The sequence below is a fragment of the Calypte anna genome, chromosome 1 (genome assembly GCF_003957555.1).
Source record: "Calypte anna isolate BGI_N300 chromosome 1, bCalAnn1_v1.p, whole genome shotgun sequence".
Lineage (NCBI taxonomy): Eukaryota > Metazoa > Chordata > Aves > Apodiformes > Trochilidae > Calypte > Calypte anna.
In genome coordinates, this window is record NC_044244.1 from 50,610,173 (window position 1) to 50,751,263 (window position 141,091).

Below are 141,091 nucleotides of genomic sequence, written 5' to 3' on the forward strand. Positions count from 1 at the left end.
AACAAATCAACAAACTCTACCTTCCTGCAGTTACTAGATATGCTAAAATATTCCAGATACAGTAAAATACCAGCGATGTCATTTTCCTTGAGAGCACGTGTCTCAGGCAGAAGTATCACGGATTCCAAGAGGCCAAGGAAAGTGAACATATTTTCTGGAAGCTCTCCTTTCTGGTCAGAACCAGTGAATGTACAGAATACGTTTTACCTCATCAGGATCATCTCCAGGTATCAGCCCTTGAAAAACAAAACAAAACAAACACCCTAAACCAAACCAACAAGGTTTAGGTAAAAAAATGGGAGGGAATGGAGAAACTTGCCTTCACTGTTAAAACTTACCATAAACTCTCCTTCTTCCCATGAAGGAAAGACAATTAAATTCTGATTATTCTTTGGTGGCTGTCAGCCCCAAAATAACAGACCATGCAAGATTCAAATGTATGCAGCTGACTACTAGTTCTCAGGATTTCTCCTTCTACCTGAAAGAGCTCAACCTAGAGTCAACTACCAGACAAATGCAAAACTTTGCCAACTTTTTGGAATAAATTAATCCAGAAAATACAAGTGGGGAATTGTATACCTGTTAACAGCACACCTAACAGTTAACACATGGGAAATGCACAGCAAGAGCCCGGTCCTAGAAGGTGATCAGCTACTTTATTGTCTACCAACTTCAATGCAAATTGCAGGTGCAATGCTGGCAGTTGAGGCGTACAGCACACAGTATGCTGTCTGGAGAACAAAACTACTGGATCTCAGCATAGTGGAATATACGTTTTATTTCTTAAAAAGGAAGGGTACTAACATAATTCAATACAGTCAAAATTTTACATTTTAAACAAAAGCTTTTCTTTTTCTTAAAAACCAGTTACGAGCAGAGAGGTGAGAGGGTTTAAACTACTCACAAAATCCAAGCTGAAGACTTTGAGAATTCAAATCTATGGTTTATACATTTAAAAAAGTGTAATAAATGGAAATACAAAATAATACCAACTCCGCAACAATGAAATGCCCTTTCCTCATTAGATTGCTGTTTAAGCACCTTTATTTTCACCCACCAGCTGCCAGGACTGTGTAGGTTTATGTACAAAATAAGCAGTTTGGGACAAAAGATTAATATATAAATTAAAACTATTTATGGCAATATAGTTTAACCCAGCCACTTCACAATTTTATCTCTTTAATTTCTATAGAATCTCTCAGGATGATTTCAAATGCACTTTATGGACTGCTTCAAATAGCAGCTATGTTTGCAGCTTCAAGAAGTTTAATTTCTTGGATGTCTACATCTTAACATGCAGTAAAACTAAGAGTAGATTTATATCTTGTATAAATACAGATTTATCATCCATCCCACTGAATGAATGGGACAGATTAGTGTCACATCTGAGGCCAAAAAAATCCAACAAACAAAACCACCAAAATTTTTATCCAATAGGCAACAGAACTTCAGGCCAAGTATAGCAGCTAGGAGTTCCCTCAAACTGTTTAAGTTAAAAACTCTGAAAAAGTTTTAAGGGAACTGAGTTTTCTGAGTAACTTGCACAGCTGTTTTGTAGCTCTTTTGCAGCCCAGAGACACTGAGATGGGAGGAAAAAAAGGAAGGGGGGAAAAAAAAATAAGGAAATGTCACCATCTCTGCCCACTACAAAAGATGCTCTGGCTTTGCCATTTATGGAATACTGTAGATGCAGCTGTCACCAGAGGAGATTGCTCCAGTACAGCATTCAAGATAAAGAAGTTATATTATGGCTGGGGAAAGAGTCGTCACAAGCTAATCTCTTTAGATGAAGGCTGATGGATCAATCTCACCTCCTTCTCAAAAGCAAAGTGTTCGTATTTCCTAGCAGACTGTTCATGATTCTCACACCACTGTTTGTTTTTTTCTTTTAACATGAGATAGAAAAGTTCATGAAAGCTGATGAAAGTTCCAGCTGTGCAGCATCCAGTGAACATGTACTCAGCAAAGCCCCAAGTCATTAATCACTTTTTTTCTCTCCACATCACAACAGGATACCTGTGTCATCTATATACCTAACAGAACTAATAAAGATGCAAACTATCCAGGTTACAAATGAGTTTCAGTCACCCACTGTTTCATTGCAACCTGCTGCAGTCTGGCTGAAGGTTGGAGACAGATCTGTTTGAGCCAAAGGAGAGAACAGTTAAAAAACACCTTCGATTTCCCTCAGTCACTAAGCTTTATGAATCATTTAAACATTGCTGCTTTCCAAATGCTACTCAAAACCAACAAATCAACTGTCCAGCTAATGGCATGGGAAGAATACAATTATAAATGTCACCAGTGACTACTGTTAAAAGAAATACTGAAGAGAATCAATTCCCTCACATTCTCTGTTTCTCTGCTTAGGTAGCTAATTATTATTTTTAAAACATTTTTCATTGATAGAAAGCATCACAACTAGACTATAATTCCACAACATCAATCTTTGTTTTGTTTTCCGTAGTTCTCTAGGAAAAAAATAATCCCAAATCAAGCTACATGAAGCATTAACAATATTCAGATATTACAATGGAAGCACTTATTTATTACTTCATAGAACAGATTAGTTTTTAAAAGTGTATTTACATTTTCTAAGTTATACAAAATACAGTATTCCAATAATCATGTTAATCACCATATTTCAGACAACTTCACATAAAAGTGCAGAGAATGCATCCACCTGTGATTCTGGCCAGTAGCAAGCGGTCACCTGCAACATGACAGATGAGAGCTCCTACTGTGCCCCCTCAGGAAAACAATTTGCCATCCCTTCTCACCGAGACACAGCTGCAGATCTAATAAAACATTCAGGCAGGTACACAAGCAAAGTTTGTTGAGACCCACAGACTGAAATCACATGCCTTAATTTACTAGACATATGTGAAGTACTTTTTTTTTTTACTTTTTTTTTCTTTTTTTTTTTTTTTTTTTTACAGATGTTGTACAGCAAAGGTCTTCTGCTCATGCCTTAGTTGGGACAACTAAGTAACAAGGGTTTTGGCTATGTAACAGGCACCCAAATTACACTTAATATCAACAGCCTTAATATAACTACAGCTGATGGACTGTTAAGGATACAATTCCACAGCTGACTGTCTGGGCAGAGCTTCACAGTCAAGAAGAGATCCTGTGAAGTCCACCTGGTTCTTTATGGATGCAGAGCTCATCCCATGCAGAAATGACAGCAGAATTGAGGCCTGAAAATATTGGGGCCTTAGATAGTAACTTCCTCACAACACAGCACTATCAGTTCACATCAGCATGTCAAGTCCCATTGCACCAGTGCACTTAGCTATATCAACAGCTATTTTCTCATGCCTTTCTGCAGTAACTCTCCTGCCTATCTGTAACTTGCTTTCACTTTCTTCTAGACTGTGGAAATGAGATCAAGAAAGAGATATTCCCAAAACCTAAACAAATACATATTTTCTGTATGATGCTAAACTGCAGGGACCCAAATCAACCCAAAATTGTTAGCAGTGAGGCTTCAGTTCTAGCAGTCTCGCTCAGGTCTGACTCTTGCACAGTTCTTCTCTTGCTGCTTTCATTCTTCACTCTTTTTGCCAAGCACCTGTACCTAACTAACTACACATATCGCTTCCTCAAAAGATACATTTCCCTCTGCAACTGCTTGAAATTTAAGAAGCTTACATTCCAAAACTGACTGACTAGGGGACAGCATACTATCAAACTAACAATGTACATTCTGTATGAATACTCTGGGTTATAATGGATTAAATAATTTTAATTTCTCTATAGCATTATGATAACATCTCCACAGAAGTTAAACCTACTCCTTCTGCCTTTCTTGCAGCCCTTCATTGCAAGTTTATCTTCACCATGTTACAGTGGCAGATACACAGATCAGAGCAATTACCTGAAAGTCAGCTTATGTCTTTCAGTGCTGCGAAGGCCAAACACTAGCATGGTATGGTGAAATCATATAAATGATCTTTTTGGTTTTGGATTTATAAGGTTGCCCAAAACATGAGACTTAATAACTAAGACAAATTTGCATTTATTTTGTGCTTAGCAGCTAAAACCATAAGGGTCAACAAAAACCTATCTGGATTTTACAAAGGTCTGAGATACCTCTGCTCTCACTAAAAACAAAAGCATCTGATCAGAAGGAACAAAAACCTTGTTATGCTGAGGAGGCTTACAAGGTTGAAGCAGCAATATTCTCTTCTGTGCAAGCCCATTTATTTCTGCTGTCTACACAAAAAATATTTTTCTATAGAAGTGGTTTTATTATAGTATTCCCAAAGCTTCTGGCCTTCCACTGCACCTCCCAACTTGAAACGAATTTGGTACAATTAGTGGCAGTCCTACAGATAATGCTGAAAGTGATTTCTGCAGCTAGAATACTTGGGCTTTCAAACAACCCAGCAGGGCAATGGAGAATTGTCTGAAAAGACATAAAAAGTTACTAGAAGAACTGCAAAAAGCCATATTTAACTTTTTTTTTAAACAACAATCAAACATTTCTTCTCCCAGCACAGGTTTATAGTGCACTACTTTTTCACCCTGTACATGCAGGGCAAAAGAAAAAAAAAAGGCAGAATCCAGATTATATGAATACCAAAACCATCACTAACTGTGTAAATGATCAAGTGACAGGACCAGCTTACTAACATTACACCTGCAATCTGCACTATATCCACCCGATTCCCGTACAGAATGCTCCAAAGTAAAGCACAGACACCCATGAGCCTCATGTTTTCTAAAACTTTGCAATGACCACGTGAGATTAAAGACACTTTCCTGTGGGAGTTAGAGATCCTTGTTACTGGCTTCAGTGGGAGAAGATCTTGGCAACAGGTGAAAGATTAAGCTTCTAGGGAATTTTTAAATACAAACCCGCATTATAAGTTACAATAACGTGTAGATTAGAAAACCATCTATGAAAGCAATACTGTATTAAATGTAGCACATCCTGTATTCATAGTCTGTTTCTTCTGTGCAAGACAACACTCATTGCCCACAAATCTCATCAAAAGCTTACACATTTTCAAAGTTAGTACTGTGAAATGGCCATTTGGTGTCAATCCACTTCCTAATGAATGTACAGCTGTGTCAAATACTGCTCCTTTTACTGTCAATCCCTGCAGTGCTGCTGAAATGTGCACTCCCTTTACTGTCTCCCCTTGGAGATGGTCCCTTTATGGCTTGCATGGGGTACACTAGCATCAGGGGCACACTTATGGCCTCTTACAGAGCATGTTCCAAGGTCAGAGAACTTCAGACTCACACGATGTCAATTCAGCATTTTCTAATGCTCAAACTGAACTAAAAGAGTGTTGGTATTCTTATGATCACTATGAAACCATACCTACGTTATCACTTCTGATAGGACTGTCATCCTAGTCAGAGAAACAAGATTAAATCCTTACTCATTCCGAGAGGAGCAGAGAGCTTTGAAGCAGTAAGCTTAATTTCCTGAGACTGCAAAAACTGAGAAAGCAGTTCAGCACTACATACAATTTTTTTGTCTGGCAATACCTACACTCCTTTAAATAGTTACTACTTTCTCGCCTATCTTTGAAGATGTTGCTTCTTAACAAAAAATTTCTCCAACTAAAAAAGTTAAGCTGCACTCACCCTAAAGTGCGATTTTCCAGTTTTGCAACCCTTAGACACACAAGTCACAGAATGTGCAAATTTGCACTGTCCTACAGGGAAGCACAAGAATTTGCTAACAGTCTTCTCTGAAAGAAAGATCTAATGAACATTCACTGTTAGTTTCCATTCTGTGAGCTTTTAATACAAGAGAAAAAGATAATATTATTGCACACACTATTCTCACTGACTGAATATTTTGCTGTAAAGTAGCATGACATACTGCAAAACCAAATCTGTATACAATATGTAGTACTTAAAAGCTATTCCTAAGACAGCAAGCCCTACGTAAAGGACTAGCAACTCCTTACCCAGTTACAGTACCCTTTAGCTTTGTCATTTAAACAAGAAGCATGACTTTCAAGAACAGCCATTCAAAGCTAACTGAAAATTTAAAAATAAAAAATGCAAAAAGAGTTGCTACATTTACATGCTGTCAGGATTGTTTGTTTTTAAATCCATGGTTTGGCCTTTAAAACCAAAATAAAACAACAAAGCACACTACACACAAAAAGTATCAGCCCAAATCCCCAGTACAGGACACAAAGAGATACATGCTGTCATCTCAGCAACAGGGAACTAAACTATTCACCTATTTGAAGGGAATACCCCAAGATTATCTCAGAGCTTTGGAATCCTAAATTTTAATAGTACACTCATACATATGCTTTTGTAACCAGCAAAAAAGTTAAAAGCACTTCCTTCACTTCAGAACCTGGTCCATTAAAAATTATAGGTCAGTAAGTGCATTTAATGCTCTTTACAGAGGTTATGCTGTCTAAAAACTGGTTGTGTTCTGGGTTTTGAGATTTTTATTATTATTTTAAATGAAGTTTACAACATTTTCTCTTCGCCTTACTGCTCTGAAATTAGGGGTTGAATCTCTTGGGTAAATGCAGAATTTAATTATTCTGTCAATGTTATGTATGGTGTTGCGCTTTGCTGGTAACGAGTTGTGCCTCACAATTTTGGCACTTGTGCTTCTAGAAGCTTTCAAGATTTTTCTTGAGGTGTATGCTGGTTATCAATGTCCAGTCATGAACACACTCCTGTCTTACAAGCACCATTTTGGCTACAAGCATGGCCCTGTTATTACTTTCCCAGAAATTAAGTACTTTCTTCCCACATAAGTTTAGCTCTTAAGCTTCCTCAGTGTAAGCATAGATTCTTGTTATGTTGATGAAACTCTTATAAAGGAACTTCTACCTACTTCCTCCACCTTCTACACAGAATCAACATCCCTGCAATCTGTCCAGGCTTTCATGTACTCTCCTACACCAGCACAGGGGTCTTGATATTTATGCTCACAGTTGTTAACTGCAGGAAATAATTGGCTGCTTCTGCTTTATAAAAATGAACAAAGGATTCTTCTGCCACCACACTTCTCATGTAGTCAAGTGACAGAAAACTGTAATATGACAGCTATTAGCCATTGTTTTGCTGGAGCTAAAACTCATTTGGTAGTTTCAAACTGCCAAAAGACATGGGGATCAGTAGCTCAGACTAGCACCTTTTCCATGACTGCTAAATAGTTAACAGAAGAAGAGATCTTGTTTCAGCAAAATACCATAAAAGAAAGTGAGCCTCATAAAAGAAACAAAAGAAAAGGCAGGTTATATCAATGCAGTTGTGGAGCAGGAAAGCAATCAAAGTGTTTTACTATTACATGGGTCATTTGATAGAGGTCTGTTACTACTCTTTGTATGGCAGACTGTGGTGCTTTCTGGATTGTTTCGATACATCCACTGTACTTTTCCACACTGGGAGACTCACACATCATAGACTGCTGTTTTCCTGGTGTCTTTAATTCTGTACTCACAGTACACAACAAGATGCTACACTGTACCAAGAAGTGAGCTGCAGTATTAAACAGAATTCGTTCTACTGCAGGGAAGAAAGTCTTAAAATATAGCAGTTCTTAGTATATACAGACATTGTAATCTAAAACTCCCTATTTTCTTCCACTCAAGTGCCAAAACAAAGAGTCACTATTCACATAGGCTGTCAACAGACTTTGAGACATGAACTTTGGAGTGTCTTGACAAAACCCCAGTAAGTAAGCTTATTGTAGTTCGTAGTTACAGTGAGAAAGACAGATAAGAAAGCCATATACAGAATTAAGGAGACTTTGCACTTTTCGTCATGCCCAGCCCTGGGTAGTTCAGATGGGGTACTTGCAGGCAAGCAGGCAGGCAGGGTCATCGTCTGTTGTTTGTGTTGGGACACCTCATAGCTTTCACTGCTCGCTCTGAAGACTGGCGATTCATGTGTGCTTTTTAGTTTCTTTGTTTTTAAAAGTCTTTAAAGTTGCATCACTCGGAATCAGATAAGTCACTTTAAACAAAGCAAAGTGTTAAGTGTGACAATTTATTTATAACATACTTCCCACCATCACCACCACACACCACCCTGGGTAAGAAAAACCCCAGCTGAAAGGGTGACAATTTTAAGTATGTTTCAAAGAAATTAGACAAACACTGCATCAAGAGCCACTCTACTCAAATTAAGAGCATAACAGAGGGGGAGACAGTTCAGAGCATACATTTACTTTGAGTTCTGGATTAGCCTCCTTCTGCACTTCCTTAAGAAGTCAACACACAATTGGTCTAAACCCTACCAATTTCCACATTATGTTTAAAAGGCAAGCTAGGCAAAAAGTCTTTTGTATAGAAAAACATTCCTAATTATTTTTAATGAGTCTCAGATTTCAATAGGGGAACTGGAAACTAGTCTACATAGCATCCATCCCACATTTAATCCCTAATACAAATACTAGACCAGAAATGTAGCCTGTAAGTTCTGACACAGCCACTATCTTAAGATAGCTTCTCTTACTAAGATGACTTCTAGACATACACTCTGTTAAAGCTTCTGGTTCTTGCAGCTGTAGGTCATGTAAAAGGTCCCAACAACACACACAACGTATTTTTCTCTTTTAAGACCACATACTGTTGAAGCAGTGCTTGGTGTCAAGAATAGGTTACTTTCAAGAGGGCAAGTCTTGTGTGCTAATTTTTGTAAAACAGGAAGCAAGCTGGAGAGAGACCAGATATGCTGCTACACAAGAGACAGTGAGGTAAATGGTTCTTGTCTAGAGTGACTGTAGTTTGTTCCATTGAGTGTTCACGAGGCAAAGGATCACAACTCTTTCTCAACCTCTTGTACAACAGGTAACGTGCAGTAAAAATAACAGTGGGTTGTTTGCTTCTTAAAACAAAACCAAAAACAAAACCAAAAAAACAACTCACAAAAAAACCCCATTCTTTCTTCTAAAGTGTAAGGTACTGGCAATTCCACCAGACTTTTTCTAAATCTCCCTTATTTCTCAATTAATTATAACATGCTGCTTCAGGAGCAGTTCTAAAAGAAAGTCCCTCCAAGAAAAAAAAGAGCGGTGGTGGTGGAAATACACCTTAAAATCCACAGCAAATTATTTTGTCCAGATCTGTAAAGAGAGAGATCCTCTATTATTCTCTCTCCTTGGTTTCTGAAGTTATCCAAGATTAGAACCTACCAAAATGTTTGAGCAATAATTTAATCAACACTGCGCTGGCTCTTGTCTGCATAACACTTGTGCATTAACCTTGAGATACCTGGTTTTACAAGAGATTGAATATTTTCCTGTCTTTCTGTCCCAAAGGTTCCCCTATTCCTCTTCAACGGGAACAGATTTCTACCCATCAGGTACTTTCTACTGCCTCTGAATGGGAGAAGAAGTAATTTCAATGATGCCGCCCAGCAACATCTACCTGTATCTTAAGTTTTACAGTTTGACTGGGAGGGGTGGGCAGGGTGGAGAAGGAGAAAAGACCGTAAGTTTAAAAAAGAAAAATGTAGACTTCTAGGCTCTTTCTCCACTTAAACTGGAGATTAGAACAGATAGCAAGAGCCCTGTCCAGTCAGGAGGAATCCAGATCTATTCCTCCAGACAGGTGAACCTGCCCTATTGTGTGACATCAGAAAATGCTCTAGAAGTGTTAAAGTTGTAGATATGGAAACTAAGATTTTGGGCAACATAATTATCAGGAAAGGGCCTGAACAAGTTTGCCAAAAGAAACAGGGTTGTTAAAGAGTTTTTTTTAAACGTAGATGCTAAATGACAAAGCCTCCACAAACTTTATTTCTGGGAGTCCCTAAGGAAGGCAGAGAAGCCTAGAGAGGCTAAACCAAGGAGCCTTAACAAGGAAAAGGGATGTGCTTACAAGGGTCCGTATCTGGTCTCGTATTTAGAAACAATGTTCTTGCACCGTCCCACTTCCTTGCGCAGCTCTGCAACCTCCGTCCTCAGGGCCGTGTTCTCTTTCTCCAGAAAGGCTGCCCGGATGGTGATCTGATTCTCCTTTAATCGCCGAGCATCACGGGAACGCTTTGCTGCCACGTTGTTCTTCTTTCGCCTTGTCCAGTATTTTTCATCCTGCAGCAAAGAAGGGGGAGCAAACAAACAAACAAACACAATTCCAACCTGACACCTGTATCAAATAGACACCTTTATCACGCAATGACATTCCTACTGGCTGCTATATTGAAACACCTCCTTCGTTTGTTTGCAGAGCTCTGACACCAAAATGCAGGCAACACAGCACTGTACACAAGCCTTGGTTTAGGATAAACCAAGTGCATTGCTAGATAGCAGGAAGATTATGAGACCTGGCTACTAAGAAGCTGTCCAAATGCAACGCTCCCTTGACTTAGTTTCAATTTGGGAATGAACTTTCACAGAAAACAACCTGTTCTATTGTCGGCGCTGCTTAAAGCCAGACATAATGCTGGGCAAATGAATACAACAACCTTCAAAAGTGCAGCTGATGAGGATGTGACTGAAGTTCTACTTCTGACTTGTGTATCACATAAGTTGCTCCTGCCCAGTAATTATCTTACAACACTAAACCTGCAAACCAGCAAGAACAGCAGTCGACTTGACAATTCTTTTCTTGATGGCGCTTCTGCCAAGTCACGTAGGTATAATTCACTAGTTTTGTATGTCAAAGTATTTGGACAAGGAGTCAGAAACTTCAATCAAGGCCTAGCAAAGTTTGCAGCAATAAATCTGTTACCTTTTGCTCATCTGGGACAAAAACCTTCTTGGCTTTTTTAATCATTGGTTGTGGCTTCAGGTCCTCTTCAGTAAACTTGTGCTTGCGAGGATTGAAGAGCTCACCACCAGGCACACTGGACAGCACTAAATCGGCAGGGTCAGGGTTAAAATTCACCTCAACTTCTACGCAGTCAGGATCAATGGGGCTGGGAGTATTTCTCTCATTTTGTGGTGGGGACTCTGGCAACAACAGGAAAAGTTACAATACATTCAGCAGGATGAAGAGAATTAAATCAGCAAGCCAACTTGGGAATCTCTATTACCCTGCTGTGAGTAGGTTATTTCCCTATGTGTGCTTGGTGCTACACAGCTGGTGGTAAAGAGAGAAGCCACACAATTCAGTTTATAATACAAACTCTAGGAACACATGCCAGGCTAACAGACACGAGCAGGTAGATGTGGGACAAGAGCTAATATGTCCTAGGCAAAACCTACATCATTTGCACACTTAAGAAGTACCTGCCACGGTAGTAAGGAATGAGAAACTTGCATCACTGAGTTTTGTGCCACAGAAAGCTTTAGGGAGACAAGCCTGCCCAAAGACCCCAGTCCCTGGGTCCTTCAAAGGTCAAGCAATTGTATTTCCAAACAAAGGACTAAATAAAGGTGGGTTTTTTACAAATGCAATGGTATTCAACTTCTTCGCCACGTAGAAACAAGTGCCCCAACAGACCGCCTGACACTGATAGTGTTCATATGAACTTTGCCATATTTATCTATTGATTATAAACACATACACATGAATTGCAAAAGTCAGTGCCATCTGAAGTAGTGATCAATGAACAAGTTTTTTATATAGCTCCCAGAAACAAGCCACACCCTACGGGGCTTACTGACGGAGTTCCACATTTTGCTTTTCTTTCACAGACTCACCGAAAGGCTCTGAGCAAAATGCTCCCTGCAAAGTCTGCTCATAAAATAGTACCACTGTGAAAGCTTAGTGTTTATCACATTTGAACTCCAAATCTAGGGCAAACTGAGCTGCTACACTCTTTAATAGAGAGGATCTCTATACTACAAAGGAAGAGCAGAAGTTTCCTAGTAGCATTTAAGCACAGTTCTGTTTCTTTGTTTCTCCATTCCCACTTCAAAGCACCACAGAACATCAAACCACACCACTAACACACATTTTCCAAGTGCCTGTTCTCACATTTCACCGGCTAGCATGAGAAGATTGCTTCACTGTTTTTCTATTAAGCATTGTCATTTGAGGTACATAAAGTCAGCGTAAGTTCACTCAAGCAGACCAAGCCACCAAGATAGCACAAGTGACTTGTCACAACCAAATCCGTTGTAAAATAATCTGACAAACTATTTTCTCAACATGTCCCACTTCTCTGGCATTACCAAGAAAGTAAAGACTTTATGTTGGTGTTTCAGCTCTTCTAATTTCAAAAGAGAAACAGACTACACACAGAGACACTCACTGACTTTTTCTGGGGGTAGAGGGGAAGGAGAGGCATCATCTTTATTATTTGATGCATAGACTACAGCTTTGTACTGAACATGTCTATGCTACTTAACCTGCCTCAGCTATGACTGACAGAATAGCATGCCTCCTCTTTGATCTAAAGAGGCACCTTTTTATGGGAGACCAACAAAAGTCCCTCAAGAGTCCCATATTATTCCATCTACCTGTGCTGGAGGCTGCTTCAGACTGCTGGTAAACTGCAGTGGAAGAGGATGATGCAGGAGAACCAGTGGAAGCACTGGCAGACTCCTTTCCTTCCAGCTCAGCCACAGGCAAGAGTGGATTCTGGTTCAAATCCAGGTGAGTAGGGCTGGAAGGAATTCCATTCTCCAGCAGGAACTCATCCAGATCCATGTACTCCAGGTGGAAAGACTCGCCATCATAAGGAATAGTTTTGTCCCAAATGGGTGGCATAAGGGAAGCCGAGACTGCCATAGTGCTGGCAGCTGCTGCCTCATCTTCTTCAAGCTTTATCTTCTCCTTCTCTTTATCTGGAAGATACAAGCAGGTCACTGTACAAGTGGCAACACAGGAGAGACTCCAGGTTTAAGAGTCCAACAAAATCCCCATGAAAGGAAATTCATTAAGCTGTAGTTCTGCCTCATGATATGATCTGGTAAACCAGACATTAATAGGCAACATTCATGCACGCACACGTAATTCAGAGTGGAATGCTCACACTCCCTGTAGTGTATGGACCACAGACATTTGAGTGGTCATCAAGACCAGCATTTTTGCTGTGATAACTTACCAAAGTGGGATATAATACTGCATCTAGCTTATTAACTGGTCACTGCAGAATAACCTGGCTTTCACTGGCTCCTCTTGGGAGACAGCAAAAATGACTGGCTAGTAGAATTACAGGAGAAGTTAAGAAAACTCCGAGGAAGCATAGCAGTTTATTCTATGCACAAAGAAAGAAGGTGCAGAAGAATAATCTAGATACAAATGGGAACGGAGTATGTTTTTTCAGATTTGTCAAAAGGCCCACAAGACACCAAAAACTGGGATGTCTATTGTTCAGTATTTTAGAAGCATTTTTCTAAAATGACTCAGCACATCCACACAAAGCAATAGCTCCAAATGCTGTTCATTATAGGTAGCTCAGAGTACCTACAAACAATTTTCACTCTTTGGGGAGATGTCTAATAAGGCACACTCCCACACCCCACCCTCAAGCCACAAGAGACTGATGAAATGTTCTCCATTTACTATGCTACAGTGCACATATTACAGAAAAATGGCTGTTTCCAGGTTCCCCATAGCTACTGAATCTTAACAATTGTCTGGGACAGAATCCAAGCAGAAAACTCAAGTTATGGAATAATTACATAATTTAAGAGATAAAAATAAGCTGGCAGAAAAGGAAAAAGGAAAAAAAAATAAAAAAGGGGAAAAAAATTAATCCAAGTAATCATCCATCAGCACTGAAGGGACTGCAGAAGTGGTGCTAGCACTGCCAGCACTGCCCTCAAAAGGAACTGTCACCAACTGTACCCCAACCAACTGCAAATTGGGTCTTACCATGGCAGCTGACAAACATTCAGCTCAATGGTACAAGGACTCCAGGGACATACACTGGAGCAGTCTGGATCTCCACTATTCATACAGGCTAGCCTGACAAAATGCACAAATCTTTGATATTATGGTTTTTGACACTGGCTACAGCTAACAGTATTTTTCTTTATCAGGGTGGGATTTGGGGTGAGACTCTGCTCTAGACCAAAAAAGCCTATTCATATAAAACCTATTCTGATAGAACTGGCATTCCTTCTGCTGTTGCCTTAGCTGGTACAGAACTTTGACTGAAAGAGCTTTTTATGGCTTAAAAAGCAGTGTTGCCATACAAAGTAAATTATCATTCTAATTGACCATGCTCTGAACATTTTATACAAAAGAAGATACACATTTAAAACTAAACAGCTGAGAAAATACCAGCCACAGACTTAAAGAGCAAGTACCTAAAGAGCATGTTAAATTCAGGCCAGTGGCTGCTGGACCTGGATTTTATTAACATAACCTTGCAGGTTTTGGCCTTAGCACTTGCCACTTCACACTGCTGCCTGTGAATTGCCATCTCCCAATGCCTATTTTTGCTATAAACTCCTTTTTGCAGAGGAGCTTGGGCAAAGCAAATGTGCAGGTTAATAGGCATGACACAAATTACATTCTAAACAGCTCCTACTTGAAGCTACTAAAGAAACTGCATCTACTCCATATACAAAGATGATTTCACTTACAACCAATCAAATTGGAACCACCATTTTAAATCCAACTTGTGAATCAGGGATTTGTATTTCCTCAAGCTTTGCACAGTGGCCAGCAAAACTGTACCCTGACTGGCACTGGGGGTTGTGGATGAAATCCTAATAAATACATCAGCAAACAAATGCAAGTGGCAATGAATTATTTGTAAATTACTTTCTTTTTTAATCAACAGGATAAAAAATAGTCTCTATATTGAGTTCAAATGTCAACTAAAAAAAAAACCCCAACCATTCTATACTCCTGAAAACCACAGCATTCCATTAGAAGTTGTATCAGTTTTAGTGCAAGCCAGCAGTGATTTTGTTTTGCAACATCTGATACAACACCTACAACACAGGAGAAAAGAAACTGTAAGTGATTAGTAGATTAAACATAAGGCTTAAAAATATTTTTCAGAAGGCAGATGCCAGATGACTATACTACTGGATCAGATCTTCTTCTGCCTTTTAGATGTGCACTATCATCCTACTGTACTTCTGTAACCTGGAAAGACTGTGGTCCTTCCAGCTTCCTCTTGCAATTGTTCCTGACTCACACCAGATGAGATCTTTTCTTCACATAGGAGAACCATCTGAATTCTCTTTTTGCTACATGTTGACAATTGGACAAGCACTGCTCCAGCACTCTTTGTTTAGCTATGCTGTCTCCCTCTCTTCCCTCACTTCCAACATCAACATCTGAAAAAAATTAAAGCAGCAGAAGTTAACATGCATATTGGGTATCCAAATATTTCAAACATTATAGGTAAAAAAAACCTGTTCTATGATCATTTTCCCACTGACATTTTCCCACTGGCCTTCTTTCAATTCACTTAATCTTTACTTCTGCTGCACAACATCCTGCTGGCTGTACAATGTCTAATGAAACACTAATTTACTTCTTGCATCTTGAGGAGGAAGTTTCTGCCTGCACACAGACCTGAAATATTATTTCTCTGAAGATATTTATAGTGTAAACAGGTATTACTTGACAGCAGAGCTGCAGTATCCTAAGAGGCTCCATTTGCAGTGATTCAAGGTCACCCTGATAAATCTGGACTGTACTTCTGCAGCTGATAGATAGCTCATGTCCGATTTAACCCCCTCATTCTGCTACTGTGACCTATTAGCTAGGTTGAACATCTGCTGTTAACACAGAGGTCAGTAGTCTATGCTAAGTAATTTAAGCAGGGCATTCTAGTTCTTGAGCTGTTGGAAATACTGCTATTTTAGCCAAAAGCAGCAGCCTGGAAAGAGTTTTATTGCACACCCTGGTTTTTCTACAAAAAAAGGTCAACAAACAAATCAAAAGCACACCAAGACGTTTTGACTGCAACTGTCAAGTGCTATCCCACACTCAAACAGAACTTTTCTGACAAAGACTTTTCTGAAAAAGTTCCCATCCTACACCAAAAAATATTGCCAAGTTATACTGAAAATACCAGAAAGACTAAGGCTGGCTGGCTGCCCCATAAATCTTTAGTCCAATTTGTGACAATGGAACAAGAAAACTTATAGAGTTCTGTATTCCTGATGTCCATTATAGTGATTAAGGCACTCCTGCCACAGCAAGACACAACTGGTGATTAGGGCATCCTTAGGGGAGCATGCAGCAGCTCATTACTAAGAGAGACCTATACTGCTGCTCCAAAATGTTAATTCTCTTATCCCACAGAACTTTTTATAAAAACACAATTTTTATTTATGTAGTCCCTACAATGTACATGACAACTTACAGCAAGGACAGTCAGATATACTTGGTATATGGCAGAGCATTCAAGATGATGGCACTCAGTTGGAATTGGATGTCCTGTGTTGCTCAGGAGGATTAGAAAGCCTGCTTGCTTACTGGGTAGTCAAATTACCTAGAGCTGATGGAAAACCCATAGGTAGTTTGTAGAGACTATAAAAGGACACTGCAGCTAGCTGATACAGTTTCCCACAGAATAACATAGAAAATTGTTTGAGGTTTTTTTTGTCAACATGTATTCCAGACCAAAGTCGCAGGGTCTTTTCTCGAAAGGCTGAAAAACCACCACCGGATTAACCAAATTAGTAATAATTTAATATTTTGGCACTATCTCTCTACTGTAAAGAATGAGAAAATATAGCATGGATCCTCTGAAATCAGTTGAGTCACAAGTGTACTGAAGAGTCTTTTGTAAAATTAGGAGTAACTACCTGGTAACTCAGAAGGCATTCTTTCTTCTGTCTTTCAAATATGCAAACAAGAGAAGAAATAGAGACCAAAATAAACAGAAACCAACAAGTTCCATAAAGTGTGAAATAAAAAACACTACAAGGTGGATTAAGGAAACCTATGGAGAAATTTTAAGAACAAGAACAATCTGAACTTCATCACAGCATGAGTAGGGAAGAGTAATCAAGATGCAATGGGCTCACTAGCAAGCTTTAAAGAAGCAATATTAACACCTAACCAAGCTGGAATGAGGTCATCCAGAGAAAGGAAAAGTACCAATTATTTCTGATTAGAAAAACACAGTACATCAAAACTGGATTAATTTTTAAATTTTACATCTTCATAGGCCAGATCACATGATTCTGGACAAGAAAATCACCTCTAAGACAAAGTCATCGTATCTCAGTCAGCTACCATCATAGTTTCCATCCATGAACTGAAATTGCTCCTGCTGGTACCATCACCTTTAAAAACAACTGAGTGAAGAAATATCTTTAAAAATCCTATAACATTGTTGATTCAGGATTCTATATACTGCAGCATCCTGCACCATAGCAACGTAACTAAAACCTTTATCAGAGGCCGATTTTTTTTTTTTTAAGAGAAAGGAGAAAAAAAAATTTGCCAGAATCACAAGACGTATGAATTTACACACTATTATGTATACATTTACACAGCATTGTGCAACTTCAGGCACAGAAAGTAAAAGGATCTTGAATAAGATTCTCACTGAGATCAATCTTGCCAACCTGGCTTGCACTGCAGTCTACTCTAGATATTGTCTGAAGTTCCAAAAACTATTCTGAACCTCAAGATTCCCAAATGTAAGGACTTAATTTAATATACATCAGTACAACGGGCATTAAAGTGGTGCAAAGAAACTTCCTCAGAATCAAACTGCCACTCAGAAAGGTAAAAAGTTGAAAAAAAAAACCAAACAATCGTGCCATCAGCCATGAAGACTGTAAGGTCCAGGGGTATTATTTACACAACTGGGACAGCAGGTTTAGCCTATACAGGACTGCCTGTGCAGGCAGCCAGTTACACTCACATCGATTATTACCAAACCTTATCTGAAGCGATCTGCTGTTTACGCGTGACATCATACAACTTCTCAGCAATTTAGGTCAGGGGAGGCTCAACACCTTTGCACTGCTGCTCCCAGCTACGTGCTGGAAGGTAGGGGAGGTTTCAGGAGACTGAACGAATAAAACCAGCGCCTCACCCCTTGACGTCCAACTATCCCTTGTACCTGAAGGATTTCTTCTTTTTTTTTTCACCTGGATACCTAAATTCGCTCGAAAAAGCGATGGCAATAGCTTAAATTTTCCAGCCGCACCGACCTCCGAGGCGGCCGCCGCTGCCCTGCGCCTCTGAGGCGAACAACCGGCCCGGCTCTTGCTCAGCGGGCCCGGCGGCCGCCCCGTGAGGCCGAACCCTTCCTGCCAAGCCCGACGCTCTACGATCCCACGCTGGCGGCGCTTGGCACGGCCCGCCGGAGGGAGGGAGGGCGGGCAGGAGATAGGGAGAGGGCGGAGGGAAGGGGCGCGGGGCGTACCGAGGGAAAGACACCAGGCCCGGGCGTGCGGCTTCTCACGCTGGGACTCCCCCCGCGCACACTACAGCCAGCCCCGCTGTGACCCACCGGGTCCCGCCCGCTGAGGCACGGGGTGGGAAGACGACGGGAGGGGGAGGAAAGAACGGGGAGGGGGAGGAGGAAGAGGGATGCGGGGGGAGGAGGGTCGGGGGGGAGGGGAGGAGGGTGCCGCGCGCTCCCGCCACCCCGGCGCGCGCTCCCGCGCTCACCCAGGCGCGCCTCTCGCGGCGGGTTCTCCATGAGCTTCTTCAGCACCAGGGGGAAAGCGCCCGCTAGGCCCCGCTGCTCCCGTTGCGCGGCGGCCCCCGCACTCCCGCCGGCTGCAGTGGGCTCGGGTCCTCCCGCCGCCGCTGCCGCCGCTGCCGCCGCCGCCTCCTGTTGCGCGGCGCGGCCGGGCATACTCCCCGCGAGCCGGCGGGCGGGCTGTCAGCGGCTGTCAACGGTCGCAACGCCCGGCGCGAGGCTGCGACAGCTCCCCGGGAGCCTCCAGGCAGCGACGAGCGCGGAGCCCAGCGAGAGGCGCCGCGAGAAGCCCAGAGCGCATGCGCAACCACCCGCTACTGCCGCCGCCGCGGCGCGAGCCTCTTTCAGTATTCATGAGTGCCGGGGCCGCGCCCACCCACGGCCCCTGACGCCCCGCCCCGCCCTTTATACGCCCCCGCCGATTGGCCGGGGCTCCTCGGAAGACCACGCCCACCCCGCCCGGCGCGGGCACGCGCCCCCCACCCGCCGAGGCACGTGCAGGGGCGGGGTCCAAGCCGCTCATTAGCATGCGGTGCCCCGCCCATCCCCACCCCTCGCCCCTCCCTCCCCGCTTCCTCCGGGCGCTGCGTCACCGCCAGCTGCTCCTGAGGGACCCGGGGGGGGGGAGGAGGGCTTGGAGGGGTGCGCGCGCGTGGGAGGCGGGAGCGCGCCGAGCGGAGCTGAAAGCGGGAGGGGGGGGGGGAAGAGGGGGGAAGGGCTTGGGCGCCGCTTCTGCGCCTGCGCGCAAGGCCCTTGGCGGCCGCGGCCCGAGGTGACCGTTACCGCGCGGGCGGACCCAACCGTACCGCGATGGCCAAAACCATTGCGGCCGAACCCCCGGCTCCGGCTCCGGCTCCTTCTGGACTCGACCCCCAGGGTAGCCGGTGCGGTGGTCACGGACTCGGTGGTCGCGTAACCGTGTCGGCCGTCGCTACCGGAGCGCCGCCGGTGCCGACGCTCTAGCCGGTACTTAACTATCCTCGATTAAGGATCCCGAGATCACCTTTCCCGCATGACTTGGATTTAAGCTCTCCGTGCCCTACATCATGCCAGCAGCAGCCGCAGCGGTGTGCCCTATATAACGCTAGCAGCGAGGAGGACTCCACTGCGGCTGCTGGCATAGCTGGGCATCTGGAGAGGGGGAGTCTTTCCAAGTTTTCATGATCACAAGCCATTCCTTGTGATTCCCCAGCCGCTCCCCACACACACACACACACCCTGCTCCAGCAACAGCGATACCGTGCTGGGTTCTTAGACTGCTGAACACACAAAGGGAGCAAGTGTTGCCAAATGCATCCCCAAGAGCACAGGCGGGTGCCAGAGAGCTGCTCTTGAGGGTGAATAAGCTCGCAGAAGTGACAGACGCTACAGCCACGGGCTTCGCCTGTCAGCAGCCGCTGCCTCTTGCCGCAGAAGGGCCGGACGCAGCAAACCTACCGCAGAGTGCTGCAAGCGGGGAAAAAAAAGGGTGAGCGACCACCCTGTGACACGGCTCCATCTGCACCCAACAGGGCCATGGGTGCCACGGTACATATGTCCCCCCAAGTGCCAGCAGAAAGTCTCTTCTTCCCAGGTACACACTCAGGCACCTTCTTGGTTCAGCTGCCCTTACACAAACTTCAGACATTTCGTTGTGGTTCTGAGGCACAATTTGACCTAACCCTTGCTAGTCAACCCTGATGATCTTCATGACACAAAATCAGGTCTGAGTTTCCACACACACACCTCAGGAAAAGGAACAGATTGGAAGTAGCATGAGGTAGGAGCTTTCCCCTGTTGCGTTACTGCAACGAGGACCAGAGGACATCTCCATCCCAACCTGGGTAGACAGACCACATCCTGTCCTATCTGCCTGCTACTTCTCTTGCTGAGAGGCTGAATCTCCTCCCTCCTTTGCAGGGAGCAAGTGTGGGACTCTTAGGTACAAGCTTATGCCCACAAGCTGCCCTATAGGGAGCTGGGAAAGTGCCACCTCGTCAATACAGGCTGGAACAGCACAGGTTAATGCATCATTTATCAAGGCTGATAAATCCAGCTGGAAGAAGCAAGGAGAATAGGTCATGCTCCACTGCTCACTGTGCTCCGGGGCTGCTGCTTGCCCTCCATGGACTCCCTCAGCCTTGCCTAGTTCAACTGGCAGAGGAAAAAAGCCCATGCATGAAAGGGAGATGCCACTTCACACGGGACAATGAAACACAGATGTGGGACCACACATGGCAGAGGCAGCACACACAGCTCGGTGAGGGGGAGCGCGCTCGCAGTGATGCTTTTGCCTCAGAAACCGCTAGTGGTAGGTGGTAGAGAGAAGAACACAAACAAGTGAGGTGGGGAAGGAGCAATTTCTATGACCAGGACAAGGGGATGTAGCCAAAGCAGAGCAGGCTGCAGGCTTCCCACTCAGTTACAGCTCTCATGGTTGCTTTGTTCCATTGTCATTGACGCTGGAGGCCCCCGGGGATGATGCTGTGTCTCAGTGCTATGCTGGGCTCCTTCAAGGAACATGCATAGCACACATCCCCCCGCCCTTCCACCCCCCAACCCCCCCCACCCCCGCAGATATCAATGGCAAATTGCTTTGTAGGGTAACAGCCATATGAATGGAGGTTATTAAAACCACTCAGCAGCCTTTACTCCAGGGCTTTTCCCTTTAGATCAGCCATGTTCTTCCTCCAGCACTTTCCACCCAAGCTCCAACAGGTTAAGTTTTGTTCTGCATCACCACTGAGCTGTGACTTTGCTTGGAGGGTCTTTAGCCTATAGTGTTAACAGCTTAGCCCAAAGCAGGAGGGAGGGAGTTCCTGGGGAGCATTCCTATGAGCTCCTTCTCACAGCACCCTGTTAGGGCATCAGCTCTGCCCTGCCAGCTAGGAAGTAGGCTGCTCTGAGAGCTTTTCTTCACCACTTTTGGGGTTTAGGGGCTCAAGCCACTGACAGCACGAAGTTAGCACTGCACCATCAGCTGTACGTTCTTGGTTAAGCAGGGGTTTGCCTGTTTTTTCTAGAATTTCTCTTTTGCTTTGCAGCTTAGAAGGAAGAGAGGAGGACAATGAGATGTGAGAAGAGGAATGCAGCAGCTTTGCCTGCTACTGCTGGGAGTCTTGTCTGGACTAGATGATGCAGAACAGCTCAGCTTGGATGCTGCAGGGAAGCAAGAAAGAAGCAGCCCAGCAACAGGCACAGAATAGGGAGGGATGCATACAACAATCCCCACTGGGAGGTATGAATAGAAGAACACATTTCTGACAGAGGCTTGAGACCTAGCAAATCCAGACGAGTATCATGGAGGTATGGAAACCCAGGAGGAGAGAACTCAGCCCTGTTGGAAGAGGGCCATGATGGGAAAGCTGGCCTGGGGAAGGAAGTGGCATAATAGGGAAAATTCTAAGGGTTACAGGAGGTGATTCTGAGAGGCAGGGTGGTCCTGGGTCTGAGGAAGAAAGCTTCCACAAAAAAGCACTCTCAACTGCCAAATAAGTCATACTGAGTTAAGACTAAATTATTCCCTCTGCAAGTCATTGATCTCTCCTCTACCCCCACTCCAATTCTCACCAAACAGATAAATCTTGCCAACACTACTCCCTTGGATTAATTCAATCCACTTGGCTGTGGAGACCAGAGGTCCTAGAGAGGCAGCCAAACTTCAGCTTAGCCACAGCAAGGCTCTACACCACGTGAGCCTCTGGTGGCCATTACTGCCTCCTCCTAAGCAGGCCCACTTTCTACCTGTGTATCAGTCACCTTGGAAAACATGCTCAGGTCCCCACAGGCAGCTTCATACTGCGTGTTGTGTCAACACATCCATTAATGGGCAGAATCTGAGCAGAGGAGACAGCCAGCCAGCACAGGTGGAAGCAGTGGAGCAATGTGACAAATTGACCCCTCAGGGAGTACGGCTGCTCCCCCTGCCCTATTAACTCCTTTCCCACAGGGAACTGTGTGGGAAACAGGGTCCCACAGGGTTCGCTCTGTTCTAACAGGTGTAGGCAGATGTCCTTCCTGCCATGAATGCTTTACTGCTGCAGCAGCACCTTTTCTCCCATTGACCCTGGAGCAAGAGCAGGGTCCCTCACCACACTGGGCATTTGGCTTTTCTGTTATTACCTTCTGGATAATGCTGCCCCTTGAGACTGCAGAGCCATCTGTGTGTCCTGGTACCAACTCCCTACAGAAGCAAGAGCTCAGCACAAGTTTACTTCTGTGAGTTGAACTCACTCATGCCTAGACATGAGCTTGTTGAGCCCAGGTGTTACCACACACCTCCTCACCACTCGACAATGAACATTAAAACATAACACCCAAAAAAAGTAGCTTTCCAAGACTGTGTGGCATCTAACCAAAGCCAGAGAGTCCCAAGTTGTGTGATGGGCGCTTGGAGCGTGTTCTATTGGAGCAATAGAGAAGTGGTTGGTCTGGCAAGTGCAAAGTAATCAGCACAGCAGAAGCCCAGGGTAAAACCTCCTGCATCCTTTCCATTTTTTCTTCTAGGATGCTGCACAGAGAGCAGTAAATCCTAGGCGTATAAGAAAGGCTCTCTCTTGCCAAGAAAACACAACATTTGCTCTGTTCTCCATCCCAGCTTTCCTCTGATAAACAACTGTAGCATCAAACACAAAGTTTACACAGCGTCAGCCTGCCCCATGTGGGCTGGACTTCATGGACACTCTGCATCTGAGAAAAGGCACTGCCTGGGGGCTCAGCTGTTATTAACCATGGGACAACCTGGATGACAATCCTGGAATTTGCTCCTACGTGAGAAGAGATTTGTGCCCAAGCCTTGTCTCTGCACAAAGCTTTGAGGGTTTCCAAGAAGTAGCTGAGTACAGAGATTAAAAGGATCAGGAGCTCAGCCCTCTTGAGTGATTTTGTAATCAATCCATTGCTGCCGTTTTTCCTCCTAGCTGCACATCACTCTTGCTGCCATCATCTCCCTGTCTGCTTGGACACTTGGGGGAAACACCCTTGAAGGTTTTGCAGCAAACAAGATCTTCTGCCCCCTTCCCACCTTGCAACTTAAGGAGGGGAAGGAGAAGCCAAAAACAAGACCCCAACATGTGTTCCCTCAATCCTACCTGTCATCTTGTTGGTCCAGGGTAAGGAGTACTCCAGCAGGGACTTCAGGACTTCTGGAAAGTCCAGGGCAGCAGGGCCCCCGGGGCTGTTGCAGCTTGACATGACCTGTTCTGGGACTGCACTGGCACAGCTAAGGGAGGGCCAGGTGCCTGCCCACCAACACTACACCCCACTCTCCTGGGCGTTGTGATGAGGGCTCAGAGGTGCCCAAAGCAAGCTTGCCAAACTCCTCCGGCTGAGAAAAAACAAGGAGGAAGGGAAGAGATGCAGTTTGCCCGCCTGTCTTCACCTCCCCCTCTCCCACTACGAAGTGGCCAATTGTGGAAATCGCTCGCAGTCTCACAGGGCTGGGCCGGGCTGCTGGCCAGCATGGTTTTACAGGGCCTCTCCCAGCCAATCAGGCAGCAAAGAACTGGGCCAGTTATCTAACTTTGCAAAGGCAGCACCCTTTTCTTTCCCAAGGTGTTATAACAAGTATACACATAGCTGCAGGGATGGGGGGAAGCAAGCAAGCCCGCTGCCAGGGGCTACACAAGTTGGCTGCAAACACAACAGCAAAGGGATCCTCTGATGGTCTCTCGGGGGGCTCTGAGGAGCTACAAGCTGCACAGGATGTCCGTGGAGATACACACACTGTATCTGATTGCTAACTTTTCCCCTCTCTAAAATGCAGATAGTGACAATATTTGTTTACAATGCAACACTTACTGCACATCCCTCCTAAGCCAATAGTGATAACAGTGTAAGGCATCTGTTTTATCAAGTGTACATCATTCCTGAAATGCAGAATTCCTTTTCATAAGCGCCAGAGTTTTATCAGAAAGCCAACAGCCTCCTCTCAGCGCAGTGATGTAAGGCAAGAGAGTTCACGTACCCTGCAAATACTCTGATAACAGCTGGTTAAGTAAGATCTTGAGCTTTCAAAGCTCCTCCTCTCCTGTTAGTGAGGCTTTTAGCATGGACAGATGGATTGGAGACAGAAGGATAAAGTTCTGATCTTCTTTATCAGGATCTGGCTTGAAAAGGAACATCTTACACATGCAGGGGTCTTCTCTTTTGCTGGGTGTGACAATTATAACAGAAGTACCTATATTTCACAGTTTCTTTTTGTTCACTATGCCAGACTTAGACTTAGAGCACCAGTGTCAGTCAATAGGAACCAAGTATTCTTATCCTGGTCTGTGAAGGGACAGCCCAGTAAAATCATTGGGCTAAGCACAGAAGTGCCAGAGTGAAGTAATTGGGACTTTTCTTGTGTCTAATTACAGTGAAGTGTTTCACTAGCCCACAGTTTTGAATCTTAAAAAGTAATAGTGTTTTGCTCACTCCCAGTAGCATGGTGCTTTGTCCCATAAGGAAATGCATTTGATTTAACCCAGTAGAAACCAAAAAGAAATAATTACCAAGCTGGGTTGGGAATTTCAGTTTAGCTTGTGAAGTTTCATGAGCTAGATCCTAATCTAATCATGCTCAGAAATCACATGGTATGTGGTTTGGTACAGTTCTTAATTACAGTACAATTATATTACAACCTCATGGGATTTTCCTTGTTGTTTGCTCCCCTTCTTCCTCAGAGAAAATATAAGAAAACAGCCTGTGATAACATTAAGGGACAATAGTCCCCTACTGGTGCTAGGTCATTATGGTGCCCTCCACCCACCCAAAGCTGGAGCCAGCAGACAGACTCTGCAGACAGTCAGTGTATTCTGGCTGCTGGGAGTAAGATAAATTATCACATCTCTCCCCCCTGGAACACAGCCTGCCAGTCACAAAGTCCATCTCTTTTCCTAAAATCTTCTCTAAAATCTGGCTGGTCAAAGCAAGCAGAATGGGGTCACTCAGTCTTCTCAGGCATCACTAACATTTGGGAGAGCTACTGTCTATATATATGCTAAAGTCTGTTTCTCACTAAATGATGGCAAAGTAAAATGACTGGGAACATGGAAGATGCCCTACTGCCAGGTGCAGCTGGACATCCTGGTTTTGCTCCAAGCTCAAACTTGTCCTGAAAGATGGACAAACATCTGAACATGTGTCTGGAGGGACCCAAGGACTTCACAGCAGCTAATGCAGCAATTGACTGACATTTATGGCTTCAGAAAATGGAGGCTTTATTGAGAGGTTGTTCATAGAATCATAGAATGTTTTGGGTTTGAAGGGACCTTAGAAATAATCCAAATTGTCTGTTGGCATTTTGAGTTATTAGCCTGCAGTGGACATCTATAAGTGTTCATCTATAGATCTGAGAGAACTTGTCTCATCTTGAATTTACCATGTCCACAAAGTCTCCTGCCAACACTGTGTATCCTTGATTCATAATTCCTGAAAAATGAGCTCCTGCCCAGGAGAAGAGCTTGAGTAACATCACTAGCAGGATGCAACAGCACTGCCCTGACTTCAGGCCCTGGGGAAGCAGAAACTGTTCAGTGGAGTAGAGACAAAGCAGTGGGGAGTGTCTGTCTGCTCTTGCATCTCAGCCACAGAGAGGACTTGAGCTGCTTAAGCAAATGCAGTTGAAATGTTGGCTCAAGAAAGCTGCAGGTATGGCCACAGATTGCATCATTTGTGCTGGCTGCACTGTTATCAGATGAGATCATTATTCATTATTGTTGTAATCCCCTGTTAGTGGAGGTCTCATCAGCTCTGCTCCACCACTCAGAAGGCTCAAAGCACACCAGGAACTGTGGAGCACAATCGCTCAGGTGTTACCTATAGGTAGCAGTCTTTCTGGCAGATTGAGACCCCAAGGATTGTTCTGGACATTCAGACATCTGATAAACCCTCTTCAATACAAGCATCTGGGCAAAAGGGCTCTTTGTGCATCTCTCCATTTGTTGCCATCTTTCCCTCAGCCCCACAAGTGCTCCCTCAACTCCCTCATGGAGCCACATCCATGGTGCTTCTGGAGCTGCCTTTCCATTGCTTCCCCTCCTACCAGTGTCTTGCAGCCACCCCCAGTTCCAGAACAAGAGATGGTGGCATGCCTGGGCATTTTTGTCTGACTTTCTAAGAACCCAAGATTTACACAATACTATTATCTATCCGTGCATCCGTCCATCTGTCTGTCCATTCATTTGTCCATCTCTCCCTCCTTGGAACATGCTACCTTGGTGAAGGAATAAGTATATTTAGATATTGTTTTCTATTTGAAAGGCAACCTAGGAAGACTAGAGTTGAATTAATGTCTCTTCTGAGAGAAAACCTGCTGGTATTTGTTCTGTTTGATTTTGGGCACATGGATTGGCAGCCAAGACCCCAAAGCACAAGCCACCTCTGGCAAGATATTGTGAGGGGACAGTCCTAGGCCAGCAGTACTGAGGGCACTTTGAGGTGACAGACAAGGTAGGTAATGCCCCTGAAGTGTATTAGCAAATAAGGACAAAAGCCTTAAACTTACTGTAAAGCCTTAAACTTAAACTGTAAACTTACTAGGAGCTTTTAAAATTCTGCTGCTCTTGAAACAGTTTTTTCAGTCCCCTGAGACCATTCTATTTATCAGCCCAGCCATCATTCAGAAATTTCCTTATCACCTCACACAGGGATATCTCCTGGTGCAAATCCCACAGATCAGATCTACTCCTTATGGTCTGTATGGAGGCCCCAGGCCCACCCATGGGGTTCAGTACTTGTGCCAGACCCACCTTGGTAAGTATGTTCTTCTTCTTTTATTCAAGCAAACCCATTGCCAGAGGTCACTCACTGCCTCTTTGCAGACATCCATAATTTTTTTGTTTGTTCTTATACTAGTTCCTAGGACAAAAGCACATTCCACTGACAGCTTGCAGAATTATTTATTTCCACAGTGCATTGAGCTTGCAGGGAATTTTGTTCATCTTGGTGGGAACCAGCAGGCTGAGTTGCATTGTGGTCTTTATGAAAGGAGGCTTGTCCTGTTTCCCAGTGCCTTGTCTTCTGGGGCATCAAAATGCTTCTGCTAGTGGTGACAGACAACCACAGAGCTGCAAGGACACCCAGAACAGCAGCAGCAGGAAAGGCTTTGTCCAGGCCAGGGATGTCTGCATCCACAGCAGGACACTTTCAAAGAAAAAGAGGTAGAAGAAGCAATGAAACCAGTGCAGGAGGGTGGACATCTGAGAGTGCTAAAATTGGGACTGGGGCTCTGCATTGGCTGAAGACTCTGCCTGGCACCTGAAATGCAGGCGTATGACACTTTAGGTACTTTTGATGGTGTCAGTGTGGGGTACAGACACACAGGCTTGGTGGGGCTTTGCTCTGAATCCCCCTTCCCAACTCTGAAGAGCTGCCCCTTCCCTGGGCAGTGTATCACATGCAGACAAGTGCCTGTGGTGCTCCTCAGTGGAGGAGCAGCACTGGGATCCCCGGGCAGGCCATGCAGTTCGGTGGAAGGAACTGCCTGCTCCTCCAGCCTGAGGCAAGAGGATTTCTAAAAACTAATTCCCCAAAACCAGTGCCAAAAAACTAATGAGCTTTGCTTCCCCACCTCCCCGCCAAGACATTCTCCCCTTCCTGGTGTGCTCACGTGGCAGCCAGGCTCAATGCAGCTCTGCTCCTCCACACGTGGCCTTCCCCTGTGAGGTGCCATTTGCCAAAAAAGTAGGTGCTAGGCAGGGAGAAAAAGTGAGAAAGGCCCTTGGAATCACCAGAAATTGTGCTGTCCTAGGCAGGAAGGACACCTAGAGCTGCCTTTGTGCATTTCCTTGCTCCGGAAACCCTGTGAGATCCTGGCCAGAGCCAGCTTTGGAAGCCCTCTGAACAAGCCTTGGCAAAAGACAGAGCCCAGGAGGTGCCAAGAGCAGCAATAAACCACGATGTTTAAAGCAGGTTGAGGAAATCCGAAGACAGAGATTGCTGGGTCTCTGCCAGGGCCTGCAGGAGACCATTGGGTGGGACAGCAAGGAAGACCCATGTTCCTCCAGCCACTTCCTTCTTGAAACAAAGAGGCTGGCTGTAAGCGACCTCCTTCATCCCTCACCTGTCCCTTTCCAGGTTCACTCACTGCTCCTGGGAACAACGTGGCCCTAGGCAGGAGCAAGAATCCTGTACCACCATGATCCAAAAGGTCAGACCCCAACTGAGCCTAATGAAGGTACGTGGGCTGAAAGACAACAACTGACTCCTCATACACTTGGGCAGTCTGGCTGTTGCTATTCCACAAAAGTCAAGATATGGAAGCCTGGCTCTCAAACAGGAGAAGACCCAGGCTGCTGTGTCTTTTAGAACACTACTTCTGTGCTGAATTTTCAGGGGCAACATCCAGCCATGTTCCAGTTATCCTCCAGCCATCTGGCTGAGGAAAACTGGGGCCATCCCAGTCCTGCGGAAATGGGACTTTCCCTCTCTGCCTCTGAGCTTTGCAGGGGTACAAACGGGGGAACATGCCTTGGTATGCAATTAGAGAAACTATGCAGCTCTTCATCCTTCCCAGACTGTCTGCCTGAAGGGCCCCAGAGCTACTGAAAGACCACAGCTAAGGCAGAGGGAGGAAATCCACAGAGAACAAGGGAAATATACCAAAGAGCACCTGCAGTGCCAAGTATTTTTTCTGGTTCCAAGAAAGCCAAATCTACTCTGGCATCTGGGTTTAGAGATTTCCATCCCAGCCCCAGGTAAATGGCATTTCTGGGAGGATTAATCCAGATGGTAACAAATAACCCTATTTCCTGGGACTTACTGCTATGTTTGTGCCTCCTGAACCTCTCAAGAAAAAGCAGGAGTTTTCTGGGGCACTGCCATCTGTAAGCTCAAATGCAAAGAGCACCATTGAAAGAGGCAGTCTCAGGAGCTGCCAGGGCCAGCTGGACCTGTCATCTCCTCTGATCGCTGTTCTTGTCCTTGCTGTACCTCGACCAGGAAACACCTCACCATCCCTGGGGGCTCCAGGACCTGCAGCTCCTGCCTGGAGGGGTAACTGAATTGGGAGCTAAGAATCCAGCTGGGCAGGGAGAGAGGTTATTGGGAATGGATAGGCCCTGTCCTGTCCCCTCCCATCCTGGGGAAGAGGGGCAAGACTGGATGACACATGGTACAGAGCTCCAGATTTGTGCCCATGGCTCTCCAGGAAGCCCCAGGAGCTAGCTGTCTACAGGAATTCTGCCCAGAACCACTGCACAGGCACTCAACCAGATCTGCTCAGCACCTTCCTGTGGCCCACACCAAATGGGTGTCTGCTCTAGCTGGTACTCCTGCAGCCTCTCCTCCACTACTTCCCTCTCACCAGTCACCCCCATCCAGCCTTCCTTTCCTATTTAGGACCTCACTATCTGCCCAATGTTTTTCTCCACAGGTGCTCTAAAGTGTTACCTCCTGTCCTCCACTCCAGTGACCTGCACACCTCCACAGGAACTCTCTGCTGCTCCCCTTGCACGGGACACGACACAGCACAACCCTGTTCTTGGCTGCAATGGCTGCAGCAAATGCAATTAAGAGTGATGACAGCATTTGCATCACCTGCTCTCACTGCCCAGAACTGTGTCCTTACAGTGTAGGCAGACAGACCAAGTCACAGAATTGCTTGGCAATCTCATCTGCAGCTTGCACTCTTTGGAAGGCAAACTCCCTCTGCCCAGCTGCTGTGTGATGGTATTAAAGATCTTCAGCATGAAGCCTTCCTCTCAGGGGTCTCTACCCTGTTCCTCTACATCCTCCCCCAGGCCTGGATCCTTCCCAGATGACCTGGGGGATCTCTCCCTTTGTCTTTGTATCTGCTGAAGTTCCTAGGAAGATTTTAATACTGAAATCACCACCCTTTTCTCTGTGTCTCCAAAATACAAGTTTATTCAATAAAGCAACACTAGTGAGGATAGGTTTACAGGTGAGGCTCAAACCTGCACTGTTTTTCTCATGGTTTGTCTGCCTCACACTTTGGCAGTTTGAGTCTCCACTGTACTGGAAAAAATACCTCACTCTTGACAGAATGGCCTCAATAACCTTTGGAGTGTAAAAAATACTGCCTTTCGTGTTGTACATACCCAACAGATGCACCTTAGAAGAACACAGGTCACCTCATTCCCTCTGAAATTCCCTGTATTCAGGCTTCTTCTCCTCTGACCAGGACATGAGTCCTTGTGTCTATATCCAGGCACATTGTGGAGATGTGTAACAAATCTCATCATGTCTCACTGGCTATGACCCTCTGGTCACTCTCCCAGTTATACATTAGTAGCAGCGTGTCTCCATGGGACTTCCTTTTCTTTGCCCCATCTCCAATTTTGGCTTAATCAAGAACTAACCTGCACCATGATGGGCTTTAAAATAAGGAAAACAGTTTTATTAATAAATGTTTTCACACTGACCTCTTCCCCCAAGGTTTGATCTTCACCGCAGAGCATCCTCTTCTCGAGGAACCTGCACAGATGCTTCTCATGGCCCAGAAGGGATGCAGCTCAGTGGGCAGGGCCAAGGGCATTTTTCTCTGGCAGGGTGCATGTTGTCAGGCAAAAGAACTGGCTGACCCAGCTGAGCAGAGCAACCTACACAGCAGAACAGCCTCCAGATGAAGGTGATTACAAGGCCTGATTACTGCAGGTTTCAGAACACAGGCCACCAAAAACCATGAAACTATGGGCTAACACAGGTTGTAGATTCTTGGTGCTTCAGGAAAAGAAATAAAAATCTTAAATACACTTAAAGTTCACCAGAAGTGTGCATATCATAATGAAATGCAGAATTGTTAATATGCACCCAGGCAATTTTTCCAGTCAGTAAGAAGAGCAGTAGATAATACTTGAGGATGTCAGAAAGTGAAAACAATGCAATGCTTGAAGTCCTCCCTTTGCTTCCCTCCCTACAGCATTCAGGAAAAAGAAATCAAGATAAAAAGCCTTTGCAGGCTATTTGAAAAATACAAACACACACTGGATCAGGAGAGGGTTTAAAGTGCACACTTTTATTTTCTATTACAAAGGCTAAAAGAAGCAAGTTTGGTTTTGTTTGGTTGTTTTTTATTTAAGAACAGAAATTAAAATGTTGTTAAAACATCTACATTATTATCCTGATACTAGACCTTATGAAAGATACTAAGTTCTTTTTTAATAGTAAAGCGTGGTATTCTTAAATTATATTAATACAAAGACATATTAAAGGACTCAAAATCTTTACTACCCAGCTCAGAACTGCAGCATCCCCTTGCTAGCTTTTCCTTTCACTTGCTAAAACCCATCCATTTTTGACATACAGTTTCATACAAGCTAAGTAGGGCATTTTTTGGTTTTTCATTTCCCCCTATGAAGGCCAGGTTAACTCCCAAACCAGCATCACTCAAATCCCTGCCCATACCAAAGGATTTGGGAAACGATTTTCACTAAGTCCTTCAGCATTTAACAATTGATCTGAATCAGTCCCTACTCTGTGTGTGCCTGTAGTTATTTTGCAGGATATGAGATTTTCTTCTAGTGTTATAAAATTAAAGCATCACTTTTTTTGTTAATAACCCTCAGATTTGGTTCTGTGCTGCAAAATTTTCCTTTTACCTCACATGAATGAGGAAAAATAAGAGTTATTACAGGGTTTTGTGAATGCACCACTAAAGCAGCCCTACAGCTTGTGGTTTATCTGTTGTAGAGCCCTGAGTGCTGCTGAGAGCATGTAACGTGCTGAAGAAAACCCTCTTGAATTGATAAAGCAAGCCTGGGAAGTCAAGCATGAAGCTTCCTGCCTTTCACAATGTCCCTTTAAATAATATAAGCAAAGCCTTATCATTAAAACTTTACTTGTTATTTAGCAGTATAATATTCTTTCACTGAGATGGGACTGCAAGGACATCCTAGGGGGGGTTAAAAAATGTGAAAAGGGAAACTTGTCCCATCTCAAAATTTATACCCATCTATAAAAAACCCTCCCCTCTTCATTATTTCCCTTTCCCTAACCCAAATAAAAGTCTTCATATTTAAATTGGAGATGCTGCGTTTCCTGGCCCGAGTCCTTTTCCTTTACCCTTGTTTAAAAGATTCCTTTGATACCACACACATATAATATTATATAGAGCGATATATTTAATACCTGTGTATATATGCTTTGTGGGTGGGGTTACATATATACACACTAAAACAAGTCTGGTGACAAAGTACTGCAACACCACAGACCAGGTTATCATATCAGGGAAAACAAAAAGAGATACTTGATGCAACCCCCGTGACTGTGGGCCTCCCTCACCTCACACACACTCGCCCTCTCCCCACCTTGGCCCCACTTTGTCTCTCCAAAGCCCTGCTGAGCAAAGACGGGGAGAGGGGACAGTGATCCACTCTGTAACCTGAACAAGTTATCGGATGAGAAAACATGGCACAGCGAACACCAGAGTCACAGTAGAGATGCAGATTTGTTTTTAAAATAAAAATGCATTCCAATGTCCGCCATCCAAGGCTGCCTTCCCTGGTGTCTCTGCCCAAGAAGAGCAGAACAAGATAACCCAGGAGCTGATGCCTTCCTCCTCCCCTGTCTCTCTCTATTATGAAGTTGATGAATTGAGCACAAGGAGCAACAGGAGAAAGTACAGTCTGGACAGCTACAGTGAAGGGCAGAGGAGGGAATACAGCACCAGGCCACTCAGAAATCATTATGTCCATAATTGCATTGGTCACCCACTTTCCTGACAGCACTATGGATCATTCCTCATCTTGTCCTCCTCCCCAGTGTGGGCAGAGATGGAAATAAACACTTCTCTCCTCTCTTCTCCCATTAAGCCATCCCTGTGTATCATCAGATGTTACAGTAAAGGTGCAGCCACGAAGGGAAGCTAAGACCAGACCAGTGACCACCATCCACATTTTAAAGGGAACAAGCTCAGAGACATATTCAGCTTACTTAGAGCACAAAGCATCTCTGGGAAGACTCAAGACCTGCACACAGCACATTCTGCTCCTGGGCTGTAACTCCCCTCACTGGAGCTGATGCACACACCTACCTAGAGGCTGGCATCGAGGTGCCAGCAGGCCCCACAGCATCTCCTGAATTTTGCCATCTGTATTTCCACATCCACTCTTTCTTGAAGGTGGGAACCCCAAAGATATGGGAGAAGGGAGGGAAAAGGGTGACCCAGCAATGCCAAAGCACCAAGCAGCTCATGGCCAGTTGGTATTTACCATGGATACAGCACTGCCAGCCCCAAAGGCTCAGAGCTTAATGTCCTGTGAGACTGTATAAAAAAGGCAGTCCCCACAAAGGCTGGGAGGAAGATATACCTGGTTTTGAGTGGACAGTGCCATCTACACATGCAAAACAGCAGAGCTCAGCTGGACTGCAGAAGAGAGGAGTGGGAAGCTCAGGACAGGACATACATATACTGCTTACATGATGAGACCACCAGAAAGGACAAGGCTGGCATACAGAGCATTATCACACCTCACCACTGCCACTATAAAAGCCAAAAATCCTGGCACAGAGCTCAGCATCACTGGTTCCCCATCATGACATGCATCAGGTGGGACAGGAGCAGGTGCATGGCTGGGTCCCACTGTGCTGCTCATCCTCCACCACAGTCGCTGTCCTGTCTCATCCTGGCTGCACTGTGTGCCTGCAAGCTCCCTGCCTCAGCTCCAAGGAGAAGTGGGCTGGACACCCAGTGCTTTTAAGCACCATTTCAGCCTGATTCTCATCAGGAAAACATCGCCCATGCTTCTTAGTGGTTTCCTTTTAAATAGGCCCCCACCCAGTTCTTCTGGCAGCGCATGGAAAAACGCAGCTCTAAATAACCAGTAACACAAGCCATTTGAAAGAGCAAGAAAGAAACCCTATTACCTCTCTCCCTCTCTTCAGGACATAAGGTGACACAGAAAAACAGGCTCGTTTTGGTTACAGCCTTCCTCCTGACTGATACTGCTGCGTGGCATGGTCACAGCACCAAGTCTGTCTGAGTTCAAGAAGCATTTGGATGGTGCACTCAGGTGTTATTGATCCTGGGAGTGCTCTACACAGGGGCAGGACCTAGTCTTGGTGATTCTAATTGGTCCCTTCCAACTTGGCATATTCTATGATTCTATGATACAGTAGCACAGTGTGTGTCACAATCTCCACCTACACCTTCTAGGTGGCTTCAGTCTTTCTTGAACCAAGTCACACTAGCCAAAAATCCAAACCAAAACTACCCACCCTGAATATCTGTCTCACACTGAGAAAACCAACTAAATGAGGAGTCACCTGTTTGCTTTATGGGTACAGTCAGCTGAAACAGTCTGAAGTCACCTACAATCCACTCCTTGCTGCTGCTGCAAGTGGTTTTATTGCTTTGCTGCTTTTAGCTACACTCTTTATACCAGCCGGCTGTTACTCTCCCCCACACCAGCTGATGCCTCAGGGCAATATGGAAAGCAGGAACTTAAGCCTAGAAGTTTTAAGCCAGATCTAGTGGTTTTCCTTCCTTGGACCTCAGTTCCTAATTCTTCTGGCACTGAGTTCCCAGGGGAGCAGACCAGCTGCTGCAGTGTAAGTTGGGCTTGCTCTGCAGCACTGAGAAAAGGAGCACATGAACTTCATGGTCACCTTTTCACCAGATGGTTGGCCCTTCTCAGCTTTATCCTCCAGACCTCTGCAGCCACACTGAACGGAAAGGCAAGAGAATGACACAAGGAGAAATTCTCTGACTCATGGGCCAGTACAGACTGGATTCATTTCTTTGCATGAAGGACAACAAAAAGAAAAAGGTGGAGAGGAAGGAGAATTTGAGGGAAAGAAGAGAGAGAAGTTGGATCACAAACTCAGTGAGCATGGCGTTCGCTGGCCAAGGAGAATCAAATTCATGATTTCATTCACCACTAATAAATCATCATCTCATTATCTTAAAACAAAAGAAAAGATAAAAGTTCTCTTTGCAAGACACTGATCTCACTCTCCCTGCTACCGCCACTCTTGGAAAACCCGCCCTGTGTTTATCCATCTGACAGGCTCCCCCCCAGCCCTGGCTATACCCCATCCCGCAATAGGAAGTTGTATTTCCCGAAGTCGTCATCCCTGGGGCAGAGCAGCATGTCCTTGCGGGCTTTGGCCAGTTTCTGTTTCAGCACTTCCCTCCGGTCGAGCCACTCTGTCAGCTCATCCTGGCCATGGGCATAGCGGCACTCCTCTCCCTCAGGGCAGGCCTTGCTCTTCTGGAACCTGGCAGCACAAGGAGAGCAATCAGGAGGGCGCTCCCAGCACAGGGGTTTGAGGTCCCCATCCGGGACACTCAGTTGGGATTCCCTGAAACACTCTGCAAACTCTCGATTGTAGGCAAAGTGATTCTCCTAGAAACCCACGTGCAGATGGTGAAGGCAATGTGGAGGCTGGGCACAAAACCAGAGCAGTGAATAGAGCAACATCTGTGAGGGGATTCAGTCAACAGAATGAAGCAGTGTGAGCTGGAACTGGACCAGAAGGAGTGAGGACAAACCACCACACAAGGGAGGAAATGCCAGGCAACAGCCACAAGAGACAGTGTCTTCTCTTTAGCCAACATGGCATTTCTAACCATCATAAGCCTTCTGAAGGCACCTCAAAGCGCTGATTCAGAGGGTGTGAGACACTGAAAGCATTTAATAAAGCACCTGGGATTCCCCTAAGCATCGGGCCAAGCAGACTGTTCAGCTGCCTGAGATCTGAGAGCACCCTGGCTATAGAGGAGCACATACATTGCTCCCCTTTTCTAAAGACACGTGGCTTGGGAATGTAGTTTTCCCAGTGAGTAGTGTGGCTGAGCGCCTCAGGAGTCCAAAAGCAGCCTCACAAAAACCCCAACCTGTCTGCTTGTCCCACTTCTGCTACAAGCAGCAGTCCTTGGGGACTCTGAGAGGAGGAGGATGTGGAGAAGGTGGAGGAGGGATGGAGGCCCCGAGCCTGCTGCCCTGTCCCTACAGCAGCAGCAGAGGAGGGAGAGGAGACAACAGTACCTTTCGCAGAGCCGGAATTCACCCATGGGGAAGCGGTAGCTCCAGCAGTTGGAGTCACTGTCCGAGGTGAAGACCTTCTCCTTGTGCTTCTCCGACTGGATGTGCTGCTGCCATTGCTTCTTGCTGTTGCTGTTCTTCCCACAGAGCCAGCAGTGGTAGCCCATCTGGCCAGTGCAGACAGGGCAAAGCACCAGTCAGTGCATTGACAATCACACCCTTTGGCCTTCTCCATGCTGGCACTGCCTCTCCCCATCTCCCTCCAGAGCACCCTGGAAGCTCTGCTCAGTCTATGACCTCCCACACTTCCCTGCCATGTCATGTTTAGGGCACTGTACTCCAAACTAAGGGCAAACAGAGGATATGCTCTGTCAGTGTCTACCTACAGCTCAAACAAGCTCAGAGAATGAGGCAGCTCAATTCACGCATGTGGTCCTTCTGCCCCTGCTGATGGCCCAGGTGGAGTCTGACTGCCAGGCCCACAAGTAACGCAGGACTCTTCAGGAGCACAAACTCTTACACCAGTCACCACCCCTGGGCTGAAGAGACACATCTGCCTCTAGTTTTCCCAGGCTGCTGTGCTGCTGACCCAGCACTTCTCCAAGCTTCTTCCTTTTTTTCTGACAGCCCAGAAATGGCTTTGCCAGCTTTCCCAAGTGCAGGCAGGAACCCTGGGGAGAGGCTGAGCCCACGCAAAAGGGAACCTAAGGTAGACTCCTACTGACTTGAGGATTAACAGAAAAGCCATTGCAGAGTCTTGCTGACCCCAGGAAAATCTCTCCCTGTGTCATCTGTGCTGCTCCAAGCTCTCCCTTTAACCTACAGTGGCATGGGCACTTTCCCACAAGAGCAATGAAGTCTGAAATGAAGTCTGCTCACACCTGGAGCACAGGAGGGGAGCAGGTTGTCAGCATGGAGAAGGAGGAGGAAAAGGGATGAAGGACAAGAGATGAGCTTATTACCATGATGTCTGCGTAGTCAGTCGGCATCTGGATCTGTTTCTCCCCTTCTCGTGAGGTGAGTGGTGTCCCCTCTCCAGGCTTCCCAGGATTATGTTTCTTTAGCCACATATCATAGATCTGCTGCATATCTAGTACTGCACAAAGGTGATCTGTGAAGTCACTCAGACAACCTCCCACACCATCCACAAACCATGGGAAAAGTATGAATTTTGGGACAGCTCTTCCCACCCTTCTCCACTGCAGCAGCCCCTGCCATCAGGCTGAAGGCCTGTGCTCTGGAGGCTCATAAAAGCCCCAGGGAGAGGAACCAAATTCACATCACACCACCTGGCATAGCAAGGTATACTTCTGTGAGTTGAGGAGCAACCATGACAGCAGCTACACAAAGTATTCAGGAAGGAGGGGTGAAAATGCCTCTAGATCTCCATGGACTTCACCACACAAAGTGATTCTCCATCTGGTCTGATTATGCTAGATGTCAGCAGACATTCTACTCCAGCAGGGAGCTAAGGCGATGTGCTGGATTCAGATCCATCCTTTCCCTCTAATCCTAACCTTCATCGCTCAGCATTCAAGGAGGAGAGCCCTCAAGAAAGTTGGCCACAGGAAGCACTGGGGAGGAAGACCTAATGATAGCTGGCTCCAAGCTCAAAACCTGCCCAGATGACTGCACAGTTTATGTCCCTTGGTGCTTTTTGTTTAAAACCCACTATAATAGGGTATAATATCCCACAGCATAATAGTGGGAAGGGAAAATTTGTGTGAAAGCTTTGACTGCACATCTGCCTTTCCAAAAGACTCCTGAAAGAGGCTATGGAAACTAGGTTTGCTAACATCAATGAGATGCTGTAAGTGCATCTGCTAGTGATTTACTCCTGGCTAAATGGGTAACCGAGGCACTCAAGGAAGCTGGGGATAATGAGTACAAATTCTCCCAAACTGAAACAAGGTTCCTGTTTGAAGGTTCACCTTCCTGCTTGAACAAACACACCCAGACTGGTCTGGTGTGGTTTAAAGGACTCAGCAGCCAATGAAGTGAACTGTGACAAAAAGCATTTGGTCCAGCTTAAAGGCCCTCTCACACAAGCATAAAGAGTGAACAGACTCAGAGCAGAAAAAAAACCCCTTCAAGGTCTCCAGAAGGCCTATATCCCAACAGACCTAGGTGAGCACCTGGACAACTGGGCCTTGAACAGTCTTTCTTTATTTAGACTGTAAAACAACATAACAAGCAAGCTGTTGGTCTGAATAAACAAGCATTGCTGCCAGAGAGCTGGCTGTCCAGGATATGGGCAACCCCACAGCTTTCCCCTAAAATGTATGTTGGGAACCTGCGTATAATTCCAGACAAGCTCCTCCACAGAGGCACCGCCCAAGGATGTTCTCATTCAGGATTTTGAATCCACCCCTTTGAATACAATGCCATGAGCAGGGAGTGCTGCAGCCCAGGAGCAAGGGATATGCGCAGAAATGGGCAAGAAAGCCAGGGCAGGTACAAGACAGACAAGAAAGATACAGGAGCAGCTACAGGTCAGGACTTGTGCTTTGGCAGAGCTCCATATGGAGCCAGGCCTGGGATAGTACAGGCAAATGGAGGGCCACCACAGGGTGCTTTCAAAGAGTTGCAGATGGGGAGGGCAACAAGGGAGCAGTGCAAGACAGGGGAATAAATGTGCACTAGTCCCAGAGTGAGGGACTCGAGATATCCACACAAGTTTCAGAAAAGAGAAACTCTAGATTACTGTAGATGGACTTGCCCCATAATCCCAACTGGACTCAGAATACCAGCTCTGTCCATCTCCATCTCTGTTGTCAAGAGTCTGTCTTAACAGACCCTGTATCCACTGCCCAAATGTCCTCCTCCCTCTCCCCAGACACTCTGGTCCGTGTTTCCCCCACTCACTTTTATTTTCCTTCATGAAGGTCCACATGTCCCTCTCCTCCGGGCTGTGGGCGAAGGAGCAGTTGCCCACATACTGGCATTTCCTGTCATTTTGTGCATGGATACACAACTGTTAAGAGACAGAGAGCAAAATTTAGCATCTGCACAAACACTCCTTGCTAGAGGGGAAAGTGGGTTCAAAAAATCAGCCAGGGCATTGAATTGCACACAGAAGAAATCACAAACAGGATACTTCATATGTCATGAACTCATGCTTCTTTTCTTCAAGCCCTGGATGACATGAAGGGTAAGTTTTTCCTAAATACATGCAGGCAGCTCAGTTCATCACCTGTCCTCTCTCATATTGCCATTTCCATAGGTGACCTGTTGCAGGTACACTTAGTGCTGGCCTTGGACAAGACAGCAGGGAGCAACCCAGATCGATCCAACGCTGTCTCCTGTTGGTCAACTTGCTGGGCCCCAAAGGTGACTCATTCTCCAACCATTTCCAAGGGGGTGAAGAGCAGCCTTATAGGTTGCTTTCACTGCACTAGCAGACACATAACTTTATCTTACACCTACCAAGTATCACTGCCAAAGAAAATGAGCAGCTTTCCACTGACCCTCTCTTCTTCCCTAAGAAGTGGACAACAGTGTGGAGATCAGCTGCCCCATACAAACTATGGGGGAAGAGACAAGGCTGTTTCTCTCATGGCTGGGGCTAGGTGGGAGCTGAGGGAATGCACACACTCGCGTGGCAAACTGTGTTGCCCCACAGTCTGTGACTTACCTGCTGTCCTTGTCCCCTACTGCAGCACTACAAATGACTCTTGCTCCCCCTCTCCAACTGAAGCAACTGGCCTGAAAGGATGCTCAAGGCCTCATGCATGGCCTTGTGCCTGCCCATGGACTGAGGGGCTGCAGATCTTTAGGGTGAGGGGAGAGGAACTTTCTCTTTTCAGGGGGGAAGGAAAGGAGAGGGAAAAGCAAACTATCACCATATTCAGGGATGGGGTTGGGGGTTGGATATCTGTGGCTTTTGTCACAGCACTGTTTTTTTTAGCTGAGTTCTTGGTTTTGCTTTCAAAACACATTGTGAGCAAGTTTCACAATCTACATCAACACAGACACAGCAAAGGCAGGGATACGCTTCTCCCAAGCACTCCATTTTGCCTCTCACCCACATTGAGAAACTCTGGCCTAAGGGGAAACCTAAATTTCATTCTCAAACTCTGTGCCTGCCACTTCTTGAGATGGTAACTGCATAAACAGCAATGCCAGAAACTCACATGCCTGTGTAAAGTCATTTAAACTGGTACCGCTCCTTTTTCTGCTTCACCTTTTGATGAACACATTTGAGATCTAGCTGCCATCAGCCTGCCATTCCCCCCACCTCCACCAACACGTGCCTGCCTCCCTGCCAGGTTTATAAGGGATCTCCCTCCCAGGTTTATAAGGAAGTGGCCCTTAAAGCCCTGCACCATGGTGGAATGGAAGGGGCACCGGGGATGCCAAGCACGAAGCTTACATCATATTGCTGTGGGAAGTTGCGAATGGAAGGCAGTGGTCGGACAGGCACCCACTTCTTCTTTGCTTTGGACATCACCAGTGGGATGCGACGTTCCTTCGTCCAACTGAAGAAGAAAGAATAAATCAAGAGAGGCAAAAGGAAGAGCAGAACAAAGTTTTGTTTTCCTCAGAAACCCTTAAATATTGAGAGATGACCTGATCCTCCTGTCTACCTTATCCCTGCACTATCCGGCTGCTCCTAGACATGCACATCTGTGATGGAGAAGCCACAAGAAGACTTTAAGGAGGATTTCTCCTTGTACTTATCACATATTTCCTGGGGTCTTTCTTCTCATGAAGCAACAAAAGTCTCCCCCAAGTCTCACATGACGTCACCACTAAAGATTACTAAACAGCTGCATTCTGCCCTTCGACACAGTCAATTCTTGGGCAATCAGATCCCTGCAACACATTTGGGAATATTTTCTGTTTGAAAGGTGCAGTAGAAATGCAAGTTGCTACAAGCGCTGTCTTAAGAACAGCTGCCAGGAAGTATTAATTCTTCTGCAGCTCCAGCAAGCAATTACCAGAAAATACCCTGGACAAAACCCACAGCTCTATTCAGCAGCTGCAGAAAGAGGTGTTATCTTTCCCGTTCCAGGAAGCAATCCTCACCGGCTCACTTCCTCCAGCAACTGCTGCTTCTGTCTCTTTTTCAACAAAGGTTTTATATTTGGAATAAGATGCTGGGTTGTGCTTTTGTGGCTAGTGTTATGGCAAGTGAAGTCCCATAGACCCTCCTATCCTACCCATCCAGGCTGTCTGGGTGACACAGGTCACAGTTCCCATGACCCAGTGGTGACTTTCCAGCTGATATTCCTCTTCCAGGGGTTTTATAAGAAACTTGGGGACAAGCTGGGCTTGTAGTGATAGGACAAAGGGTAATAGTTTTAAATTAAGAGGGTTGATTCAGAATAGATACAAGAAATTTTTTACCAATAGATACAAGAAATTTAGTATTGAAACACTAGAATAACCCAGAGAGGTGGCAGATGCCCTATCACTGGAGCCACTTAAGGTCAGGATGTCTCTGCTCACTACAGGAGGGCTGCACAAGATGACCTTTTAAAATACCTTTCCAACCCAAATCATTCTATGATTTTGTCACACTCAATATCCTCACGGACCCCAAGGAGCCAGGAGGTGCAAAGAGACAAGACATGCATCGAAAAAGGGAAACCAAAGCAATGAAAGAGTCAACAAAACATACATCAAAGGAAGCAGAATACCTTGAATCTTTGCTAACAGTGACCTGACAGACATCTGCAAACAGCTAGGAGTATAAACAAGTGCAAAGGAGTACATTAGTAACCTTGTTAGGAAGTAATGATAGCAACTGGGAAAAAAGGGAACTGTGGGAGCTGTACTGCATGAACCAGGAGCAACAGTCTGCACAATGTTGGCAGCAAACAGTAAAGAAGAGAGCTGGAAACTGGGAAACAGTTTTCTGCAATGCTTGGTATAGTGACAAACACCATGAGCAGTGAGAGGCTGCTAGGAAACCTTGCAGCCTCTTCAAAAGAGGCAAAAAGAAGCACTGGAGAGGGTAAGAGGAGACATTCCTGCCCTTGAGGAATGTGTTGGAGAGAAGAGTAGATTGAATTGCTCACCAGTGGCGGGCTTTGGCACTACAGTACTTGAGGTCTTTATCTGGCTCCACCAGCTGCCCATTCCTTAAGCACTGGCCACACACAAATTTCATCTGGAGGTCAAAGGTACTTGATGTGGGATTTCGAGGAGAAGCCTAGGGAAAAGAACCACAACTTCAGGCAAACAGAGCCAAAATGCACCCCCCAAAGTGCCCTGGAGACACTGGCAGCTCCCCGCATGCCTACACGCCATCAACAAGCCAGATTAAATCAGAGACAGCCCAGCTCTCCTGTGCCAGCATTAGCTGGTGGCCCATTGAGACAGCAGACTGGACCAAAACCACCACTTGCTTCAGCATGATTTCTTGGGCTTTGACGTCTGACCAAAAGCACAGCCAGCTTGGCAGCTTCCAGCACTGACCAGGCCTGGCTGTGAACCCCCCACAGCACATCTCCATGTACAGACATGCTCTGTGAGACCTGCTCCAGCACTTCATCCCCACTTCCCCGCAGGGAGGACAATCCACATCCCCCTCGCTGCCCACAGAGATAGTTCAGTTGCACAGCCATGGGAGCCTCCTCAGGAGGAAGCCAGGTTGTGCCACAGCACAGGAACCACCACTCCTGCCTTTTGGACTAAGAGGCTCATGTCACGTCTAGCATTCGACACACTGAAGTCAAAGCTGGGTCATCTTGATACCCTTCCAAGCTGTTTCTGGGCAAGTTTCCATCTCTCACAGTTCTCTTGCACTGGGTTTCACAGGCAGTCAGTCAGGACCTCTGCACAAAGGTACAACTGTCAATGTGTACAGATCACCTCCTTTCAGCCACTTCACTTCATTGACTTTCTACCTGTCCCCATGAGAAGGCTGTTTCAGGATTATGACTAGCAGACTCTGGAGGAAAAAAAGCCAGTCCCATCTCACTGTTGCTTCATGTTTTCTAAGCATATCTTTGGAAAGCCCTTTGCACTCTGTATCTCCACTGGAAGATGAGACTGGTGTCTCCAGGTAACTTTCAAACCAAAAAACCAAACCTATCTGAATGCCAGTTGCCCTGGACATGGGACTGTGTGAGAGCTGGAGAGAACATCCTGGTCATCAAGATGACTGTGAAGCCCAAAGCCAGGTCCGATGGTGCTTTGATCAACCTGGTCTAGTGGGAGGTGTCTCTGCCCATGCAGCTGGCGTGGAACCACATGATCTTTAAGGTCACTTCCAACCCAAACCATTCTATGTTTCTATGACTTCTAACCCAGAGAATCTAACAATAAGCAGTCAGGCAAGCCACGTCCCCAAGGAGCAGACTTCTGACAGTGATTCATTAGCTACAGCACAGACCCTGTGTGAAAAGGGAAAAAAGCAAGAACAGGCAGTGTGGAATGAAAGCATCTCCCAGGAAATGCCACATAAGCCTCTGACTACTACTCTGCATCCTCCAGACCTAGGCTTTCAAAGAAGCAAAGCTCACATATAAAAGGTTCTCTGTTTCAGTGAAAAGCTGACCATAGGTATGTCTGCCACAGCTATGTCTGCCAGCGCTGACTTCAAGAGGCCATCAGTCCTCTAGTCTCAGCAAAAGGACCCTTCCAGAGAACCATCTTGAAAAGCAGCAGAGATTCCAGCCTATTCACCTGCAATATGGCCTTTCTGGTGGCATCCAGCACATGACTTGTTCATCTGTCAGCTTTCGTCAGTGCTGGTGACCACCAAGAACACATCAAAGCAGCTGGCTGTGGGATGAGCAGCGTTGAGACCTTGGATATCACCAAAGGCAGCCAGGTGTCTCCCTCTCAGACATGAGAAGGCCTCAGAACAGTACTTTTCTCCAATGGATATGACACTACAGCTGGCCACTGGCCCAACAAACCTATAGGCCTAAGGTAACAAAATAGCACCACTGGCATATTTCTTTTTATCAGCTCCACATTAGCTGCCATATAATCTTCCAGATGACAGATCTCTCAGCACATCCAGCAAGCTTGGCTCAACTCTACTGGCCCAGCAAAAAAAAAAAAAAAATTGAGAAGGTGCAACAGATCAGAAAACAAGTAATGATTTCTCAGGTAATCCTGCTGATCCAGACTTTATTTCCCACAAAATCTTAACCAAAAAAAGCTCTGTGCATTTCTTCATCAGAGGCGTGCAAACGGCTGGTCAATCCAGCGGGCATGTATTCTCCCAGGGGATTAGAAACCAAGTGAAAAATTAAAGCTGCTGCTGTTGCTACTACATGACTGTATTTGTAAAGGCAAGACACATACCTGGCAGGCTGCTGATAACCAACAGTGTGGAAATTAGTATCACATGAGGCTCCAGCAGATGAAGCCAGGCAAAAGTGCCTGGAGCTATGGCACCACCCCTTATTCTGAAGCCAGACAATATAGTGTTAGCTATGCACCATGGCAACCAAATAAATAAAAGTCTTTGGCACAACAGCTCTCCAATTCAGGCTTTGCAGAAAATAGCCCCAGCACAGCTACTCATGTCTCCCAACTTCAGGAACCCTTCTCAGGGATACTGAAATGCTCTCTGGAGGAGCCACATGCCTTAAGGAACTATACAAGGAGCCCTGGTTACTCAGCCACCTAACCAAGTGAGCTGTACTTAGCTGCAAGTACCCACTGAGACCTTCCTTTCCTCTCCATGCTTAAATTGCCAATTCCGAGTCCAGTTTTTACAGGGGTTTTGCAGCTGGTTAGCTTAGTAAAAGCAGAATAGCCCTAAAAAACCCAAAACCAACAGAAGATTGAGAGCTAAACCCCCCTAAATTCCTAGGGATGTGATGTGAGGACATGCAGCTACCTACAACAGTCTCTCCTGCTGACTGCCTCTTCAATCTGCACCCACTAGGTTCAGCCTCTGTGGGGCCAGATTTGTGGGGCCAAGTGTGAGAATCCTGGCAGGCATTTAACAAGCAGCCTATCTTCATCTTCCATTTCTTGCTAAGTCTCCTGGTCTGTATCGTCACAGCTGCTGGGTCCCTGTATGCTGCCTGCCTTTTTTCTGCACAACTGGATAGCCCCAGCCACTTAACTGTGTCCAACTGGCAGCTGTGACAAGACTGCAGCAAAATCCCTGGGAGAGACTTTGCTTCCGCTGACCAGAGGGCACTGGGGGGAGCATCTATCACACGGGATGGTGGGAAGGAGGGGTCTGCTTTTACAGCACTCCTGGGAAGTTGTCTTTGCCAGGCAGCCAACTTGGAAAACTGGAAGGATGCTGAGAAAGCTGAGTCACTTTAGCCTGCTTGGATGGGAGAAAATAATGGCAAAAGTAAACATCTCTCAACAGATACATTAGTCCTGCCTCCAGGGTCCTTGGCAGCAAGCCAGCATCTGGAGCACAGCCCTCTGGCTGACTATATGCTGATGCCGCAGCAGTGGTTTGCTGTAGCAAACACGTAACTCTGACTGACTTAACTCTGTCTCCCTGCACAGAGCCAGTGCCAGGCTGACCGTCCTTACAGACAACTGAAGGTGCTGCTGGTACACACATTCTGATGGTACCAATAATGCTGCTGCTTCGCCTCTGCAGAAACTGATGCCCTGGAAGGGTGGAGAGTGAAGTCCAGTTCAGTGACAGGCATTTCTGGGGCACAGACAGACTTTGCCATTGGTCATCAGTCCTTACACCACTACCCTCAAGGCCCAGAAACTGCAGGTCTCTGTCCATACCCTGACAACTGATGTAGCAGGTGTTGGTGTTTCTTTTAACTTCTGGCCCCTGCAAAGCCCAACAGCCGGAAACAAAACCCTTGTTCAACATTCAGATCCCACTTGTTTCAGGGGCCAGTTCTGACCATACTTGCTGAACAACTCACTCTTCCAACAGCAGCGCCTGCAGATAAAAGTGAATTTGCATGTGCAATGCTTACAGGAAACCAGCTGTTCATCAATCCTTTTTTATCCCCAGACTATGCACAGAGACTGACAAGACAGAGGTTTTGGGAAAATGCAGGCAGACCCACAGCAGGCAGGACAGAACCAGTCACTAGCCTTCACTCTCCCTGGGGCAGGGATTGCTGATGTAAGTTCAGCTACTGTCACAAACTGCTGCAAAATCACACATAGTTTCCCCTACTGATGCAGACAGCTTCTTCTATCCTCACACCTGGAAGAAAGAGATCACAGACAGCTCTGCCTGCAGACACGATTGAGATTATTCAAGCTCAGTTCTCATATCATACAGGCTGTGGAAACTTGTCCTCTCCACTTCCCAGAGGCCTAACTGCTGCTTCCCATCCGTCTCCCCCAGACATTTCAGACCACAACAGAAAGGGCTGCACAGGTATCTTGCTGAGTAACTCCTGACTCCATCTCACGCAGCATAACCAGTATTATAGGTGGACACAGAGCCCACTGCAAACATCAGTGCAGCCACCTGCATCTTTCCTGTTGCGATAGTCCATGCCCACCAGACCTACTTTTCCCTACCATCAGTGACCTACAGCCTTCAGAACACTTCTGTTGGCCAGGAAGCTAGCCAAAAAAAGCTGCTACACACCACGTGAATGATTCAGATCCTTTTCCTCTAGAGGACCTCTGCAGGCTGCACAGGCTGCACTCAGTGCAGGGGAACTCCAGAGTGAGAGGTCCCAGACAAAGGTGAAGCTTTGACAGTAAGGCCCAGGCCAAGGGGTGGCAAGCTCAGATCTCCATAAGGGGAAAGCAAGCTGTCAAGTAGGAACAAAAAGGATTCACAACACTTTCTCCAACATTTTGCATGACAGAGAATTGCTCCTATGGCTGAGAGATTGCTAGGAGGCATGAAGTTTCTCATCTCATCAGAGATATGTACTGAAAGGAATTAAAGAACAAAACCTCCCTGTTCTAAAGGCAAAACTGACTTATTTCAACCTCAGGGCTGGGCTGGGGAATCTTCTTCACTGGTTGGGTTCTTCCGCTATACCACAGAACACTCCCCTGGAGGAAAAAAAAGGATAAGGCAGCACCATCTGTAGCCAACAGGTTGGAAGGAAGCAAACAAAGAGGTGCCCATTGCTTACAACACACCTCTACAGGGAAAGCTCTTGTCAGTGATAGAGGGTGCAGGTAGAGGCACCTTCTCCCACACTGAGAGACTGGTGGCACAAGGAGAGGCAAAACTCACAGTCTCCTTTTGGCAAAGTTCCGCTAAGATCTCTGCCCAGTCTCAAAAGCCCCCTGAGCTGCAAGTTCTACCTACTCCCATGTTTAGAACAGTCCTGTGGGTCATGAGTCACTTTCTAAGAGTCCTTCAAACTGCTGTATCATCCCTTGGCCACTAAAGGGCAGCAGGACACTTTTGCTCCCCAACTTGTGTGGCCATGGTCCCCAAAGTCTCCTGATACCACTTGTAAGGTGTCACAGAAATTGCCCTTCTCTATGCATTGCCTTCCCAGCTCCAGAGGCTTCATACCACCACCAAAACCAGCAGACAACAAAGCTGCAAAACAAGGCACAAAGTTCATCACGAGCACTGCAACCAAGAAAGCTCTCAGCTGTCCTCCTCCTCAGCCAGCCTGGTCTACCTGGCTGTCAAGCACAGCAGTGGGAGGATAAGAAAGAATATGCTAGAACAGTTGTAACCAAAGCCAGACTGCAAGCCCTCAATGCACCTTACTTATACTTACCATGCTGTTGGCTGGTTTGCTGGCATGTGCTTCCATCTGCTGCCAGTAGTTCTTTGATTCCTGAACGATATCTTCATGGGTCATTCCTGGGAACAAAAGGAGACAGGACTGAGCTATCCTGCTTTGGCCAAGAGAAGAGAAGGAGGGAGGGAATGCAGGAGTTTTTATGATAGGGCTCATTGGGAGTTTTTGCCACTAGCTCGGAAGATCACAGATATCCCACTGAGGCATATTGCATCTTCAAGACTCCTGAAGTCTCACCTAATCCCTGCTGAGACTAATTAGCCTGTTACACATTTCAAGTTGTGGGGGCTTGCCATAAATCAATAAATGAAGAGTTGAAATTCAACACAGAAAAACATCAAATGCAAATCCAACCAAGGAACAACTGCAAATATGTAACCAGCAAGGAAAGATCTGCACGGTTTCAGGATTCAGAAATGCAACATCAGACAATAAGAAAGAGTTGGTCAGACTTTATCTAAGGAATTAGCTCCTGTTCAGCTTAAGTGGTGAGAGAACAGCCTGTGCCAGCTCTAACCAGCTAGATGGGCACTACAGTTCTCAGAGTGCTAAACAGTAAGGGAAAAGTATGTAATAGCAGGAACTGTCTGGTTTATGTGAGGGCTTATTACAAAAAAGCCATGTTATTTAAGTGCTATAGAGACGCAGGATAACTGCTGCAACAAACTGAAGCAAATATCTTAAAATGGACAGCTAACTACAAGTGTAGTGTCAAGGATGGCCTTGATGCAGCACCCCAGCACAGGGAGGCTGCAAAACCACTGGCTTCACTTTTGCCTGTGGTTTTTATTACTGAAGTGAGGTGTTCTGCAGGCATGCCACATGGACATGATCTTTGATCTGGGAGCCAGCATGTTCCAGAACTTAAAGGCTGGCAAACACAAGTTTTCCTCTCAGCTCAGGCTGTGTGTAACTTGGGTAAGTTACAGCATTCCTGACTTCAGTTTCCCCATCTATGATTGTGGCTGTCCAGCTCCCTGCCAGGCAACAGTACTGCTGTTTGCACAGGGCTTGGATGGGATGAAGAGCCTTCAGGGAACATCACCAGGGAACTACCAGCTGCTGCATAGCTCGTACTACCCCCAGATCAGGGCTGTTCATGAATTTTCTCCTTAATGATCAATCCCAGAAGTAATGGTGTAGAGTTAGAAAAACAGCAACTCCCTCTTCTCTTGCAGCAACTTCCCTGCAAATATTCCAGGGCTGGACACATGTACTTTGAAGACAAAAACTATAAAGCTGGGAAAACCACAGCAAAAAGTTAACATGCTGCCCTGGACCTGGCCAAGGAAGGGCTGACGCAGCTCCCATCTTCTCCATTCTGCACACTCCTACTGTGGTCCTTGAGGTGCAGAACCAACAGAAGAAACATACACAGCTCTTGTCAGAAGAATGAACTTTAAATGAAGTTCTTAGCAAGTGACTGCTTTCTTCCAGTCCCAGATATCTGAACTAAGTCAACAGTTCTATCTAGAAATGTGGTGGTTGGGAAAAAATACCCCTCCCAAACATGAAAGTAATTTTACCAATATACCAGCTCTGCAAAGCTTGAAGAGATAATATGGGAACAAAAAGGCCCACGTTTTGATTACTTACAACATTTCAGCATCTTTTGCAACATCACTCATGAGAACAAAGACTCCATGCTTTCCGCTGATGAAGACAGCGAGGTGTCTGTGAAAAGCCTGTCCACATTTTCACATTTAAGGAACCTTTACTCCACTAACACAATCCCTTAATTCCATGAACAAAGCCACAAGCTCTCTAAAAGCTCAAATAGCTGTGAAATGCAGCAGCCCTCTGGTTTCAAATGCACGCTGCTATGAATGATGCCTCCTTCCTATTCCTGCCAAGCAAATGGTGTCCAAATCAAGCTTTGCCTCCAAAGCTAAAGCATTCCCAGAGAGTGGCAACAACTACCTTTCTCTGATTCCATAATGAGGACTACACTTAAAAGAGGTAATAAAATACTGCTCTGGGAAGGCGAACTCATAAGGAAAACAGGCTTATATATACAGCCCTGCAGGGAAAAAATTAAAAAACAAAGGAAAAAAAAAAACCCATTCATCCAAACAAAAAACAAACAAGAAAAAAATGATGTCTCTCTCATTGTTGTAAAAGATGGAATAAGCACAAGGTTTACTGACCACCTCTTCAGTTAAACTCTTGTTTAAAAGCTTGTTCATCCCCCCAGCTTCCCCTTAGGAAGTCACATCTTCAAGTAGAAAAGGCAAGATGCAAAAATCAGTCTAACTATTTCTTCTCTAGGCTGAAGAGAAAGAAAGAGGGAGAGAGGGAGGAAGGAGGGAGGCAAAGAAACTTTTTTTTTTTTAAAAATAAACACAACAAAAATAAACCAACAATGGGGTGGAGAAAAAGAGCAAGGTGCTTGAGTATAAAGAGTACTCAGAGCACTATGGGCAGTATGATAAGCATGCAGGGCAGCAGTAGTGGACTACAGCTCAAAGGCAACGTGTTGTCTTAGAAACTAGTGCAATTTTTTCATTTTCTGTTGGCAACTGGGAAGACTAAAAGATGGCATTTACCACAGTGTGCTATTTGTTCATCACTGTCCCTCACGAGCCAAGTCAAGCCAGCGAACAATGGTGACAAGGCGCCTGAACAGTGAATTAAAGACACTGCCCCCAATTACATCATAAAAATGGTAAGAAACATAAATAACGTCTCCTCTCTGAAGTACTGCCTTCATGGGTCCTGCACTAAACATGACCCTGTGGTAAAAAAAGATGTAGATAGCACTGCAGGTGGACCAGGACCTACTTGGTTGACAGGAAAGCAGCAAAAAAAACCCTCCAACATGTCACAGAGAGGGGAATGAAAATGCCAGACGTGGCAGTGTCATTATGAGTGACCTAAATGTAATTTCTCCAGTAGCCTCTTCAGAGGCATGTCATCAAAGCCTTTTTGGGAAACATGAAGTATCTTGTAATTTCCCACTGTTGGTGAACTTGTTTAGAGAAACCAGAGATGCATAAGCCTTCCTTTGAGTTTACATCTTTGGGGATTCAGCCCTATCTGATAATCATTTTAAATTATGTAGTTGGCCCAAAGGGAAAGGCTTCCTGGTCTGCAAATTAGTAGCACATGTAAAGGGCTAAATCATCTCACAGAACACCTCAGCCCTTTTTCCTCTGTTCCTGAGAAGACTAAGTGCATGCAACCACAAGTGACAACTTCTCAGTACTCCTCAAATCTTCTTCTTCTCCTCTAAACCAGTCCTGGGCACACACTGGAGGAAGCTCAGCTGTACACAGCACCAGCCCTGCACCAGGTCACACTCACCTGAATATTGCTGCAGCAGCCAAACCTTGAGCTCGATGAAACTGTGAGCGAAGTGGCAGCTGTCCTCGCGCAGGCAGCCGTAGCGCACCTCGTGTCGGCACACATCGAACTGGAAGTGCTCCTGGAACTGGCGGATCTTGGAGTACTTCAGGGAGGTGGAACGCACAATGTGGACCAGACACCTGCAGCCAGGCCAAAGGAATAGAAAGCACCAGAGGGTCAAATATTCACCTCCTTCTCCTTACATGTGACTTTCAGACATTCAACAGGAAAAGGACGTGGAAAATCAACTCCGGGGGACAAAGACTCCCACAGGTAACACCAAACCCCTGCCTTCCCACCCTATCAACCCTAGGTAAGTATTTTCAGTCTCCTCAGCCCACGGGTGATGCTATGCTTAAGTTCAGAGATCAGACGCATTTCAAAATACATAGCAAAGATACCAATTCCTCTGGTTCAGCAAGTCTCTAAGTCTCAGGTTGCCAGGCACCAGAAAGGGTTGTCTTACTGTGTACTTGACATGTTTCTTATGTTTGTTTTCCCAAATATTCATTCCCAAATATTCATTACCAGCCAGAGGCAGGATGCTGAGCTACAGGCTCTTCAGTTTGACCTTTATGTGAAGGCCAAACTGCAAGGCAAATTAAGTCAATGGAAAACTTAGGCTGACTCCAGAGGGTTTTGCTGATGCCTGAAGTCCCTCAGCACCAGAACCAAACACACAGGGTGAAGCATGCAACGCTATTTATCATGCTTTGAACGGTCCTACAATTGGAACCCATGGGGAGGAAAGAAAAAGAAAGAAAGAAAGAAAAGAAAGAAAGAAAGAAAAGAAAGAAAAGAAAGAAAGAAAGAAAAGAAAGAAAGAAGAAAGAAAGAAAGAAAGAAAGAAAGAAAGAAAGAAGAAAGAAAGAAAGAAAGAAAGAAAGAAAGAAAGAAAGAAAGAAAGAAAAGAAAGAAAGAAAGAAGAAAGAAAGAAAGAAAGAAAGAAAGAAAAGAAAGAAAGAAAGAAAAGAAAGAAAGAAAGAAAGAAAGAAAGAAAGAAAGAAAGAAAGAAAGAAAGAAAGAAAGAAAGAAAGAAAGAAAGAAAGGAAGGAAGGAAGGAAGGAAGGAAGGAAGGAAGGAAGGAAGGAAGAAAGAAAGGAAGAAAGGAAGAAAGGAAGGAAGGAAGGAAGGAAGGAAGGAAGGAAGGAAGGAAGGAAGGAAGGAAGGAAGGAAGGAAGGAAGGAAGGAAGGAAGGAAGGAAGGAAGGAAGAAGAAAGAAAGAAAGAAAGAAAGAAAGAAAGAAAGAAAGAAAGAAAGAAGAAAGAAAAGAAAGAAAGAAAGAAAGAAAGAAAGAAAAGAAAGAAAGAAAGAAAGAAAGAAGAAAGAAAGAAGAAAGAAAGAAAGAAAAGAAAGAAAGAAAGAAAGAAAGAAAGAAAGAAAGAAAGAAAGAAAAGAAAGAAAGAAAGAAAGAAAGAAAGAAAGAAGAAAGAAAGAAAGAAAGAAAGAAAGAAAGAAAGAGAGAAAGAAAGAAAGAGAGAAAGAAAGAAAGAAAGAAAGAAAGAAAGAGAGAAAGAAAGAAAGAGAGAAAGAAAGAAAGAGAGAAAGAAAGAAAGAAAGAAAGAAAGAAAGAAAGAAAGAAAGAAAGAAAGAAAGAAAGAAAGAAAGAAAGAAAGAAAGAAAGAAAGAAAGAAAGAAAGAAAGAAAGAAAGAAAGAAAGAAAGAAAGAAAGAAAGAAAGAAAGAAAGAAAGAAAGAAAGAAAGAAAGAAAGAAAGAAAGAAAGAAAGAAAGAAAGAAAGAGAGAGATAGATCAGGGCCCTGGAGTTAAACTGGATGGACTTGTGAGATTGCTCCCATAAGCACAAAAATGTTCACTCACTTGTTGTCATGGAAACTGTGTTTGGCAGAAAGGTTGGAGCAGACAGATGGTGTGTCCTTGGTCCCCTTGCTGATAATCCGGGGTTTGCTGTCAAAGCAAATCTGAGAAGAGAAGAATTAGCATGCTGGGAAAATCTTGCAGAGCAGTGAACCAGAGCCACTTCACTTGAAAGGGGAAGAAGAATCACAGCCAGTCTATTCTAATGTTCAGAGTTAGAAGAAGCCTGGTGAAAACTTTGTGGTAGGGCTTTAAAATAAAGCAAGCAAATTTTTGGAAAAACTTCTGGACAACATTTTTTGGCTTACTCTCAACAGTATTTTCCATTGTGGTTGGAAAAATTTTGGTCAGAGCCACATATTCTTTCCAAGTTACCCCACAGAGCAAGAACAAGGGGGAAAAGATGGGGAGAAATAAAAGAATAGCCAGCTCACAGAAAAGAAATGTTCCTTTACATGTACCACTGCCCTTGTGGGGGAGTGTCTGCTGCAGTGCATCAAAATGGTGCAAGCCAATCCTCAACTGATCAGTTCAGTGGCTCAGAACAGGCATCAAGTGGGAATTTGTTCCATTACTGGGTTCTGATTTCTAAAATAGCTGGGGCTAAATTGCAATTCAAAGCAGCAGCTCAAGACAGAGGAAGAGAGAAGATGATTCCATGAGGCTGTATGCACCTGGTTCAGCTACAGTGCTAAGAAGGAAAACTGCCTCTCCTTTCTCCTACACAGCTGCATCCACTGCTCACTACCCTTCTGGGAGCAGGGCACTGGCTGCAACATACAGAATCATACAAACATTGAGGTTGAAAAAGACCTTCAAGATCATCAAGCCCAACCTAATGCTGCCAAGTCCACCACTAAACCATGTCCCTAAGCATCATATCTGTAGATGTCTTTTAAATACCTCCAGGGATGGTGACTCTACCACTTCCCTGGACAACCTGTTTCAGTGTTTGACAACTCTTTTGGGAAAGAAATTTTTCCCAATATCCAACCTAAATCTCTCCTGGCACAACTTAAGGCCATTTCCTCTCATCATATCACTTTTTGCTAGGCTGCCTCACCCTGCTACAACCTCCTTTCAGGGAGATGTAGAGTGTGGTAAGGTCTCCCCTCAGCCTCCTTCTCTTCAGGCTAAACAACCCCAGTTCCCTCAGTAGCTACTCATAAGACTTGTGCTCTAGACCCTTCCATCAGCTTTTTTACCCTTCTGGGGACATATTCCAGCACCTCAGTGTATTTCTTGTAGTGAGAGGCCATAAATTGAACATAGTACTTGAGGTTTGGCCTCACCAGTGCCACCTACAGGACACAATCACTTCCCGAGTCCTGCTGGCCACACTATTCCTGATACAAGCTAGGATGCCCTTCTTGGCCACCTGGGTACACTGCTGGCTCATGTTCAGCCAGCTGTCAATTAACATCCACAGGTCCTTTTCCTCTGACAGTTTTCCAGCCACTCTTACCCAAGCCTGTAGCGTTGCCTGGGATTGTTGTGACCCAAGTGCAGCACCCAACATTTGGCATTGTTGAACCTCATATAATTTGCCTCAGCCCACCCATTCAGCCTGTCCAGGTCCCTCTGTAGAGCTTTTCTACCCTCAGGCAGATCACTGACTCCCAAACTGGTGTAATCTGCAAACTTACTGAGGGTGCACTCAATACGCTCATCCAGATCTTTGATAAAGATATTAAAGAGAACTGGCCCCAACACTAAGCCTCAGGGGACACCATTCGTGCCCAGCCTCCAGTTGGATTGAACTCCATTCACCATAACTCTCTGGGCCTGGCCATCCAGACAGTTTTTTACCCAGTGAAGAGTACACCCATCCAAGCCATGAGCAGCCAGTAGCTCCAGGAGAATGATGAGGGAAATGGTGTCAAAGGCTTTACTACAGTCTAGGTAGACAATATCCACAGCCTTTCCCTCACTGACTAAGCAGGTCACTTTGTCATATAAGGAAATCAGGTTAGTCAGGCAGGACCTGCCTTTCATGAACCCATGCTGACTGGGCCTGGCTGTATGCTTATCCCAAATGTACCACATGATTGCACTCAGTATAATCTACTCCATAACTTTCCCTGGTACCAAGGTCAGACTGACAGGCCTATAGTTTCCTGGACCTTTCTTCCATCCTTTCTTGTAGATGGGCATCACATTTTCCAGTCTCCAGTCTACTGGGACCCCCCTGGTTAGCCAGGACTGGTGGTAAATGATGGCAAGAGGCTTGGTGAGCACTTCCACTGGTTCCCTCAGTACTGCTGGATGGATACCACCCAGCCTTGTGTGTGTCTTGAGTAGTGCAGCAGGTCAGTAACCAGTTCTCTTTGGATTATGGGGGCTTCATTCTGCTCCTTGTCCCAGACTTCCAGCTCAGCGGGCTGGGTGGCCAGAGGACAACTGGTCTTAATATTAAAGACAGAGGCAAAGACAGCATTAAGTACTTCAGCCTTTTCCCTGTCCTTTATCACTGTGTTTTTCCCAATATCCAGTATAGGATGGAGATTCACCTTCTGTTGCTACTGTATTTATATAAACATTTTTTATTGTCAGTAGACAGATAAGTCCTAGTTAGCCTTGGGCCTTCAAATTTTTTCCCTGCATAACATCACAACATTCTTGTAGTCTTCCTGAATTGCCTTCCCCTTCTTCCAAAGGCTATAAACTCTTTTTTTTCCACCTGAACAGTCCAGAATCTGCCCTCTCAAAGTCCAAGGAATCAGTTTTGCTGACCTCCTTCCTTACTTCTCCAACAATTAGGCACTCTGTAATTTCATGATTGCTATGCCCAAGAAGGCCTCCAACCATCATCACCCACAAATCCTTCTCTGTTCACAAGCAGGTCCAGCAGGGCGCCTTCCCTAGTTGGTCACTCACCAGGTGTGTCAGGAAGTTATCTTCCACACACTCCAGGAATCTCCTAGACTGTTAACTTTCTGCTGTACTGTATTTCCAGCAGACATCTGAGAAGCTGAAGTCCCCCATAGAACAAGGGCTAATGATTAGGAGACTTCTCCCAGCTGTTTATAGAATATTTCACCTGCTTCTTCATTTTGGTTGGGTGGTCTGTAACAGACTCCCACTATATCTGCATTGTTGGCCTTCCCCCTGATTTTTACCCATACTCAGCCCTGTTGTCACCATCATTAAGCTCTATACAATCAAAACATACCCTCCCTAAACATACAGGCCACACCACCACATCTCCTTGCTTGCCTCTCCCTTTTTAAAAATTATAACCATCCATCGCATCACTTGAGTCAACTACCAATATATCAGTGGTCCAGATACATACTGAGGAGACTCCCACCAGCTCTGTACCTCACAGAGGAAGGTGAAGATGCCCTGATGTTCCTTGAGGAGTTTGGCAATGGTGAGGCTGCTCTGCTTGATCCCACCTAGCGGGTCAAAGAGGAGGTCACGGTTGAGGGTCCCCTTCCTCTCCTCAGTCCACACGTCGATCTCTTCCTGGTGGTACGCGAAGGTGCAGTTATCCCCGTACTTACAGTCCTGCTTGTTAAGCATATCTACAAAGCAACAAACAGCACACACCACCACACAGGGAGGGCAGCCCAGTCAGAAACTAAACTCTCTCTCTTCTCCTCCCACTGCCCAAACTTTTACAAGGAGCTGGAAGCAAGAAAACACAAGAGTTGAAGAAAAAAGAAAAGACCTCTCCCCCCAGGTTTGTCCACATCAAGACATTCAGGAAAGTTAATGCAAACTTCTGAATGATGACAATCTCAGTAATGCCATCTGTTGTGGAAAGTGTCTCAAAATGGAGGCCTGCTTTAAATTCAGTTCCTGGCCGGGGACAGACCACAATTTAATCAACCCATTTTAAAACCAATCCAGATTAAGTTGTGGAAAGTGTCTCAAAATGGAGGCCTGCTTTAAATTCAGTTCCTGGCCGGGGACAGACCACAATTTAATCAACCCATTTTAAAACCAATCCAGATTAAGTTCTCCTAGCAACACATCACTAAGGATCCCTGTTATCACAGATCTTGCAATCTCCCCACTTCATCAGATACTTTGTAATGACACTCAGGGACCAGCCTGATCACATTGCCTGCTCATATGGAGGGATGGGCTGCAGCACGGGAGTAGGTAGATAGAGCTTTTCCTTAAGCAGAACCCCAGCCCTGCTGCCATCAGGCTGCTGGGTGGAGCAGGACTAGTGCAGGCACATGCTCAGGAAGCAGGTTCTCAGCAAAGCCCATGCCAACAGGGCACCTCTGAGCACTTGGCTCTGCACAGCACCTCACTTTGCCTTTGCAATTCCACCACTTTGAAAGCTGCCTGCTCTCCACAACACAGGACCTCATTGCCTGCCAGTCCATGGACTACTGATGGGACAGGAAGACCCCCAAGACAGCAAGTCATACCATCAAGAAGTCACTTCCCAACCTCCCCTGTCATGCACCATCCAGCCCCTTCCCAGCCACTGACAGCCCTATCCCCTCCAGATCACCTTTGCAGAGGTAATAGGATCCTACAAAGTTGGTTTTGGTTGGGCGAGGACGGATCCTTTTCCAGGTCTTGTCTTCTGAGCTCTTCAGCCTGCCCAGCAGGATGTCCCGCTTGCACTTGTGCTCCAAGCCTTCCCGATAGGTGTAATCACCAGCTTTGGGCCCTGCAGGAGCAAATAACCCCATCAGCCCAGAGAAAAGCAAACCCTCACCCACACCAGTGCTCTGGGTGGCAGAGCAAACTGATCACCTGTTTTGGGGTAGCAGATATGACAGGCTTGTTTGAAGACATGAGTAGATGCCAGGGGGTTTTTCACCAGTAGGGCTGTGTTGGGCATTACTGGTTCCGACTGGGACATCAGGTGCTCGGTGACTTTGGGCACAGCTGGGTGACTCACTCCACCAAGGCTGACCTGAGCAAAAGTACACATATCTCTCCTCTCAGATCTGCAACCACGTGGGTAAGAAACCTCTCCAATTCCTTGACCCATTCCAGTCTGTTTAAAAAACTTCCTCATTTTCTCTCTCACCAAAACATTTATATCTGAAACTGCATTTCCAAAAGAGCTGTATGTAACCTTTTCAAAGATAACAAAGAGCATGTTATGTTCACTTCAAAGATGGGCCTCTTTCTTCCTTGGAAAGGGACCTCTGTTTTCTGTCATGAACCACAGAACAAAATGCCCCCTTCACTCCTTCCTATTTCTTCAATCATAACCAACTCATGCATTTGAAGACTATCAACCCTATTTCAACCTAGGGGAAAAAAAAAAAACCACTTATCAGTGAGTCTTCAGGGTGCTCTGAGGACAGAGAGCTCCACATTGAAGTAACAGAGACAGAAAGACGTCAGGAACCTAAAAGAGTAATTCTTGTTCCAAGCTTGAGAAGCATAGATAATCCTCCTCTTTTACTCCAAGCCTGAAGACACGGGAAAAAGGCAGGACAGTGCATCTGGAAAAGCCTCTGACAGTGGCAGAGAGGAGCAAAGAACCTCACTAGTTTTAAGACAAAGCTGGCTTACTCCACCCCATCATCCTTCTGTGTTATGTAGCTGCCCAGATACTGTGGGACATTGGCCTCCATGGTCATCTGTTGGATCTATAACCTAGATCACCCCATGTTTACCCTGGCAATATATGGAGTTGCAGACAAAAATTAAGGTGGAGCAAACACCTTCCTACTGACTCTGGGGAAGTTTTTACCTGCCTTGCCACAACATGGGAGGCAGCACTCACTGGGATGGGTCAAGAAAAGGGGCCCAAATTACCTACATCACCCAAGTCACTACTACCTTGGCTCCAGAGCACCCTGGGACATCAGCACGGGGGAGCCGCTCACTCACCACGGGGGATGGTTTTTGGCTGCCAGGTGGGTGTCGCAATTCCTGAGGGCTAGTTTCTTCTAGGCAAAAGAAAGGAAAAAAAGCCCCACAAAACAAAAACAATCATTTCACTTTTAGAGGCAGTTCTGCACACAAAAAGGCAAACAACTCCTTATTAAATCCATTTGCTTTATTTATTTCATAACATTTTTCCCTACATCCCCTGTCTAAGTCTTGGAAAAACTCCTGGAAAGGCCTTCTTGGTACTCAAACCCTACTGAACCAAACTATGCTGCTGAGCACTGGTGCTCCCAAGGTGACAACTCCAAGGAAGCCCAATGCTGTGGTGAATCTGAGTGCTGAAGTGCTGCCTGGGAAACCTCTGCTTTTTTCAAAATATCTTTGCTGCAATACTGGGGACAAGTTAGCCAAGAAACAATCTGTTTTCCCTCCTGGGAGCTACGAAGCACTCACCATCCTCCACAGGTTTGCTCCTTGTGACATAAGAGTGCCCCGTTCACTGCCCTGAATCCAGAGGTGGCAGAGGCCCCCTTGGCTTCAACCACTCTGCCCAGCACAACGAGGTCCTAGAAGCATCACCAAAATTTTGCTCATTTGGTCCAAAATTTGGTCAGAGAGTCATTGGGGAGGGTGGATAAAGCATGCTATAGCCTAGCAAATTCTGCCAAGGGAGGTGCCCTGGACACGAAGACAGGTTTAAATCTCATCACTTCTCATTATACACCTTTATGTTGCTTTATCCTCTGAGATTTCACACCATGCACACACTACTTACCTGGCACCACACAAGCCCCTGAGCCTTTTTCATTACTCCTGAGCTAGTGGACTAGCCTCAGGACCTATTGTGGGAAGTGGTGGTGAAACACCACTGTAAGCCCTCAAACAAAACAAAAGGACAGCCTGACTCCTATGGAAATAGCAGCCTGCATATGGAGACTTCAACAGGGATAACAGCGATAGAGGTAATGATGGAGGAGTGGAGGTCCACTCCAGTTGCTCAATCTGATTATGTCTTAACTACACTTACTCCTCATTGTGAATGGATTGTTCAAGTGAAACAGGCCTATAAAAGGAGAAGCTCTGAAGGTGGGTTTTGACAGCTTCACTCACACCAACCCTCCCCTGTTGGCTGGCCCAATGATGGATCCAGGACTGGTGTTTTTACATTATCTATTTTTTTTCTATTCTCCCTTTCTCTCTCTCTCTCTCTCTCTGTACCTTTTCCTTTCTAAAACCATTAAGCAACACAAGGCCCACACTTCTTCCCAGGTCGTGCAGCTTGAGCATACACTTATTGTGGCTTCTATAACTGAAGTATCTGCCCTTATGATCATGCAGCCTGAGCATATATAATAATTGGAAGTACATGAGTTATTCCTTCTATAGTTCTAATTAAAGATAGTGTTCAAATACAGACCTTGACCTTCATCTGATCAGTCAAGCATTTCTTCCGACCATAACATTTTAAATCACTCTCCCAGAAGGGCCAGGTCCAAGACTTAAGATTGGATCCAGTCACACCTAGGCTCCTTTTTGAGTTTAGAAAGCAAGGGGGTCTAATCTGAATCTCCCTGGGTTGCCCAGTCCGAGTCATGACAGCTTAGACATATTCAGCTGTCTTGCTCAAGACATTCTAGATTTGCACTGTCATTCTGCAGCACCAGCAGACAGAGCTGTATGATAGATGTCCTCAGCACTGAATGAAATAACTTTGGCATTCATCCACAGGTAAAGCAGCACAAAACCCCATCAGCACCTACCAATGGCAAAGGAATCCAAGGCATCCAGAGACCCTCTGCTTGTCCCAAAGGAGTCCAAGGCATCAAGCCTTGAGTCTGTGTAGGGAAGCAGATCCAGGGAATCCAGCGAATCTAAGGTGGAGCCACCACTCCCTGCCGGTGGGGCCTCAAAGGCATCCAGGACAGAGGAGGAGGAGGAGAGCTGCTTGGTGGGATCCATCACCAGGCCAAAGGAGGCAGGTGGCAGCGGGGTGGAGACAGGGATGCTGGCTGTAACAACTGGGGGCAGGAGTGGAGCTCCCCCCGGAAACACAGGGATCAGCTGGGGCATCTCCGTTGGCAGATTGGTAGGAATGGTGCTCTGGACCAGAGACTTTTGGGAATCAGGAAGCGGGAGGATAAACAGCACATTAGGAATGAGGAACAGAGAATGAGTGAACATAGAGAGCAACAGACATGTATTATCTGAATGCATTATCATGTATCATCTGAAGCAAAAGGGTACCCAGCAGCTCCATCCACTCGCAAACTTCCCACAAACCTTCCAAGCTATCTACATCGCATACAGTCTGGGCTGAGGTCCCTGAAGAGATGTTGGGCTACCTGAGCTCATCAGACTGCAAGGCAGAGCCCTGCACTGGGCACTTAAACAAGCTCAGGTTGAGACACGGTGCATGCTGAGTACACACAGTGCCGAGGTCAGGGTAATAACCATTACAGCAACCATTATTCATAGCAACTCTCATCAGAGCTTTCTGGCTCAAGAGGTGTCCTGCATGAATATGATTGCATTGCTTCCAGACCCAAGCTGGCTCACTTGACATCAGCAACACTGGCAACTAAAATTCCATGTAAGTATGAATACAGATTGTCTCTGCATCTCCCAGACCTGTTCAAAGAGCTTAGTCTGAATGCAGCCTGCACGAAATACAAGGTGATGAGAGCATGCCCACTGTATAAAATACAGCCATCATTCCTTCTTCAGCACACTAACTTCTACTCTCAGGCCTGATTTAGGTCCATGGACACCAGAGGCCAGGGAGAGGGAAAGGCTATCTTGGGTACCTTTTGAGGGGCAGCTCCATGAAGTTGCACACAGCAAAGCAGGCTTGGAAGTGGGCTCTTTAGATACTCACAAGCTGGTTGCAGAAATAAAGGAAGGAATGAATGAATTTTGCCAGAGGAAGAACTAGGAGGAAAGAATGACAGAAAGAGAGAGAGAGAGAGAGAGAGGCAGCATGCATATCCACATGCTCCAAGGACCTATTTGGAACAAGACGCAGGGGATCCATGCAGTGCGCGCTCTTACTAGAGGGTATGATGGCTCTTCTGCTAGGGAGTCCAGAAGGGAATCCAGTTCTTCCCCAAGGATGTCACCTTCTGTGAAGTCCTCCACACTCTCAGGCACTGGCAGGGGCACACGGTCTGAAGATGGGACCAAGCTGGCAGTAGGCAGCGTGGTAGGCAAGCCCTTTGCATCCGAGTCAGAAGACAAAGGAGCCAGCCCTTCGCTCACAGGGATGGAGGTGGCCACAGGAGCTGGGAGGCACTGCAGGTCCATAGAGCAGTCTGGGATGAGGAAGAAACAGAGACAGTCACCCAGGAGAGCCTCTTGCTGGGGGCAATCAGAACACAGGCTGGCAAAAGCAATATTGCAAAACTCCCATCAAATCATAAAAGCCAAGTACGCCAATATTCTGAGAGGAGAGGCTCTAGTCTGAACAGTTTCTTGCCCTTTTATTTTTGTTCCCAGTCTCCAATAGTTCACTGATAACTGAAACATGTTCTAAGGGCCAATGCCTAGACTGTCAGGATGGGGCACGCACATACAGTAACCAGGAAGAACACAAAGTCTGTGGCTGAGCACTTACTGAATTCACTGTGGACAGGTCGAAAGGCCAGGGGTACACAACCAATTTCCCTATAACTCACCACCTGGTGCTTTCTTTAATTTTCCTCACTAATGAATTTGTCAGAGACCATTGCCTTCTCTACTCCTTGGGCCTTCAGTATCCCAGATGAATTCTTGCTTACTTGCACATTCTAAAACCTTAGACATCCTAAATGGTAGAAGATAAAAGCAGGACACAAAGTTCTGCTGGGAAGAGAATCAGAGAACGGATGCTCAGACAAGCTTGTTCTAACAATGTGTCCCCAAAAATCCCCATCAGACTCACTTGGCTGTCTTTACTCAAGTGAATTCCCTGCTCTTGTGTGCTTCATGATGTCCACAGGTGGGAGATTGCTACCCACATTCTTCCTCAGCAGCAAACATCCCCTTGGGAGCTTGTGTGAGCCAGGTTCAGGGCAAGAAAGAGGCAATGATTTTCTCTAAGGCTTCCTTACCTCTCTAGTACATTAATGAAATGGTAAGACATTTCCATCATGCAACATAAACCTCTGTTAAGTGAAGTTAAAATTACAAGCACATATTCTTCACAGAAGACCATTTTTTTCTCCAAAAAAATTAAAGGTTAAAAAATGTTCAAATGTTAGAAATTTGGAAAATGCAGCGTTACATTTGCAGTTCTCAAACCAAGCACCCAAACTACCTTAAATTCTGCCCCTGTGCAGCTGTCCTGGAATAAAAGAAAAGAAATAAGACAAAGATGCTACCTGCTCCATCCACATAGCAATGCCTGCACTGTAGCTGTAATGGTCTAAGGTTATAAGCAAAGTTTGGAAGAAGACACAATAGCTTTTATTAGGAAGACTGGTAAGAATGGGAAAGAAACTATAAGCTTCCAAGACATGTATCTTGATCCAGTGAGAAATACTGCATCCTTTACAGATAGGATGTACAAGCTCTGCTCACTCAGCCCTCACTCCTTTCTAACTAGGACTGGGCAAGTGACCCATGTTGCTGTCCCGTACACTGCACATTTCCTGTGCTGGAGCTCAGCAAACCAGCAATTCCTGCAGACCCCCAAGTCCTGAACAAAAGCAACAGCAGAGAGAGAGGACACACACATGAAGGCCCCCTTACCTCTAACCCCACCATCACACCCTGCAACCATTCTGCTGCCATTTGCTGAGTGGTCCATGTGGATGGACCACAACCAAGGTCACTGTGGAAGGTACCAAAGGCCAAGCCATGACAACAAGGCAGGGAAAGCAGGGAAAAATGGTAAGGGACAGACAGTGGTCTCTCTCTCCACAGCCTCATGCATACAACTGAAGGAAAGCACATGTTGTACCTTATAGGATTGAACACAGCTCCTCAATGCTGCAGCTGGACACGTTCCCCACAGGCAGTGGCTCAAAGAAAGACTGCAGACCTCCTTAGTTTTGCAGCTGCCCCCCAGATCAAGCTCGGCTCCAACCCCATGCTGTCTTTGTGATGACTTCTCTCAACTCATCTCCCTTCAGCACAGGCCCCCCAGCTGCACTCGGGAGCCAGACATGCAGCTCCCCTCAGTGCTGGCCTCATCCCTGGTAGCTTGGCCAGATTTCCCTCAGTACAAAGGGATGGCTTGTGCCTTCCCGATTTTCAGATGTTTAAATCTGGAGTATTGTCAAGATCCCACCAGGGGCCAGAAGAAGTTCAGGACACGCTGGAAGGGATGGGGACACGTGCAGGGGGGAGCAAAAGGGTTCACAATGAGAAGGCCCCAAAAGATCCACAAGTTCAGACCTTTTCTGAGGAATGAACAACACCCTCCTGTTCCACTCAGACTGTAAAGCAGAGGAAAGAGGCCCTAACACACCCTAAGGGGCCTCAAACCCTGAAAAGCTGAATGCACAACCAAAAGGCAGAGAAGGCTACAGGACCCCTCACAGCACAGTGCATGTGAAAGGCGAGAAGAGCAGAGACCAACAGGTTCCACTGCTTGCAAGAGGCAGAGGGGAGACATCTGCTGTCTTCTCCCTGAATACTCAAACCCTGTCATTCCTCCAGCCACTTTGTCCCATTCCTTTGTCCAATCTTTTGCCCTACCCCTCCTTTCACATTCCTGCATTCCTCAGGACACCCCATCTGCTGACATCACCCACCAGCTGCCATACCCACATCTCATGTACTCTCCTTCCACAAAGCTCATGCACCTCCTGCTTTTACCTAATGTTTTCTCCACCTTAAAAAAATAAAACAGCTCTGGCCATTCACCTGCCTGCCTGAGGGATAAGTACACTGCTTTTAAAATCTCTGCTTCTAGCTCCACTTCCCAAAACAGCAGTGATTCCCTAGTGCATTAGCTGCCAAAGGCCCTGATGAGGCAGATCTGAGCCACAGTCCGTGCAGGCTGGGACTGGGCTAATCAGATGACTTCAAGTAAAGCATGGCTGAAGGAGCTTTAAAAATTTGCATCTTAAAATGAACCAAAACAACAATCAAAAAAACCCTTCCTAAAAAAACCTTCAATCTGAAACTCTCAAGGTACCCAGCACCCACAGCCGCCCTGGTGTCACACCACTCTCAGAGCAATGGGATAATATATAATTTCAGTGCTTTTAAAAATATTTCCTAGCAGCTGCTCTTACACCAAACCCTGATTATATAAAGAACTTACTGGATGCAGTCACTCTTTACAGAAGGAGTCCAGTTCAGCACAGCAAGATAACGTGAAAAACTCTCATAAATTCTCAGAACTGGGTCTCATCTTTGCACATAGCATTCAGTTACCGAACTGGCATTCAACAGAGAATATATTTTCTAAAATAGACCCCAAAACACCCTAATAATAAAATAGTTTCTTCCTATAAAAAGAACAGTTGTTATTTGCAGTGATAAGACTTTACACTTACCTTCACACACAGAGCTACCTTTCAAAGGAACAAAGACTGATGTGCCCAGAGGCATGCACACAACAAGGGCAAAGCATGTAGCAAGCCTTTCTACAGAGTTAAGGTCACTTGTTTCCCTGCATGAGAAAAGCAACCCTGCAGTCCCCTCCTGCTCTTCCTCATTGCCTGACCCTGAACACAGCTGCCCCTGGGTCCCTCCCAACTCCCTTTGTTTTCATTTGTCTTGGAGGACTATATGTGCTCAGAGTACAAACAACCCACTGCAATCTTAACTTCACTTTATCTGGACTATTTTGGCTGGGAGCAGAGTTTCAGAAGCTTTGCCAAGCCCAGCTTTAAAAGAGAAAGCACAATTGGAGAGGGCAATGTACCTCAGCAGGACATTTTAATTCCTAGACGCATCCCTTATTGCACCCAGACAAAAAATTACTTTCTGCAGCAAAAACATTCCCACTTCCAACCACCTTTTCCTCCTTGTAGTTACCAAAGCCAGGAGTGTGCAGAAGAGACACAAATTATGATGATCAACCTCTCAGGCCTGCTCGGCTGCTCAGATATCTTACCAAAGCCACAAAAATCCGAGAAATTTCTTTACCTGTTTCGATGTCATCTATCGAACCCAGTCCATTGGAAGTGGTCTGCAAAGAGGGCATAGGACAAGGTAGAGAAAATATCACCAGAAATTAAGCTTTAAAAAGATGCTTGCACTTCATAGATGACACTGAGTACTCCTAAATGCACCTGGCCCTTTAATTTTTCTTTACATTCTCTTCTAGTACAAGAGTATTAAAACCAAATCACTTTCAGAGGCCATGAATTCAAAGAGCCTATTCATTTTTACTTCCTGCAGTGGACAAAACCTGTTGCTGCAAAGGAATACCAGGCCTGCATAATATGCAACCACGTGAGCAAATCTGTACATAGAATAGGGTTTTTCATGTGTGGATGAGTACACTGTGTCCCAAGTGCTAGGCCACATCAATCGGTCAGCCCAGTGGATATTAAGATCTGATTAGCCTGATCTTACACAACCTTCCTTTTCTTAGTTCTTCTATTTTGCAATCTATCAACCACAAACTTTTACAGCAAACTCAAAACAGGAAAGGGTTTCCGCCAGGACAACTGCTGACTTGGAGCTCCAGGCAAGGAACAAAATGAGCCCATATTTTACAGAAACATCAACAGAGGTAAGTACATGTGCCTTCAGCTTAAACTTAAAAAGGCACAAGTAAAGCATTCCTTTTGCAGTAGTTTTTGCAAATTCTAGCTTTTGCACAATTTTAATTTCTTGCAAAGAGTAAGATTTTTCCAGTTAAAAACTAGGCACTAAAGAAAGCTGACTGACTGTGCTAGAAAAAAGTGAAGGCAAGTTACTGAACAGTGAGAAGTAAATTAATTCTTTGGTATCTTATCTTGCTCTACAAAATGTCATCTTTTACAGTTTTACAGTTTGTTTGGTTTAAGTGGTGTGAAGTACCAAATAGCCTGTAAAACCAGCAAGAGTTTAATTATTTTTTTTCCCTGTGATAGGGACAGGAAATAAGCAATTTCTTATAATTTAGGTTACTATTTGTACAGTGCCCTGCCCAAGCTGATCTCAGAGATAACAGGAAGAAACAAAGAATACATAAACTATGTATGTATCTTGCTCAGTACATGGCATGATTTGATACTGTGTGTTGTTCACCAGTTACACCTTCTGATTTCTACTTAGCACTGCCCTAACTACGTAGTAACTTGAACATTGAAACTTATTTCAAATGTAATAAAAAGCAAACATTCACAACAGATAAGAAAAATAACCATCTTCAGTGATTTAATTAGTGACATAAAAAAATGTTGTTACTGTGTTTTCAAATTAATTGTTTTCTTTGGCAATATTCTTTAGAAGTAGAAAACACTAATTAACACTTTTAAATCCTAAAAGACAGCAGTAATTTTGCATGTCAACAAAACTGCAAAGCATTCTAGCAGTCCAGTCCATGAACAGTAAGAACCATAGGATGAAAACTCTACCTGGTTTGACAAATTGATTGATGTGCCATTACTGAGTAGTGAGAATGTTTCCAATTCCTGCTGCAAGAAAGAAAGAGGTTTTAGAACAGAGACAGCCCATGAATGCTTGTAAACTAGGTAAAGCTGGGTTACAATATGGTTTCCTTCAAGGCACTGCCCATAAAAGAAAAAACACCCCATAAAGTACCACTGTGACACAAGGGTACAGTTTTCTGCACACTGAAAGGGACATATCATTTGTTCTGGACACCTCAGTGCAAAACACCTAACATTCAACACAGAATCAGAAAGCAAAAAACTTCCCAGAGGAACATAAGCTTTTGTCTTCTTGCTAAGAAATTACTACTTTGGGAAGGCATTACAGAACTGGAATGAAAGCTGGAAGCCAGCACAAGAGATAGCAAGGTGTTAGCAAAATCACTGGTCACTAGATTTCAAATAATAAGAAGCATTTTGGAGTTTTTAGTTTTGACTTTTCTAACACAGGTGGTTTAACAGCATCACAGCTGAGTAACATGACAGCAGCAGCAAAGAAGTGGCAGGACCAGCAGAATGAGCAGCTACAAAAAAACCCATTCCTGGATAAAACCTCCCTTTCTTTGCAACAGAATCTTTTCAGAGGGTTAAGAACTGCTACAACGCCAGGGCTTTTTGGGGGGTGGGCCAATCTCACATGTGAGGCTGGTTCGGGAGAGGAATACGATGCTACAGCCAAATTTACTCCAGAATCTCTCTGCAAATTGGATGCTCACCAATCACTTCACCACATCAGTGCACAGGTGCCCCTCTGGAGGTGGAACACAGTGGCTGCTCAACACACCACTGCACCCAGGGCTGAGGATGCTAAGGTCAGCCTGACTGACCAGACTAGATTAGACTCACAGATAATGTTCCCTGCTCCTGAAAATGCATCCCGGGACTTTCCCAAGGCAGCTTCACACGACTGCCAGCAGTGGCCTGACGCCCTCTAGCTCCATCCCAGGGTATATCCAAGCACCAAAGGTACTCCAGTTCCGGCAGCAGACTGTCTTGCAGAGCCACTTAGAGATTCAGACACTGGGGTCAATTTACTGAACCCAAGGCTTTCTTTTTGCTACTTTCTTTCCTAGCATTTAACCAGATGCCTACTTGTCATTTTCCAAAAGCCTTTTCTCCACCATGAAAAAGGAACCCTTCATGACCCATGGCACTACAAAAGCAGACATCCTACCCTTCTCATCCTGAAACAGGGAAAAGACTGTGATGCAAAACCACCCTTGGGATCAGGCCACATATGCCTCTTCCCCCACAAAAAGGAGCTCCCATTGCATCAGAAGCCTCTCCTGCAGTACTGGCTCAGGTCTGCCTGGCTTGGGGGGGACACAGCAGCCGTGGGGTTTGAAAGGGAACAAGGCAATGGGAGGGTCAGGACAAGGAGTGCAGCCAGCAGCCTGCTAGAAAGGGCACAGGGCAGTGCATGAGTGTCTACAGCTCCAGAGCAGCACCTACCACTTCTGCAAAAGTAAATATGAAAGAGCCAAAGAACAGTCTCTAAAGGAAAAAAAAGTCATACCTGAGGTCTTTTGTATGCTTTTCGAACCCTCAGTCCCAGCTTCTGGGCAAGCTCCTGTCCCAGCTGTGTGACGCTTTCATCCTGGGGACAAAAACCATTGGCAGGACACTTTCAGTTTTGGCTTTGTGGCACACACAATGAAATAAACTGGACTGCAGTTATCCACACTGGGCTGTGCCATGGAGCCTCACCTGCAGACAGCAGCAGGTGGATAGTTGCCAGAGCAGCCCTAGGAGAGCACATGCAACCTAACCTCAAGTGCTCTTGTAATTCAGCTTTACTGAGATACTGAGGTTGCACCGAGACTTCTCTCTACACTCTTCTGATGCTGCAGAAAATCAGAATCAAGTTCTCTGCTTCCAAGAAAGCAAGGCTTCACAAGTCTTGATGGCAAGATGGCTGAAGGAGCTGCCAAGGCTGGCTGCTAGCAGTCCCTTTGCTGGGGGATGATAGTTTCCACAAAGTCCCCGTGTCTGGAAAGAAGGAGCCTGCATGCTTTTCTGCATGCACAGCCTGTATACTTTCCTTCTCCACCAGTCATAGAGCTAATAATCAGCTTGGCAGCAGACAGTATTCATTAGCCAGTTTTGCATGTTTCTTACTAAAGCTGAAAACAAGTCTCAGTTTCCAACTTGCTAGCTACAAGGCATTTTCACCATCTCTAGTTCTGGTTAAAAAGCCTCAGCTTAGTCAAGGAGATGCTTCTGCCTTCCCTGCCACATGCCATTAGCTTTCCCTGCTCTCTGCCCAGGCCCATTCACATACTGTCCTGAGTTTCAAAGTTCTGGAGGATGCTCCATTCCCCTGCATCATCCTCTCCAGAACTGCCTGGACTAACAACCTGGCACAACCTTCTTAAGTTATTTATCACAAACAGCTGTTTCCTTTGGCTTTCCTCTCGCTCTCTGCAAAAACACAGGAGTACACAGTTTCTTCAGAGAAAAAAAATACCTGCCCAGCCTACTGTGATATCCCTCCTTACTGTCCCCAGATCTCCTCCTCCATGTCCAATCTTGAAGCTGCTCTCTTCTCTCTACCTGTCATGCTGGTCTTTCCAGCCTCCTTCTCCATCCCTTTAATTTTAACCCCTCAGTAGCCACTGGTTCTTCCAGCCCACAGTATCAATAACTTTTCCTTTCAATTCAGTGTGCCACTTTCTGATGGTACTTGCTCCCCAGCACCCTCAACATTGGTCTTGTCATCATCTTGCAACCAAAGACAAAACCTGTATTTTCCATTTCCTCTTTGCTCTCCACCTTGAATCCCCCTCAGGATGCACCTTCTCCTGAAACTGTCCCAGACCCTTCAGAGATCTCTTCTTGGTCAAACCTCATGGTCATTGCTCCTTCCCCACTCTCTTTCACCTCTCACATCCTTCTAACACCAATCATGCTTTCACTGCTCTGTTTCCTTCTGATGATTCTGCCTTTCCAAATACTCCCTCAGGAGTCTCCTGAAGTCTGTCATTTTCTTGCTCCCTATGGAAAACTCACCAGAAGACCTCTGACATTGTTTCTTTTAATTGATTGCATACCTACCAGGCTTACCCTATACAACTCCATATGCCAAGGTAACTCCGAGATGTCTTCTCAGATTCCTGGGCAAGATCAAGAATGTATTTGTCTCTAGACTGCCTCTACGTGTCTTCCCAACAACACATAGCTAATTATTGCCCCCGTCTTCAGCAGGCCTGAAGTTTGAGAGTAGGGGGGTTATTTGTTCTTTGTCACCCTCAAAAACTTCCTTTAGCTTTAGCTTTCCTCAGCCAAGTGCCACCCCTGGGCACTTACTACCTCCCACCTAAAAGATGGGATGCTTAACAATGCATGCAACATGCTTTCCTCCCAACACCCTGAAAAAATGCCATGACTTATCAAAACAAGCATACCACTAGAGGACTATCAACCTCACCATGCTGAGAACCTCTGCAAACTATCAGCACGGAGATTCCAGAAACAAGCTAACTCTGCAAGACAGTGAGTCAACTGAGTGGTAGAGCCTTCATCACCAGAAGTTTTAATACATTCTCTGCTTTGACCACAGCAAAGTTCTTAGCTGTTCCAGCAATGCAAGCTGGAAGTACCCACGTGCTCCTGGGGCTTTGCAGCTGGTGTGATGGAAGCAAGAGTGAGATGATCAATAGCATCACTTGCCTTTGATGAAGGGAAGGCTTATGATCTCTGTTCATCAGGTAATAAGACAATGGGGAATGCTGATTTACACAACTGTGCTGTTTAGAATAGGGAATGCAGATCACTCGCTACAGAGTTTGTAAGGCTGAACTTTTCTGTCACAGAGAAGTTTGATAAAATGTTTGTAGACCACGATTATTGTAATGATAATAATGTGAGATAGGTAAATGTAAGTATTTGGTTAAAAAAAAATGCAATTAAGTGGCTCAACTGCAATGTGATATATAGTCAGATGTGGCTTTACATTAACACATATATTAGAAAGGTTTTTTTATTAAAGGATTTGTTTAAAAAACAGGTGTTTGGAACTCACTTAATGTGATACCTCTAATGAGTTTTGGTCACTTTTCTGCCAAGTCAAACAAACCAGAATTTACTAGCTATACAAAAGGAATAACTAACCATTAACAAGAGTTTCAAAGACTCATTCTGTAACAATAATAAGTTAGGTTTTTTTGCTGAAGTAGATGTATTTTGCTCGTAAATAGCATTAGCATGACAGACTGAAGCCAAATTGAGCAAAGACAACCAGTGCTCACTAAAATCTATCTACTCATAGTCTGGTTTCCTGTTCAACATTTGGCCTAAAAGAAAACTCAACAAAACCATTGTCAGGAAAGTATCTAGGGCTTACTATATGCAGATAGCCCCCTCTGCAAAAATTTGCACATCTGTGGACATAAAAATAGCTATGACATGTGATGTAAAGGACACCTTTGCATGTCTGAGAAGAAATAAAAAGGTTTACCAGGTTGCCTTAGCAATCACTAAGTAAAATGTGAGACACTTTTATCTAAACCAGGAAAAGTATACATGTTTTCTTCCAGTGCTCCAGCTCCCATTTGTCCCATTCTCCTAGTTATTCCCATTAGGCATATAAAACCAGATAATTAAAACAACCTTCTGGCCTTAATTCACATTTCGTTAGGGTAGGGTTTTACTCTTCAGAAATAGGTTACCAAACAGGTCACTAACCAGTGCCTATGGCTGGCACGTTCTGTAGAATGTAACTTGGACTGAAGAAACGTGTGAGGTCAAACATCTTTGAGTCAGACAGACAGAATTTCTGCGCATAAGCATGTAGCCCCATGCAGTGCTACAGGCTTGGGACAGAGTGGCTGAGAGCAGCCAGGCAGAAAGGGACCTGGGAGTCTGGATTGACAGGAAGCTGAACATGAGCCAGCAGTGTGCCCAGGTGGCCAAGAAGGCCAATGGCATCCTGGCCTGTATCAGGAACAGCGTGGCCAGCAGGACCAGGGAAAGGATTCTGCCCCTGTACTCAGCCCTGGTGAGGCCACACCTCGAGTCCTGTGTCCAGATCTGGGCCCCTCAGTTCAGGAAGGAGACTGAGGTCCTGAAGCAGGTACAAAGGAGGGCAATCAGGCTGGTGAAAGGACTCCAGCACAGATCCTGTGATGAGAGGCTGAGGGAGCTGGGGCTGTTCAGCCTGGAGAAGAGGAGTCTCAGGGGAGACCTCATCACTCTCTACCACTCACATCATCTACAACTACCTGAAAGGAGGTTGTAGCCAGGTTGGGGTCGGTCTCTTTACCCAGGCAACTATCAGCAAGACAAGAGGGCCTGGTCTCAAGTTGTGCCAGGGGAAGTTTAGGTTAAATATTAGAAAGAATTTCTTTACGGAGAGAGTGATCAAACACTGTAATGGGCTGCCCAGGGAAGTAGTGGATTTTCTGTCCCTGGAGATATTTAAAAAGAGACTGGATGTGGCACTCAGTGCCATGGTCTGGTAACCACAGTGGTAGTGGATCAAGGGTTGGACTTGATGATCTCAGAGGTCCCTTCCAACCCAGCCGATTCTATGATGTTCCCAAAAGCAGCCAAGCTTCCTCTTCTACTTTCCTCTGGCCTCACACTAAGCAGGAAGGTGGTGAGCCACAGAAATCAAGACAGGTTATATGTCAGAAACTTACATGTGGGAGGGACAGCAAACATCGGCTGTTGCACTCATATGCTTCTTTGTGTCTTCCAAGCTCATTTAAGGAGCGGGCTTTGCGGAAGAGCGCTCGGATGTTCTCCTTGTCAAGACTTAAAGCCTTCTCACTGTCTTCCAGTGCCTTCTCATAGGACCCCTGCATGGAAGAGACTGCCTTGAGTAAGCAGAGACATAGCAAACTAACCCTTCCTTCTGTCTGAATGCAAATGTTTTATCGCTCAGCAGAACACGGGAATATAAAAGGCAGCTGGAAATACATATATTACCTCCTACACAGACCAGAGTACAGACACACAAAACCTACAGTAATAGAACATTTTGTTAAGTCTTGCAAAACTCAAAACACTTCAAAGTCAGTGAATGCCAGAAGTAAGACTGCTTAAGCAGCCTATCCTGGCACCCCTTAGACTTTGGGGATGTGACATATGATAGCTTTTAATTATGTGACCACTTGCTAATTTTTTTCACAGGACTCAGTCTCATTACAAACAGGATGGACCTGCTCTGGGGTTGTGCCATAAAGGAAAGCTATTGGATTCCTTCAGAAAATGGAAGCATGCAGACATTTAGTGCCTAAATATTTCAGAATGCTTTTCCATGTGTGTGCTGAAAAGACCCAAAGTTTTCTCGTAGTCTTCCAGTGCCTTACTTGAGGATGCAGGAGCCTCCAGACCAATACTCAAACAGTATTCCACAGAAATATTAAGTACTGGAAGACACTGGCTCTTTGCAATCTCTAGGTAATACTAACTCCTGCATTTTCAGTACCCTATGCCTGGCCCTCTCTCCTTCACATTCTTCCTTTGGTGTTGCAAGATACAGTACGATAGTGGGGAGATATCAGAGTTTTCTGTGTGTCATCATCTCCCACAGTGTTGAGGAAGGGAGTGGATAAAATCAAATAAAACCCCTATTGACACCTTTTCCAACTGCACAGCACTGCAACCTTGATGTCCTCCCTGGTCCCTGGGGATGACTCAGGAAGGTGCTCACCATAGCAAAGTAGCAGGCAGCTCGGTTGACGTGCAGCTTGCAGAGGAGTTCCTTTGGGATGGTCACATCGTCGGAGGCTGCATAATCAGCCACGTTCAGTCCTTCTACATACTGTCCAAGTGAAAGCTTGAAATTCTTCTCTCGAAACAAATCATTGCCCTCTGCAAACAAGTTTCTCACAAGCTTCTGCAGAACGGCCTGAGTAGCAGGGAGAGAACAAATAGACTGAAGTAGATATCTAGAGACAAGAGAGGTTTCCCCACTTCCCATTCCTTTTCATATTCCAGCCCAGTAAGATTCTCCTGCCTTCCCGCCCTCCTTTAAAACATCAATCTTTTGGTAGAGGAGAAAATCCAGTCAAATCTCCTTCCTTCCTGAACACTCAGGTGTCTTCTCCTTTTCCTGAAAGCTGTCACTGTCAGAACCTTAAAGGTTTATGTAACAGACAAACTGTGACAGAGCATCCCATACTCTCCATTTCTAGTATGTTAACTAATGGCTGTGCAACAGAACAAATCTTGCTAACCAAAGAGTTCCCAGCTTGAAAAATAAATTCTTTATTACCTCATAATCTTCTTGTCTTAGGGGTAACGTGGACCTCAAAAAAAGAAGAGAAAATTCTCATGAAACAGGCAGTCCTACAAAGGCTTTTGTCTGATGAAGAAACCATCTTTCTGGTTCTGTGTTGATGATCTCAGTGAGCTGCTAAACAGTTGCTCACTTGAAATGCAGCTGGGACAAAGAAAACACAACTAAGGAGCAGTGGACTCAGTGACAGCCACAGTGGTGTCATAAAATGATCAGGTCCCAAAGGGATTTGAAACTAGAGAAATCTTATTTTCAGCTTTTATCTGCACATTCACAATCTTCTGTAGTGTGCCTTCAGCCAGCCACCTAAGAAAACCCCCAACTATCTCTGAGAAAGTACCATGAAAAACTGTCATAGAGAGCATACGCGTATTTTAAGTGCATCTGGCTCTAATGAGAGGCACCAGACTGGCATCCCAATAGCTCCTCTAATCATCTGTGCAACCAAAGACAGAGTGATAAATGAAATCGCTTTCCTCTGCATTAACTTACCCACATACCTTTAGGCCTACACAACAAAAATAAAGAGGACAATCCAAGTTTGGAATGCCATTAACTCCAGATGCCTTGGTCAAGGCTTCCAGGCTGTGTAACAAAACTGGAAGTGATAACCCCTAGCCCACAACAGCACTGAGACCTACATGAAAGGTTCCCTTCTTTAAATGCAACTATCCAGGTCATCCAGATTTGGATCACACGCATTTATTCTTTCTCTTTAAGGAGAAAACAAAAGGCTCTTGGAAATCCTTAGCATCTTTCATGGCCCTCCTCATCTTTGAAATAAAACATCATATGCATGATCTTATTGGTCAGAGAACAAACTTTTTTTAGAGTTCAACTAATCTAATCATCATCTGCTCCTTAAAATTAACTACAGGAAATGCCTTGTAAGAAACATTAAGGCTGCTTAATTGGACTACCCCTTTCACATCAAAAGAAGCCAACAAATGACACTGCCTGGCCTGGTTTAGATTTTAAGATATGCTCCAGAAACACGAACAACACTCTGTATTTCTAAATTCTTTTCTTTATAATAAATAAACCTCACAATTGCCTCTCTGAAACTGGATTCTCAGTCTCATTTAGTCTCAGTCTGGGGCAAATACATCACTGTCCTGTCACAGGATATCAATATGCAACATGGAAGATTTGTCTTATTTTCCTGTTGTAGATGCACAGATTTCAGCCATAGTAACCGCAGGACTCAAAACTGACCCTAAGATACCCAATACAATCTCATTACAATCTTGCTTCCTTACTCACCTGGAAACTGGACCTAAGTCTGAGGCCTTTGCTAACTCAAGGCCCAGAGGGAAAAAAACCCTACTATACTTTGTAAGGACACATTTGGACTTGTAGCTGCCCCGTGAGCAACCACCTCAAGCTCTAGAAGGCCACATAAATGTCCACAGAAGAGTGGCCTGAGGCATCTACCAAGTTGGAGACTGTAAAAGAGCACAGGGTCATCTACATCTACATATAGGCACTATATGGGGCACCTGGCAAGTAGTTTACTCTGCTTCCCACACCTACAAAAGAGAAATACTACCCCCTTCCTAAGAAAGGTGGCATAACATTGTTGAGAGAGCACTCTGAGATCTTCACGCTGAAAATAAAATAGGTCCAATTACCATTTACATTATGCTGACTGTAAAGATCATCCTAAAACTGCAGTGAAGGGCAAAACCCAATGAAATTAAAATTACACACTTTTAAGTTTAGAGAGATGGCTGGACAAGAAGCACCCTGAAGAACCACACTGAAACTCTTTAGGACCAGTATTTCTTCCCCATTCAGCAGACCCAAACTGGTGTACTGAAAGAGCTCAGTTTCTGCAGTCCTTGATACAACTGCCTCCAAAGGCCCAGGAAACAATAACGTTGTCCACTTACTGAATGAACTGAAGTCCTTTCTCTATTTCTTGTTTTCTCTTCTGTCTCTCCATTATAGTTGCTGCAGAGTAAGAAGAAAAAAAAAAAAAAAAAAAAAAAAAAGCAAAACACAGGATGAGTCATTATAGGTCTGGCTGGCAATTAAGCAGCACAGTATTTTGCATGTGCCTGAATTTACTACTAACAAAATGTTCTAGACCAGATGGCCTGAACACCAAAGTCCATGATTTATCCACACAGCAGACACAGGACAGCAAGTGGCTCAGTACCAAGGGCCTGCTTTTTCTCACATGCCACTGCCAGGATACATGGGCAAGAAAGAATTACTTCAACTTGAGCTCTCTATTTAGACTGCCAGTAAATATAGCAATGGAAACCAACTGCAATCATGACTGCCTTCTAAGAAAAAAAAAAAAAAAGTCATTATTTCCCCTGCACTGTCAGTCATTTCAGGAATTTGTGATAAGATATTCTGAGTACTGTTTAGCTGGGACAGATTAGAAGTGGTTTACCACATAACATATGAAACAAGCAATCTATGTAAGGTGTCTAGAGGCATATCACAGAGAAAGATGCAGAGAAAGAAGATCATTGCTTACTGTGGTCCAGAGGAAACATGATGAACCTAAGTGATCTAAATTTCCTGCTGAAAATCAGCAGACAAGAGCAGCAGAGACTTAGGAACAGTATTTTGGAGAGGAGATGGGGCTCCATCCTGCAGTGTTTTGAAGTGGGGTGGGCAGCACCTGAGGACTACTCCAGCAAGTTACCCCCACCTAGTCAGGGACACAAATGAGTACAGTCATTTGTCTGAGTTTGACCAAATCCAGTCTGGGTCTCTGCAAGTGCAGACAAGTAATGAGTACAATTACGAGTACCTTCTTGGGGTAATGTCCCTTTCCTTAACTAAAATGGGTTTGAATCACACCATTAGATACATAAGCTTGACCCTCTTCATCTTCTAAGGAGCAAATAATGAAATGGCTCCTCCCTGACCTCTCTGCAAGGTAGTGGAGGATCTGACACACAAGGAAAGATTAAAGGGAAGAAGAGATGACACTGTGGCAAAACAAAGTTGCTGGTGACAGCAAATTTCCCAGCCTGCCATCAACCAGCTGTGATCACAAACAATGCTCAGCATTTGAGGAATGGTAACTTGGGGACAAAAGCAGCAAAGTACAGAAACACAGAGATGAGATGAAGCTGAAGAGACTGTGCCCAGAACCACCTCTGAAGAGAGCACAAGAAATAATAATGAGGAATCAGGAAGAAAGAAGAAAACTTAACAAGGAGACTGTGAGGTTAATATGATCACCAACACTACAGGCAAACAGGCTTGAGAGACAGAAAAAGAGATTAAGTCCATTTATTTTACATTTCTCCTTTCACGAAATTCTGCAAAGACAGTAGTAGTAAGAGAGAATGGTTGAGGTAAAGATGAGCAGTGGGAGCCATTTCCACACAGGCAGTAGTAAAAACCACAAAAGGGGACAGAGCAACCCCAGAGCACTGTAATAGAGAACTCTGAGGACCACCAGAGACAAGACTGGGGAAGAGCCACCATGGGAAATGATAGAGATGAATTAGAGGAGGTGAAAGACCAAGGGGGCCCTCACATATGCTGATGGGGGAAAGGACAGGGAAGAATGAGAAATTTTTAGCTGTCTGGGCTCTAAGTGTACTAACAGGCTTTAAATGGTGCAAACACCCTCACCTCGGACCTTCACCCACTCACCTTCTGCCCATGGTTCAGGAATTCCATTTAAGATCAGGTCTAGGCACACTGCCTCATCTGAGCCATAATGTAGGTGCACCTGTCCTTAGTTGTATCTCCACAATGAATCTTGGACCCACACTGTAGGCAGCTTGTCTCCAGTTCTGTCTCTGGTACCATCTGCTATAGCTCAACTTGCTGGGTAGACCCTGGACCCACCTAACCATCTCATCTTCTCTGTGACTGTTGATGCACTCCTGATACCAGCATCTTGTTCTGCCTGCCCTGTTCAGATACAGTGGGACTGTACTCTACCTAATGAGGGCACTTCTTGGTGGCTGTCATCACCTTCGGCTCCTAGCTTGTCCTCCCTGGAGAAACAGCCCTGCTCTTGCTGCTCCCTGACAGGACCCACGCTGGAGAGAAAATAAATCAGGGAAGGAAAGGGGTACCACACAAAACAGATCTTTTGAAAAGGCAGATTGTGGGAAACTATGGGGAGAACAGCTGAACGCTGGCTGGTCAACACAAAGTTAATGGCTGCACTCCAGAAAAGCTGTGGCATACCTTCACAGTTGTGCACATCCACAAAACAGATCATCGCCTTGAAAAGCTTCTGAGCAGCTCACTTCAACCTCTGCTTCTGAGCTCAACTCTTAAAATACTACTGTGAGGACTGAAAAGGAGATCAGTACCTGTTCTCACGGCTACCCTGACCCTACTGCTAGGATACATATCCTACACAGCAGGATGTGGGTAGTGTTACAAGGAGAACTGGTTACTGTTGCTTGCTCACAGAAAAGGGCATTTAAACATTTCTGACCAAAAGATGGACCAGAGCCAAAGGACTATAGCGAAAGGCTCCAGAATGCCTCTTTCTTACAACTCCTCTTGCATCCTGCAACCCCCCTGCTGCTTCTTCTCTTGAGCCACCATTGCAACCACATCTCCATCCTTGCTTCATGTGGATGGCTGACCAACCTACTGCGTCTAAGTCCCAAAATACATAGCCACAGTTTTGATCCTTGCTACAAAACCCTCATTTAAAAAAAACAACCTCTCTGCCCAGCGTGCTGTTTCATCAGTACTACAATCATCTTCCATAGTGACTGGTCTTCAAACCAAGGCCTTCCATTGCCTTCTTTAGACATGCATCACAGGACTGATCTCCCCTCCAGACTGTTGCTCCCTGATACTGCCCCACATTCCTCTCTCCATGCAAGTGGGTGATCAGCTTCCTCTGCTAGGGCTCCTTGAACCTTCACAACTTTGTCACAACTTTGCAGGTAAGACTCAACTCCTCATGGCAACACCCTCAAAATGCTCACCACATAATGCTGCCCTAAACAATTTCTTTCACATCTCTGAGTAACAACCACCTCTGCCTTTCAATCTGACTCCATACCAGCATCCTCTTCAGTGCTGAGCAGACCTCACCCCAGTCCTGCCTGCCCCATTGCTGCTACCATCCTGACTCCTCTTTTTGCTCCTTGTACCTCCTCCCCTGCAACCTCTCCATCAAACTCGAGGAACTTCTGTCTCCCTTCATTGTCCCAGCATCTTCACCATGTCTCATCCAACCCCCTGGACGAAGCCACACACTCATTACAACAGAAAACCCAAGACACTGCAAGCCACCCGTAGGTGCAATAATTCAGTTCTGCTGCACACCATACCATAGCTGATACATAATTAATTTTAAGCACAGAGCCTACCTAGCTTTTGGTTTTTTAGTCTTTTAAATATTTTTAGAAACACACTAGAAAAGATTTCATGAAGCAGTGTGCCTAAACATCCTTTTTTTTTTTCCCTCGCCAAAACTTGTTTGTCCAGACTTGTCTGCTCAAACCACCAGCAGAATTTGATTTCTTAGTACTTATAACCCCATTGCAAAGCTCTTGTCTTTTGGTCAAGAGATGGTTATCCTCTCTGCTCCAGCTTTCAGAGAGAGCTTTATTCACAGTTTCTCAATGAGTTGCAAACAATTTGCCATACATAAATAATGTACATCAGAAAGACAATTTTTCTTTCCTTCAGAAGGAAGCATCAGTCAGTAAAAAAGAGTGACTCAATCACAAACTGCGTAGATTCACTCTATGAGACACTACAAGATGAATGGAAAGACTTTAATTTACTTATCAAGGACTGGGTGTTATTCCCAACCTAGAGCTGAATTTGGGCAAAGCTTTTCATATTATATTTCTGGGATGGCAATGACTTCACACTTGACCGACTTCCAGGCTTTGACTGTAACATTTCAGCCAGAAATAAGCACACCGAGATGCAAGTGGCAGGTTGTACAGCTGAGACAGGAGCTCAGCCCCAGGCTGCATGTGCTCTCCTCCAGGCAAAAAGCTTCAGGATGCACTGGTCTGCAACAGGGAGTCTTGCACTGGCTGCAGTTCAGCCACCTCGGTGGTGCAGCAGAGGAGGTAACTGGGCTCACGCCAAGCAGGGGACAAGCCACACAGCCCGTGACAAACACAGGTCCCCACTCACTCCCATGGCTGCTCTCTGCCATGCCCTGATCCCTGGGTTTCAACACTTCCCATAGCTAACAACTTTTGAGGTCACCACCACCAGGCTGTTGATGGATATAGAATTAAACTTACATATTTTTGTTGTAATTGTGAATCTGCTTTATATAATGTATACTGAAATGAAATTGTATTTTATGAAATAATGTGCTGTATGAAATCCTCAGTCTTGGGTAAATAACCACAAAACTATCAGTCAGCATCCTGGAGATTGAGATAAATCCTGAAGACTCTTCTTACACTGAACAATAAGATGTTGATTTGGGCTCATCTAAGCTCTGTACAGGCCTTTTGCATATAAATAGATAGCAAGCTCAGGGAGCTAAGAACCTTGTAAATGGAAATTGGCTAAGACCAGCTAGACTTGCTGCCCAACATTATGCATGTGTTGGAGAAGGAATTAAAAAAAGGACATCACAAAAAGACCACTGAAGACTCCCCTTCCCCCAGCTAAGAATGCAAATATTAATATTACTTCACTGAAATCAGATAAATATTACCATTAGTTCTAGGGAATGTGATGTCTATCACAACGAGTTTTATACATATGTTTTATACATATACATATTAGTACAATATAAGTCATGCCTGTAGTTACTCATGTCATGCATGACTTTGAGAACTCCCCTGTGTATCCAGCACTGCAATAAAGAATGCCTGTGTTCTAAAACTTAAAGGTGTTAGAGGGTTCTTTCAGTCCACCCCATACGACAGCTATGTCTCTCTACCCCAGGGTGTCTCCATGGTTGTTCTCCCAAACCTGGCACCTTGCTAGTCCCGCTCCTGCCCCATGGCAGGGTTCTACCAGCTTCACCCAGGAATACCTCCAGGAAATGCAGGATGAAACAGGAATGACCCCCTCACCCCAGCTGAAAATAAAAGCATCATCAGGTGTTTCCACCGGAAAGTGATGGAGGCAGTGGCCAAAGCCTCAAGAGACCAAACTGGCCCCCCATCACCCCATTTTCTGCTCTCTCTGATGCCAAAAAGGACAGGACATCATGACCAACAGAAGGGGCACCTTGCTAAGCTTATCTTGATATTAATGTCTCAGGGACCTCAAGGGAGGTTGGAGTGAGGAGGGAAACAGCATCTTCTCCTTAGTAAACTGTGAAAGGACCAGAGGGAGTGGATGTCGGCGGCACCAGGGGAGGTTTAGGCTGAATATTAGGAAATATTTTTCCACTGAGAGGGCTGTCAGGCATTGGAATGGCTTGCCCAGGACAGTGGTGGAGTCACCACCCCTGGAGGCATTTAAAAGGCATTTGAACCTGGTCCTGGGGGATGCAGTTTAGTAGTTAAATTATGGTGTTGGTCAGAGGTTGGACTGGATGATCTTGGAGGTCTCTTCCAAACTAAACATTCTGTGATTTTGTGTTTGGAGCCACAGAAGCAGACTCCACATCACCGGTGGCAGAGGACAACGAGTCCTCCAAACTTACCGGGAATACCCCCAGGGCACTTTCAGTATCCACAGGGGGCAGGTCTCACAGGTAGCATAGAACAAGGAGTAGTTCAGCTTACTGGGGAGGGACCCCTTCTCACGAAAGAACTCGCCAGGCAAGTACTTATCGGTGTATTCGAGAGGTCAGACAGCTGTCCATTTTCTACGTTTAAAGAGAAGCCCTGCACTATCAGGAAGGTGTTGCTTGGATTTGTGGGAGTCCTCCGCTGTGCACGAACCTGCAGTAAACAACGAACGTCTCCTTCCTAAATGTGGTTTCAACTTAAAACGCTGACAGCCGCAGCCTCGCACCCCATATGTTAGCACCGTTTCCTGCAGCCACCCCATGCGTAACACCTCTATCTGCCGTGGGCCACCCCGGCTTCTGCCCGAGGGGCACCGCATTGCGGCCGGGCCATGACAAGGGGGGGGACGCTGCCCGTCCCTCGGCCATTTGCTCTTGGTTTCGTGCCCGACGAGCTCGCCCTTCCCCTCTATCTCTTTAAAAATTACATCCCGGGGACAGTTCCCAGACGGGTGGAGCTGGAGCTCCTGCTCGCTTCCTCTCCCCACCCCCAGTACTAGGCCACCGATCCCCGGCCTTGCGTAGCGGCCGCCGCCGATAAAAGCGCCGCCTTTCCCGGACAGGGCGGTGAGGGGCAGGCGGCGCCTCCAGCACTCCACGCGGCTCGGCCGGACGCCGGCAACCCGGCATCCCTTCCCCTCCCCCATCGGGTCCTGCTCAGGGGGGATGGTCTCCCCCGGCAGGAGATACCCAGGCTTCCCTGAGAAAAGGAATAGAAACTAAAACATGGTCTTCCTCCCTTCCCACCCCCCATCCACGTCTCTGAGTGTCTGAGACACGACTTCATCGAAGGGGGAAAAAAAAAATTAAAAAAGCTGACCTAACCTGCCACCCGGAAACTGTCTAAAGCATTAAAAAATTCTGACCAAAAAACGAAAAACAAAATCCGAACCCCCCCAAAAAACAAGAATTAAAACAAACCCCACAACCTTCTTATTTGATAAACTTTACAAGCCCCTACGGAAGGTGCATCCGAAAATCTATTCCACAAGGGCTTCTCTGCTGCTTCATGAGGTTTATACCAAACAAGAGGGGGAAACTGCAGCCTAAACACGGATCTGAACACAGCTCTCAAATCTACAAACCGCAAACAAGCACAAACGCAATTAATACTAAGTTTTTCATACAAACCCAGGGGCTTCTCCTCTGGCTATTCACTTTTAGACTACCATCACATTTTTTTCCAGGGGGTGGGATTAGGATCTCTGACAATTATGTTTTTTGCAAACCCCACATTTTTGGCGGAAGAGGGGTTTACCTTCAAAATCTCACCCATATTATTTTTCGCCCCTTTTTTTTTTTTTTTTTTTAATTTGCAATTACACAACGTTTCATCCATGCAGTTACCATCTGAAACCTTTATTTTCTAATGAAGCAACATCCAGATTTTCTTGTTTCCCAAGTCCACCCCTTTCTACATACACAAACGCACATAACAGAATTGGTTCAAGACAAAAAACGATCCCCCCAAAATAACAAGGAAGGACTCACCTCTCCTTGGGTCTTCCCACACACACTATGTATAAACTTTCCTTGATAAATGGTATTGTATTACTAGAAATATTATTAATGTATTATTACTAGAAGTAATAATAATAGTAAGTGCTATTTAATTATAGAAGGCAGCATTCTGCTTCTGGATCGGCTGCCCCTGCAGCTCCCTCCATGTGCCTCCTGATCTCTTTACTTTCATTTCCAGGTCTCGCTCGCTCGCTCGCTGCTCTCAGCTGCACCAGCGAGAGAAAATGCCTCCCTGCATATCCTCTGGGCCCTAGAGGCTACAGCTTCCCATTACAAAAATTCACAGATCTTTCCCTTGTGGTTGGTTTAGGGATTCTTTAAGGTGAATTGGGGTTAAAAAAAAAAAAAAAAAAATCAGAGAAACGAAAGCGCTGAAGCTATCGAGGCTCGGTTCTTATTGTAATGCAACATTTTTTTTTTTTCTTTCTTCCTGGTTGTCTTTGCTGATACATAAAATACTGCCCTAAGACAGGAAAGCTGCCTCTACAGAGTGATTGCATGCAAGGAAAGTGCAGTAATCAACTGAATCACGAGACACTGGCATTATCACATACGTGAAGCAGCGACCTTTTTGCCCACCCATATATGTTTGCTGGAAGGGGGCCAGAGCCATGGCTCACGGCAGAGCAATTATCTGCTCCAGGCAGACCTCACACCGCTGCTCAGAGGGTTCCTTGTACATAAGATCATGTGAAAACATAAATATTTGGGAGGAAAGGAATATGCAGTGTATGGATATGTAACATTATTATTGTTGTTGTTATAATTATCACTATATTGATTATTATACAATATACATGTATATATTATCTATGCATATGCATATATGTTTATATATTCATATATGGATATACAAGTTTCAGCCCTTTCTTAGAAACAGATTTTTGGCTTGTTTTCCTCCCAAATCCCTCAGTATTTCCAGAGAGTGGACTGAATCCCATGTGGACAGAGCACTGGAAACAGAGATGCAGACTGGAAGCAGGGGCCCAGGACATGATATTCTGTGGCAGGAAATGGTTGTGAAAACCGAGGTGCAAAGACCACCTCAGATGGGGGGTTTATCCATTCCTGCCTCGCTGCACTACCACAGACTCCAGATAACCCTCTGAAATGAGTTTTCTACTTGGCTACCAGTCCAGCCTCGCCGATAGGATGGGTTTTCCTCTCCCTAAAGGATTCTGGATGTCAGATCATAATTTCCAGACTGACTCTGGTTTAAAGTGTCAGCTGTTTCCCAGTGTAATCAGTGACATGTTTACTGCTTGGTTTCTCACTTCCTTATTTACAGTGACCCAAAGGAGTGTGACACAGTGCTCTGCAGCTAAGCAGCTCTGACAAGATTCAGAGGCAGGTAGGTGTCAAGCTGAATATACTATATCTGTTTAATATTCAAAAACACGCTGATCAGAAATAGAAAGACTTTGTTATATTGAGTAGGACTGGCTTTTGGCAGCTCTGTCAAGCCAATAAACAGATAATTTATGAAATACAGGGTGTGAATTGTATAAGGTACTATATGACACAGAAGAACACCATCTTACTTCTTGATATTTAATCAAAATGTACTTTTTTTTTTTTTTTAGATATTCATTATGATCCAAAGATTGCTGTTATTTGTGGATAGGGCAAAGATTATTTTATTTATCTATTCAGCTGATTAATTACACCTTATTTTTAGGCAATGACACCCTGAGAATGCATACAGTCTAACCAAGCTGTGCCTTTGCTGAAGAAGCTGCTGGGCAAAAGGCACATGAAATGCCACCACCCCAGTCGAGGGGTGGCTTTGGGTGGAGGAGAGATGGAGCAGGCCTGGTGGTGGAAAGCAAACAGGGGGAGACTTGACACGTGAGGTCAGATAGGGAGGGCAGCCCCGAGGAGCATTAAGCATCATATGAGTCACAGAGCCCAATCCTGCTGTCAGAGCTGCACCTCTGAAAGGCACAACAGCACAGCTGGACAAGAAGAGGGCTTGGGAGGAGTTGAGGGGAAAGAGGAACACCACCAAAATCTTCATGCAATCAAGAGTTATACTGAAATAAGCACTATTGTTTAATTCAAGAAGATTTATTTGCAAGACTGGAATTTCCCCACTGAATCATGTCACACTGTGCTTTCCTCTGGCCCAATTTCCTCTGCCCACAAGGCTGAGAGGTGTTCTGCAAGGTCATGATCCAGCACATGCCACTCCTCTCATGAAATAATGTCTTTCCTTATCAGCTAGCATTAAGATTTTCACAGTTTGCAAGCAGGGTTTTCTAGGTCTGGTGTGGAGGTAATGAGTAGAGTCAAAATGCTGCCAATCCCTGCTATGAACTAGTTACAGTGTTGTAAGAATTACTTTGATTTCTAAAGCTATTATTTTAGGGAGAATGGACCTATAGATTTATGCTACACTGGCACAATACAGCTTCATTCCAATATATCTGCATCCACGGTTTATTCACAGCTTTATTCACAGAGTTTATTCTCACCAGAACTCTTCTGACCTGGTTAACTAGCCAATATTTGGGGAAAAAACAGAGAAAGGAATCAGATGTATTTAATACGATCCTGTTTGTTCCTAAAGATCACGAGGAACTAACAAGTACCAAATTCATAGCTCATATTTTCCAAGTTCAAGCTCCTTCTCAAGATCACACTCATCTGCCCTGTGCTTTCTGGCAGCTTTATGCTTCTCACTACATCATTAATCTAGTTCGTGCCTCAGCTTAATTTTTTTTTTTTTTGTTGCAAGAGAGTCCCCTTACTATTTATGAGTTAGCATTTGCTCAAGTTTTCTATCTAGTTGCTGCACTGGTTTATGACTTTTATTCTTTCAGCTGTCATGCTCCATAAAGAAACTTAATTGCTTTTTGTATTCCTACAGAATGAAGAAGGTTTACCATGCCCTTCAACATCAACACTTCCAGGTCACACTGGAAGAATTGCTGACATTTTTTTTTGGGGTCCACATAGACTTTGAATATTGTTATTTAAAGTCACAATTGGCAGAATTGTGAAGGAATGAGGACTGCCTCTTATAATGTTTTGGAAGCAAATGCAGGAATAAATCCAGCCTGCTACCCACCTGAATGCTGAGCTTGCCAGGTATCAGTGGCTGCCACCTCAAATGGGTGCCTAGATCAGTGTAAGATGCAAGTTGGAGAGATGAGCTTGTGTCTAGGGGCCCTGTGCAAACATGCTGCAGCAGCAAGTGGGTCTATGCACAGCTCACCTTGTCCCATCAGATGTACCTTTATTTCTGTAGTCAAGAAGGAAACGTCACAACATACACATCAAGCAAATAGATTCTTTTTCATTCTTAAGTAGATGTGACTGGAGCACTCCTGGATGAGACGCTTTCATCAGCAGCACGGTTTGAGAGCAACAGGTAAAGACAAAGATGAGATTTCCAGAGCCATTTTGTGAACGAGGTTTCAGAGAAAGCGTCACCTGTGTCCCATCTGTAGGAGATGGGACGTGGGAGACCTACCAAACCAGAACTCTATACACTGACATCTTCCCTCCTCGGCTGCTGCGAAAGGGACTCGGGTGCAAAGCTCTTTAGCTCTGGAGAGGCCGAAACAGAGGTGGCCGAGGGCAGGGACAGCAGCCACTGTCACACGGTTCCTCACCCACACCACGGGGGAACCGGGCCCGTATCCGCCGTAGGCCCCGTCCAGGCCGCCTCCCCACCGCCTTACCCATGCAAGGCATGCCGGGTACTTCCCCCTCCTCCTCAGGACTACACGTCCCAGCGCGCCCCGCGGCCTCCGGCGCCGTGCGGGACCCGTAGCCCCGCCCACGAGAGGCGCAGCGCGACCGGCTGCGGCACGTTGCCCGTCCGTCAGCACCCGGCGCGGGTCGGAGGGGCGCCGCCCCTGTGACGTCACGCCGCGCAGCCAATCCTGGAGGGGAGAGAAAAACTGCCGGCTTTCAAATCCTCCGCCTCCCCTCCCCCCCCTCCCCCATCCTCACCGGCGGCGGCGGCGTGAGGGCTCGGGCCGGTGCCGCTACATCGCTCTCCGCCCCCCCCCACAACCCCTCCGCTGTCAGCGCCGGACGGCGGCGGCGGATCCCCCGCTCTGCGGAGGTGAGTGAAGGGGAGGTGAAGCGAAACGTCGGTGGCCGCGGGAGGAGGAGGAGGTAAAGGAGGAGTGGGGGTTGTTGCGGTGTGTGCGGAAGGTGAGGCGATCCCGCAGACCAGCGCACACGCGCAGCCGCCGCCGCCGCTGCCGCCGCCCTCCGGGTTCCTCGCGCGGGCGGCGGTAGGGAGAGGACGCCTCGCGGCGCTCCCACGCGCGGGAGCTGCGGGCACCCCCGTGGCGGAGGGTGGGGGCGAGGGGGTCACGTGGGCGGGGCCCGCCCGCGCGCGGGGCGGTGGCAGCAGCGGGGCCGCTGAGTGGGGCCGGTCCCGGCACCGGGGCTGTCGGGTCGGGGCAACGTGAGCAGGTGGCGGCGTGGCCGGCGCTCAGCGGGTTCCCCTGGGGGAGAAGAGGAGCCCAAGGCCCTCTCGGGAGGGGGGTGGGGGGTGTGTGTTCACACTCCCACCCCCACCCGGGGCCGGCTGGAGGGTAACCTTGGTCTGTCACCCAGCGCTCCCCGGGAGCCGGGTCCTGGGCCCTCCGCTGCTGGGAGAGCGGAGCGGGCGCCTTCCTCCTCTGGCTGTTGGTGTGGACAAAGTGTGGTGATATAAGCGTTTTGCTGAAGTAGCTTAACTTCTTTTGGCCGTCAGGAAGCGTTACAGCTTCATTCAGCCTCTCAGTAACGAGGAGGGCACTCCTCAGAGATTTCCAGTCGTTTTTTTGTTTTGTTTTTGCCTTGCGGAAGAGCTAGCGTTAAGGAGACCTCTGGTAGGTTGACAACTGGGCGTGGCTGACGTGTTTGCAACTAAAGATGCCTCTGGATGTGAGGAGGAATTCCTATGCTGAAATTAGTCTGCGTGTAAAGTGAAGAAACTAAAACGGAGTTTAAGAGCAAGAGAAGCAAAGGCAGCGAGTACATCCGTGGAGTAGAGCAGAGCATCATAGCAGAAAAGAATTGTTTTGTTTTGTTTTTAAAAACAAAACAAAACAAAACAAGCTGGGGTGGTGAGGTATTTAAAATTAAACTCCCCACCAATTAGAGGCCAGTTACTTCAAACAGGGACTGGTGTTCATTAAATAGGGGCATGCTGCTAGGCATGGCTGGCTGGTTAATGTGCATCTGTGTGGGACATCCAAAAGAACCCACAAACCCGGGACAGATTTTGGATGTGACACACATGATGTTTTCAGCAGCTCGTTGGGTCTAGAGCTGTGCTGACGAGGGCACTACTGGGGATATCCCTGAAAAGGAAAAACAGCTGCGTTCATCCCAGCTTGATTTGGAGACCAGGGAAAATGTGTAGTGTGTGTAACTAAAGGATGGCATATGGGGAGAGGAGAGTGGTGCATTTTAATTATAGAGGTGTTGTGCAAAGAGTCATGTCTTAATGTCCTTAATCTGTATCTTTAACTAATTGTTGTTTATGAAGTGTAAGAGCTATCAAACCCGAGGTCCTGGCAGTATGGGAAGAATCAACACCATCTGGCTGGCTGATTTTGGTGTATTAATCTGGTCTAATTGCCGTAAGTGGGCAATGGGGGAAGACACTAATGACACTGAAAACTCAATAGGCTATCTGAGGAACAGAAGAGACATTAGTGTTCAAATAAATGTGATTATTCATACAGATTATGAATTAAGCATCGTCAGTTGCTTTTTTGTTGACAGTTTCTTTTAATTGACAGCTCTTAACATCTGGAAAAGCAGGAAAAATGGCATCAGAAGACATCACTAAGCTTGCAGAGTCACTTGCCAAAACCAAAGTGGGTGGTGGACAGTTGAGCTTCAAAGGCCAGAGCCTTAAACTCAATACAGCTGAAGATGGTAAGAGAAAATACCTTGAAATTCTAAAATCTTGTGGCAAACCTCCTGCTAATCCTCCATGGCCAAGTTGTCATAATACCAGGTGTGGTGGAAGGGTCTTTCAGCTACAGCTGTTTCTGATGACAACATTTCTTTCTCTTTTACCGTACTCTGACCTGCTATGCTGGCAGTGCTACAGCTGGCAGAGTTGGATTTTGTCTCTCTGGTGTGTGATTTTTGTGTTCTTGATGTTCTCTCCAAGTGCTTTTGACAGTCACTGTGTTAGAAGTCAGTATTCCCTCTAAAAAGAGTAAGCAAGTGCATGACAGAAGAAGCAGATACTTCAAGGGCCTGCATGGAGGAATGGGCTGATATATTATTCTGCTTCAATAGGCCAGTTTCTTCCCAAATTCTGATCAGTTGGTTAGGCTCTCATTGGGCTTTTTCTCAGAATATCTCTCTTGATGGTGCATGTATGCTTCCCAATCAAAAATGTCTGCAGTGACTTCTAATATAGTAAATATCTGGACTATATATTCTTAGATTAGTGTTTTTGCTACATTTAAGAGAACATGTTCTTCAGAGAGGTTATTTGCTATAGTGTGTACTTTTTACTGATTTCAAAGATCATGCTTCTTTTTGTTTTTTTTTATATGCCATTTCAGTAGTGCAGTGATCTATGGGGAGAGGCTTTGGAGCTTGTGAACAATAGCAAGAGCCAGCAACAGGAAAGAGTCTGCAGCCTGCTCCTGTGTCTTGAGTTAAATCTAGAGTTAAATTACCCTACCCTGACATATTTGTTAAACAGGTATCTACTTTTGTCAGTCAGCAGGAACTTCTTCCCATTGTTGTGGCACCAATTTCCATTAACTTTTAGTTTAGTCCTTGCATCTTGGTAGGCACATGCACTCTAGCTCCTTGTGAAGAAGAGTCAGAGCTGTGAGGTTTGGGCTCTACCCCTTTGCTTTCAAGCTCCTTCTCAGAGGAGACTGGTGTGACTGGTTCCAGAGTTAGCCTCCAGCTGCAGAGAGGAGTTTGTACCCTCACTTCTGGTAGAGCTGGATTATTACAGCTTGAGTTGGAATACCTCTAAAGAGGGACCCTGCCTAAGTTTCAATTAATCCATCTTACCATTGTGTAAAATAATTTTGAATAATTATGCTGTTGTTTAAATCTTTTTTTTTCAATATTATTCCAGGTGGCAAAGTAGAAAGTTTAACAAAGGTTCAATCACAGGAGTTCAGATAAAGTTTAATTAAAACTATGGCCTTATCACTCTGGGGACTCATGTGAAGTCAAGTAGCTTATGTCAAGTAGTTTTCAGTTTGCCCAAATCTTAAACATTTATGCAATTAGTTTTAATATTCTTTGATCAATCTCTTAATCACAATATTCCTATGGTCAATCCATTTCTGCTTTCAACAGTCCCACCTTTTATTTAGCATACCTGCTAATATTTCATCAAAAGTTCTTGAAGCTTTTCAAGGTGTCCTATCAATGTTAATAATTACATATAAAATGTTAAAATGAGCCATGTACTAATGGCAGATGGAACTTAGGGGTAAGTAAGGAAACTTTTGCAAATAGGAGGATGGTGATCAGAGAACAGAACTAGAAATAAATTAGGAAAAGGCAGGGTGGGGAATGGAGAATGGAGAATGCTTTCTCTAGTGACCTGACATTTTAGCTCTGTTCTCCTTTGCTGCTTCAGGATTCTTTCAGATAACGTTCAGTTGTTTCCACTAAGGGTGGGGTTGACCAGGTGTTGTTGCATCAGTGTTGTTACTGTGGTACCTAAGATGATAGTTAAAAAGCCAGCTGGACTATCTGATATTTTTCCAGCTGAAGAAGTGATCAAGCAAATTGAAGAATTTGATGGCCTGGAAGCATTGCGCCTGGAAGGCAACACAGTGGGTGTGGAGGCAGCAAAAGTCATTGCCAAAGCCTTGGAGAAGAAATCGGAGCTCAAGGTGAGATCCTCAAGTGGGTGGTGGAGGAGGAGCTGAATACAGAAATACTAGAGACCTATCTATGCTCTTCCTGCAGTAGCCTGCCTTGAGTTAGCCCCAGAGTTTGCTTGGTGGTTCTTTTGGTAGAAAGAACAACTGTATGAAAATATGGCAGCACTTGGGTGTTTTGGGGTAGTGGGAACACAGTTCCTGCATTCCTTCATAACTGTTCTGGTTTGAAAACCTGGGAAGCTGTGAAGGAAGAGCCTCATTGCAGAGATAGCATGTGTAAACAAAGAACTTTGGCAACAAAACTTAAATTCTAGGAAAAAGCTGGGACATATCTTCTGAAGACTTAGTTTTCAGAGAATTCCTGAATAGGGAAGAAATAATGGAGGAAGTGCAGTGTTTTTCATGACCAAGCTGTGTTTCCCTGCTGTGCTGCTCTAGCTGAGTGTTAGAAGGACGCTGTGCTGCTAGAGGCACCTTCCTTTGCAGGAGAGGAGCATGTAACATTGATTCATGTTAATCACCCAAGTGTGGCTTTTCAAGCAAATCCAGATTATTGAGCTGCTACCTCTGTAAAATCTGCTTTCCTTATGTATCTCTGCGTTTCCTGCAGCTTTTTCCTGTGCCGATTTTCTCAGTATAAAAGAATGCCATCTTGAATGCAAGTGACAATACTTGTACAGTGATATTTACAATGTGTATTCTAGTGGCTTTATGTCCTTGCAGGGGAGGTAATTGCAATATTAGTTCTCATAGCTCTATAGTACAATCAAATGACAAGCCTGAGGGAAGGGAGACAACATTAAGCTGTCCCCAGTGGTGCAATGCAGATCGTATATATAGACCTCTGTACAACTGTTGTCCTAAATATTTTAATGGTTTTTATCTGTATGCTCTTAATTTAGAGGTGTCATTGGAGTGACATGTTCACAGGGAGGCTAAGGTCTGAGATCCCTCCTGCTTTGGTAAGTAAAAACTAGAACTGAGGCCACTGACTGATGTAACTTCTCACCTGTCATGCTTTTTGTGGCAGTATGCTTTTTAGCACAGAGCTGATCTTCATGCATTTCACACCAAGTGTCTCAGAATAGGTGAGTGATTCTATTTTTGCTCATTCTGTATGAGGTGGAGAAGAGATGATTAAAGGCCAGATGTAAGTCTGTGCTAGTGAAGGAGCTTGTCACTGGGGAAAACATCTTCAAATGATAACTAAACTTTCTGAATAAAAACATGGTTATTTCTTCCAGGAGCATTACAGAGCTCCCCTCCTTGAGTCCTGTGAGGCAAGAACATGAACTCAACAGAATGAAAACATTGTTTCTTTTAATAATGTAGAGGGAAAACTCACTTTGAAAAGTGTGGTTTTGACCTAAAGGAATGGGATATAACTTCTTGGTAACTGCCTTATGTTTATCTTTAGCTTAATTTAAACAACTTCTCCTCTGGCTTTAGCTGTAAAGATTTATTTCCCCAGGCAGCTTTGTCTTCAAAGTGGAATTTATCTGCAGTATTGCCAGCTCACCTAGCCACTGCAGAGATACTGTCACTAAAAGTCAATCCAATCCCTCCCTCCCACCCACCCACTGCCATCTGTTCCTTTACAGATCTCTCTGGGAGATGCACTCATCACTGCTGGAGCCCAGTTGGTGGAGCTGGACCTGAGTGACAATGCCTTTGGGCCAGACGGTGTGCGTGGATTCGAGGCACTTCTGAAAAGTCCCACATGCTACACCCTACAGGAACTCAAGCTCAATAACTGTGGCATGGGCATTGGTGGTGGGAAGGTAAGGGTTGTCTCGTTGGGAATGAAGTCAAGACCAGGACTTGGCTTCAGACCACCCTATGCAGAATCACAGAATGGTTGAAGGGTATCTTTGATTATGTAGTTCAACTCCCTTGCTCAAGGCAGCCAGATGAGGTTGCTCAGGGTTGTGTCTAGTCAGATTTTTAGTATTTCAAAGGGAGGAGACTTCACAGGCTCTCTGGATCATCTATCCCAGTGTTTAACAAGCCTCATAGTAAAGAGGGGGAAGGGAATTTGTGTTTCAAAGGATTTTTTTCTGCGTTGGTTTATGCACATGTGTCTAGCTCTGCCTTCTTTACAATAACTTCTCCCCTTGACCTTACTGTAGTATTCTGGCTGTTCTTACACTTGGTTAAGATCTCCTCCAGAGTCTTCTCCAGCCTAAATATTCCTAGTTCTGAGTTCCTTCCCAGTATGTTAAATTCTCCCATCCCTTCATCTTTCTTGAGACTATTTACTGACTCACCCTTGTATGTCCACATAGGAGCCCAGAACTGGGGACAGCATTGAGATGCATCTCTCAGGGCTGAGTAGAGAAGGATCTCTTCCCTTGGCCCACTGACAGTGTTTTTCCCAATGCAGCCCAGTATATTTTTTTTTCCTGCAAGTATGTACTTCTAACTCATAGTCGACTTCTCACTAGGATGTCCAAGTTCTTATCTGCCAAGCTATTTTGCCTCCATTTGACCCTCAACTTATACTGGTGCATAGGGTTATTTCTCCCCATTTGCAGGACTTTACATTTGCCTTTAAACATCTGCCTTTCTGGACAAGGGGATTGAATGCACCCTCAGTGAGTTTGCAGGTGATACCAAGTTGGGAGAAAGTGCTGGTCTGTCTGAGGGTAGTAAGGCTCTGCAGAGGGACCTGGACAGGCTGGATGAGTGGGCTGTGGCCAGTTGTATGAAGTTTATCAAGGCCAAATGCTGTGTCCTGCACTCTGGTCACAACAGTGCTTCAGGCTTGGGGAAGCTGGAAAGCTGTTGGAGGAAAAGGACCTGGGGTGTCGATTGATATCTGGCTGAACATGAGCCAACACTGTGCCTAGGTGGCCAAGAAGGCCAACAGCATCCTGCATTGTATCAGAAATGGTGTGGCCAGCAGGACTAGAAAAGTGATTGTTCCTCTGTATACTACACTGGTGAGTCCAAACCTCAAGTACTGTGTTCAGTTTTGAGCCCCTTATTACAAGAAGGATGTTGAGGTGCTGGAGTGAGTCCAGAGGAGGAAAACAAAGCTGATGAAGGGTCTGGAGAACAACTCTTATGAGGAGTGGCTGAGTCAGATGGGGTTGTTTGGCCTGGAGAAAAGAAGGCTGAGGGAAGACCTTATCAACATCTATAGTTGTAGCAAGGTGGGAGTTGGTCTTTTCTGCCTAGCAAAAAGTAATAGGATGAGAGGAGGTGGCCCCAAGTTGTGCTGAGGGAGGTTTAGATTGGACATGCGAATAAAATTCTTCACAGAAAGAGTTACCAAACACTGGAACAGGCTGCCCAAGGAGGTGGTTGAGTCATCATTCCTGGAGATGTATAAAAGGAATGTAAATGTGGTGCTTAGGGACATAGTTTAACACTGGACTTAGTACTGAGTTAGATTAATGGTGGGACTTGATGATCTAAAAAAGGTCTTTTCCAATCAGAATGATTCTATGATTCTGAGATTCTTGTTGACTCATTTCTCCAGTCTCAAGATCAGTTTCCTTTAGATGTTTTCATGGATATGTTTCTGAAATATGAAAAGCTCATCTGGTTTTCCAGCATAGGAAAAAAGTTCTAGCCTAAAAATCAGCATTCTTTGTCAAGAGAGCTAGTAGCCTTGGATTTGAGAGAGCATTATGACCAAGCCTAGCACTGAAATGGAAAACCAGGACTAAGTGTAGTTATAATTAAGACACTATGTTTGCCTGGCTTTAGGACTGGGTGTTCTTAATGTGGTCTCAAAAGTGGAATGTGTCACTCAGTGTGCAGTAAGCCAATCCACAGAGTCAAGGTACTTGCTTTAGTTCTGGAGCGGGGTGGTGATCCACAAAGTAAGCTCATTTTCCTGAAACACAGGGGCTACTTTTATACATAGAAACATGCAGAATTACTTAATCTCTAATTATATTCTCTCATTTGTGTACATGATGGTTAACTAGTTCTTCACTTCCATTTAAAGTGACAGTGCTTGAAAATTTCACCATGCATGTGCAAGGGGTCCTCTAGTGTATGGGTGGGTATTTTAGTATGCTAATAGTATGTTAACATACTGTTGATGTTAATACAGTGAGTCCAATTAGTCAGTGCTTTCTACCTAGTGCTCAAGGGTTTTGCCAAGATAAGTTGTGGGGAGTACTCCATTTCATCCCCTTCATCTGTCTTGAATGCCTGTGTCACAAGGACAGGCTGTTGACTTGTTTTTCTCTAATTCTTGCTGTGTTGGTGTTGTGTAATCTCTGTTCTTGTTCTACCTGCCTCTTCTCTTTCATGCAAGTATTTTTTTCCCAAATGTTTACTTACTTCACTTAATAACTGACATCATTAATGGGGTCTCTGTGTCTATTGTTTATCTTACTGAAGAAGGATGTACATTTTGGCAGTGAATTGAATATTTCTTGAAAGCTGAATATGCAAAACACATTTGGATTCCTTCAGAATGAGATGTGGAGATCATATAATCTCCTTGTTTCATCTCTAGATATTGGCAGCTGCTCTGAAAGAGTGTCACAGGAAATCAAGTGCCCAGGGCAAGCCTCTTGCTTTGAAAATATTTGTAGCTGGCAGAAACCGTCTGGAAAATGATGGTGCCACTGCCCTGGCTGAAGCTTTTGGGGTAAGTACCAATCCAGAGCTTCTTGACATCACATTGTGGCAAGGAGTACTTAAACAATAATGTCAAAGATAATGCACACAGGCCTTGGTCCAGCTTGGAGGCAGTGCTTCTTACTGCTGAAACTGGACTCTTCAACAAGTGCAATTAGAATTGATTGTTGAATGTTTATGTGATGCAAGCTTCTAAACACGTAACTAATTGCTGTGTAAAGTAGTTACTTGAGGGACAAATAGTAATCTCTTGAGTAGATTAGTAACAGTCCTCCTCTGCCTCCTCCCTGTGTGCTAATGGGGATTATCTGGCTCTGGGGCAGTTGTACCAGCTGACCTCTTGAGTGCTATTCTGCCTGGCTGTTCAATCATCTGGCAAAAGGAACCCAGTGTTTTTGCTGGGATCATCCCATGAGGGATGTTGTACCTGGCTTTCTCTATCTGTCACTGGCTATCTTGCACTTCTGTTATAGGAAGAGAATTCACCATGGTTGGAGCCACCGAGTTTTCTTTTTTTTTATTCTGATAAAAGCAGTTTATGAATTATAATACATATTTTCAGGTATATTAACAATGATATTTCAGGCTATAAGTTATTCTTTTTTATAAAGGCCTGTCTGGATGTGATTTTTGCTTTAACAGCAATCATGACAAAAATAAAGCTTCTTAGATCCTTGAGAGACTCATAGTTAAGTAATTCATAAAGAATTTAGACTGAATGGCACTACCAAAATAGAATTTTTTACCCTTTTACATGACATGCTGTTTAGCTCCTAAACAATGTTCATACTAATTTTCTAAAGAGCTTGCTTCTGCTGTCAAGGTGAACCTGTAGATCTTAATTTAAAACTGTATCTAGTGATGGTGCTTGATTTTTTTCAGGGTTGTGACTCTTTGAATTGGGGGTTTTGTGAGATTTGCCATAAGCCTACAATTTCACTTAGATTTGCTATATAATTTCTGGTTAATAGTTCTAGGTAGAAGAACTGATGAAATTTTTCATTGGAGGGGCAGAATTTTAAGCAAATCCTAAAAAATGAAGTACTATACTTTTGAGTTGAAGTATGTCAGCTTTTTTTAAATTTGCATCCTTTTCCAGATCATTGGGACTCTAGAAGAGGTGCATATGCCACAGAATGGAATTAACCATCCTGGTATCACAGCACTGGCCCAGGCCTTTGCTATCAACCCACTGCTTAAGGTTATAAACTTGAATGACAACACCTTCACAGAGAAAGGAGCTTTGGCCATGGCAGAGGTGAGGTGTAAGCAGTTGCTTTGGGTTTGTCTTCTGCCTCCCAGTCTTCTTGAATGTAAATTGCATTAGGAGCTCTGGGTTGAGCCACATGCTGTGCTGCAGTAGGAGAGATGATCTTCCAGGATTGATAGGACATTGGTTTATTTGCATGCCTGTACTTAGAAATTTGTGGTGTCTTGCAGACCCTGAAGGCGCTGCGGCAAGTTGAAGTGATCAACTTTGGAGACTGCCTGGTGCGTTCAAAGGGCGCTGTTGCTATTGCTGATGCTGTTAAAGAGGGGCTTCATAAATTAAAGGTATTGTCTTCCTGCTCTTTGGCTTTGAATCTTTTTGAAAATGCCTTCTTTTCTATTTCCTGGTTTTCTGTCCACCCTGCCATTACTGATTATTTTAAACTGGGGTTCGCTTCATTGCAGACTCTGTGCTCGCAACTCAAAAGCAGTAAAGCTGTATTGTGGATCAGTGGCATTGCCACATCCAACCAAGACTGTTCTATGTGGAGGTGTACCAGTGATTTGTGTAGACTCCACTTGATGTTTTTGAAGCTGTTGGTTCAGGTCAGCAAGTGCTATTTAAGAAATATGATAATGGAAGTATCTGATTTTAGAACCTCTCAGTGGGTCATGAGTGGGGAGTGAGATGTTCTTCATAAACATTTCTATCGTTTCAGAGTTCATACAGTTTATATTATGCCAGGGCATGTATCAAATGGCCAAATATTTTTAGGTCTTTGGCAGTACCACAGCCTCCTACATCAGTATTTGCACAGGACTTGCATTTGACAACATTCTAGACAGGCCTAAGTCAGTAATGTAAGTAGGACCTCTAGAAGCACCTCATGGGTCACAATTGCACTGGATGCTGAACACGTAGTTCCTAATCTAGCAAGCTCACAGTCAAAGACCAAGTTTCATCTAAGTGCTAATATTTACTTACCTACATGAACCCAATACAGAAAGCAGTAAGTGCTTTGTAATGTGAGATCCCTTGCTCAGGCTTCTGCTGGTTCTACTGGAACTTGTGTGAATTTCCCAGGAAAACAAGTAAGTGTTCTGATAGGGGTGTTGAGATGAACAGCTAGCAGTTAAATCCTTTTGTTTAAACCAGAATTGGTTAAGGGAGGGTAGCAGGAAGCAATTGTAGCTGATTCATTCTGTTCAAGGACTCCTTCCCTTTTTCTGTTAATATTAAATCTCTGTACTCAAGCAATCCTTTCCTGAGAAATGTGGAATGGTGGGGGATGGTACCTTGTTGTTAAATAACTTTACTCTTATTAGTCTGTCCACACTGTTTTTCTCCTGTGTTTGTCAGAAGTAGTGCACCTCATAATTTGTCTTTTGAAGGCCTTAACTTGAAACCTAAGTGTTCAAAAGCAGATGTGCAGTCCTTTCAGTATAGTAGCTACCCTTCTTCAGGGTAGCCACTTACTGGCCTGTGAATTCTGGAATGTTTTTGTGACCCTTGAGTAAGTGAAGGTCTCTGGTCATCTGATTGCTAAGGATGGTTGCTTAGCTGCTGCCTTTTAGGTGAGCAGTCAGAATAGTCTGGTATCTGTGGCTATTAATAAAAGTGGTTATCTTCAGTAGTGATGCTCGTAACAACATGTTTCAAAATTCCCCTTCTTAGGTATATAACATAGGAGTATGTGTCAGGTTTTATTTCTAATTAACAGTATGTGTTTTGTTTGGTTTTGGTGGTGTGGGTTTTTTTGTTTGTTTTTTTCTAAAAGCCTCTTCAAATTAGATTAATTCCAGAACACTTGTGCAGAAAGCTTATGGAGATGATGGATATTAACAGGAATTCTGCAAACCAATGTACTTTTGCTTCTTAGGAACTGAATTTGTCTTTCTGTGAGATCAAACGAGATGCTGCTCTGACTGTTGCTGAAGCTATTGAAGATAAGACAGAGTTGGAGAAGTTGGATCTCAATGGTATGTAAGTGCTAGATCAAAGAATTAGTCTGATCCCAATTAGAATCTACTAGGAAGAATGTTGAGGAAACTACATTATTTAGTCTTGCAGTTATTAGGATTTGCAAATGGTACTCTGAGAGTAGCTGAACTTAGATGACCTCAGGGCAGGAGGCAGTTATATCCTGCAAGTTTTCTTAAGCCATGAACTCAGTTAATTATTAAAGTTATGTAGTTTTGGTGCACCTTCTAAGGTGGGAATATTAAACTGATACCTACAACTCTTTTCAGTAAAACTTTTAAATTACTCAGGTATTTCAAACTTGCAGACAAAAACCTTTGTGCACATCTCTGCAGAAGAGTGGGAGAACTTGAGCCAGTGTTGTCTTTTGCTGTTCATACCTTGCATTACTGCGTTTCAGTGGTACTGTGTTGTCTGTCCTTGTTTTATAACTGCTGAGAACATGAGCTGTTTATGGAACTAGCAGCAAGTCTCTCAAAGACACTCTGAAAAATTAGGGGGCTTGTTTATCTCCAGCCATGGTGTAATGCTGCTGATTTATTTGACAATGGTTTGATTCTGATAACTGAAGGCTGCATTACTGCCTCTAAGGTGCTGTGCAGAAATGACTGATAACTGTTTAACTGGTGAAATGAGAGAGACAAGAATCTACAGCAAAATCCTCAAGAATAAACTTGCACCTGTTAAGTTGAATCCCTTTCCCTTTCTCCTATTAATCTAGGCAACTCTCTGGGAGAAGAGGGATGTGAGCAACTCCAGGAGATCCTTGAAGGCTTCAATATGGCAGCTGTGCTTGGATCTTTGAGGTAGGCATAGTTTCGTAATTTAAATCAGACATTTCCTTACAATTTTCATCAACTCTTTGATTCACTTGTCTGTTTTAAAGGAACAACTGTAACACTGCTGGTGCATGTTGGTCTGAGTATGTGGTGTGGAGCACCATCAGGGGATTGCATTAGCAGGACTAAGCCTTGTTTTGTTTTCATTATTGGGCTTGCCTTTGTTACTGATTGCATTAATTTCTCTTTGCTTGCCATTGTCAACTAAAAAAAGCACTCAAGTGTCCCCTTAATATTTATAGATGCAGATGTACTTTTTGCAGAAAGACTTTGGGGGGGGGAGACTGCTTTTTTATTCTTGAAAGCAGTGTTCTGAGTTCCAATGTACAGGAATTGCAAATGTCTAATTAATGTAACATGTAACGTGAACTCTAGTGATGATGAAGGGGAAGAGGAGGATGATGAAGAGGAAGAAGAGGAGGATGAAGATGAAGAGGAGGAAGAAGAGGAGGAGGAACAGCAGCAACAGCTGAAGGAGAGAGGACAGGGAGAACAGGAGTCACTAACTCCTAAGAACATAATTGATTCACAGGTAAGCTTCCTTCCAGATGCATTCTTATCTCCTAAGATGGAGGGGGTAGTAAAGGTGGAAACAAAATCTGGAGCGAGTCTGAACTTAGAGTGCTGGCAGGAGTTCACATTCTTGCCTGGGCTGGCACTATAATAGCAGTCAGGGAGATAACCTGCAGGAAATAAAGAAAATAGATGACTTGGAAACACATTTTGTTAAAGTGTGTATGTGGACACATGTATGGGAGGAATGCTGAGTAGTGATTGTAACAAACACTGGTAGAAAAAGTCTTCCCGTGTCCTGAAAATGGTGGGAACCTTGTTCGTGCAATACCATGCAGTTGTGCCAGTGTATTCTGGCTTACTCCAGCTCTGGGCTCATTCCAGCCTCAGTTTTCCAATAAGGCATAACCTGCCATGCCTGTGTCCTCGTCTGTCCTGTGTGCCTTTGCTGCTCTACCAATTTATTTACTTCCAAGAGTGAACTTAAAATGGATTCTGCCTGTTCCAGGATTCAACTCCAGTGCCATCTCCTCCTGTGGATGTTGCCACATTCCTTGCTTTTCCATCACCAGAGAAGCTGCTGCGACTAGGGCCAAAATGCTCTGTGCTGATAGCTCAGCAGGTAGGTGAGCCTGTGGTCTTCCCTCTCTCAATCATTTAATCTCCAGAGGTGATAACTTTCTTTCAAGACCTGGATTTGCATCTCCCCAGTGATCCCAAAGAACCTTATGGAAGCAAGTGAGGCAGTTAATGTTTATAGTGCCAGCAGAGCTTCTACAGTGACTTTGTTTCATAGTGCTGCTTATGCCTGTTATATGGTCAAGGCAAAAGTTGTGTTCAGTCAGACAAAGGCTGTAATTCTTGTTATAGCCCTAGTAGAGACCAATCTTCTGTAGGTGGCGAGCATTGAGCCAAATGGTCCCTGATGTTTTGGGTTTTTATAGGTTTGTTTTGGTTTTTTCCCTCTTTCAGACAGATACATCTGATGTAGAAAAAGTGGTCACAACACTCCTAAGGATATCTTCAGTCTTCAAAGATGAAGCTCCAGTGAAAACAGCAGTTCATGAAACAACAGGTGACTGGGTGTTTCTTCACTGGATGGTGTGATCTGCTTCAGCCTGTCAAGGACAGGAGTGGGATGCAGTGGAGTGCCTGGTGTGCCAGGCCTGTGTCTCTGGCAGCAGGAAACCCCAGATAACAAAGTATCAAACTGTGCCTTGCTGTTGTGTGGAGTGAAAGCAAAGATTCATTCTCAACTTAGCTTGGCTTGTCCTCCCAGACCTGTTGGTCCTGAGGGAGTGCAGTAAATGTTTGAACAAATTTTCTCATTGTGTTCTCATTACTTTTGGTTTCAAATGAAAGGTGAATTCTTGCCTTTAAAATTTTAAGGCTCTAACTCTTGCTGTTCTACTTCATCTTATATTTAGATGTATGTAGGCACGTATCATGCATGTCAAAATGCATTGAGTAGCACATTTTGTAACGCATAGGACTGAATTAAAATTGCATCTTAAGCTTGGCAGTATGGGAATTTGAGGGTTTTTTTCTGGTTTTGTTTGGGTTTTTTTTTCTTCCTTTGTATCAGGCCTTGCTTAATTAACAACTGGGTTTTATCTGTCTTAATATTTCAGAGCTTATACCTAGACCCTACAGAGACAACTGGAATCTTAGCAGATAGTTCCTCCCAAAACTCCTTTAACAGATGTTATTCCCTGTGAATCCTGTGTGATCAACCATCATCTTCAAATCTGTAGCAGCACACCTTTTTAATATGATGCATTTATTTCTCTTTAGATGCTTTGATGAGAAAAGCCTTCACCTCTCCCACGTTTAATTCAGATGAATTCATCACAAGCCTCTTGATCCACATGGGACTGCTTAAGGTAAAGAAGCAGGAAAGAGTTAAGTAATGGTCTGTTTAAGCTGTGGAAGACCAGACTTGGCTGGGTTTTGGGTAATTAGGTTGCCATGGAAGCAGCTGGGTGCCTGTGCATGCCTGATGCCCAGGGACAATGGGAGTCTGCAGGTCCAGCAGAAACAGCAAATTGCAAGGTTGCATTAGAATGAAGGAGGTGTCAGCTCTTCATAATTCTTCTGCTTAATGTGCTTTGCATTCTCACTCATCCCTTGAAGGTAGGGAGGGTCAGATAAAAAAATAGTGCTGCTGCTGGACTGTGATGTCTATAAAAAGCCATGTCCTGGAGTCTAGTCTTAAATATTATTAGTTAATGTGGTTCTTTAGGATATTTCTTAGTATAGTGGCTCCAAAACACTTATCCAGCTGCTCATGCTAGGTAAGTAGCATTCAACATCATGCTTTGGAGTATCTTAGCCAATTACTGGAGTCAAATATGTTGTTACATGGCATAAATTTTCTCACCAGAAAACATGGGCAGTGAGTAGGAAACCTGCAAATTGCAGGTTTACCTATAGCTTTACTTTTAGTGAGATGATGGGAAGAGATTCTGACTGCAAAGTTAAGGAGCACTTTTGCCTATCTGTGCTACAACACTCTCACTCCCTTAATACGTAGAATTGGAAAATGGAAGCTCTGACCAAGACAAATCTAAGCCACAGAACACCTGTAATCTGTTATAACAGCCTGCTCTTAATTAGATTTATTGTTTTCCTTTTTTTCTTTTGCTGGTAATATCCAACTTAGAATACAGACAAAGCACAAGCCTGTGCTCCAGAAGTGATTTCAGACCAGAAAGGGACATGGAAAATGAGGATGAGCCAGAGGATTGATTGTCTTTGATATAGAGGACTGTTGAGGAATTACATGTAGATGGAGGAGGGAGCAGCTTCCAAGCTTCCTTTTTTTCTTTTTTTTCAGGCAGATAACAGACAGATAACAGACAGATGTTCTTAGTATCATGAAATACAAGGTCATACTTCTATGAACACAGATCCTGCCTGCAGAGTGAAGGGCTTTAGTTGGGATGGCAGTGAACAAATGAATGAAAATAACATGAGAGCTGGGACATGTAGGTTAGCAGTACATTAGAAGCAATAATAACTTATGTATCATGTAGTCAGGGAAATGATTATGAGCTTTATCTTGTACATAATTATGAGAGCAGTTCTGGGAATACTGCATCAAGTCCTGGAGGAAACCTGCTGCAGAACTGGAGATGGTATAAAAAAGGAGCTACAGAATAATGCAAGGAAAAATGTGTAATTAAAGCAACTGAATTCTTTATGAATCAAAGGCAGGTGGAATTCTTTGGGAGGACACTTTGACCTAGGGTCTCTGAGAAGATTTGTCTGTTTCATTTGCAGGTTCATTACTTCCCTTTCCTTGTTGCTATTTTCAATAACTAAGCTCTAACTGGTAACTCATAAGTACTAGAATGTCCTCAGTGCTGCTGTATTTCAGGTGCTGGTTCTGGGAGGCTGTGGAGTTGGCTACCTTTGTCTTGAGGAGCATTGCACTTAATCTAGTGAGCAGCTTTATCTTCTGCAGTGTACAGCAGCACTTTATTCAGTAGAGAATTCATTGCCTTTGTGAACTACACTGGATTATATAAAATAGTGATTGTCTGTCTGATTTCCATCTTTTTGTTGTTTTTTCAGAGTGAAGAGAAGGTCAAAGCTGTCCCAAGCCTTTATGGTATTCTTATGACGTTGAACTATATGGTCCAGCAGGATTATTTCCCCAAATCCCTGGCCCCAGTTCTCTCAGCTTTTGTTACAAAGTGAGTATTGTACTTGCCATGCAGTCTTCTCCATGGGAGTTAGTGAAACTGTTTGGGGGCCAATAGCTACATGCAAGCTGTTAAATTAAAGCCCACTAAATATCTGCTCCAAAATTAAGGATTAATGGTTTAATGTGCATCTGCTTTTATCTTGCTTACTCCAGAATGCAAGGTTTAGAGTAAAAAAAAGAATCAAATCTTGATCCTAAAAAAAAAAAATAAAAAATAGTGGAAACTTTGCTTTGTAACCAGCTGGCTCTGAAGCAGAAGCTGCTTATGCCAGTCACAGAAAAGGTGTTTTGAGCTTAAGAAACCTGCTGGGTTTCTAACCACTGATGAGGGAAACATGGGATCAAACTGCACCCTCCAAATCATCCTTCTGAGTATAAGGGTCAGCAGGGCTCTATCTGACTTGTCATGCTGTGTAACACTGAACACCAGCAGATCAAAACAATGTAAAACACAGAGACTAATCTTTTTCCTAAATGAAACTGTTCCTGCTGTGACAGCAACAAGGCTAGATATAGAATCAACCCCTGTCTCTACCCACTTTAGTTTCTTTAATGTCTTAAGGCATAGTGAATGCAATAGCTGTGGAAGCCATATATCTTTTTTGGGTTAAATCAGTGTAAACTTCAGCATTGCTGTGACTTATTAAAAAGCACACCAAATACTAGAGCCCTCAACAGCAGAAGGATTAACTGTTCCTCTTCAGCAGTGAAGAGGAGAAACAGTCCAAAACTCGCTCTAGGCAAAACCAGCAGAGGGCTGAAATCTGTTTAGAGCTTGGTGGCTGTTTGGCTCAGCATGGAACCACAAGCCAAGGGTGAGAACAGCTTTTTAACCAGTCCCAGAATGAGGCTTAACCCTCCCTGATTTTCATGGTGTGGGGAATATGCCAGCTATGTCTTGCTGATGGAAGGCAGAGGCATTAAATACTTGTGATCAGTATAAATGTAGGCAAGAGGGATGCAGTCAGATACTGGTACTCAGTCTTTCCTTAGCTGTACTGGAATGAGGAGCAGGCCAGTTGAGATAGGGGAGAGGAATTTTTCCAAGCCTTGGTGTGCCTGAAGCTGTGTCAAAGCTGAAGTGTAGCAGTGGAGTATGTGCAGCAACCAGCCATGCTGAGGTCAGTTTTGGAAAATAAAACTATTCAACCAGCTTGTTTAGACACGTGCAAATGGTAACTTTGAGGCCCTTCTGGTGGAACAGTTTTGTCTCTTCTCTTCAGCTTGAACAGAACAAGAATTGTGTAGTTACAAGTCAATGCTTTACTAACTGAACAAATATACCTCCAACTCAGTTGTTACAGGTTTGAACAAGAAGTATCAGGACTTGACATGTGAAGTTGTTCAGCCAGATCACCATATTTCTCCTGTTCCTTAATCTGCTGCCTGTGCTCTTGTTTGTTGATCTAATAGTTATGTATAGCATAAGGAGCCAATACCAGCCCTAAAACAAAACAATGAAGAAAATTGTCTTACTTCTTCATGAGGCACTAATTAGGCAAAGACCCAGCTTGATCAAAACAAGTACCACTTAATGTCTATCAGCCCCAGCCCTCCAAAGAAGATTTAAATCACTTGAAGCAGGGAATACAGAAAAGGAGACTTTGGTTCAGTGCATTTGACCCTTGTAATTGCTTATGTCAGATTCCAGTGCCCAGAGTAGCCCTGTAACTCAACTTGACATGTTTTTCTAAACAAATTTTCTCACAACAGACACTTGTTCCCCTTTCCCTGTGTGCCCGTATGAGCCTCTCCCAGGCTCCAGGCCTGCAAAATACCAATAAATGTTTTTAATCTGTAGATGGTGCTGTATGTGACAAAACAAGAGCAAAATTCTGGTCTTAATTGAGAACAAAAAAATTTCACTGAGTCCATAGTGAGCATTTTACTATGAGCAGAAGAGGTGAGAGTGTCTTTCTAAGAAAGATCATTCAGAGGTCCTGTAAAAGTTGAGTGGGAGCTCTCACATTAGAAGGCAGCTCTGTCTGCCTGCCTTTGGTATGTAAGGGTGCTAATTCCAAGCCTGTAGTGTCCCCAGTGCTGTGACTTTCTTGGACCTGAAGCTTTCTGTGGTTTGCAAACCCCTCTGTTGCAAGGTGTGCTCCTGTCACAGAACTTGTGTCCTGTGTACCATAATGAGGCCAATGCCATATATACAAGCAATATACCTTTGTGTTTTATACATACATGTATTTCCTAAAATGCTTTCCCCTGAGGAACAAGAACAGTTTAGTAAATTGTCTGGAGAGAGCAAGAGCAGTTCAAGAACCACAAAGTCCAGTTAAAACAGCTTCTCAACCCACAGCCCTTGTCTTTGCTTGGAATTCCTTCAAAACAAAATCTCATCCTCACCTTAACTCAAACCACTGACTGGTAACCTTGTAACCTGCAGAGCTCACTTGAGCTCTGTTTCTCCAACAGCTCTACTTGTCAAGCCCACCAGTCCTTCACTTGCAGCAAACTGGTATGCATTTTTGGATTGTTGTCCAGGTTTTTTTCCTTGAGGATTGCATTTAGCTCCTTAGGGCTTCTAGAGCTGTGATGTTCTTGTGGCTCTTTAGGCTAGAGCTCTGCTACCTTTGGCTGCAAGGGGCTCACCTCTGCAGTATTCATTCTGCTCAATTTTTTGTGAGAGCTTGTGGTGATGTGGGTAGTGTTCTGTATTCAAAAATAATAAAATAAAATTTTGAGCACAGACTTGCAAGCAGCAACCATCTTACTCTGCTGCTGTTGGGCCGTGTTTTATTTTGTCAGACACAAGAGGGTGCTGTGAATCCACATGCTTTTCCATGGCTCTTTAGAATGAATGTGGGTAGCTGCCTGCTCCCTTCTGACTTGCTGGAGGTAGTGGTGGTTTGGGTTTTTTGTGAGGGCTTTTGGTGGGTGTTTTGGTTTTTTTGTTGTTTTTGTTTTGTTTTGGTTTTTTGCTACTCTTTGCTGTTGGATTGTATCACATCGCTGGCCTCTTCCAACAGCCTGTAGCACAGAGAGGGATGATGCTTAATGTTAGAGGAGACACAGTGTTAGGGGGCTGAGGGAGCTTGCTGTGATCAGGGTAGGCAGTTCAGATTCTCTCATTCTAAACATGGGGAGCTTGCCAGACAAAATCAACCTGCTCATTGCATGCAAGCCCAAGATGTTTGAGAATATAGTGTTTATTTGCTGGTTTGAAGTCAGATACAAAACAGTTCTTAAATTTAGCATTTTCTTTCCACAGGCCAAACCGTGCTCTCGACTCCTGCTCATTTGCTCGCCACATGCTCCTGCAAACCCTCCACCAGCTGTAAAAGATGAGATGTGCTGCTGTGCCCTTCCCTCTTCATAGAACTGTCATCAGCAAAGATCTTGGAGAGGCATTGTGGGAGAGGATCCCAGAGCTCATACAGACATGCTGTCCTTCTGTCTTTTTCTTTTTTTTTTTCTTTTTTTTTTTTTCCCCTGTGGGAGATCTGTTCCTTCTGCTTTCATAAACTTAGAAAATTCCTGCTGATTTTTTTTTTTTTTTTTTTTTTTTACTACTCATGAAGTGACTCCCTGGTCTGCAAGGCAGGTGTTTATGCTAGAATAAATCAGTGCTGCTCTGAACTCTGCGTGAATTGAAGAGTCCTCCACTTTGGTCACACTGGCAAGAGTGTGCCAAGATTAACACAGTGCCCAGAGAAGCTCTCATCAGGATCCAACCCATTTGTGCATTTTATTTTATCTTATTGAACTGTGACTCCTGCCTGATAGCATTTGGCACTCTGCAGGAGGGAGGCTACGCTGCTGCTGCTGCCACCCCTGTTTCTCCAGGCCAGGGGAGTGCTTGACCCCCTTCTGCTGCTGCTGGGTCAGAGGGGTGAGATGTGCTCCTCTTTGTTTCTTCTTTCAAGTCTCTTTGTGGAAGGCAGTGCGTAACTAATTTGTATATTAATGTACTACTCTCCTGCTGCTGTGGCTTGGAATATCTGTGTAGCGTGGCTGACCCTGGTGGCCATTGCCTAAGGGAGCAAGCATATTTTAATTTTTTTTTTTTTCCCTTGCCTGTGGTGTTCCCTCTTCCAGCCCTTTCCCTGTCCCTGTTCTTTTTCTTCCTAATTAAATAAGCTTGGTTTGGAACTTAATACAATCCATGAAATCCCTGTGGAATATGTGTTCCTTTTCTTCTCCTTTTAACTCGACACTGAGACTGTGTGTGCTGCTCACGTGTTGAAAAGCTGAGCAGGGGTAAGAGCACAAAGAAGTAGGGCTGTGCAGATGATTTTTTGGATAGGGCTGTTTTTTTCTTCTGCTAAAGAAATAGCAGCAGGTATCCCTAAATCTCTGTGGGGATGATTGTCCACGTGCCTACACGTGTTTGTGGGATCTGTCTGTACCACTCCTGAGCTTACAGGCTGGCCCTTCTCCCTCTTCTTTCAAGAAAATCATCACATCTTTTTAGGTGGCAAAGAGTTGTCCCTTCCCTCTCTATTTAGGATAGAGGATACTTCACCCTCTCTTACCTGACCTTGCAGTGGACTTGCAGTCCTCTTTTGTTGCATTTTGTGGACTTCTCTAGGGAGAAGTCAGGGAAATGGAGTTGGCTGTCCCCTCATTGTGGGGGGCAGTGTGTACCACAGCTGGCACTGTGCAGCAGCTCGGCCTCAGGGCAGGAAAAGCTGATGGGAACTCATCAGGGGTGTGCAGGCAGCACAGACAGAACAAAGGTCTGGGTGGACAGGAGTGAAATAAAGTGCAGGGTATGTGCAAGATCTACTTGCACACACTCACTAATTGTGTTCTTCTAGGTTGTGAGCCAGTTCAAGGCAACCACTGGTGATACTGGGGGGGGCTGAGGGGGAGGCTTTGTGTTGCTGTGAGCTGGCAGGCTCAGGAAAGCAATGTCATGTGGCTATGGCTAGGGAAATGTTGGTCTTCATGTAAGAGCAGTGGCTCCTCAAGGAAAAAAAAAAAAGGCTGCCCTGAGGCTAAGGGCAAAATGCGTTTTCTCCTGGTTTCTGTGACTGAAGCTGGAACTCATCTGTGTCCAAACTGATAAAAATCAACTGAAAGCAAGTACCTGCACCTACAAAAGGAGCTTTAATCATTGCAGGCTGAGGCCTGGATCCTTCACCTCATCCTGTTCTCTTTCTTCAGCTGTCTTTCGGAAAAGAAAATCTCTTAAGTTTTGCCACAAGCTTGAGGGCAAAATCAAGACATCTGTATTTTCTGTAAGTCTTGAACCTAGTATGGCTTTCCTTGAAGCTCAATGATCTCTTGCTGCTCTCCATCTCCCTCTGCCCTCAAGGGGGATCAGAGAGAAAAGGAATGTGATGCAGAGCAGAGATGCAGAGACCAAGCCCAGGGGTTCACCTCTACAGAAGATCCTGTGTGATAGGTGCCATGGAGCATGTCCTGTGAGCAAGGCTGGCTGGCAGAGCCTGTCAGGGTCAGAGAGGTGGTGGCTTCCTACATGAAGATCTGTGGGCCAAGGAGGAACTATGTGTGAAGGTTTGAGTAGCCAAGCATAGCAGCAGAACAAGGGTGAAATGTTGATCCCCAAATTTCTTTCAAAAGCTAATGTTTAGAGACAGGATTTTCCTGGTATTCAGTCAAGATAAGATGTCTAAGAAAAAGGTGTGTGTGAGGGTAGAAGCAACAGTCTCAGCAGAAGGGAGGTTTGTACCTCAGGATTGCAGGGAAAAAAAGTAAATAAGATGGAGATTTCTGATTCTGGTATCCATTAGAAGTTGTCCCCAGAGGATGGCTGTTTCACAGCTGTGCACTGGAGGGATGTAGAGCCATTCAAGTGCTGCTTCAGCCTGTTGTGTGCAGCCATCTCACTTCAACAGCATGGGTGTTGTCAGAAGTATTTTGAATTTGAGCTTCATCAATGCAGTAAGGCAGCAGTGGTGCAAAGTGCTGTCTGCACAGAGTGGTTTTGGGTGCATCTACCCTGTAGTAGTAGTAATAGGATCAGGCTCCTTGCAGGCAAAGGTGTGAAACATTTTCTTTAATGGAAAGGAAAAGTATCTGGCTTGGCAGAGGTGGGCTAAACCCCACCAGGTAGAAGTTCAAGTGTGTTGCCTTCATGTCCTATCAGAAAGAGCAAAGAATGTCTGCCTCCCTGCAGCCTTGGTAGAATCTAAAACTGGTGAAATCATTGTTTGTTAAATGAACAAGCTAAAAGCTGGGGAATGGGTAGATGTGACATCTGGTTCATGGTACAACACCTTGACCTCTCCATGGTCTTCAAGCAGAGCCCAGGCCTCTGCCAGGGAGGTGCTGCTGTCCATGTGGTTGGCCAGACAGAGATGGAGGCTTTTGGCTGGGTGACACCATGGTGGATGAGGCAGTGGGGAGCAGGGCACCCTGGAGAGTGGCCAGAGTTGTGGTGATGGTGGCTGTGGCAAGTGGTTTCATGGCAGCTGGTGGATGAGGTTGTTGCTGAGATGCAGGGTTGCCAGCAGTGGGGCAGAGGAGGTCATAGTTCAGGTGGAGGTGGTCACTGTTCCCCCCATCCTCCTGAAAGTGCTTGGCCAGAGCTGCTCTACCCTGCTGCCCCCCTGGCAGAGGGCAGTGACATCCAACAGGTTTGGGAAGAAGCTGACCTCCAACATGGGGAACAGAGGGTGCTGCAAGGTCATCTTGGTGGTGGCACGGGGGATGGCAGTGAGGGCAGGCTGGGGCAGCAGACACAGCCCTGCCAGGCAGGGCAGGAGCAGCTCAAGGGGGCACAAGGGCTCAGCCACACTGGTGGCTCACAGTAGGGGTAGTGTGAAGACCACCAGCACTGTAACACAGAACAGGCACTTCTGCCTTCACCTGGGCATCACTAAAGCCAACCACCACCCTGACACAGGTCTTGAGGGTTTGGTGCAAGCAATGAGCTCCCCATGGTGACTCCTGCCAGCCCAGAGCAAGTTCATTCTCTCTAGACCTACATCCTGAATGGTCCTCCCTGCAGAGCAGAGACAAGATGAGAGCCAGTCCCACCTAACCATCCATCCCATCAATGTGGCTGGGTGGTCACACTGTGTCACAGAACACCCCAGGATCCTGCAGGGATGGAAGAGGATGCCTGGGCCAAGACAGTGGCCAGGGAGGCTTGCAGACCCTGGCCAGCATGTCCCTCACACACAGGTGGTACTGGGGTGGGACATACTTGTTCTGGCAGCTGAGAGAAAGATGGTTAAGGGGGAAGGTCTTGTTCTGGGAGGGACATGAGTAGCAACTCTTCCAGATTTTTGTTGGGATGCAGAGCTGCTCCCATTCCGTAGGAGACTGAAACACAGAGTCAAGAAAGACAAGTGGCAGAGTTGGGGATGGAAATAAAGGCCTCCATGTACTTGGGCAATCAAATGAGGTTTCAGACAGGCACTGCCACCACTAAGCCTCTTCAAAACAAGCAAAATTAGGAGAACTCAGGGCTGTAAATGTGGCATGACCACACAGCCCACCTTGCCAGCTGCCTCTTTCCTTTGCCTCAGGCTTACCGCTGCAGTTGCAGTTTTTGCCTGGATGTCAACTTCCTCCCCTCTGCACCTCCGCAGCTCCTCTGAATTATGCAGCCAGGAAAGGAAAGACAGAGCCGGGGAAGCAGTGAGCACAAATCCCACATGGGCTCTGACTGGGCTGGGACTGCCATACGCCAGGATTTGGCTCCCCAGTGCTGGTGCTTCCAGTTCCCTGTGAAACAAGAAGGGGGAGGCGATGCCTGGGTCATTTGTCCTCTCTCCAGGGGTGCATTACCCTTCCTTCCCTCCCTCCTCCTCCTTCTCCTCCTCCCGCGTTTCTGGCTCCGTCCGGCGAGCGCTGCTGGGAAAGCGACACAAGGGAGCCCATTCAGCTCTGGCTCCTGCAGGAGAGTGAACAGGAGCTCGGCAGCCACTGGACGCAGGAGGAGAGGGTGACTGCTTTATCACCTTTCTTCACCACTTCTTCAGATCCAGGTAACACACACCCCATCCCTCCCAGCCCCTGGGTGTACAAACCCCTCCCAGGAGTGTGGGAGGGGGTGGCAGGAGGATGCCCAGCACATGGCAGTGCCCAGGAGAGAGATTCGGGCTGAGTAGGAGGGGGCATTAGATTGGTGATACTTGGCAGTGGCTGTGCAGGATGGGAGGGTGACCCCAGGATGTGGGGGAAAGGAGTGGGGCTGAAGCAGGGCTGGCTGGCAGCAGGAGAGCAGAGTAGGGACATGGGACCATGAGGGATGATGAGCCACAGTGGGCAAGGGGATGGGCACCATGGAGGTTTCCACAGGTTTCAGCCTTGCAGACCCCACTGCTGGAGGTCCCCAGAGCTTGGGAAGAGGGGTGTATTGGCCGTATCTGCAGCCTCACTGCACCCCTCTGAGCTCACCCCAGCCTTGGCCTCTCTCTGGCTCCTCCACCCCAGGGGCTCACTCCTGCCTGGCCAAAACCAACTTGTTCTTCCTGCAGCTAAACAGTGGAGATCTATTCCAAAAACTTCCATGAATAGCTTAGAGTAGGGGGGGAAAGGGGTGGGCAGCATGCAGGATGGGAAGCTAGGGTGGGGGAGATGGGACATGTGCAATTAAAACCAAGCCAGAATGCTCAGTAGTCGAGTGTGATCACATCCCCTGCATAGCCACACCTGCTCACCTCACAAAAACCCCCCAAAAAACCCAAATCAAACCAAGAAAACCAGCCGAACAAACAAAAAAACAAAACCAAAAATACCCCATAAGCCTTGCTTGTAGGAGGAATATCAACAATCTGCCTAGGTCTAGACACTGCTCTGCTAATGGTACATGAAGAAAAGGTGTGGGGAGGGGGGGAGGGATGGTGCGTCTGTGTGTCTGCTTGAAGCTTGTTTCCTCCATGAGTGATCCCATGGTCCTGATGAGCTGCTTGTAGAAACTCCCAAATGTTCCTCAGGGAGATAACCCGGGTAAAAGCTGTTTCCAAGCAGAGTGCTGCTATCTATGGCCTTCACTTTTCATTCTAAATATTTCTTTTCTCCTTCCAATCTCTTCCTTGTTTATATACCCTCATGATATGAGCAAGAGATGTGAGACCTGCTCCATGAGGTCACAGCAATGTCTCCTACAGCACCAGGGGCCACATGGGAGCCTGTCCCCTCTCCTGCCCTCACTGCCATCTCTCCCTGGCCATAGGTGTCCTCTGCCATGAGGTTGTCCTGGGGGCTCCTCCTGCTCGCTGTGGCTCTGGTCCTGTGGGGGAAAGCTGCAGCCCCCTGCCCCGCACCTTGCGTCTGCGACAACCTCCATGCCCACGTCCTCTGCCTCAATGGGAACCTTACGGCCGTCCCTGGGGCTGTCCCACAGGTGGGTGAAGGGATGGGCAGGGGAAGACAAGGTGGGGATGGTAGCCCTGGGGTAATTCAGCTTTTTATTTGTGTGACCAACAGCTCACAAAAAAACTGGACCTTCGGGGCAACAGTTTCACGGTCATTCCGGTGGGAGCCTTCCTCGCCACCCCGTACCTCACACACTTGGACCTGCAGCACTGCAAGGTGGAGAGGCTGGAGGAGGGAGCTTTCCGGGGGCTGGGGAGGCTGCTCTATCTCAGTCTGGCCTCCAATGGCATAGCCCTCCTCTACCAGGAGTCCCTGGATGGGCTCTCCTCCCTCCAGCAGCTCAGCCTGGAGGGGAACCGCATTGAGGAGATCCAGCCAGGTGCTTTTGGCCATCTGGGGTCCCTCACAGTCCTTGATCTGAGAGCAAACGCTTTGGTCTACCTCCCAGACATGGTCTTCCAGGGTCTGCAGGCCCTCCGGTGGCTCCGGCTGTCCCACAATGCCCTCCACGTTCTGGGCAGCGAGGCCTTTGCTGCCCTTCCCGCCCTGCGCAGGCTGAGTCTGGACCACAACGAGCTTCAGGCACTGCCTGGTGAGGCCCTGGCCAGGCTGGACGGTGCCACCCGGCTGGACCTGGGGCACAACCCCATCACCTACGTGGCTGAGGAAGCCTTGGCAATGGCCTCCCTGAAGCATCTCTTCCTCGATCACGCTGCTCTTCAGGACGTGGCACCTGATGCCTTCACCCACAGCCCTCAGCTGCGCACACTGGACCTCCGCAAGAACCATCTGCGGGGGATGCTGCCCCTGGCAGGGGCTGGAGGGCTGGCGAAGGTCAGCCTGGCGGGGAACCCCCTGCTCTGCTCCTGCCTTCTGAGACCCTTCCATGTCTGGCTGGCGAGGGCACGGGTGCAAGCAGAGGGGTCCTGTGCCGCACCCCCTGCCCTCCGCGGCCGGCCCCTCGACTCCCTGAGGCCCCTTGAGATGAGGTGCAGCCGCCCCCGGCTGCCCCCCAGACCATCAGAGCAGCCAAGGGTGCCCAGCAGCAGCAGGCAGTGCCCACAGGGGTGCACCTGCTCCACAGATTTCCGTCACGGGTCCTGTGAGAACAGGAACCTGCAGGAGATCCCCGAGGGCTTCCCCAGAGACACCCGACTCCTTGACCTGCGCCGGAACACCTTTAGGACGGTCCCACCCGGTGCCTTCCTTGGCTTGAAGGAGCTGGTGTCCCTCCACCTGCAGAGCTGCAGCATCAGGGTGCTGCGCCCCGGGGCGCTGCGAGGGCTGGAGAGCCTGATCTACCTCTACCTCAGTGACAACCACCTCTCCGCCTTGGCGGGCACCGCCTTTGAGGGGGCCCCACGACTGGCATACCTTGACCTGGACCACAATTCCTTCACCCACCTGCCTGCTGTTGCCTTCCAGCTTCTTCCCAACCTCATCTCCCTCCACCTGCAGCACAATGCCATTGGGGAGATGATGGAAGGTGACTTAGCCGGGGCTCAGGGGCTGCGCTGGCTCTACCTTGCTGGGAATGCCATCGGGCGCATTGCCCCCGCTGCCCTGGCTCCTGCCAAGATGCTGGAGAAGTTGCACTTGGAGGGAAACCACCTGACCGAGGTGCCCACGGCTGCCCTGCGGGGTCTGCTGTCCCTGAGCGAGCTGAAGCTGTCCCGAAACCCCATCAAGCACCTGCAAGATGGCGCCTTCCTGCCGCTGGCCTCCAGCCTGCAGCACCTCTACCTGGACAACATAGGCCTGGAGTGGGTGAGCATGGGGATCCCTGAGGGTCAGGGATACCACAGGGCACAAACATAGGCCCCATCTTGTTCCACCACCCAGGGCTGGTGGTACCTATAAAGCCATCTGAAAAAAATGTCCTCAAACTTTCAAGGCTTATGGAAATGCTCTGTATCCTGGTCGTGGGTAGGGGCTTTCTTGGGCTCAGCTGGAATGTTGTCTTGCTTCAACCCGCCCCCTAGGACAGATCTTTTTGCCCCTGGTCCTTAAAGAAACCAAGTTTTGGTGTGGTACAGACTGTTACCCAAACCACATCCTTCCCCCATTCCTGCCTATATGTCTCCTGCTCTTATTACCAGCTGTCCTGCAGGACTCTTCATTGATGTTACCCTGAATTCCTCCATCCTCTCAAGGGGTGTTAATGCCACTCTCATAAGCACTGTGCACCTCAATGCTGCCCAAGGACTGCTCTAAGACCTCCTGCATGCCACCTTCTTTCCAGGAGCAGGGTGTACTGAGTCCCAAACTGATTTAATTCCAGTCCCCAAGGACATGTGCTGCTCTTTAAAACAGCTTTCCTGGGGCTGCCAGGGTCAGGACAGGTTCTCTTAGCTCCCCCAGCTGGTGAGCAGTGCAGGGGCAGAGATTTTCTCCCCTGCTTCCATCAGGACCCCCTGACTCACGCTCACTTTGTTGCAGATTTCCCCCAGTGCCTTTGCTGGTCTTGGTCCCAAGATTAGAAGCCTCTACCTGGAGAGCAACAAAATGAGCAACATCCCTGACATGAGCATCTTCACAGGGCTGGAGATCCTCAACCTGAGGGATGTGCCTTTCCACTGTGACTGCCAGCTCCTTCCCCTGCACAGGTGAGTGCCACGAGGGGGGATGAGGCCAAGGGGACAACCTGGGTGACAGGTGGACCCCAACACGCTGCAGGCATGAGCCTATGGCAGTGTAGGGAAAACTGGGGTGAGCAGATATCCAGAGGTCACCCAGTTGAGGCCCTGAGCAACCTGGCCTGGCTCTGAAGTGACTCATGCCCATGCATGGCCATGGAGTTTCTCTCTCCCTTCTTTCCCTCCTGCTCCTTTCCATCATCTCCTGCCACATTTCCAGGTGGATCGACAAACTCAACCTCCACACAGGGGCCACCTGTGGGTCCCCTCAAGAAGCTCAGGGGCTGAAGGTGAAGCTTTCCACTACTTTCCAAACCTGCCCTGGCTGGGGACAAGTCAAGGCTAGTGGAGCCAGTCCTGACAAGGCCAAGGCTGCAAGCAAGAAAAAGAGGTCACGAAAATCACCATCCAGAGGCTTCAAGAAGAGCAGAGCTTAGGAAACGTGTACAGGATGCCATACCTAGGGCTTGGTGAGAGAAGCTTTGCTGGATTTGTCCCCATTACTGCAACATGGATATTGCATCAGGTGCAAAGGAGAGAGCCTGGTGCCACCAGAACCAATGCTGATTTGCCAAAGATGCAGATTTGATTTTGCAGGACACAGAGGCACATCACCCTGGAAAGAACTGGTGCAAAAAGCTTCTGTAGTGTTTGCAGCATGCTTTGATGACTCAAACAACAAAACCAATTCCTAAGGTTTCCTTCAGCCATGCAGACAAGCAGGAATCCACAAGTTTGTTTCTGTTTTTAAGAGTGCTGTGCTTTGTGTTTTCATTTAAGAGCCCTTCACAGCCTTAGAAACAACTGAAGAGTCCTGAGCAGGACTGTGTACAGCACTAATGCAATAATCTGCTCAAATCTTAAAGCAAAAAATTTCAAACTTATCCCCAGTAAAAACAATGCCTTAAATCTCAGCACCTCTTCAGAATTAAAGCATAAGCAGAATGAAAGCCTTCTATTTTCTGCCAAAATTTAACGGTGGTTCCCACATCCCATCCATAAGAGATGTACCCAATCTATTCCGCACAGCAGGACAGGTTGGTATCCCACAGCCCCAGGGGCAACACAAGGTGATTCTTTGCTTTCAAGTCAGAAGTTTGTTCAAATTGGGAAGACTTTAAAAGGTAAATGCTTTTAGCTGTTAAATGACCACATGGGAACCACATGTAATGACCACATGTAATGGAACCATTACATTAAATCATAGAATGGCTACAGTTGGGTCACCATCGAGCTCCAACCCCCCTGCCAGGGGCAGGGACACCTCCCACCAGACCAGGTTGCTCCAAGCCCCATCCAGCCTGGCCTTGAACACTTCCAGGGAGAGGGCAGCCATGGCTTTCCTGGGCAACCTGTGCCTCAACACCCTCACAGGAAAGAAATTCTTCCTAATATTTAACCTAAATCTATCCTCTTTTAAAATCCCCCCTTGTCCTGTCACACTGTGCCCTTGTAAAACATTCCTCCCAAGCTTTCCTGTAGCCCTCCTTCAGGTACTGGAAAGCCACTATAAGGTCTCTCTGGAGCCTTCTCTTCTCCAGGCTGAACAACCCCACCTCTCTCAGCCTGAATTCACAGGAGAGGTGCTCCAGCCCTCAATAAAATTCCCCCACCCCCCACCATGGTCACCCCATCATGGTTTCTCTCCCTGGGAGCCCAGGGGAGAAACCCCTCTCCACTTGTTCCACCTGTGTTTCATTGCTACCCCCAGAGCCATTTTCTTCCTTCTCCAGTTAAAGGCTCCATTTGCCTCTTTTACAAAGGAAAAGAGGAAAACTGCACTAGTTACTTATGTGTTTTGTAGACTCTGAGCTTGCCAACATATGGTTGTTTGTTTCTTTGTCTGTTTTTATCATGAACCACCATGCAAAGTGGTGGTGCAAACTATTTTGGCATCACAAGCTCTTGCCTCGAAGCTTGAGGGGAGCATGGCCAAGGCAGCCATTTTGCAGCCAAGGTGGTGTCCTGGGTGGCCATCACTTCTGTGTAGGGTTTGTCAAGGCACTTGTCCTACAGCTGGCCAGGCCCAGCGGTGGCACCTACAGGCAGGGCGCTTCCTCACCTGCAGAAAGTTCACAGGAACCTGCTCCAGGTTTAAAACTGGTTTTCATCACTGTTGCCACAATGACCTTTCTGAATTTCCATGGCCAGTCTGGGGAAAGAGAGAAATGTTACAGCTTTGCTCTAGAAACAGCGTTCCCTGCCTGAAGTTATCTATTGCACCCTCGTGATACTCAGCCTGTACGCAGAACTGGCAAGCAGAGAGAAGAAAAGCACAGAAAAACCCTATTACATGCCTCAAAAAAACCACCCTAACCATTTTTACTTACACCAACCCACTAAAGAGCCCTCTTCTCCTTCCACCTTAGCTAATCCTAGTACTTCTGGGACCTGCAAAACAATACACAAACCTTTGGCCTCTTCCTCAAATTTATTTCACAGGGCTTTAGGATACAAATGGTAGATCAAATTTATAGTAGGATTGCTAAAAAATTAAAAATTCCAACTGTGCACAATTTCCTCTGCAGTGCTGGGTTCAGAAGAAAGAAATGATGACACTCAAAAAGGTCTTCTGTTGCACCATCATCCCTTTTTGTTTTTTGTTTTTTTTCCACATCTTTTCACTCTTCCTGTCCTGACTTTATTGGGGGTTGCAGGCCTAGCCCAGGGAGCATAGCACCAAGGTCCTAAGAGGGCAGCTGATTTCCTGACACGTGTAACCTGCACACATCATCTCAGGCTGCAGTTCACCTCCTTCAGACACAGCTGAGAACCCAAACTGTTCCTTCGTGCTCTGCCAGCCTCTTTTCCTGTTGGGATGTCCTGCTTGGAAAGGTGCCTTCAAAGCTGGGCACATACAACCCCAGCAGCCACCCTGGTCATGCTCCTCAGCACTCCTGCAGCCTTTCTGGAGTCTGCTTTCTCAATTACAAGTTTGGGGGGGAATTTTCTTGCACATCAGGAAAGCAGAGATGCAATGTTGCAGGGTGGTCTGCCTCAAAAAGGGAAATCCCTTTTATTCTTCTGCTTCCCTTTGCTAGGACTTCCTCCAAAGAGTCTCAAGGTGAAGTGCAGGCTGCAATAGGCAGCTAGGGGTTTCTCCAGGATCAGTCTGTGCCCTCCTCCTGCTTTATGCTGCTGACAGGAACAGGAAGCTCTGTGACTCCAAACTCTGCTACTGAGGGGTCAATGGTTTCTTCCTTCACCTGCACAGCAATGACTAGCAAGAGAGAGAAAGGGAAAAATTAGTAAGTAAAAATCAACCCATGCTGCCTTGCTTTACCTGCAGCACCCCACAACCATCTCTTTTCATGCAGATATTCAAAATGTCCCAAGTTTTCCACCCCCTTCTTGAGTGTCCCTTACCGCAGGGAGCCCTGTCTTGCTGGCACAAATCTATCCATGGTCACACCACTAAACCCTTGTGGCATATAGCTGTCTGCTCCCAAGAACAACTCCTATAAGGGTGGAAAAAACAGCATGGTCCATTCCCTATGTGCCTGGGCCCACACAAACCTTTGTGAGCAGCATGGACCATCACCAGGTGCACAAAGCACCTCACTTGCCCTCTTCCCCAACACCCACTCAGGCTGGGAGGTGCCCCAGCAGCCAGATGCTCTTCGTGGTGCTCAGCATGATGGGCTGTGTTCACATGCTGTGACAACCCTTATGGGGTCCAGGATGTGACAACACACTTTTAACATGTCTGTTTTTACTTTCCTCCCTCACTGACCCCACACAGCCAGACTGCTCGGTATGGCAGCTAGGCCCTCAACAAGTACCAGCAGTATCAAGATATCCAGATGGACTGGTGCCACTAAACTTTCTCAGGAGGCAAACCTTCCAAGAAAAAGACAGCAAAGGCTTGGAGACTCCCTGTTTACATGGAGTCACATTGACTAGACGAAGGGCAAGGGGCACAAGTTGATTGTGGGGAGATCCCGACTGAACACAAGAGGAAAATTTTTCACTATGAGAACAGACATCGGAATGGTCTCCCAGAAGTAGTGGGTTCCCCCATTTTGGAAAGTTTTCAGTCTCAGCTCAATGGGGTGGTGGGACATATCATATAAACAATCATATTAGAAGGGTTGGACCATACGAAGGACCTTGAGGTCCTTTCCAACCTAACATTCTACACTTCTGATTACACTCTGTCTGGGGAAGGACATCTGTCATGTGCTGCCTTTCCCTGTCTGGGCCACCCATGATTTAATGGACAAGAGGCAGCACAGGCCTAGGGAAGGTGAGCAGCACGCAGGATGTGCACAAGAGGATTGCATGTGGCTGCTGGGTAGAGTAACCCATTCCCTTACTTTCATCAGGTGGTGGCTCCGGCACAGCCTGGCTGGAAGTTTTTGCTTCTCGTTTCATCCTCGGGGTGGAAGGCTTCTTGACAGTTTGCCTGATGTTGCGGGCTTTGGCAGATAATTTTTTTCCTTAACAAAGAGATAACAGAGCATGGGGAAAAGTGTTTCTTTTCTCCTGGAAAATCAGCAACCCTGCTCCACTGAAAAACCACACACCAGGGACCAGCACAACCGATCAGCAAGCTACATGGTCATTAGCTGCCAAGGTTACTCAACAGAGATGGCCTACTGGATAAAAAAAACTCTATGGTCAGTGTCTCAAAGTACACTCCTCCATGTTCTCCTTCATTACAGACAGGGTACTTCAGCGTGTGCTTAACTTCTGAGGAGCAGGTCCTGTTGGAATCAGTCTGGAGTCACTTTGCTTACCTGTCTGGGTCTAGTCCTAGGCAATGAGCATGTTGGCTCCAAGGCACGGGCTGGGTAGCATTAATGTTTTCATTTTTAGCTGACATTTTTATTTAGGTTGAACATCTTTATATTCTTTAGATGCCCTTTCCTCTCCACCCCCCAGGAAGGACTTTCTTGCCTGTCTATACATGATTCGCCACAGCTACTGCAACAATGACAACAACAACGACAAGATGAAACAGTAACATGGTCCAGCCCCACTAACAGCCTCTTCAGCCACCTGAAGGCCTTTTTCCCCTCAGCACAAAGCAGGCAGGGTTGCTCTCCAGCTACCCTCCAGCTGCAGCAAACAATCTCCCTCCGACCATGGACAGAGTGGGGAAAGCAGCACAACCTCACGCCTGGAAGCAAGCACCAACTATACAACAGAAAACAGACTGAGAAAAAGATCCTTCCCAAACACAGAGCTCTCTGCTCTCCTAGGCAATGGGGGCAGTTAAGGAGGAAGAAGCTGTGTTGCCAAACCCACAGCTGACTGCAGGCATCCACAGCAAGAGAAGGCCTCTCTCTCCTAATCTGACAGGACATGGACAGGGTTCCTCTAACTGGGCCCAGCCTGCGAGCGAGCGGGAGGGCACTAATCAAACATCACTCACTCTTCTTTCCATAGGGTTTCTTCTTCCTCTTGGGCACCTCCTTGGCCTTCACTGGAGTTGTGGGCTCTGTCATGGAGACGAGAGGGAAACGAAAGCCAAATCCCATAACCAGTAGGTAACTGGGATGAAGTGACATAAGTGAGAAACAAGATACACCCGTCCCCCCGAGCCAACGCACTCTTCCCGAGACAACCATCTGAGGGGAAAGCAAGGCTCTAGGCCAGGGGCTGTCTGTGCTTCCAGGCGAGGGCCCAGGTGCCAGGCTAGGGGAGAGGCCCAAAAGAGATTTGGCAAGGGCAGTAAAGAACCAAGACTCGTAGCTTGGGACAAGAAGGAAAATATTTGCAAAGGTGAGGCAGTGGCCTCCCTGCGACAAGGGAAGGAACAGACTCTTGAGAGGTATACGCTCTTACCTTTTACAGAGAGATTCAGAGAATTGATGAGAAAAGAGAGCAGGGGATCAGCTCCTCCTGCTACCTGCCAGAGGTTGTAGGTATGCTTAGTAAAAGGGAGCTGTGCAGGGATAGGACCACCTGGAACTCTACCCGACTTCATCAGGAGCAACTCTGTTGGTGTGCAGGCCGGGGAACAGAGGGAAAACAGAGCCAACCTCAAATCTCAGGCTGTTTTCTCCTCACAAGACTCCTTTCTCTGCCAGCTGCTAGAACACGTGGCAGCAGAGCAAGACTTACGCTACTGAGCGCAAATCATGGAGGCAATTTTCTCCTCCCTACAAGGCCTAAAAAAAGGAGAAGCCACTCACAGAGCAGGAGGGAGGAAACCTTTGCCTCGACTGTTTGAAACCACAGTCAAATCTTCTTCACTCACCTGGAACAACAGGTGGTTGAAGCTGGTAGCCTGTCAGCTCACACCACCCCACAGGATAAATGTCTGGAGACTCGCAGTCCACCCACTGGTCATACTCGTTGTCCCAGCCATCAAAATGGATGCTGAGGAGACGATGGACGACGCGCTTCACCGTGGCCACACAGATAAGTCGAGGCTCCATCAGGTCCACTGCTTCTACCTTCATGCCTGCCTTGAAGCCATGGTTTGGACAGTCCTGGGTACAGGAAAAGTGAAAATAAAAAAACATCCAAGGCCATTGCATCCAACACAAACCTACACCTGGCCACCAGCACCCCAGAACAGCTACAGGCTTGCCTCCAGCTTAAGCCGAGTAGAGAGAGAGCAAGCCCACAGTCATGAAACAGAACCAAGCTGCATAACAGAAGAGGGTACATACAAAAAGATCCAGGGACAGCTGTGTCCTCAGAGCACCTCAGCTCAGCCTTTAGAAACAAGATCCTGACCAAGGGGGAGCAGCAGTTAAGGGACAAGCCATCAAACCCATTAACCTGAGACAGCCCTGGGAAATCAGAAAGATGGGTGCAGGCCAAGGTGCTGCAGCAGTTTTGCTGATGCAAAGCAGAACCCCTCAACCCAAGTGCCAGCTGCAAGTCTACAGGCAATAAGTGGTGCAGAACCCACCAAGAGCCTGCAGCTCTTGGAAACACTAGAGAACCACAGGTCACTCTCAAAGGGGACCAAGATAGCATTATATTCACAATGGCCTAACACTGCTTGTCCCAACCAGCCAAGCAGGGGCTTTACTTGGAGACCACAAAATTCTGTGCCTTGGGCACTCCTCAGACATTAGTGCTGAGTGGCAGAAAAGCACAGTCCAAGTAGAAACACTAGATACTAACTACCCTGAGTTCAAGAAGGCATTTGACACTGTCTCCTCTGAGATAATCTTAGAGAAGCTGATGAAAGCATGGGCTAGATGAGGAGACAGTGAGGTGGAATGAAAACTGGCAGAGTGGCCTGGCCTAGAGAGTGGTGATTAGTGGCAGGAAGTCTAGTTGGAGGCCAGTAATTAGCAGTATACCCCAGGGGTCAATACTGGATCCAATACTGTTTAACATCATCATTAATTATCCAGCTGACGTAACAGGGTGTCATGTCAAACTTAGCAAGTTTTCTGGTGGTAAAAAATTGAAGGAGAGACTGATGATATACTAGAGGGTTGTGCTGCCATTCAGAGGGACCTTGACAAGCTGGAGAAATGGTCTGACAGGAACACCTCATGCAGTTCAACAAAAGGAAATTTAAAGCCCTGCAACTGGGAAGGAACAACCCCAGGCACCAGCACTGCTGAGTGACTGAAAAGCAGCTTGACAGAAAAGAGCTTGGGGATCCTGGTGGACACCCAGCTGAACATGATGCAGCATGGGGACAAAGATAGCTAATGGTATCCTCAGGTGCATTAGCAGGAAAGTTCCCAGCAGATCAAGGGAGGTGATCCTAACCCTGTAACTCAGCACTGGAGTGCTGTGTCTAGGTCTGGGGTCCTCAGTACAAGAGAGACATGGACATATTGGAGAGGTCCAGTGAAGGGTGACAAAGATGATGAAGGGACTGAAGCATCTTTCTCATTAGGAAAGGCAGAGAGAACTGGGACTGTTCAGACTGAGAAGCAGAGGCTCAGGGGGATCTTATCAATGTGTAAAATAGGCTGAGGGGAGAACGCAAAGATGGAGCCACGCTCTTCTTCTCCATGGTGCCCAGCAACAGAACAAGAGGTAATGGGCACAAACTAAAACACAAGAGGTTCCCTCTGCACATCAGGAAAAACTTTTTACTGTGAAGGCAACTGAGCACTGGCACAGGTTGCCATGGGAGGTTATGGAGTCTCCATCCGTGGAGATTTTCAACAGCTGTTTGGATGTGATCCTGGGAGCCTGCTCTAGGTGACCCTGCTTTGAGCAGGGAGGGAGGTTGGACAGGGTCCCTTCCACCTCAACTATTCTATGACAGCCATAGCTCTTGTGCTCCTCCTTGCTAACTGGAAGCATCCCTACACATCTCATTTTCCTAGCAGCACTCACTGTGTTGAAGAGTCGTGATGGAACAGGTTTTGCCTTAGTCTTTTCCAGGTAACTTTCCCAGCTGAAGGTCTTTGCATCTTGCCCTGCAGCAGGAATAAACAGTCAGAAAGAAAAAGGCAGTCACAAGGCAGACCAAGTGGGGGAAAAGGCAGAATGGGCAGGAAGGAGGCATAGCAACTGCTTGCAAAGCAGTTTCATTAACCAGCACATACAGCCTGACTTTGGTAGCAAAAAAAAAAAAAGAAAAAATAAAGAAAAAAAAGCAAAACAGATTCCATGGCAGTCCAGCACCCCCCTCTGTGGGCAAATATGGAAAAGTGCAAGGTGCAACTCAACTCTCTTGTCAGTCACAAATCCAGACCACAGAGAAAGGTGAGGAGAAGCAAGAGGCAGGAAGAATTATGTTCAAAACACACCACTAAGACCAATCTTCCTTGCCCCCCCCCCCATCAAAGGAAGACAGAATAGCACTGGGTGAAAGTCTTCAGCTGCATTCTGTTCACAAGACAGAAATTCTGAGCAGACCTTATTGGGGTAAGATCAGATAAGGCAGCAAAAACATTCCCAGGGTGAGTGGCCATCAGGATTTTTCAGAAATAGTGGTCTCAGATTTATTCATACAAGAATAAAGGTGACTCCTGACACTTTTTCAGTACTGAGTCATGCAGCAATGGCTCTGCCTTCCCACCCTCCTTGTCCTTTAAACCTTGATTCTGTTCTGTTTGGGGATCATCCACCTCTCCCACTGGTCCATCAGGAGCTAACCACCATGCTATTAATGCCCTTTGGAGATGTTACTTCCTTAAAGTCCCAAGACTTGGTGTATGGGCAGAGCTCAAATGGACTGGCAACTGGAACCAGCTCTACTTCCATGAAAAACAGGCAGACTGGGACCTTACAGTTTTGATTCACCTGAACTTGATGCCTCTCAGAAAAGCACAGCCCAGCAGACTCTACATGCAGGTTTGTACCACAGGACAGTCCAGTCCCAGTCTCACCTTTTGGAGGGGTCAGATCAATGTTGTTCTTCTGACAGAAGTTGACAGGGAAGATGGCGTGCGAGGAGGCATGATAGCAGAACCAGTCAGAGCAATCATCAGATGTGGCTCCATCAATGCTGATCATGAGATACCCATCCAAGAGGACCTGAGGTGGGAGTGAAGGCCATGAGCGTATAGCTTCATTTGCTTTAAAGCCTCTCCCCTCAAACTATCCTCACAAAGTCCCCACAGATGGATCACAATTGCCACTGGATGGTAAAATACAATGTTACATCCTCCAGGGCATGCAGTAGCTTCTCCTTTTATGTTAGTCAACACAAGCCAACTCCCAAAGGAGCAATTTCTGCAGGACTGGGACCAACACTAAAAGTCTTGTAAAAAGGACTCGGCCATAAACGGCCAGGAGCTCTGTTCTCCCTCAGAAACAGACTTTATTGGCAGTCCAGAGACACTCTACACCAGCCAGGTCATGAATTTGTTACTGGGCAGAAGGGAAAGGAGCCATCTTCAGACCTGCCACTTCCTGAACAGAAACAAAATTTGTCATATCCTGTTACTGATTTGTAAATGGTGCCTAACCAAGTGTAACAGGCCATGTCCTCCTCTGCCCCAACTTCTTTATATTTCCAAGTAATGGCTGAAGAGAACATTTTACAAACATAGAGAGCTTTCCTAGCATCTGCTTGCCAAACCCCAAGTGTTAAAGCCCTCTGCTTGGGTTCTACACGGGCAAACAGCTTCTTGAGGAAGAAAGAAAAGCCCAAATCAATACTATGCTTTTAGGACATGCAACACACCTCACTGAGAAAACCTGGGCAAGCAATTTACTTCCCAACACTAGCACAAAAGCAAAGCTCTCTACCACCTGATCAAGAGAGGTTGCAGGAGACATCCATCCCTAGCTTCCTATACCAGTGAATTCTGCCCATATTGATACACCCCATTTTCCATACAGAGATCACCCCACAACTCTTCTTCCCACCTTTCTGACCTCAAGGCAGTACTAGAGGCCAGTCTTTTGTTCTCCAGTTCTTGGGAGTGCAGAGTTTTCCCTATTACATGCCCAAGGGTGAAGGAAAAGTGGCTGCCAGTCACATCCACTGGACAGTTAGCTTGCAGACCAAGCATGCTCAGCTTCATACTGTCCATTTAGGTACACATGGACAACTGCTGGTCCCATCAGCTTCCAAAACTTCTGAGGCAACACCCCAATTCTCTTCTCTTCTCTCCCTCGTGCAAAATCCTGTCTGGTCTAACTCATTTGCAAAGACTTGGGGAGACGCTGGGTTTTCTCAGGTAAACACAGCAGAACACCTTCCACCCACTCAACTTACCTTGCAAACAGTGGCCACACAAATGTTGCCCAGATTCAGGGGGTCAATGGCCTCCAGCTTCATGCCTTGCTCAAACCATCCTCCTTCAGCATAGACAGCTCGTACCTAAGGAAGACTCTGGTATACCATGTGCTGCCCAGGGTATGGGACCCTCTCATCCCAACACCAACTGTGCCAAGTGCCAGCAGGATTAAAGCTTCTTTACTTGGTTCAACCCAAGTTGGGAGAGGAAAGAAGAAAAACCACAAGAAATACTAGGAGTTAGCCAGACCAGCACTGTGTTTGTGTCAGCATTCTCCTGCTAAGGATCTGGTCAGTCAGAGAGCCAGACCCAGCACTCTGTCTCTACTCCACAGCAAAGCAAGCCTCCTTCTCATCTCAGTCCTTACTGGTGTGATCCAGCTCTGTGTCTGAACTGGCCCCTCCCATGAAATCATCTTCCTCCAACTTAAAGCTTCAAGGAACTGCTCACCCTTCAATTCAGTTCCTCATTCTGTTCCTGTTTTTCAGTTCTTCCATCTTTCTGTTTTGACCTGCCTTTGCCCAGCCACAGCCTTGACAACCCAAACACCTCACTGCCCCATAGCTGTGAGAAAGATAAATGAGCTGTGCTCAACAATCCGCACAGCAGCATAAATAAACTCGAGAAAGGAAATGTCATTCATCCTTGTTTTCTTTGCTGTGGCCAACAGGGTAAGGCAGACTTGTCCTACCTTCTTAAACAGATAGGGGACAGCATCACAGTAAATCTTCCTGAAGGTGGGGTGGCTTGCCATGTCACTGCGTTTTTCTTCTGTAAGAAATGGAAGAAACAGAGGTGAGAAACTTGCAGCAACCCTAGTAAGAAAACACACTGGCCATTAATTATCTGGTAAGAATTCAGCTCCTATAAAAGAACTAGATCAGAGACCACAAGAAGAGTAATAAAGAGACCTCGTCAGTCTCTCTACACCTTCTCATAACATGGTCTGTGACACAGGGCTTCTGCTCAAAAGCAGATGGATGATCTTCCTGAGCTCTAATGATGACATCTTGACATGAAGCTGTAATCATCAGAGGGAAGCAGCAAGGAAGAGAGACACAACCAAATGGATCAACAGGGCTCAAGACTTTGTTTTTTTTTTCCTGCCTGTCTAAGCTGATTGATCAGCTGATTGAATTCCTCTCAGGTCCAGAAAAAACACAACCTGATGGCATTCAGTCTTACCGAAGCCAGCATGGATTTCCTCAAAAAGTCTGTAAGCACCTGTGACATTGCAGTCTCCATTCTCACACTGTGGGGATAGACTATTTGCTTCAGATAAGAAACCCTACAGTCTCCCTGTTCTGACCTAAGGCAGATCATCGCTGGGCTTTTATCTGCCTAGGGAGAAAACCAGCAGACACACAACTTCATAAATCTTATCTGTCAGGCATTGAGGCAGCTTCTTGGCTCCCACTGTGTCAAGACCAGTGTCAGCAGTAGGGTCCAGACAATTCACAGTAAGTCAGAAGATGCTTGCGGCCTGATCCCTACCTGTCTTCTTTATGTTGTGTCCCACTCTTCGTGACCAGCCCACAGGATGGATGAGAGGACTCCACATGTGGCACCAGAAGTCATCATCGCTGTCACCGTCCTCATAGAGGAGTCTCAGTCTGCCCCCAATCACCGTGTCCACCACTGCCATGCGTGTCCGGGACACGTGGTTCTTATCCACCACCTCCACCCGCATGCCCTGCCGGAATGGGTACTTCATGCTCTCTGCCATCTGGCAACGACCAACAGGAGAGGTCACACTTGGTTTCTTCCTTCCCCAAACACTTCAGAGAACAGCTTTCCCCACAGACATGCTGGCCAACCCTCTGTGCTGCTGACACCTCTGGCAAGGGATGCACTGGGGTGCGCTCCTCAGGACAGGGAGCTGCCAGCCCCACACGTGACAGCATGGTGGGACACAAGCACCCAAAGTCTCCCCTGTTCTGTGGCCCCAGGACAGCTACCTCCAGCCTGGCCCAGCAGCTGTGCGCAGACAGAAATTTGTATCAACGTTCAAAGTGTGAGAAACAGATGTCAATTCTGCTCAGCAGCATCTGAGTGGGGAATTGCGTGCCTTTTTCAGTCATGGGGAAGGCCATCTGGGTTCCAAGGCTGGAAACAGCCACAAGTGTAGCTTCCCAAAAAGCAACAGGATTTTCAGCTGACTTAAGAGGTCAAGTGTTTTTTTTAATTATCTTTTTTTTACTCTGATCAGAAGTTGAGTAACATGATCTTCTATCTGCCAACTCCACCTCCAACACCAGAGTTACTTGACAGACTGACCCAAAGACACGGGCACACAAGAAGAGTCACTGTCTGATTTAAAAATTTTTTTAAATCTTCAGTTTGTTGATACAGCCTAGCCCTACTTATCTGCAAATGTCCGAAGGTGTTTATAAAGTACCTGACATTTCAGCATTGTGATGCCAGAATACTGTGCAGCAATGAAAAGACACAGCTTAAAACAGAATCAGGACACCCAAAAGGGCCTAGATTTGCATCCAGAAGAACCTTGAAGGGAAAGTCTGTCTTTTCCATCTCCTCATGTTCATTAGGTGGGAGTGGAGATGGTGGGAAGAGAAAAATACCAACAACATCTGTCCCTCTACCACTTCCCTTCTGGTGTGAGCTCTCAGCCACAAGCTGAGGCCCAGGAGCAAGCAGCTACAAACTTCCACTCAGCTTTCTGAGAAGGAAAAAGGGAAACCCAAGCTATGTCCATGTCCCCAACTCAGCGTCACCAATTACCTCACACACAGTGAAACCCAATATCTGCCTTCCTGCCTGCTGGCTCTGGGACCACCTTCCTACCTGTGGTTTACAAAGTTGCCAGTGACTCTTCTCAGTGCAGGCTACACAAAATGACAGGAGCTGGCAAGGCCATGGCACAAAGCTGGCAAGGCCATGGAACAGCTGCTTCCATACACCTCAAAGGAGCCTCTGGCCCTCTCCCTCTCTGCAGGCTGCTGTGCAACCAACACTGAAGGCAGAGGGTTTTCACCCTCAGAAACATTCCCCAGCACCGAAAAAGGACAGGAAAAGGCAAGGCTAGAGCTGCACTGGCCTCTCCCTTCAGCAAAAAAGCAAACTCCTCCCCAGTATTTTCTAGCAATGGTTGTCATGACAACTAGCTTTCAAAGCCCGTCTATGGCCCAAAGAAGAAATGGTTGTGCCGACCACAGCAGCTGTGCCATTACCTACAGGACCATGACAGCTGTCTCACTGCCCCTGCCCTGCCTGGGTTTCAAAGGGACACACTTGCTGCCCACACCAGAAGCAGAAGTGATGTGTTGCACACCCATCTCTTGGCTCGGGCTTTATTTCTGCCTATAAAATGACAGCCTCACAACATTTACCTTGATGTGGAAATCCACTGGGATAGTCCTGGCTCCCACCAGCTTCTTCATGAGGTAACTTCTCCAATCAGTGAACTTGGCATGGATAGCTATGTATGCACAGGGAAAAAAGCAATTCTTTATGACCAAGGAATTAGAACACCACACTACATCATCTTTCTTCCTCCCTGAGAATCCACCTGTATCAAAAGGACTTCTTCACATTCAGATCTGTACCTGCTCTCAAGGCAGACCCTGTTCTGCAAGCCCACCCTCACAACTGGCTGCAGGGGATCACCAATACAGGACAAACTGGACCAAGCAGACACCAGATTCCACTGGATGTGGACATGGTATTAGAGTAAAAATATGTGAGCCATAACAAGCAAACCTCAGCATGCCAGAATTCTGCTAAACTGGCATCCCTCTCTAAACTGGTAGTTGAGCAGAGGTTGGATCCCATCTGCTTGCCAAAGACACTATACAGGATACAGGACGAAAAATTTCCCCCAAAGATTAAGTGTAGCCACCATGCGGTTCGGAATGAAGAACAGCCACCTGCATTAGTCTCTGTCCATAGGTCTAACACCAGGTCTGCATTCAGCATTCCCAGGTCAACCCCAGGAAGGTTCAGAGGGAGCAGTCCAAATAGTCTCCAGCTTCCCAAAGTATCAACTGTTTCTTGTAATTTAAGAGCACAGAGCTGTGGTGCCACATACTGTTGGAGCACCTGTCCCACTGCACTAGGCATAAACCAAGGCTCCTCCATGCCCAGGCACATGCTGACCCCTCTCATTCCACACTCACTTTGTGGTGGTACCAGGATTTTGCTGTTGATGGCACACCAGCCAATGGGGTGAATATCTACTGTGCCCAAATTGCACCAGAAGTCATGGCTGGCATCATCCTCAAAGCCCTCATATCGCAGAAGGGCCCTGTATCCTGCCAGGACAGAGCAGACCAGAGAAAGGCATTAGAGACCAAGAATTTCTCCTTTTCCCACACGACAGGCTTATTCCCTTTGACATGGCCCTCAGAGCTCTGCACAGGTTATCAGAGGTACTCCCAAACATTCTGAAGGCAGAACCACTCTTCCAAAGAGCCCAGCAACCAGAATAGGAACCAGATACCGGTTTTCTCCCACCCTCACACCGTAGTATTTCATATTCCAAAATCTCTCAGCAATTGCAAAGCTCCTAAGAGCTGATGTATTGCTTGACCAACTACATTTGGCTCTCCAAAGTTTCACTCAAGAAGGTAGCCATCCCCAGCTGTCAGGAATTACATTGGAGACACACCTACAGTCTGGATGACGGATGCAATCCAGTAAACACGGCTGGGGAGCACAGCATCACTGTTCAGCACTTCCACTTTCATTCCTTTCACTACATCATCCCACTGATCGAAGAGGGGCACCTGCAGGATTGAGACATTAGAAGAAGGATGTTGACAGTCAAGAGAACGTCTCAGGCCCTCAGAGCCATGTCTTAGGCAGCTACACTTTCATCTGAAGTCTAGGTTTGCATGCCTCACCATTCCTGTATCTGCTTGAAATGCAATCAAAGTATCTCACTGGGGTGTTCACAGAAGACACCAAAAGACAGAACACTGTACAGTAGTAACACATATTTCACTGCCAGCTGCTCTATTATCCCAAAGAAGCTTCTTTAAGGTATCAAAATCCCTAGCCTTCCAACTGCCTCATCTTCCTGAAATATTCTTCAAGAAACACAGTATTTTATTAGTATTATCAGAGGTTGCAACTCAGAAGGACCCTAACAAGCAAGTCTTAACACAGAGAGGCTGGCACTGCTGTAATACCTACTGTCATTTCTTCATGGCTCAGCCTTGGCTACTCAGCCTTCAAGGACTGCAAATCACTATGACAGGAACCAGACATGCTGGAGTGGCAGTCACTGCCAGGCTCACATAAGCAGAGTTCCTTCCTGCATATCACCCTGGGCTGTGCTCACCCACACAAACTGCAAAGGCAGCTGGGAGCTTTCTGCTATCCCCTACCAGTAAGAACTTATTCTGTCCCCAGCCAGCACTGGGCCATCACCACCATCCATACTTCTACCAAGTCCCCCTCTGCTTCTTCCTCCAAAACTCCTGGTCCCTCCGTGGGACTTCCATTCTTGGTTGTGAGAAGCCCAAACTTCTTTACATCAGGTGGGCCTCAATAACCAGCTCCCCAGGTCTCTTTCTCCACCACTTGTCACAGAAGTACAAGGGAGCCCCATGCACATGGCATGTCCCATGCACACTATGAGACGTGGCAACGAAGAACTCACATGTTTGAAACAGCTGACAGGAGCTGCCTTGAAGTCATGCTCCTGCAGGTACTTTCCCCAGTCAAAGCCCAGGACAAGTGCTATAAGCAAACATGAGAGAAAAAAATCAGGCAAGATTATAGAAAAGGCACAGACCACTCGGTTATCTCTGGACTACACCTCACAGCCACATTGTGGCTGCTCTGGGACACAGCTTGGTACATAGGGATTCAGGGCTCCAGTGTCATTTCCCTGGTGAAAAACTGAACCCCACAAAGTGCACAGGGACCAGCCCCAGCAGAAGGCACAATGTATTATTTATCAAGTCTTGCTGTCACTTGCTTTTGGGGAAGCAGGGGCAGGAGGAGCTAAAAAAGGGGTTAAACTCAGCCTAGGGCAGAGAGTGGAGACTGTACCATACCAGTGTTAAACCACTTATCAGCTTTGTCTCTCAGCAGCAACACTGCCAGGTCATACTAGCAGTGCTTGCTTCCCCATAGGGTGCTGGAAAAATCAAAGTGAAGCACTAGGATATTAATCCCATAGCCCTTCCTGATCCATGCCTACAATTCTGCTCCAGCAGCAGCCTGATCAGGAATCCATCCCTGGGGCTGACTTTTGCCCCAGGACAGCATCTTTCTACTCCTCCGGCTGCAGTGACTGGCTGCTTCTCAGGCTGATCAGTGAATGAGGGGGCTTAAACACAACTCCAGGCAGGCAATAGGGCAGCGAAGGGCTGGGAGCAGCAGGGTACCTTAGGTCAGCTTTGCCAGCAGCCTGCGACACTGACCAGAGAGCTTATGCTCCAGGTCAAGTCGCACAAGCAGCAAGGATGAGGCTGTGCTAGTTGGATGGGCAGGAGCCCACCAGGGCTCTGTCAGCACTGGCAGGGGGAGAGATGTGCCCTGTGTCCTGACAGCCTGTGTCAGAGTGATACACACACACACATCATTTCAGTACTCAGCAGGGTACCACAGGAGAAGAGCAGCACACTGGAGAGCTTATAGCCCCCCAAGTGTTCCCATTTCTGTGCCTCCAGTAGCTCCATCTCTTCACACCTCCCATACTCACCATCCTGGCCTGTCAATGTCCCATCTGCCAGCTGCCCTGTTCCCTGTGAATGGAGGAAGGCCCCGATTTTGGCTGACCAGGCTGCCTTGTGCAGGACTTTAGCTTTCTTCGTCGGTGGCTTCCCCTACAAAAGAAGGAACATTAGGGGCACAGGGGAGACACCAGTCCATATAGCTGGCAAATAGGGCACGCATCAATTCCCTAGGATGATTTTCAGGTTACTACAGTTTCTACTGATGCTCACAGGAACAAGAAGAAACAGCAGGTAAAATTATCAATGTGTCCTTCCTCAGCTTCTAAGGAGCACCACATTTCAGGTGGCATGCTTTCTCTGGGGACTTCAGGCAAGAAGAACAAAGCGCTGGTAATGGCAATCTGAGCTTTAACTAGAGAGCAACCATCCACACCTGCACACAGGCTCATTCTGTTCCACCCCTGGGGAATAAGGAAGGGCTTGGACTCACTTGTAGTCTGGCCAGGATGCTGGCCTTCTTAGAGTTTGAAGAGTAGCTTCTGGAGCAGGAGACACTGCAGAAACGTTTGGTCTTGGAGAAGAAAGTCTCCCTGGTGCCCACAATCCCACACATCTCACATACAGCTGAGAAGGAAAGCAAAACAATGTGAGTAGTTGGCAGGGCTGATATGTTACAAGGACAGAGCTGAGCCCAGGTAACCCTCATTACACACAGCAGCACGCCCAGAAGGGAGCCATTTTCTGTAGCCCAGAAAAATCCAGTGTTCCTCAGTCCAGTGTTGCTCCCAAAGCACACTCAAGGTGCAGTCACATCCTTGTTCTTCCCATCACCCAAGTGCTTTAGGTAGAACCAGCAGGCAGGGCAGTACCTGGCTCGGAGCCGCTGTCCTCTGTGAGCTGGCCTGTGGATGGCTGGTGCATGGGAGAGGTTGGAAGCTCTCCAGCTTCCCGACCTGCCACCTCATCGTCACTGGACTCATCCAGACAGGAGCTGCTGTCACTGCCCATGCTGCTGTTGTAGCCCCTGAAGCTGTCATAACCCCCGGCAATGTCCAAATCATCATCCTCGTCATCATCATCACCCTCCTCCGCCACACGCTCCAAAGATGAAGTCTTGTGGCAGAATGTAGACACCAACTGAAAAAAAAAAAGCCACTCTGCTTTAAAACAAGAGATTTTTATTTTTACCCCATACCCCACAACAGCCCTGCCTTCACTGCTAGGAGGCCTCTTAGGACCAGGAAGAGGCCTCAGTGTGAGCAATGAGTCCGTGCAGACCTCAAAGACAGGAGTCTGAATCCCTAAAGTGGAAGCTGTTAGCCTTGCACCAGGTCACTTCACAGGTACTTCACAGGCTGCATTGTGCTCCCCAAGAGGAAGCAACCAACCACAGAGCTGCAGCCATATAAGAAAAAAAGTTAGAGAAACACAGAATATAGAGGACTACACTGCCATACTGATGAAGGTGGAAGAGACTATGTCCTTCCAGACATTGTCTCTCCCAGCACAGCTGCACAGCACAGCAGTGCAGACATCACCAACATTAAAGTCACCACAAACTTGTAGTGCAGAGCACAAAGCTGCACACTCTGCCCACCACAGCTCACAAGACCAGCACAGCCTGGATGTCAGCAGGACAAATTCGACTCCAGAGAAAGCTCATGTTCTTTGGAAACTGCACAGTTGGTATCTGACCTCAGTTCAGAAGCTGCACCAGCAGGATGACAGAACAAGATTTGTTGCTCTGAGTTTTTCCCTACAACCAGATGTCTCCACAACTAAACAACTTCGCTATCACTTTGTACCTGCTGTTGCCATTAGAGAGAGGCAGTGATCGAAGTGAGAGCACAGAAATCCAGTGGCAGTTTCTCACACTAGAATAACCTTGAACTGGTCTCCAAATAATCACAAAAGAAGCTGGGAAAAGGTGTTAGTGGCTCATGAAAGAGCAGCAAGAAGTCAGCACAGAGAACAATGGGTCAGAAAGGTTGGATGGATCAGATTGGAACAGGCACAGGAGGCATCAGGATATAATTGTTCATCCAAGCAGGCAACAAAAAAAGATCAGAGGCAAGTCCATCACCTTCCAGTGTTAAATTTCCTCCAATCTCTGGCTCCTGGGTATTATTACAGACACACAAACAGGAATATCAGACTTCACTCACTGCTGTCTCTCCACATCCTCCCTGGCTTTCACAAAAAACTGACCCAAGGTACCTAGGAAGACAGAGATGCTCTCCTGCAGATCCACATCCTCAGACAACGCTCCTGACATTTAAAAGAACGGAACTCCTCAGAAAATGCACACTGATCACTTTCCTGCCCCTTTCTGGGGGTGCACTTCCCTTCGGCTCATGGGCAGTGGGCATCTTAGGATCGCTGCCCTTCCAACGCGAAACTCGCATGAAACTCGCGGACGTGCTTACAAGCTACCAGGACTGACAAGCGGGGAGAGCACCACCCGCAGCCTCCTCAGAGAGGCGAGGGGGACGCAGAGGCTCACCCCTCTCGGGACAGACCCATCATCACCGCGAGCACCAGCCCAGCAGCCGGCAGCGCGGAGGCGGGGCGGACGGTCACCACAACAACGCAGCGGCCAGGAGGCGGCGGCCTGGAGCTCCTGGCCCGCTGCCGGCCGCGGGCAGCCGTTACCCCAGTACCGCAGCGCTGCCGTGACGCCGCTAACACAGCCCAGGCCTCGCCCGCCCGCCCGCCCTCCCTCCCTCAGGGTACCGAGGGGCTCGGCCCAGTGCCCCAGGGCTTTCCCCAGCACCCTGCGGGCAGGTCCTGAGCTGTAGGAGCGGGCAGCCTCCCTCCGGCCCGGCTCCGACCCCAGAGGAGCCCCTGGCCTGGCCCGGGCCAGCCCGACGCCGCTCACCTGCCCCTGATCCTGCTCCATGGCTCCGAGGACGCCGCTAGCCCGCCTCATGCGCGAGGAGCACACCCCCCCTCAGCGGCGCATCCGATTGGCGGGAGCCGCGAAAAGAAAGCCAATCAGCGGGGGTCTTGTTCTCGCCGCTCTCCTCCGCGGGGCGCGACGGGAGCTGTAGTTCTTTTCCTGCCGCGGAGGCGGTGAGGAGCGGCCATGGCGCCTCACGGCGCTTTCCGCCGGGGGCGGAGGAAGGGCTGGACCGGGCCGGGTCGGACCCGTCTCCCCGGGGCACGGGTCTGCAGAGTGCTGGCGGGCACACTGGATGCCGCTCTTGGGTCTGGATTAGCTCTCAGGTCCTGAAGCTTATGTATACAACAAATCAAGCAAATGGAAAAAGAACAAAAAACCAAAAAAACATAAACCCAAAAAACCCCACCCAAAACCAACAACCCCCCCAAAAAACCCTCCACAAAAAAAAACCCACAATAAAAAAAAACCAACAACCACAAAAAACAAGAAAAAAACCAAAAAAACCCAAAAAACGCCCCAGAAAGCCACAAACAACAACAAGAACAAAACCCACCAAAAAACCCCACCAAAACAAACCAACAACACCCAAACTTCAGCCGGGCAGGCAGATGGTGATGCCTGGTAACCATCATCCTGTGGATGCACACGTAGTATCCCTGAAACACCCTGAGCCACATGGAGATGCCCAGCTGGAGCTGTGCGTGTCTCAAACACAACCCGGCTTCCTAGAAACCTGGGTAAGCAGGTTCAGGATTTGGTTGTAGAGGGGAGGGATTCCTTTAACTAGCGTCACACAAGCAAGACCACTGTCCCTGTCCTCCATCCCTGACATAACTAACTCGTCACCAGGGCTGGGGGTGCTGGCAAGTGGGGTGCAGAGGACTGCGAGCTCCCCCCTTCCCTCCCATCCTGCCCTGCCGTGTCCAGGAATCCCGGTAAATGACCCACACAAGTTAATGATGCTGCTCCTCACATTCATCAAATGAGCTCCCGCAGAGAGTTCGTACATAAAGAGATGCTTTGTTTCACAAATAAAGTATCACCTATGCAAAAGAGGCCTTCAAGTGCTTACTGGGCTAAGCAATTGGTTTTGATTTTTTTACGTGTTTATAGCATAGCTCCTTCATAGTACAAATACTTCTCTTCTTTTTGGCTTTTATTTTTCCCCCACAGAAAAGGAGTGTGGTCTTAGTGGTACTGGCAGTAACATCCCTCACCCCAGCTCACTGTCCAGAGCAGCCAAAAAACAAGTGTCTCTCTGTATGTCTCTGGCATGGATTCTCTCCTACACAAAAACCAAGTCCCCTGGAGTTTGTTCTGTTTCCCATTCTACCCTTTGTTTTGTTCCCACCTTCATTATGTTGACATCATAAGACAGAAAAACAACAACAACAACAACAAAAAACCCAACCCCCCCCAAAAAAACAAACAAAAAAAAACAAAAAAACAAAAACAAAAACAAACAAACAAAAAAAAAAAAAGAGAGAGAGAGAAAAAGAAAAAAGAGAAAGGAAAAAAAAAAGCCTGTACTGAAGGTTCCTTCTCTGTACAGGCTTTGTAGTTATTAGCTGAATAAATAATATGTGAAGCACACACACAGTTCCTTTCTGTGCACAGCCTTCGTTGCTGGTGAAAGTAAGGCAGCATGGAAAGGTTTGTTCCAAAGACTTAGCAATGTTACAGATGGACATGGATTGCTCTTCCAGACAACCCAAAGGTGCCAAGAAGAGGTGACTGTCGCTTTACATGCAAAGGAGCATCACCATCAGTGTGAACCACACTCAGATCCCCAGGTAGTGATGGGGGTCACAACTTAATTACAGAGGGGACAGTATTGGGAAGCACTCAAAGCCTACTGACTGCAACTTGATCAGCAGGTTTCCCTAGCATCAGTGGTCCTCCAGGTTCAGGTTTTGCAAACAATCCTCCAGCACTGTTAAGGAAGAGAAAAACACTTTTAAAGAATTTAAATAATGTAGCTGATAATTAAATAAATTACAGAGGCTACTATTCCCTTGCAAATACTGCTAGATGGTGCACTGCATGACAGACTACAAGGCTGTTTCCAGAAAAGGCTATACAAGACACTAAATTAAAGGTTCATTAATTCTTTCCACTGAAATAATCTTTCATGTAACATGTTGTGTTACATTGCTGCTGTGCATCCTGCTTCCTTCCCAGAGTGGAAGGAGTAGCACTGCTCCCTCAGGTCACAGACAAGCTGGCTGAAGCCTTCCTGAGACCTTGAGCAAAAAGGGGTTCTGTCTTGACATAGAACAGGTTTAAAGGCAGCCCCCATTCTATGGCTGTTCGTTTGTCATTGTGGTTTTAAATATTGTGGTTCTTTTTTAAAAAAAAACCAACACTGGTATTTAAATTCTTTCATTTTTATTTGAATCATATTCAGATTGATTAAGGAATATTTATACTCTCTTTAATAATAAAAAATTTGTTATGTAACATTAATTGTAATAATTCTGTAAAGCCAGCTCCATTCTTTAGGGCTGTAAGAGCCCCGAGAATGTCAAGAAATCCAAATCCTAAAACTTAGATTAGACTTCTCTGGGCCTGGTCTCTGTTTTCATACCATCTGAAATAAAAATTATAGAAAAATAATTCTGAAAAGGCTGATGTCAGCTGAAAGTACAGAATGAATGCAGGATGCAAGGGGAAGGATTAATGTTGTAGGACAGAGGCCAGGCTGTTTTCTCATAGCTAGGCACAGGCACTCACCTCTCAGCTGTACAGCTGGAGTTTTTTGTACTTCAGCACCTGTTTTGTCCCTCGATATCACAACTTTCTTTAGGAGCCATTAGCACACTGGGTCTTTGTGCTTGTCTACAGAGACTGCACCCTCACCCATACTCTGGGACTAGGAGTTCATGCTCCAGATCTCCAGGCTTCGTAAATCCATCCACTGCTCCTCCAAAGCCTCCTTTTTCAGTTTTCTGCTCTCTGTCATTTCAAAGAGTTCATAAGAATTCTGGTAGTGCATGGGCAGGGTTTCACTTCCAGCAACATGTGGCAGCCATTCCAGTCACAGGGCCAGCTTCCAAATTCCTGAGTGCAGTGAGAAGTGGTACATGGCTTTAGTAATGCTTTTCCTCTTACTTCCTATTCTGACAGAATAAGAAAAAAGAAAACACTGCAGAGGTTCAATTTCTGCCATCAGCACTGGCTAAGGCAGCCATTTTGAAGAAAAAATGTTTATAGACTTGTAACCTTTGATCATAGGTTCATAATACAGCCCTCAAAAAAGGAAAGTAAGGTAGAACATCTCAGAAAACCAACGGGCAAACAGAAGAAATAATAAAGACCCAACATGTTCTGCTTAACTTTTTGACGGACTAATTTTACAAAAGTAACTGTGAAACCAAAGAGAAAAAATACTGAAATGGTCACCACCATGATGACAATGACAGCATAGGATTCCTCTGCCCCAGGTAGTCAGTGACCCAACTGTTCTTACTTGCAGACATCCCTGACTGTGGCTGTCCTATATTGGGCCCTTGATTCATAGGAGCCTGTGGCATTCCTGGAGCATTCAGGATCATGTTTTGGTTCTGTAGCCTGGTTCTTCATTCCTCCAACCCCTTCTGAATCTTACAGACCTTCTTTGCTAGCAGGTGACAGTACTCTGCCTGTTGGGGAGGAACACTCACACACATTTTGCCTTGGGTGGGGGTAACTCTCCCTTTGCAGGGGCTGTTGTGCAGACAGGAGGGCAAAAAAGGTCACTGTGGGCAACCATTAGGCCAACACCAGACATTGCTCCTCTCGTGTCCAACATTTATTTGGAAGAATCACAGTGAAGACCTCCACACTCTCATGTGACTTTCATTTCTGCTTTCACTCATCTTCCTTCACAACCCCAATGGGATCCAGGCAGACATACAGATCACTGGATGACAGAGGATGGCCCCTCACCCTGCTGTTTGACAATTCATACATATTTCCTTCCACTTTCTGAGCATATACCACCATATTCCCCATATGCCAGTCCTTCAGTGCTGCAGGGTCAGGAGTAGGAAATATGGTTTGGATTCTGGTGGGGAGGAAAAAAGCACACGTGACTAGGATGTCCCCAGCCCAGGACATCAGCACTAACCCCAGAGATCTGAACACAAGCAAATCTTTTCAGCAAGAAAGTCTTCTGACAGAGCATGGCACTGTTACTGCTCCTGTGGGATGCTGCCCCTGTGCACATGGCTTGAGCACTGTCTGGGACACTTCCAGTACAACAGCCCCAGTCCAGCAGATGCAGCTCCTTCTTTTGGGCTTTTCTCTTCTCATGGACCCTGAACAAAATCACTCTCTGGCACCCTAGTTTTGGAGGCTGGGCTTCCTCCTGCCCTACACCACGCCCTCCAACACCTCTGAGACAG

At 46.1% G+C, this 141,091-nt stretch overlaps 5 protein-coding genes across 18 annotated transcripts; 2 read left to right on the forward strand and 3 right to left on the reverse strand.

The window, feature by feature from the left end:
- Positions 1-760: 760 nt before the first annotated feature.
- On the reverse strand, positions 761-23,885 carry TEF (TEF transcription factor, PAR bZIP family member). Of its 4 annotated transcripts, none has more exons than XM_008497295.2 (5): positions 23,544-23,885; positions 12,353-12,679; positions 10,677-10,897; positions 9,825-10,036; positions 761-7,956 (listed from the first exon to the last, which is right to left on the reverse strand). In XM_008497295.2, exons 1-5 carry the CDS (start codon positions 23,644-23,646, stop codon positions 7,935-7,937), a joined length of 885 nt encoding a protein of 294 aa, XP_008495517.1. In that variant the 5' UTR covers positions 23,647-23,885; the 3' UTR covers positions 761-7,934. The 4 variants fall into 4 exon arrangements, with proteins under 4 accessions (XP_008495517.1, XP_030325046.1, XP_030325048.1 ...); XM_030469186.1 differs by lacking the exon at positions 23,544-23,885 and adding an exon at positions 18,441-18,769; XM_030469188.1 differs by having other exon boundaries at positions 761-10,036; positions 23,544-23,846.
- Positions 23,886-31,390: 7,505 nt separating this feature from the next.
- ZC3H7B (zinc finger CCCH-type containing 7B) lies at positions 31,391-84,261 on the reverse strand. 8 transcript variants are annotated; one of them, XM_030462995.1, is made up of 23 exons: positions 83,939-84,261; positions 76,668-76,728; positions 74,752-74,785; positions 74,188-74,385; positions 73,172-73,330; positions 69,049-69,129; positions 67,497-67,556; positions 66,076-66,118; positions 62,047-62,306; positions 60,759-61,110; positions 58,999-59,057; positions 57,904-58,066; positions 57,656-57,817; positions 56,503-56,708; positions 53,185-53,285; positions 51,323-51,504; positions 47,996-48,081; positions 42,404-42,537; positions 40,753-40,858; positions 39,246-39,354; positions 37,343-37,476; positions 36,384-36,547; positions 31,391-35,613 (listed from the first exon to the last, which is right to left on the reverse strand). In XM_030462995.1, the coding sequence occupies exons 2-23, from the start codon at positions 76,718-76,720 to the stop codon at positions 35,421-35,423; spliced, it is 3,039 nt and encodes a 1,012-aa protein (XP_030318855.1). In that variant the 5' UTR covers positions 76,721-76,728; positions 83,939-84,261; the 3' UTR covers positions 31,391-35,420. The 8 variants fall into 8 exon arrangements, with proteins under 8 accessions (XP_030318855.1, XP_030319067.1, XP_030318698.1 ...); XM_030463207.1 differs by having other exon boundaries at positions 58,945-59,054; positions 67,497-67,553; positions 83,939-84,240; XM_030462838.1 differs by having other exon boundaries at positions 58,945-59,057; positions 67,497-67,553; positions 83,939-84,240.
- A 3,565-nt stretch (positions 84,262-87,826) lies between these two features.
- RANGAP1 (Ran GTPase activating protein 1) lies at positions 87,827-108,781 on the forward strand. 3 transcript variants are annotated; one of them, XM_030459119.1, is made up of 16 exons: positions 87,827-88,043; positions 89,722-89,860; positions 91,682-91,809; positions 92,703-92,762; positions 93,402-93,581; positions 96,278-96,412; positions 97,502-97,660; positions 97,843-97,956; positions 99,492-99,591; positions 100,314-100,398; positions 100,807-100,963; positions 101,453-101,566; positions 101,917-102,019; positions 102,739-102,827; positions 104,521-104,642; positions 107,871-108,781. In XM_030459119.1, exons 2-16 carry the CDS (start codon positions 89,749-89,751, stop codon positions 107,938-107,940), a joined length of 1,728 nt encoding a protein of 575 aa, XP_030314979.1. In that variant the 5' UTR covers positions 87,827-88,043; positions 89,722-89,748; the 3' UTR covers positions 107,941-108,781. The 3 variants fall into 3 exon arrangements, with proteins under 3 accessions (XP_030314979.1, XP_030314971.1, XP_030314963.1); XM_030459111.1 differs by having other exon boundaries at positions 87,944-88,135; positions 107,871-108,049; XM_030459103.1 differs by having other exon boundaries at positions 87,944-88,096; positions 107,871-108,049.
- A 4,984-nt stretch (positions 108,782-113,765) lies between these two features.
- CHADL (chondroadherin like) lies at positions 113,766-116,969 on the forward strand. The gene is made up of 4 exons (XM_008496337.2): positions 113,766-113,924; positions 114,008-115,663; positions 116,336-116,502; positions 116,753-116,969. The coding sequence occupies exons 1-4, from the start codon at positions 113,766-113,768 to the stop codon at positions 116,967-116,969; spliced, it is 2,199 nt and encodes a 732-aa protein (XP_008494559.1).
- Positions 116,970-118,944: 1,975 nt separating this feature from the next.
- On the reverse strand, positions 118,945-136,751 carry L3MBTL2 (L3MBTL histone methyl-lysine binding protein 2). 2 transcript variants are annotated; one of them, XM_030468955.1, is made up of 17 exons: positions 136,683-136,751; positions 134,674-134,941; positions 134,295-134,428; positions 133,831-133,954; positions 132,781-132,860; positions 131,785-131,902; positions 131,294-131,428; positions 130,508-130,596; positions 128,652-128,883; positions 127,849-127,928; positions 127,136-127,240; positions 125,799-125,946; positions 124,801-124,883; positions 122,738-122,972; positions 121,910-121,975; positions 120,849-120,971; positions 118,945-119,752 (listed from the first exon to the last, which is right to left on the reverse strand). In XM_030468955.1, the coding sequence occupies exons 1-17, from the start codon at positions 136,731-136,733 to the stop codon at positions 119,640-119,642; spliced, it is 2,184 nt and encodes a 727-aa protein (XP_030324815.1). In that variant the 5' UTR covers positions 136,734-136,751; the 3' UTR covers positions 118,945-119,639. The 2 variants fall into 2 exon arrangements, with proteins under 2 accessions (XP_030324815.1, XP_030324816.1); XM_030468956.1 differs by lacking the exon at positions 121,910-121,975 and having other exon boundaries at positions 136,683-136,750.
- Positions 136,752-141,091: the final 4,340 nt, after the last annotated feature.

What these genes read in the sequence shown, in the direction of transcription:
- TEF (XM_030469186.1), bottom strand. Translation starts at nt 18,630, where the DNA reads ATGCCCGGCCGCGCCGCGCAACAGGAGGCGGCGGCGGCAGCGGCGGCA. An exon ending in TTGTCCCAGATGAGCAAAAG is followed by an intron (nt 10,037 to 10,676) that starts GTAACAGATTTA and finishes TCTTTGCTGCAG; the next exon opens with GATGAAAAATACTGGACAAG. An exon ending in GAGACCAGATACGGACCCTT is followed by an intron (nt 7,957 to 9,824) that starts GTAAGCACATCC and finishes CTTTGTTTAAAG; the next exon opens with TGACTTATCTGATTCCGAGT.
- CHADL (XM_008496337.2), top strand. Translation starts at nt 113,766, where the DNA reads ATGAGGTTGTCCTGGGGGCTCCTCCTGCTCGCTGTGGCTCTGGTCCTG. An exon ending in ACAACATAGGCCTGGAGTGG is followed by an intron (nt 115,664 to 116,335) that starts GTGAGCATGGGG and finishes ACTTTGTTGCAG; the next exon opens with ATTTCCCCCAGTGCCTTTGC. An exon ending in CAGCTCCTTCCCCTGCACAG is followed by an intron (nt 116,503 to 116,752) that starts GTGAGTGCCACG and finishes CCACATTTCCAG; the next exon opens with GTGGATCGACAAACTCAACC.
- RANGAP1 (XM_030459119.1), top strand. Translation starts at nt 89,749, where the DNA reads ATGGCATCAGAAGACATCACTAAGCTTGCAGAGTCACTTGCCAAAACC. An exon ending in AGAAGAAATCGGAGCTCAAG is followed by an intron (nt 91,810 to 92,702) that starts GTGAGATCCTCA and finishes CTCTTAATTTAG; the next exon opens with AGGTGTCATTGGAGTGACAT. An exon ending in TGGGCATTGGTGGTGGGAAG is followed by an intron (nt 93,582 to 96,277) that starts GTAAGGGTTGTC and finishes TTTCATCTCTAG; the next exon opens with ATATTGGCAGCTGCTCTGAA.
- L3MBTL2 (XM_030468955.1), bottom strand. Translation starts at nt 136,733, where the DNA reads ATGAGGCGGGCTAGCGGCGTCCTCGGAGCCATGGAGCAGGATCAGGGG. An exon ending in GGACAGCGGCTCCGAGCCAG is followed by an intron (nt 134,429 to 134,673) that starts GTACTGCCCTGC and finishes TTTCCTTCTCAG; the next exon opens with CTGTATGTGAGATGTGTGGG. An exon ending in GACATTGACAGGCCAGGATG is followed by an intron (nt 132,861 to 133,830) that starts GTGAGTATGGGA and finishes GTTTGCTTATAG; the next exon opens with CACTTGTCCTGGGCTTTGAC.
- ZC3H7B (XM_030462691.1), bottom strand. Translation starts at nt 76,720, where the DNA reads ATGGAGAGACAGAAGAGAAAACAAGAAATAGAGAAAGGACTTCAGTTC. An exon ending in AAGCATACAAAAGACCTCAG is followed by an intron (nt 67,557 to 69,048) that starts GTATGACTTTTT and finishes TCTTTCTTGCAG; the next exon opens with CAGGAATTGGAAACATTCTC. An exon ending in ATCCTATTACCTCTGCAAAG is followed by an intron (nt 56,709 to 57,655) that starts GTGATCTGGAGG and finishes GTTGCTTTGTAG; the next exon opens with ATATGCTTAACAAGCAGGAC.